This window comes from Haematobia irritans, chromosome 5 (assembly GCF_050003625.1).
Source record: "Haematobia irritans isolate KBUSLIRL chromosome 5, ASM5000362v1, whole genome shotgun sequence".
Lineage (NCBI taxonomy): Eukaryota > Metazoa > Arthropoda > Insecta > Diptera > Muscidae > Haematobia > Haematobia irritans.
In genome coordinates, this window is record NC_134401.1 from 148,701,259 (window position 1) to 148,823,154 (window position 121,896).

General features: G+C 30.0%; 4 protein-coding genes across 8 annotated transcripts; 1 reads left to right on the plus strand and 3 right to left on the minus strand.

Moving 5' to 3' along the window:
- Nucleotides 1-4,563: 4,563 nt before the first annotated feature.
- Nucleotides 4,564-5,383, minus strand: LOC142238608 (uncharacterized). Its single transcript, XM_075310301.1, has 2 exons — nt 4,738-5,383; nt 4,564-4,689 (listed from the first exon to the last, which is right to left on the minus strand). Exons 1-2 carry the CDS (start codon nt 5,162-5,164, stop codon nt 4,622-4,624), a joined length of 495 nt encoding a protein of 164 aa, XP_075166416.1. The 5' UTR covers nt 5,165-5,383; the 3' UTR covers nt 4,564-4,621.
- Nucleotides 5,384-17,400: 12,017 nt separating this feature from the next.
- LOC142240114 (uncharacterized) lies at nt 17,401-25,841 on the minus strand. Its single transcript, XM_075311827.1, has 3 exons — nt 25,480-25,841; nt 24,738-25,284; nt 17,401-18,456 (listed from the first exon to the last, which is right to left on the minus strand). The coding sequence occupies exons 1-3, from the start codon at nt 25,839-25,841 to the stop codon at nt 17,455-17,457; spliced, it is 1,911 nt and encodes a 636-aa protein (XP_075167942.1). The 3' UTR covers nt 17,401-17,454.
- Nucleotides 25,842-31,348: 5,507 nt separating this feature from the next.
- On the minus strand, nt 31,349-68,979 carry LOC142240115 (uncharacterized). The gene is made up of 7 exons (XM_075311828.1): nt 68,974-68,979; nt 53,471-53,740; nt 49,250-49,373; nt 48,785-48,914; nt 36,003-36,464; nt 35,396-35,939; nt 31,349-32,395 (listed from the first exon to the last, which is right to left on the minus strand). The coding sequence occupies exons 1-7, from the start codon at nt 68,977-68,979 to the stop codon at nt 31,349-31,351; spliced, it is 2,583 nt and encodes an 860-aa protein (XP_075167943.1).
- metro (membrane palmitoylated protein 7-like protein metro) lies at nt 42,452-117,829 on the plus strand. 5 transcript variants are annotated; one of them, XM_075309976.1, is made up of 12 exons: nt 42,452-42,620; nt 47,132-47,453; nt 85,019-85,135; nt 85,199-85,380; nt 85,462-85,557; nt 85,678-85,809; nt 97,716-97,883; nt 97,949-98,131; nt 102,202-102,340; nt 105,633-105,926; nt 105,997-106,340; nt 113,030-117,829. In XM_075309976.1, exons 3-12 carry the CDS (start codon nt 85,090-85,092, stop codon nt 113,204-113,206), a joined length of 1,761 nt encoding a protein of 586 aa, XP_075166091.1. In that variant the 5' UTR covers nt 42,452-42,620; nt 47,132-47,453; nt 85,019-85,089; the 3' UTR covers nt 113,207-117,829. The 5 variants fall into 5 exon arrangements, with proteins under 5 accessions (XP_075166091.1, XP_075166090.1, XP_075166094.1 ...); XM_075309975.1 differs by having other exon boundaries at nt 42,452-42,616; XM_075309979.1 differs by having other exon boundaries at nt 42,452-42,616; nt 105,750-105,926.
- Nucleotides 117,830-121,896: the final 4,067 nt, after the last annotated feature.

Below are 121,896 nucleotides of genomic sequence, written 5' to 3' on the forward strand. Positions count from 1 at the left end.
GCCGGTTGAAACCACCACCAAAACCAGGACCAAATCCACCACCACCATAAAATGGGCGACCATAGGGACCAGGACCACCAAATCCAAAACCTGGTGGAGGAGGAGGTGGTGGTGGTGGAGGGAAACCAAATTGCCTTGATTTACGTGCCGAAGTATTTTCATGACCCTGTACATCAACAGCCAATGTTTCCGGTGCTACAGTTTCATTCAATTCACCTTCCGCTTTTACATTTGGTAAATTACAGCAAATTACCAACAGCCCAGCTGTGATTGCTATTAATGCTAATTTCGACATTACTCGAAATATTTTTGTTCGATTACGTTGCACGATATCCGAATGAGAACTAAATTAATTTTAAATTACTTCAAGTTATTTATAGGGGTTTTTCTATTTTCGATTTAATAAAATAAAATAATTATTTTTTTTTTTGCAAAGAATAATTGAAACTTTAAAGTTCATGCTTAAGATATCATAGTCATAACAATAATGCTTTTTTTGTCCTTTCTAACAATCATATAGTGCGGAAGTTTTACAAAGAAAATAAGAAACAATTTCGGAACAATTATTCTCAATTGGTATTTAATTTAGAAACACTGTTTCCAACTAAAGTAAATGTTGGACTTTTTTTAAATTTTTGTGAATATAAATGGAAATTTTAGTTTTGTGAGATAGAATTATTCCAACGTACCATAATTATTATATTAAGTTAGTTTGAATTGAGTTGTAATTTAAATGAATATAGGAAATGAATTTCGATATATTTGTATCCAAAATAAGGTAAAATGCTATTTCACATATTTTACAAAATTATTTATTATCAGAAAAATCGCTAAATCTTTAAAGTTCCGTTAAGATAATTGTTAATTTTGTTAAAATCAATATCGTTAAAATTTTATTTTTATAGAAAATTTGCTTAATCTTTAGTTATTCCCCACAAAAAAGGCTCGCCTTTATTTATAAACGCAAAAATTTACAAAGTCACAAGTTTTTTTAATCAAATCATACATAATTGGTTTACATGATAGTATGTTTATATGGAAAAAGTGTAATAATATTTATTGGTACATACTACCAATCAAACGGTAGCAGTTCTCATTTTAAACCATTGTTTATCTTTCATATCATATTCAAGTTCAAGGTCGTCATTCTTTTTACGAAATTCTCTCTACATTAATAGCCATAAATAAATGGACACAAATTGAAGTCATAGAGATTCAACATAAATTGAGTGATTGATTTATTTTGAAAAAAAAAAAAATGTATAGTCATTATTCAAGTGTAAAATTATTTATAACGAATTATTACTCAACATGCCAAGACTTCATATAACAGGTGTAGTAAAAAAATCCAGTATCTTTAAAATGAAATTGATGTTAAAAAAATCCATTATTTTTAAAGAATTTTCAAATATAGACATGATTTTATTATGACTCTCTAATAGAAACCCCCTTTCTATTGACAAAAATATGAGACATTCCTTTTTTTACAAGACTTCATCATGTGGCCTATCGTGAGATTGACGCAACTTTAGGTACTAGTGGGTCGAGCATACATTCAATATTGCATGAAAATTTGACCATAAAAAAATGTTCAAGTTAGATCCATTGTTGTCACTCGAGCCAAAAATAGTAATCTACCAAAAAAACTACCAAATATAAAAATTTTATTTCGCAGTGTTTGATCAAAGTTGTGTGGTTATTATAAAAAAATATTTCTTCGGAAGAAATGTTTTGCCAAATTTTTATTTCTATAGACAACTTTACAAAATTATATTTCCATAGAAAATTTTGTCAAATTTTTACTTCCAGAAAAATTTTGTCAAAATTATATTTCCATAGAAAATTTTGTCAAAATTTTATTTCCATAGAAAATTTTATTTCTATGGAAATTTTTATCTAAATTTTATTTCTGTACAAAATTTTATCAAAATTCTATTTCTATAGAAACATTTTGTTAAAATTTTATTTCTAAGGACATTTTGTCAAAATTTTATTTTTATAGAAAACTTTCTTTTTAACAAGGTATTAAACAAAAGGCCGAAAAACATAAACCACAAAACTTAGAGAGAGCCACCGTGGTGCAGTGGTTAGCATGCCCGCCTTGCATACACAGGGTGTTGGGTTCAAACCCTGTTTCGACCAAACATCAAACATTTTTCAGCGGTGGATTATCCTACCTCTGGTGACATTTCTGAGTATTTCAAAGCTTCTCTAAGTGGTTTCACTGTAATGTGATACGCCGTTCAGACTCGGCTATAAAAAGGAGGTCCCTTGTCATTGATCTTAACATAGAATCGGCCAGCACTCAGTGATAAGAGCGAAGTTCACCACTGTGATATCATAATGGACTGAATAGTCTAAGTGAGCATGAAATATCGGGCTGCCACCTAACTTAAACTAGATAGAAAATTTTGTCAAAACTTTATTTATATAGAAAATTTTGCCAAAATTTTATTTCTAAAGAAAATGTTGTCAAAATTCTAGAACGTTTTGTTAAAATTTTATTTCTATAGAAAATTTTGTCAAAATTTATTTCTGTAAAAAATTTTTGTCAAAATTTTATTTCTATAGAAAATTTTGTCAAAAGTTTATTTCCATAGAAAAAATTGTCAAGATGTTATTTCTATAGAAAATTTTGTTAAAATTTTATTTCTATAGAAATTTTTGTCAAAATGTTATTTCTATGGAAATTTTTATCTAAATTTTATTTCTGTAGAAAATTTTGCCAGCATTTTATTTCTACAGAATTTTTTTCTAAATTTTATTTCCATAGAAAATTTTATCTAAATTTTATTTCTATAGAAAATTTTGTCAAAAGTTTATTTCCATAGAAAAAAATGTCAAAAAAAAATTTTATTTGTATAGAAAATTTTGTCAAAATTTTATTTCTAAAGAAAATGTTGTCAAAATTCTATTTCGTAGAAAACTTTGTTAAAATTTTATTTCTATAGAAAATTTTGTCAAAATTTATTTCTCTAAAATAATTTTTGTCAATATTTTATTTCTATAGAAAATTTTGTCAAAAGTTTATTTCCATAGAAAAAATTGTCAAAATTTTATTTCTATACAAAATTTTGTTAAAATTTTATTTCTGTAGAAATGTTTGCCAAAATTTTATTTCTATGGAAATTTTTATCTAAATTTTATTTCTGTAGAAAATTTTGCCAGCATTTTATTTCTATAGAATTTTTTTCTAAATTTTATTTCAATAAAAAATTTTATCTAAATTTTATTTCAATAGAATTTTTTTTCTAATTTTTATTTCTATAGAAAATTATGTTGTAGTTGGAGGAATATATTGCAAAATCTATTGTTGGTAGAATTCTGCCAACTGTGACAACCGTGGTTAGATCCTATACAATTTGTCAAAAGTTTCGTGTCAATTTGTCGAAAGAAATGCTCCAAAAATACCATCGCAGTGCATCGAAATACGTATTAGACCGAAATTAAACAGGAATCGGCTGTTGGGTGTTTCAAGATGAGTCGAAAAAGTTGCCCGTTCACGAAGCACTTCTAAGCAAATGATCGCTTGTTTTTTTTGGAAAAAACTGGACATGTCGCAATCGTACCACTAGAACAATACAGAACATTCAATTAGGAGTGGTACACAACCATTTTATTTCCCAATTATCTTCCCAAAAATTAGGTAAACCAACCAAGCCGAAGACGGAGCACTCTTCACCACAACAATGCGAGCTCTCGCACATCGGTTCAAACAAATGCATTTTTGAGCACCCAAAACATCGATTTAATGGGTTATCCGGCAAAATTTTGTAGACTAGTTTACAGCAAAACTTTCTATCGAGAATCCCGAAATATAAAAGGTAAACCTCGTATACTAATCCGAGTTACAGATAAATAACGCCATCTGGTGGAAACAAAAAATTGTTTTTTTTTTTAATGCACGTAAACACAAACGATTTTTTTCTGATCTCAATCACTAAATTAATTGATCCAATTAATTTTTTAATTGAAATGTCGTCAATCACAGAAATGATAGTATCAATTAAAAAATTAATTGAAAGTCAAGTAAAAAATTCATTGATTACAATACTATTAATTTTTGTGATTGAATTTTGTTTCAATTAAAAAAATTGTTGAATCAATAAAATTTTTAATTGAATATTTTATAAAACTCAATTAAGATTTTAATTGGAACAATTTTCGGGATTTTTTTTGTGTGGTAGTAACTACCTTGATCGGTCATATATCTACACACAAGAAATTAGTTTTTGTCTTCAATCACGAAAATAATTAATCCAATTAATTTTTAATTGAAATTTCTTCTATAACAGAAATGATAGTATCAATTAAAAAATTAATTAAAAATCAATTAAAAATTAACTAATGATATTATTAATTTTTGTGATTGATTTTTGTTTCAGTTAAAAAAAAAAACAGTTCAATCAATTAAATTTTTAATTGGATGTTTTTTTTAAACTCAAGACTTTAATTGGAAAAATTTTCGTGGATTTTTTTCCTGTGTAGGTTGAGGAAACATTTTGTGGAATTGGTTACAGCAAACGTTTCTATTGAGAATTTCGTTTAAAGACATAAACAAAATTATTTTATATATTTTCACATTTATTAACATTTTTAACAATTATAATTATTTCAACAATTAACCAATAAATCCAAATCCTTTGACAATTTTTACAAATCCCGCACCGCCATAGCCTCCTCCATAACCTCCTCCATAACCTCCGCCATATCCACCACCATAACCTCCACCATAACCTCCGCCATATCCACCACCATAACCTCCGCCATATCCACCGCCATAACCTCCACCATATCCTCCTCCGTAACTAACGTAGCTGGGAACAGTTTGAATGACAACTGGAATTGTTGTTACAATCGGTTGTGGTGGTGGTGGAGGAGGTGGGGGTGGTACAAAACTTCCTCCTCCTACGCCTCCTATGCCAATAACACCTACACCTCCAATTATACCTCCACCCAAATGTCTCGTATGGCGAGTATGAGATGCATCACCATTATATGAAGTATCTTTAGTTGGGAAAGCTTCCGTACTTATTACTTCTTTCGGTTCGGGATTCGATTCTAAGGGAATGGATGGATTGGTTGCCAGAATTTCCAATGTTTCCTTACTGGCCCATGCAAGTTGAGCAAACACCATAAATGTTATACATTTTAAGGATAACATTGCGTTTGGAACTGGATTTTTAGATCACTATGCTGTATAAAAACTCGAGTTTCGTTTCGATGCAATGTCTGAACTAGAATCTATCACAATGTCCAGCCATATTTATGGAAGCTCTAAAATATTATTAGGAAATTGCAATTAGATTTAGTGCAAAAACTTAGTTGGCAAATTAGCACCATTTGCTATTCTCTTTAGGTGTTCCACGGTTCATGAATGTGGAATAAATGAGTTTTGTTATTTTGAGACTGCAAAATTCCCCCACAAAATAATATTTACTTTCCATAGATAATCTATTGGTTTTTCTTTTTTCAAACAATGTCCACAATATAATGCTAAAATTATAATTAATAAGGTGTGAAATATGGTGGGAAGAGTTCATCGAGTACTCTTCTCACTTGTTCAAGCATTTGTAATAAGTAACCTGGAGGGGTTTTGAAATTTAACTAACATCGATTATGGCATTGGAAACAGTAGAACCTTGTTATTATTGTAGAATATTTCCTAAGGGTGAATGAACCACTAGTGCCGCTGATGAACCGCTAGTGAAGCTTCTTCAAATGGTTTCACACTGAAATATGAACCGATTTCGGCGATACATATATATGAGAGCTATATTTAAATTTGAGCTGATTTCGATGAAATTTTGCAGACTTGAAGGGTGATGAAAAAAAGATTACTTTGACGACTATCAGTTAGTAAAAGAGTGCAATGTGACCCCATTTGTCGAAATTGGGCGATACATATTAGAGCTCGACCGAAGCATCGGCTTCGGCATTCGGCCAAAAATCGATAAGCGGCCACGAATCGGCCTTCGGCGTCAAGAGGCCTATTAACCGAAGCCGAAGCTTTTTGAATAATTTATTTTATATTGAATTATCCATGTGTTTAATTTGTCTCAGTCAAAACACTCAGTACAAACAAAACGTAAAAAAATATAAAAAATCATTTTTTGTCATTATAATATCAAACTACTGGACTGAAATACCTTTTATTGTTGTATTTATGCATTTGTTGAAAAAATTTTCTAATATTGAACTATAAAACACACCAAATTTCTATAATTAACAATTTGAGGAAAATAATCGGCTTCGGTTTCGGCTGATTATTGCTTTTTTTGCCGAACATCGGCTTCGGCCAAAAAAACCTGCTTCGGCCGAGCTCCAATACGTATATATGGCAGCAATATCTAAATTTGATCCGATTTCTACCAAATCCAATAGCGTTCGTCCTTTTGCCCAAAAAACATACTGTACCAAATTTCATCAAAATCGGCTACTTGGACAGACGGACGGACGCACACCAAGCGTTAGATCGACACATGAGCACGGTTGCCACAGTTGGTAGAATTCTACCAAAAATGGTAGATTTTTTTACTGTTTGGTATATTGTTTTAAAATAATTTTTTGACAAAATTTTCTATATAAATAATATTTTGACAAAATTTTCTATAGAAATAATTTTCTTGACAAAATTTTCTATAGAAATAAAATTTTGACAAAATTTTCTACAGAAATAAAATTTTTGACAAAATTTTCTGTAGAAAAAAAATGACAAAATTTTCTATAGAAATAAAATTTTGACAAAATTTTCTATAGAAATAAAGTTTTGACAAAATTTTCTATAGAAATAAAATTTTGAGAAAATTTTCTATAGCAATAAAATTTTGACAAAATCTTCTATAGAAATAAAATTTTGACAAAATTTTCTATAGACATAAAATTTTGACAAAATTTCCTATAGAAATAAAATTTTGACAAAATTTTCTATAGAAATAAAATTTTGACAAAATTTTCTATAGAAATAATAATTTGCAAAAATTTTCTATAGAAATAAAATTTTGACAAAATTTTCTATAGAATTAAAATTTTGACAAAATTTTGTATAGAAATAAAATTATGAGAAAATTTTCTATAGAAATAAAATTTTGACAAAATTTTCTATAGAAATAAAATTTTGACAACATTTTCTATAGAAATAAAATTTTGACAAAATCTTCTATAGAAATAAAATTTTAACAAAATTTTCTATAGATATAAAATGTTGACAAAATTTTCTATAGAAATAAAATTTTGACAAAATGTTCTATAGAAATAAAATTTTGACAAAATTTTCTATAGCAATAACATTTTGACAAAATTTTCTATAGCAATAACATTTTGACAAAATTTTCTATAGAAATAAAATTTTGACAAAATTTTCTATAGAAATAAAATTTTGACAAAATTTTCTATAGAAATAAAATTTTGACAAAATTTTCTATAGCAATAACATTTTGACAAAATTTTCTATAGAAATAAAATTTTGACAAAATTTTCTATAGAAATAAAATTTTGACAAAATTTTCTATAGAAATAAAATTTTGACAAAATTTTCTATAGAAATAAAATTTTGACAAAATTTTCTATAGCAATAAAATTTTGACAAAATCTTCTATAGAAATAAAATTTTGACAAAATCTTCTATAGAAATAAAATTTTGACAAATTTTTCTATAGAAATACAATTTTGACAAAATTTTCTATAGAAATAAAATGTTGAAAAAATTTTCTTTAGAAATAAAATTATGAGAAAATTTGCTATAAAAATAAAATTTTGACAATATGTTCTATAGAAATAAAATTTTGACAAAATTTTCTATAGAAATAAAAATTTTATTTGTAGAGTTTGTAAGGCTTGAGGTCACTGCGTTTGAGTTTACAGTGTAAACTCAAACGCAGTGGCGAGCAAGATATTTTGTCTTATTAAAAAAAATTAATTTCCCTGAGGACGGACAACGATGGTGTTCGAAATATTGGAAAGAATTTAAAATAAAACACTATAAAAACTAGATTTTATTTTGTTTTATTACAATATGACCTCAAGCCTTACAAACTCTACAAATAATTATACTAAAAGGTCAACCAAAAATTTTCTATAGAAATAAAATTTTGACAAAATTTTCTACAGATATAAAATTTTGACAAAATTTTCTATAGATATAAAATTTTCACAAAATTTTCTACAGATATAAAATTTTCACAAAATTTTCTATAGAAATAAAATTTTGACAAAATTTTCTATAGAAATAAAATTTTGACAAAATTTTGTATAGATATAAAATTTTGACAAAATTATCTATAGAAATAAAATTTTGACAAAATTTTCTATAGAAATAAAATTTTGACAAAATTTTCTAAAGAAATAATAATTTGCAAAAAATTTTCTATAGAAATAAAATTTTGACAAAATTTTCTATAGATATAAAATTTTGACAAAATTTTCTGTAGAAATAAAATGTTGACAAAATTTTCTACAGATATAAAATTTTGACTAAATTTTCTATAGAAATAAAATTTTGACAAAATTTTCTATAGAAATAAAATTTTGACAAAATTTTGTATAGATATAAAATTTTGACAAAATTATCTATAGAAATAAAATTTTGACAAAATTTTCTATAGAAATAAAATTTTGACAAAATTTTCTATAGAAATAATAATTTGCAAAAAATTTTCTATAGAAATAAAATTTTGACAAAATTTTCTATAGATATAAAATGTTGACAAAATTTTCTGTAGAAATAAAATGTTGACAAAATTTTCTATAGAAATAAAATTTTGATAACGTTTTCTACAGAAATAAAATTTTAACAAAATATTCTATAACAATAAAATTTTAACAAAACATTCTATAATTCAATATAAAATATTTTTAACCACAAAAATGCGATCAACAACTTCTGAATAAGATTTTTTAATTTGGTAGGTTTTTGAGTCGAACAGTATATATTTTATGGGGTCTAAAATCAATATTTCGGGTAGGCACATGAAAGTTATTATACCCTGACCACTGTGTAACATAGTTTACGGTATAAAAAAGGCGCATATTTTTGCAGCACCCTGTCATCGAGGTATTTTTTTTTGGTAAAAATTAACACTTAATTCTTAACAAATAAACAAAATCCCCACTAGATGTTTGCTAGTCCACACAAGATGAAGGTTATATTCTAAAGCAGCTGTGAATCAGACCAACAGTTAACACTTAGTTATGGTAACATACGATTTTATGGTTCCATTCATGGAACATTTCTAAGGGCTTTTGGTCTTGGTAAATTTCACAGAAAATCCCAAATATCCGAAATGAGATAGAAAAAAATCCCAATATCATGGATTTGACAGTTTCATGTTAAACTTTTGGGTAAATATTGGAAAATGGTTTCTTTTCAAATATTATAAAGGCCTAAATGCCAGAATTTGCCATTCTAATACGGAGGCTAGAAGTAAAATCAATAGCTGATATAAACATCATAGAAAAATGGGATTTTTAAAAGATTCGATACTGCTTTTATTGGCTTTGCAGCTGGTAGCATCTACACCCATTGTTGCAGATGGATCAAGTAGTGCAAGTGCAACAGCAACGGCTACTGCTGTAGCTGGTTCGAGTGCAACTGCCACAGCTACAGCTACAGCAGCATCTTCTAACACTGGTCCCACTGGTGGATTTGATACATACTACCCGGTTTCATATCCTCAGCCTATTCAACAAATTCCTGTTGTTCAGAGTGTACCCTATATTCAAGAAGTTCGACAAACTGTTCCTGTGGTTACAGCACCAAGTGCTGCTGGTGGTGGCGGTTTGGGTTTAATTGGTGGTGTAGGTGGTTTTGCTGGTGCCGGCTTTGGTGGAGGTTTTCATCGTTATCGTGAGTCCTACACAGTCCGTGCCAGAGGATTTGGTGGTGGTCTAGGACATGGATTTGGTGGAGCCTTTGGTGGACGTTATAAGGCACGTTATGTTAGTGGTGGAGCTGGGGGTTTTGGCGGAATTGGTGGCGGCATTTTGGGTGGAGGTGCACTTATAGGTTAATAGTGTGTTGTTTAGATGAACGAAGGAGTCTAAATTAAGTAGTGAATAATTTTAAATAAAAAACATTTTCATTTAGTAACAAATATTGGAGTTTTTATATGAATATAGCCAGTGTTGCCAGTATTTTTCGGGCTCTTCTCCCCAAAATTAGGACGCTTTCGTCCCCAAAAATCCCCAATTTAAATCAAAATTCCTCACAAAAATTCCTAATAAATTTTTGACAAGTTTTTATGAAAAAATGATAATAATAAAGTAATAGGTTCTGCGGTAGAATATCGGTAATAATTTAAATATTGCAAAATTGATTGCGAGCTCCAATAAGATCAAGATTTCAAAACACAACACCAGGAGACCAGTGATTGTCTTCCAAATGTTCTAAAAATGAGTTTGGAGGAGTTTGGTCACCATGTATTTATGGACAAAAATTTATTTCTAAATACTCAACTAATAAAATTGAAGGGGAAACATCTTCATCATTTCTATATTTATGGGATATATTGTCCAAATCAGTGATGGACACTGATGAGAGGGCCACATTTAGGACCGAGTCCTGACAAAATGATTTCAGAATGTCCTAACCTAGCTGATTAAAATTATAAATTAGCACTTGGATCCCCAAAATACAATCCTGTGTCCATTTCTACTCCAAATGTTTCATTTGCACTCTTTTGTATTTTTTTTTTGATAATTTAGCATTAACAGAATTTTATGAAAATCATTATTGCAAACCTGATTTGTTATACTGAACGGATTTTGGAAAAATCCCCACAAAAATCCCTAAATTTGTGGAAATTCCCCACAAAATCCCCAACTAAAAATGTTCGTCCCCATCCACGAAAAACATCCCCAATTTGGAGAAAAATCCCCAATACTGGCAACACTGAATACAGCAACAAAGAAGAAAGTCGGAAGTAGCCGAATACATTGTTCACCAACCTCCATGATGAGATATCATATCTCGTCAAACTATATCCCAAAATACATAATACTTACCCCATTTTGTTAAAATTTTGCATAAAAATAAATTGTGGGGCCTAAATCTCGTGAATTACAAGAGATAATAGCATTTGCAAGGTTGGAGTTTTATACGTCCTATCCAGCAAACTAATCATCGAAGTCGGTTCATAATTACAGATTTGGCAGCTAAAACAAAATTGCATACACCCGAGGTGACCAACTCCTACAAGTCAGCCCGTGAACCCACAAGGGACCCACAAACTTGCAAACATAGAAGGTAACACTTTAGTTTTAACACAAAGAAAAAAATGTCTTCATCCGTTCAAAAATTGCAGAATGATTTCCATAAAAGCTATTTTGAGTTCTGTTGACAATCGAAGGTGTAAATTTTCAGCTAACCTCTTTGGCAAGTAAGCCCGATTATTTTGTTTGTTCACAAACGGATGAATTTGGAATGGCTTCACGGTTGCCACTTGAGGCATAAATAATCTACCAAAATTTGGAGAACATTTTACCACAAACTACCAAACAAAAAAATTTTATCAAAATTTTATTTCTATGGAAATTTTGTCAAAATTTTATAACTATGGAAAATTTTGTCAAAATTTTATTTCTATAGAAAATGTTGTTAAAATTTTAATTCTATAGAAAATTTTGTCAAAATTTTATTTCCATAGAATATTTTGTCAAAATGTCATTTCTATAGTAAATTTTATTTCTATGAAAAATTTGGTCAAAATTTTATTTCTATAGAAAATGTTGTTGAAATTTTATTTCTATAGAGAATTTTGCCAAAATTCTATTTTTATAGAAATTTTTTTCAACATTTTAATTCTATAGAAAATTTTGTCAAAATTTTATTTCTATAGAAAATTTTGACATAATTTTATTTCTATAGGAAATTTTGTCAAAATTTTATTTCTATAGAAAATTTTATCAACATTTTTTTTCTACGGAAAATTTTGTCAAAATTTTATTTCTATAAAAAATTTTGTTAAAATTTTATTTCTATAGGAAATTTTGTAAAAATCTTATTTCTACAGAAATTTTTGTGAAAATCTTATTTCTATAGAGAATTTTGCCAAAATTCTATTTTTATAGAAAAATTTGTCAAATTTTTAATTCTATAGAAAATTTTGACGAAATTTTATTTCTATAGCAAATTTGGCAAACATTCTATTTTTATAGAAATTTTTGTCAACATTTTAATTCTATAGAAAATTTTTGACAAAATTTTATTTGTATAGGAAATTTTGTGAAAATTTTATTTCTATTGAAAATTTTATCAAAATTGTATTTCTATAGAAAATTTTGTCAAAATTTTATTTCTATAAAAAATTTGTCAAAATTGTATTTCTATAGGAAATTTTGTAAAAATCTTATTTATATAGAAAATTTTGTCAAAATCTTATTTGTATAGAAAATTGTGTCAACATTTTATTTCTATAGGAAATTTTGTTAAAATCTTATTTCTGTTTTTGGTTTTTTTTACAAAAATTTATTTTTTCAATATAATACAAAGGTCTAGTGGCCTATATTACACAGTAATAATAAATCTTAACTATAGGCTTCTGAATAAAAATTAAAATTCTTAAAAATAAAATAAAAATACAATATAGACTACAATATAGAATACTAGAGTAACCCGGCCCACTTCGCTGCGCCTCTCGAAGCATATTTTCGTTAGCTTAGTCAACCATATCCTTCGATCTGAAAACAAATTCGAAAAAAATTGAACTCTTGCGAAAAGTAGGGTCAGGGGAAGTCTGGCACAAAAACTGAAGTACTGATTAATCACTCCATGGTTTCCACACACGATACATTTCAAAAAAATCGGACTACTTGAATTTTCGTTTATATACAGAAATAGGGCGGTTATGCAGATGTAAAACGGACCGGCGTAAAAAACGTCGGGTAGGGGGTGTTCCTTTTCACCCAATATTTTTTTAATTGTTCTGTATTCAAATCGTTGGACAATCTTCTACATATCCTGTGAATTTCAAGCGTGGTTTGTCAAGGGGAGGTATACTTCTCCTCAACATACTGTCCAATAAATTGGAAAAAGTAAAAGTACTTAAAAATTGACCATATTAACATTTGTTAAAGTGTTGGACACGGAGAATATGCCTTTCCTCAACATATACCGGAAAATGAAGCATGCTCTAAGTTGCCTGTCAAGTAAATTTAAGTTTTTTTTTTTTAATTAAAAAAGTCTGGCAGAAGCCTGTGAAAAAATCATAAAATTATGTACCGAGTTCCCATTTTCAAAAAATTGGGCATAATGGAACCCCCCTCCTTCGCTACTCCCCGAGCAGATATCGTAAATTCACGTACCCTATATTTATTTCACAAACTACCCAACTTCAATATTCCCCTTCCCCAACCAAACATTGAAAAAGCATGTACCCTGTATAAATTTAATCATCTTCTCCCACTTTAAAGTAAATCGCAGAAGGTTAGATTTTGCTCTATTTTTTGTAAAGGGACGTCTCTGCAAATTCCAAGAAAATCTGCAAACTTCCCTTCAAGTTTCGTAGTGTGGGGCAAGGAGATGGTTCCCGTCCAAATACCCAAAAATCAAGTACACCATATTGATTTCATAAACTTCCCCTACGGCCTTTGTAAATTTCAAGTAATCTTGAGAATTCTAGTTTTTTCAGTTTTAGAGGAGGTCTCCCTCCCCGTCCCAACATGGAAAAAATGATATAGCGTCTATTGTGTGGACGTCCCAGAAAATCTCATGAAAGGGGAAGCCCCTCTTCCCTTCCGAATATCACAAAATCAGCTATCCATTATAACATAATATAACCTATCCCACATCCTCTGTAAATTTCAAGTAAAGTGGAAAAGTTAAATTGTTTCACGGTATGTACTTGAGGAGAAATGAGGTCTCCCTGTGCCCTTTTATTTTTCCCCGACCAAATATTAAAAAATCATATACCTCATATAAATTTCATAATCTCCCCCAAGTTCTCCGTAAAATTTTAGTAAGTCGACAAATTTTAGTTTTTTCACTGTCGGACAAAGGGAAGGCCTCTCTCCACGGCCAAATATCAAGCAAATCTGATAATTTGTTCCAATTTTCCAAAATTCTGGCAAGAGGAGGTCGCTCTTCCCGTCCAAATATTAAAAAATTAGGTATTCCATAATAAATGCATAACCTCACGGCGCACACTGTGTCCGCTGCGGCAATAAATCATTTTGGACCTGCTCTCCGATTTTGATGATTTTTGCACAGTTGGTTAAACTATATTACAAAGGTCGTGTGTGTAAAATTTTATGCAAATATCTCCATTGGTTTTCTGTCCCGAGCAGCGCAAAGTTGACATATGTGAACAAGTCTCAAATAGGTTAGTTTTCTATGTCATATTTAAAACATTGTTACTTATAAACTATACACCGGGTGTACCTTATAGAAATTTTTTTCACTTTAAATAGGCATCAAGCATTATGTAAGTTAAAAAAAAAAATAAAAATTAAAAAAAAAAAACAACAAATTATTTTTTTTTTTTTATTTTGGGCCAAAAAAATAAACATTTATGATTTTCCGTTAAACTTTTAGTTGTGTGCGAAGCAGTGCGAAACATGGAGTCCTATACCAAATTAAAGCTGAGGGTCTCAGCTAACAGATTCAAAAAAAAAAATTGTGCCCATATTTGCCCGCGGCCAAAAAACAATGGAAAACCAAAAAATTACAGTAAAAAATATGAGTTATGCGTTATTTTACGAGTTGTTGTTTTGCCTGTGTGCATGTCTATTACTATAAATAGTATAGTTGTAAGATAATTGTGTATAAAGTGCTCGTACACTGAAATTAAAATCATATCAGTTATTATTTTTTTTAAATAAATTTTTACATACCATAATGAAAACTTGAGCATGAGTTGGGCTCGAACTCCAGATGTTCGCACACCAGCCGCCAACTCTATCCACTGAGCTATTAAAGACGTTGGAATTGAATGAATAATAACGTCACTTATTATTACACGCAATGTGTAGAATCTTTTAAAATTGTAGCAGTTCTTGCAGTCATTCTAAAAATAGAACCTATGTTGATGTGCATTTTATTTTTGCAAAATTAGAAAATATAACGCTATATATATCAGTTATTATTTTTTTTAAATAAATTTTTACATACCATAATGAAGCAGGAAGCGAGGAATAAAGACTATAAACGTTATAGGCTATATAACTCGCGCAAGACTCGCTGTTCTACTAACGAAGACGTAATGCATCATTTGTTGATATCCTCCGACCCATACATCAATTCATTAAGAACGAAATTGAAACTTAAAAAATTAGATTATCACGAAGATGTGAAAATGTTGTTAATAAATTAAATAGAGTGAACTGTACAATTTTTGTATGGTGGTTGTACGGGGGACGGGTGTTACAGTGGGCTGATTTTCTTCATATTTTCAAAACAGCATTTAATAGATGCTGTATGCATTTTTACGAAAAATAAACATTCTAGTTATAAATTTACAGAAGATATGGCATTTTTGAAATATTATTTGTATGGGAAAGATATATACGGGAGCAATATCTAAATCTGAACCGATTTCAATAAAATTTGGCACACTAGACTATGCTACTCATTGTACTCCTAGTGCAAAATTTCAACCAAATTGGGGTAAAACTCTGGCTTCTAGGGCCGTATAAGTTCATATCGGACGAAAGATATATATGGGAGCTATATCTAAATCTGAACCGATTTCAATAAAATTTGGCACACTAGACTATGCTACTCATTGTACTCCTAGTGCAAAATTTCAACCAAATTGGGGTAAAACTCTGGCTTCTAGGGCCGTATAAGTTCATATCGGACGAAAGATATATATGGGAGCTATATCTAAATCTGAACCGATTTCAATAAAATTTGGCACACTAGACTATGCTACTCATTGTACTCCTAGTGCAAAATTTCAACCAAATTGGGGTAAAACTCTGGCTTCTAGGGCCGTATAAGTTCATATCGGACGAAAGATATATATGGGAGCTATATCTAAATCTGAACCGATTTCAATAAAATTTGGCACACTAGACTATGCTACTCATTGTACTCCTAGTGCAAAATTTCAACCAAATTGGGGTAAAACTCTGGCTTCTAGGGCCGTATAAGTTCATATCGGACGAAAGATATATATGGGAGCTATATCTAAATCTGAACCGATTTCAATAAAATTTGGCACACTAGACTATGCTACTCATTGTACTCCTAGTGCAAAATTTCAACCAAATTGGGGTAAAACTCTGGCTTCTAGGGCCGTATAAGTGCATATCGGACGAAAGATATATATGGGAGCTATATCTAAATCTGAACCGATTTTGTCGATACTTTGAAATTTTCTTAATTCTATTATATTAGGAACTCGTGCCAAATTTCATTACTCTCGTACAACTCCTTCTATTTTTGGCCGTCGAATGTATGGGAAGGACACACTGTGCGGCGTGTTCTCTGTAAATCTCAAGTAAATCAGAGAATTTTCGTGAAATTTTTTTCTGTGAACTGTCTTGAATTCCGTCACGAATGACTTTATTTCTGAATGCAATATCGATAGTCTTGCAGCTCTAGATAAAGCCCCTAAGCAAGGCAGATTTAGTAAGGTAGTTTTAGTATTACAAAAACAAAAATGTCAGTCGCCATATTGAAACTTTGATTGTCAGTCAAATTGAATTAAATTTCTCACTTGTTGAACGATATGTTCAACGAGTTGGAAATTTAAAATAGAGAAAATATGGAAATGATCGATGTATGCTTCGAAATATGATACGGTCTACAAGAATAATTGAAGTAATTCTTACCATCAATTATCAGGATAATTTATTTCGATACTTTTCTGTCATAAATTTAAAGCAAATTGAAAATTCAAAATTTTTGGTATAAAATAATTTTATTTTGAATTTTTATTTTTATTTGTCACAATTGTCTATTGAACATTGGCGTAGCTAGCAACATTTTCGTAGGGGGTAAAAGCTACGATGTGTGCTCATTGTGAAGATAACTCAAACAGAGAAAAAATAAATTCTTATAGATGGGAAGAAACCATAATATTTAATTCAATGATATATAATCATGATGCCTATGCCATTAAGCAGGTACCGACAATCAAAGTTCTGCTCAAATGAAAAAATTGTAATCATCTGATAGTTTGAAACTACCTTCCTAAATATACCTTGCCCCTAAGGTTATGAATCGAGTTACACTTTTTAATTTGTTTTTATTTTATTTGCTTCAAATTCTTTTCCTTGTTATAATAAAACATGAAGAATATATATCAAGAAACTATAACCCATACTTACATCATATTAAATTAGAAAGTTTTTTTTTTTTAACTATTTTATGTTTTTATTAAAAGTGTAATAAAATTAATTAAGTTTTTAAATACATTTAAAATTTTAATCGATCAAAATTGTGGTCATATATTTTTATGTGTGTGCATTCATATAAATAGTCGTTCTTGACATACTGTATTTGCCAAGCAATTCTTAATGGAAATAATCTAAAAATATTTTCACCTTCTTGCATCGGCTCGATAATAATTCCAAAATAAAGAAAAATATAGATATAGTTGACATTATGACATAATTGTAATATAGACCAATTAAATTTTTTTGTGATATTCCAGATACTTTATCACTATGAATATGAAAATTAGTATTGTAGAAGAAGGGATGTACATGTTGGCGAGCTTTATATGCCGTAATGCCAGCACTGGAAAGAAATTTGAATTTAGTATTGAAACTTGATAAAAATATTGAATATTTCGGAAAAACCATAACACATTGATAGAGATAGATAACCTCTTTGACATGGGTCAAAGAACTTATATTCCAATGCATCATATTGTAATAGGCCAAATAGTCAAGCATGGCGGTAGCTGTCAAACGTTCTTCACTTTCATTAATCATATCCAGGCGATTGCTAATGTGGTGGATAATTTTTGTTTTATTTTCTGGATAAAATCGACTACGACGAAATGCTAGCAAGGTATAATCGTTCTCAATCAATTCCCCTATGGTCTTGGGTGATGGTTGACGTTTTATCAATCGTAGACTATCAAATAATTTCCCTTGATAGAAATTCCGCAATTCAAAACACCATAATAACCAGGCCATTAATAGGAAACGGGCAAAGTTTCGACGTGGTATAACCGAGTTTGGTAGTGTATTACCTATGAGTGTCACGAATAAATTTCTTATAGGATATTTATTGCGGGAACCCAAGATGAAATCACGCCACGTTGGTTTGACAAAATTCAGAACAATTTCCAAAGCCACTATTATAATCACTAATTGAAAACCTATGGCCCACCAGGCCGTAGGTTCCAGGGGAAAGAACAATTGTTGTATGGGTCCAAAAAAGCGGCTACCGCGTATGATAAACACATACGGAGATGTATGATGAGCATAGGATACACTAAATTTTTCTGATAGAGGTATAAAAGCACTTAGACCTCCTATAGCCATTTGAGCAAGATTTTCTGCCACCTAAAAAGAAATAGTACAGAAAGTAAGCATTCATAGAAAAAATTTCACAAAAATGGTTTTCAATCAAAATTTTATAACATTTTTTATTTATTTTTATTATTTATTTGAACACATTTTTCATTCTATAGAACTTTTTATTAAAATTCTATTCTTATAGGAAACTTTCTCAAAATTTTATTTCTATTGAAAATTTTATCGAAATTTCATTTCTATAGAAAATTTTCTCAAACTTTCATTTCTATAGGAAATTTTGTCAAAATTTCATCTCTATAGAAACATTTCTCAAAATTTCTTCTCTATAGGAAATTTTGCCAAAATTTCATCTCAATAGGAAATTTTATCACAATTTCATATCTATAGGCAAGTGTGTCAAAATGTCATCTCCATAGAAAATTTTGTCAAAATTTTTTCAAAATATTTTTTCTGTAGAAAATTTTGTCAAAATTGAAATTTCCATACAAAATTTTGTATATTTTTTTCCATAGAATATTTTCTCAAAAATTGTTTTCTATCGCAGATATTCCCTATAGAAAATTTTCTCAAAATTTCGTTTCTATAGTAACTTTTGTCAAAATTTCATCTCTGTTGGAAATTTTGTCAAATTTCATCTCTATAGGAAATTTTCTCAAAATTTCATCTCTACGGGAAATTTTATTTTTATAGAAATTTTTCTTTCTTATTCCTACAGAAAACTTTCTCAAAATTTTATTTCTATAGAAAATTTATTCAAAATTTTATTTCTGTAGAAAATTTTGTAAAAATTTAATTTCTATAGAAAATTATCTCAAAATTTTATTCCTATAGAAAAATTTCTCACAATTTTATTGTTGTAGAAAATTTTGTCAAAATTTTATTTCTATGGAAAATTTTGTCAAAATTGTATTTCTATAGAAAACTTTCTCAAAATTTTATTTCTATAGAAAATTTATTCAAAATTTTATTTCTGTAGAAAATTTTGTAAAAAATTTATTTCTATAGAAAATTATCACAAAATTGCATTTCTATAGAAAAATTTCTCACAATTTTATTTCTTTGAAAATTTTTTCAAAATTTTATTTCTATGGAAAATTTTGTCAAAATTTTATTCCTATGGAAAATTTTGTCAAAATTTTATTCCTATAGAAAAATTTCTCACAATTTTATTTCTGTAGAAAATTTTTTGTAAAATTTTGTAAAATTTTTATTTCTATAGAAAATTTTGTCAACATTTTATTTCTATAGATAATTTTGTCAACATTTTATTTCTATAGATAATTTTGTCAAAATTTTATTTCTATAGAAAATTTTAACGAAAATTGTCTTATTCCTATAGAAACATTCTCAAAATTTTATTTCTATAGAAAACATTCTCAAAATTTTATTTTTAGATTTTTTTTTCAATCAATCTCAAAATTTAATTTCTTTAAGAATATTTATCAAAATTTCATATCTATAGGAAAGTGTGTCAAAATGTCATCTCAATAGAAAATTTTGTAAAAATTTTTGTTCTAAACGAAATTTTTTCAAAATGTTTTTTCTGCAGAAAATTTTGTCAAAATTGAAATTTCCATACAAAAGTTTGTATTTTTTTTTGCATAGAATATTTTCTCAAAAATTTTTTTCTATCGCAGATATTTCTAAAAGTTAGTTCCTATAGAAAATTTTCTCAAAATATAATTTCTATAGGAACTTTTGTCAAAATTTCATCTCTGTAGGAAATTTTGTCAAATTTCATCTCTATAGGAAATTTTCTCACAATTTCATCACTACGGGAAATTTTATTTTTATATAAATTTTTCTTTCTTATTCCTATTGAAAACTTTCTCAAAATTTTATTTCTATAGAAAATTTATTCAAAATTTTATTTCTGTAGAAAATTTTGTAAAAATTTTATTTCTATGGAAAATTTTGTCAAAATTGTATTTCTATAGGAGATTTTGTCAAAATTTTATTTCTATAGATAATTTTGTCAAAATTTTATTTCTATGGAAAATTTTGTCAAAATTGTATTTCTATAGAAAACTTTCTCAAAATTTTATTTCTATAGAAAATTTATTCAAAATTTTATTTCTGTAGAAAATTTTGTAAAAATTTAATTTCTATAGAAAATTATCTCAAAATGTTATTCCTATAGAAAAATTTCTCACAATTTTATTGCTGTAGAAAATTTTGTCAAAATTGTATTTCTATAGAAAACTTTCTCAAAATTTTATTTCGATTGAAAATTTATTCAAAATTGTATTTCTGTATAAAATTTTGTAAAAATTTTATTTCTATAGAAAATTATCACAAAATTTTATTTCTATAGAAAAATTTCTCACAATTTTATTTCTGTAGAAAATTTTTTCAAAATTTTGTCAAAATTTTATTCCTATAGAAAAATTTCTCACAATTTTATTTCTGTAGAAAATTTTTTGTAAAATTTTGTAAAATTTTTATTTCTATAGGAAATTTTGTCAACATTTTATTTCTATAGATAATTTTGTCAAAATTTTATTTCTATAGAAAATTTTAACGAAAATTGTCTTATTCCTATAAAAACATTCTCAAAATTTTATTTCTATAGAAAATATTCTCAAAATTTTATTTTTAGATTTTTTTCAATCAATCTCAAAATTTAATTTCTTTAAGAAATTTTATCAAAATTTCATATCTATAGGAAAGCGTGTCAAAATGTCATCTCTATAGAAAATTTCGTCACAATTTTTGTTCTAAACTGAATTTTTTCAAAATGTTGTTTTCTGTAGAAAATTTTGTCAAAATTGAAATTTACATACAAAATTTTGTAATTTTTTTTTGCATTGAATATTTTCTCAAAAATTTTTTTCTATCGCAAATATTCCCAAAAGTTAGTTCCTATAGAAAATTTTCTCAAAATTTCATCTCTATAGGAACTTTTGTCAAAATTTCATGTCTATAGGAGATTTTCTCAAAATTTCATCTCTACGGAAAATTTTATTTTTATAGAAATTTTTCTTTCTTATTCCTATTGAAAACTTTCTCAAAATTTTATTTCTATAGAAAATTTTGTAAAAATTTTATTTCTGTAGAAAATTTTGTAAAAATTTTATTTCTATAGGAAATTTTGTCAAAATTTTATTTCTATAGAAAATTTTGTCAAAATTTTATTTCTATGGAAAATTTTGTAAAAATTGTATTTCTATGGAAAATTTTATCATAATTTTACTTCTATAGAAAATTTTGTCAAAATTTTATTTCTCTAGAAAATTTTATTTCTATGGAAAATTTCTCAAAATTTTATTTCTATAGAAAACATTCTCAAAATTTTATTTCTATAGAAAACATTCTCAAAATTTTATTTTTAGATTTTTTTAATTTTCTGATTCCTATAGAAAACTTTCACAATTTTGTCAAAAGTGTATTTCTATAGAATTTTTTCAAATTTTTATTCCTATAGATTTTTTCAACATTTTATTTATGTAGGAAATTTTGTCAAAATTTCATCTCTATAGTAAATTTTCTCAAAATTGGATTTCTTTAATAAATTTTCTCAAACTTTCATCTCTATAGGAAATTTTGTCAAAATTTCATCTCTACGGGAAATTTTATTTTTATAGAAAATTTTCTTTCTTATTCCTATTGAAAACTTTCTCAAAATTTTATTTCTATAGAAAATTTTGTAAAAATTTTATTTCTATGGAGAATTTTGTCAAAATTGTATTTCTATAGGAAATTTTGTCAAAATTTTATTTCTATAGAAAATTTTGTCAAAATTTTATTTCTATGGAAAATTTTGTAAAAATTGTATTTCTATAGAAAATTTTGTCAAAATTTTATTTCTATTGATAATTTTGTCAAAATTTTATTTCTGTGGAAAATTTTTTAAAAATGTTATTTCTATAGAAAACATTCTCAAAATTTTATTTCTATAGAAAACATTCTCAAAATTTTATTTTTAGATTTTTTTTATTTTCTTTCTCAATTTTGTCAAAATTGTATTTCTATAGAAATTTTTTAAAATTTTTATTCCTATAGATTTTTATCAACATTTTATTTATTTTGTAAAAATTTTGTAAAAATTTCATCTCTATAGTAAATTTTCTCAAAATTTAATTTCTTTAAGAAATGTTGTCAAAATTTTGTTTCTATAGAAAATTTTGTCAAAATTTTATTTCTATGGACAACTTTCTTAAAATTTTATTTCAATAGGACATTTTCTCAAAATTTCGTCTCTATATGAAATTTTCTCAAAATTTCATTTCGATAAGAAATTTGGTCAAAGTTTCATCTCTACGGAAATTTTTGTCAAAATTATATTTTAATTGAAAACTTTCTCTAAATTTCATCTCTATAGGAAGGTTTGTCAAAATTTCATCTCTATGGGAAATTTTCACAAAATTTCATCTCTACGGGAAATTTTATTTTTATAGAAATTTTTCTTTCTTATTCCTATTGAAAACTTTCTCAAAATTTTATTTCTATAGAAAATTTATTCAAAATTTTATTTCTGTAGAAAATTTTGTAAAAATTTTATTTCTATGGAAAATTTTGTCAAAATTGTATTTCTATAAGAGATTTTGTCAAAATTTTATTTCTATAGATAATTTTGTCAAAATTTTATTTCTATGGAAAATTTTGTCAAAATTTTATTTCTATAGAAAATTTTAACGAAAATTGTCTTATTCCTATAGATAACATTCTCAAAATTTTATTTCTATAGAAAACATTCTCAAAATTTTATTTTTAGATTTTTTTTTTAATTTCCTGATTCCTATAGAAAACATTCTCAATTTTGTCAGAATTGTATTTCTATAGAAATTTTTTCAAATTTTTATTTCTGTAGACAACTTTCTTAAAATTTTATTTCAATAGGAAATTTTCTCAAAATTTCATCTCTATAGGAAATTTTCTCAAAATTTCATTTCGATAAGAAATTTGGTCAAAGTTTCATCTCTATAGAAATTTTTGTCAAAATTTTATTTTAATTGAAGACTTTCTCAAAATTTAATCTCTATACGAAAGTTTGTCAAAATTTAATCTCTATAGGAAAGTTTGTCAAAATTTCTTCTCTACTCGTATATGAAATTTTGCCAAAATATTATTTAAGTTATTCAACATTTTTTTTAATTAAAACAAAAATTTTTAGTACCAATTAACTTTTTAATTGGTCATCATTTCTGTGATTGAAGAGATTTCAATAAAAATTAATTGGATCAATTACTTTCGTGATTGAACCCAAAAATTATTTTTTGTGTGTATTAAAATTTTGTCAAAATTTTATTTCTATCGAAAATTTTCTCATAATTTTATTTCTATAGAAAAGTTTTCAAAATTGTATTACTTCGGAAAAATTTCTCACAATTTTATTTCTATAGAAAGTTGTCTCAAAATTTCATTTCTATAGAAATATTTTACTTCTATAAAAATGTTTGTCAAAATTTTTCGTCTATAGAAAATGTCTAATTTTTTTCTATAGAAAATGTTGTCAAAAATTGTTTTCTATAGAAAATTTTGTCAGGCTTAAATTTTTATAGAAAGTTTTCTCAAAATTTTTTTCTATAGAAAATGTTGTCAAAATATTATTCCTATACACCCTCAAAAAAAATCGCTTCTGTAACATGTACCCCAAACACATTTTGCTTCAAGCATATATATTTTCAGGAATGGTGCAAACAAAATATTGTTTGTATTGTTCAAACATATTATGTTTTACCTTAAGGCATGCACTGGTAGAAAAAAAATTTAATGAAATTTTCTTTGTGTGGATATATTTTTATGGCGCCAATTGGTTACTTCCATTATTTTACTTGCAGCATATTCTCTAGGTCTCTATTTCTAAATACATATATGTTTATACGCTATTTCCAAATTAATATATGTTTGCATCTAAGGATATTATATTTACAAATATTTTATGTCCCAAACATAATATGTTCCAACGTATTAACACATATGTCCCAAACATGTTATGCTAGTTTATGAATATTATATGCTTGCACTTAAAAATATTGTATTAAAAAAATTGAATTCCAAACTTATAATTTTTACACCCAAACATATGAAAAACAGTCTTTTTCGTCCGTGTAGAGAATTTTGTCAAAATTTTTTTGTCCATAGCAATTGTTTATAAAAATTTTTTGACGTTAGAAAATTTTATCAAAATTCTAGTTCTTTAGAAATTTTTTTCAAAATTTTATTCCTATAGAAAATTTTGACAAAATTTTATTTCTGTTGGAAAATTTGTCAACATTTTATTTCTATAGAAAATTGTTTTTTCATTTGATTAATGGTTTACAAAATATATTGTGATACAAGATCTTGAAGGATTTTCGTACACTTACATCATTTAAACATCCTGTGGTATTTCGAGAACCGTCCTCCTTGTTATACACATCAGGTGTAAATCGTAAAACCAGTTTCAAATTTAATGTCTGGGCTACTAATTTTAAAATTTCTCCTTCGATGCCACCCAAACGTTTAACATCTTTAAGATGACCATCATTATGCACATCTCCATTAAATGTCAAAAATGGCGGTATGATGTGACAACAAATGATCAATGAACAACCATGAAAATTTGTCTGATGATTTGGAAATAGAAAAGGTCTTTGGAGATAACCATTTTCATAGCGATTAATTTCCTCAATTGTAAATTTTTCACCACATATTTTGCTGGAATCTATGCGATAGGTGAAAAAGCTGATATATGTTTGATTCAGTGGCCTATTCATGATGACAACATTTCGAATTTTGAAAAAGTTACACAGATCAAATATTCCATATATATCGCCTTCGTAATCTTCTTGATCGTCGAAGAATGAGGTGAAAATAATGAAAAAATAAAATTGACGTTCATGTTTAGTGGATGGTATACGAAAGCGAAGAGTTCTGAAAAGTAAACACAAATAACACAATAAAATGAACGGACACTGAAATAAATCAGTCAGGCTGAAGTTGTTTGCAATACAAATAAGTCACCCGGTACTGCTAAACAAATTGTATCTTCATATGAAATTTGATTTCGAAGGGCATTGTTATCTCTTTAGGCATTATTGAAAAATATCTGTTTTGTTAATACTCAACTCAAAATCCCAATACGATGACACCAATAGCATATTATAATCCCATGGTTTTTCATCTTGGTAACCAAAAAATAACTGAATTGCCAAGGAATATTGAAGATTATTAATGAAATATTTTAAGACAGTTGTATGATATAGTTGATGTTGATCACATGATACTACACAAGTCTCCATTATAACGAGGGTATTAGTTTTAGGTCCAATATAATTCGTTGCCATATATAGGACTACGTTTGTATATTCTAAAAGGTCTTGATTTTGTTCACCAAGCCATTGGGGTAAAAGTGAATTTGAAGGTTTGCCATTAATTAGGTATATGGTGAGGCAGACGACGACACCGCAAAATAATAATCGTTTAAACATTTTGTATATATTAATTTAGATGGAGTTAAACTATGAAACTAAATTGTTTATGGGTTTGTTAACCACATTTGCTACAGAGCAATGTAGGATATTTCGTTAGATTTTTGTAGTGTGATAAGCGGTTATTAATATAATTTAATTTAATTGATTAATTGATGGTCTAAAGGTTTCACTTGAAGGTACATGCGTTAAAAGGGGTTTCATTTCAATATTGGATTACAAAGTGATACTTCGATTTAATAATGCTAATTCACTTTTGTCAGATATGACATGTAAATAAGTTAATTGAAAAAATAATACACTGAAAAACTTTCTATTAAACAAATTTCAAAAAATCGATTGGGAAAAGGTGTTTGATTTATGGATTCGTTGGTACAACAAGGCACAATCGAAACGTTAAATTGCTCCTTGAGAATAGAAAATTTTACCAAAATTTATTCCTCTAGAAAATTTTATCAAAATGTTATTCCTGTACAAAAATTTTATCAAAATTTTATTTCTATAGAAAACTTTGTCAAAATTTTATTTCTATAGAAAATTTTGTCAACATTTTATTTCTATAGAAAATTTTGTAAACATTTTATTTATATAGAAAATTATAAAAAAAATCTATTTTTATAGACAACTTTGTGAAAATTGTATTTCCATAGAAAAATTTGGCAAAATTTTATTTCTATAGAAAAATTTGGCAAAATTTAATTTATAAGGAAATTTTATCAAAATTTTATTTCTATAGAAGATTTTGTCAAAATTTTATTTCTATAGAAAATTTAGTCAAAATTTTATTTCTATTGAAAATTTTGTAAAAATTTTATTTCTATAAAAAATTTTGTCAAAATTTTATTTTTAGAGAAAATTTTGTCAATTTTTTTTTGTCTATAGAAAATGTTGTCAACATTTTATTTCTATAGAAGATTTTGTCAAAATTTTATTTCTACAGAAAATGTTGTCACAATTTTATTTCTATAGGAAACTTTGTAAAAATTTTAGTTTTTATAGAAAATTTTGTCAAAATTTTATTTCTATAGAAAATTTTGTTAAAATTTTATTTCTATAGAAAATTTTGTCACAATTTTATTTCAAGAGTATACTGATCGTCTTAGAATTAAATTTTGAGTCGATTTAGCGATGTCCGTCTGTCTGTTGATGTATTTTTGTGTGCAAAGTACAGCTCGCAGTTTTAGTCCGATTGTCCTAATATTTGGTATAGGGTCCTGTTTCGGCTCAAAGATGATCCCTATTGATTTTGGAAAAAATCGGTTCAGATTTAGATATATCTGCCATATATATTTTTCACCGATTTGGTCATAATTGGCGTGTATATCAACCGATCTTCCTCAAATTCCGTACATCCGAATATTTGATGAGTCTCGAAAAACATGCAAAATATCAGCCAAATCGGTTCAGATTTAGATATAGCTCCCATGTATAGCTTTCGACCGATTTACACTCATTTGCCCACAGAGGCCAATTTTTTGCTCCGATTTAGTTGAAATTTTGTACAGGGAGTAGAATTAGCATTGTAGCTATGCGTGTCAAATTTGGTTGAAATCGGTTCAGATTTAGATACAGCTCCCGTATATAGCTTTCGCCCGATTTACACTCAAATGACCACAGAGGCCAATTTTTTGCTCCGATTTAGTTGAAATTTTGCACAGGGAGTATAATTAGCATTGTAGCTATGCGTGCCAAATTTGGTTGAAATCGGTTCAGATTTAGATATAGCTGCCATATATAGCTTTCGCCCGATTTACACTCAAATGACCACAGAGGCCAATTTTTTGCTCCGATTTAGTTGAAATTTTGCACAGGGAGTATAATTAGCATTGTAGCTATGCATTGTATGTATATATTTGGGACAAACCTTTATATATAGCCCCAACACATTTGACGGATGAGATATGGTATCGAAAATTTAGATCTACAAAGTGGTGCAGGGTATAATATAGTCGGCCCCGCCCGACATTAGACTTTCCTTACTTGTTTGTCTATAGAAAATTTTGTCAACATTTTATTTCTATAGAAGATTTTGTCATAATTTTATTTCTATGGAATATTTTGTCACAATTTTATTTCTATAGGAAATTTTGTAAAAATTTTATTTCTATAGAAAATTTTGTCACAATTTTATTTCTATAGGAAATTTTGTAAAAATGTTATTTTTTATAGAAAATTTTGTTAACATTTTATTTCTATAGAAAATTTTGTCACAATTTTATTTCTAGAGAAAATTTTGTCAACATTTTATTTATATAAAAAAATTTAACAAAATTTTATTTCCATAGAAAATTTTGTCAAAATTTTAGTTCTTTAGAAAATTTTACAAAAATTTTATTTTATAGAAAACTTTGTCAAAATTTTATTTCTATAGAAAAATTTGTTAAAATTTTATTTCTATAGCAAATTTTGTTACAATTTTATTTCTATAGAAAATTTTGTCACAATTTTATTTCTATAGGAAATTTTGTCAAAATTTTATTTCTATAGAAAAATTTGTCAACATTTTATTTCTATAGAAAATTTTGTGAAGATTTTATTTTTGATAGAAAATTTTGTCAAAATTTTATTTCTACAAAAAAATTTGTCAACATTTTTAGTTCTATAGAAATTTTTGCCAAAATTTTATTTCTATAGAAAATTTTGTCAAAATTTAATTTCTATAGAAAATTTTGTCAAAATGTTATTTCTATAGAAAACTTTGTCAAAATTGTATTTCCATAGAAAATTTTGTCAAAATTTTATTTATATAAAAAATTTTTCCAAAAGTTTATTTCTATAGAAAATTTTGTTAAAATTTTATTTCTATAGAAAACTTTGTCAAAATTGCATTTCCATAGAAGATTTTGTCAAAATTACATTTATATAGAAATTTTTTTAAAAATTTTATTTCTTTAGAAAATTTTGTCAAAATTTGTTTCTATAGAAAACTTGTCAAAATTTTATTTTTATAGAAAATTTAGTCAAAATTTTATTTCTATAGAAATTTTTGTCAAAATTTTAATTTTAGAGAAAATTTTGTCAACATTTTATTTCTATAGAAGATTTTTAAAAATTTGATTTCTATAGGAATTTTTGTCAAAACTTTTTTTCTAAAGGAAAATTTGTCAAAATTTTATTTCTAGAATTTTTTTTATTTCTATAGAAGATTTTGTAAAAATTTTATTTCTTTAGAAAATTTTGTCACAATTTTATTTCTATAGGAAATTTTGTAAAAATTTTATTTTTTATAGAAAATTTTGTCAAAATTTTATTTCTATAGAAAATTTTGTTTAAATTTTATTTCTATAGAAAATTTTGTCAAAATTTGCTTCTATAGAAAGATTTCTCAAAATTTTATTTCTATAGAAAATTTTGTCAACATTTTATTTCTATAGAAAATTTAGTCACAATTTTATTTCTATAGAAAATTTAGTCACAATTTTATTTATATAGAAAATTTTGTCAAGATTTTATTTCTATAGAAAACTTTGTCAAAATTGTATTTCCATAGAAAATTTTGTCAAAATTTTATTTATATAGATAATTTTGTCACAATTTTATTTCTATAGAAAATTTTGTCAAAATTTTAATTTTAGAGAAAATTTTGTAAATTTTTTTTGTCTATAGAACATTTTGTCACAATTGTATTTCTATAGAAAATTTTGTCAACATTTTAGTTCTATAGAAGATTTTGTCAAAATTTTATTTCTATAGAAAATTTTGTCACAATTTCGTTTCTATAGGAAATTTTGTAAAAATTTTATTTTTTATAGAAAATTTTGTAAAAATTTTATTTTTGATAGAAAATTTTGTCAACATTTTATTCTTATAGAAGATTTTGTCATAATTTGATTTCTATAGAAAATTTTGTCACAATTTTATTTATATTGGAAATTTTTTCAAAATTTTATAGAAAATTTTGTCAAAATTGTATTTCTATAGAAAATTTTGTTTAAATTTTATTTCTATAGAAAATTTTGTTAAAATTTTATTTCTATAGAAAATTTTGTCAAAATTTTATTTCTATAGAAAATTTTGTAAAAATTTTATTTCTACAAAAAATTTTGTCAAAATTTTTATTTTTATAGAAAATGTTGCCAAAATTTTATTTCTATAGAAAATTTTGCCAAAAATTTATTTCTATAGAAAATATTGTCAAAAGTTTATTTTTTATAGAAAATTTTGTCAACATTTTCTCAATTTTTTTTTATTTCTGTAGAAATAAAATTTTATTTCTATAGAAAATGTTGTTAAAATTTTATTTTTTTAGAAAATTTTGTTAAAATTTTATTTCTATAGAAAATTTTGTTAAAATTTTATTTCTATAGAAAATTTTGTCAAAATTTTATTTCTATAGAAAATTTTACCAAAATTTTATTTCTATAGAAAATTTTACCAAAATTTTATTGCTATACTTAATTTCATTTCAATAGAATTTTTTTGTTATTTGTACTAACCGAAATATTGGAAATAAATATTAAAACAAATCAACCATCGATTGTTTCTATGACCCAAAGTCGAACAAAATTAATAATCAGAATAATCATCAAATAGGCACTCAAAAATACGAAATAAAATTTTGTATAGAAATAAAATTTAGACAAAATTTTGTATAGGAATAGAATTTTGACAAAATTTTGTATAGAAATAAATTTTTGAAAAAAAATTCTATACAAATAAAAAGAGAAAATCTCTAGAAATAAAATTTTGCAATTTTTTTTTTTTGGAAATAAAATTTTGACAAAATTTACTATAGAAATAAAATTTTGATATAATTTTCTATAGAAATAAAATTTGACAAAATTTTCTATAGAAATAATTTTTTTAGTTATATTAAAAATTTTGTCAAAATTTTATTTTTTGGAAATAATTTTGTATAGGAATAAAATTGTGACAACATTTTGTATAGAAATAAAATTTTGACAAAATTTTGTATAGAAATAAAATTTTGACAACATTTTCTATAGAAATATGAAAAAAAATTTTTTGAAATAAAATTTTGACAACATTTTCTATAGAAATAAATTTTTTTAGTTCTATTGAAAATTTTGTCAAAATTTAATTTCTATAGAAAATTTTATCAAAATTTTATTTTTATAGAAAATTTTGTTAAAATTTTATTTCTTGTACAAAAATTAATTGCATCAATTAAATGTTTAATTGAATTAATTTGTTTGTTTAATTGAAGTTGGTGACTGATATTATCATGTCTAGAATTGAAAATTGTTCTAGTAAAAATTAGTTGAATCAATGAATTTCGTGATTGAGGAGAAAAATGTTGTTCTATGTGTATGAATGTGTAACAGTTTCAATTAATCAATTTCATCAAGGTTGGATACCATATTGTAATATTTCCATGCGAATACCCTGGAAGAATTCCCATTTAAACAAAGCTTTAATTGTGCCTTGGGTGATAAACAAACAATTTTATTTATTAAAATTGCCAATATATTCAATATATTAATGTGATTGATGCCAAGAGAAAAATCCCAAAAAATATAATTTTACAATTTTTATTTGCTTCTCCCTCAATGAAGTCCATCCATAAAATGTGTCAAATTTCTTGAATATTTACTAACCATCTCCAATATAAATGCCAAAAGGGCCAAAGCATATCCACATCCATATACGATATAAATCCCTCTTAAATTTTTATTTGTTATCATTGTCACATCTGATCGTCTTGGCGAATTACTTCGTATATTCTTTTTCCAGCGCATATTTCTCTGGGCAACGTAGGATGTTACACCAGCATCGTAAAGTCTTTTAAGTCGTTTATTAAAACTGGCCGGTAGAATCGAATGCTTCTTAAAGAACATTACACATTGGTACATATAGATGGTATCATCCACATAGGTCAATGAACTGGTTTGTATATTTTTATAATTGTAATTTATGAAATAATCCAAAAGAGTCATTGTGGTCAAACGTTTTTCACTTCTATTCACCAGATTTAGAGCTCTGACGGTACTGCGTACGATACTAGTTTTATTAGCAGGATAAAAGTTGGTTACCACTGGAGCCAATAGTTTGTAATTACTATCAATGAGTTCTTCTATATTTCCTGGTATGGGTAAACGCTTGGGAAAACTTAAACTATCGAACAATTTTCCTTGATAAGCATTACGTAGCTCAAAAGTCAATATCAACCAAGCCATAAATAAAAAACGAGCAAAATTTCTCGTGGGTACAATAATCATGGGTACACTGTAGCCCAAAAAGGATATCACCATATTTCTTATGGGATATCGATTACGAGATCCAAAAATAAATTTTCGTACCATTGGTTTGGCAAAATGGTTGATAATTTGAATGAGTACAATGGTTAGGAACAATGTTGTTAAAATCATTAACCATGTTCTAGGACGAAGTGGTGTCAGCAGCAATGTAATAGGTCCAAAAAGGAGACCCTTTTTAACTACAAACACCGCTGGTGTACTGTGATATGTAATGGAACAGGTGAATTTGTAAGCATCTGGTAAAATTGGACTCAGACCTCCTATGGCGATTTGGGCTCGATCATCTCTCAACTGAAATAACGAATAGTGGTTATAGCGAATGGAATTACAATATGTCTATGAAAGAAGAGAGTTTCATAGAGCAAAAATTAAGAAAGTTTAATGGGTTAGGAATTGAAGAGAATGAGTGAAATATTATGGGAGAGTAATTGAAAGTAAGGAGAAGAGAAAAATGTTCAAAGATGAAAACTCATATCAATATGACTATGAGAGCAGAGTGTTTCATGGAGCAAAAAGTAAGAGAGTTTAATGGGAAAGGAATCGAAGAGAAACATTTAAATATTACAGGAGAGTTATTAAAACTGCGAAGAGAAAAATTTACAAAAGTGAAGTGACAATATGACTATGAGAGAAAAGAGTTTCAGAGACCAAAGAGGAAGAGAGTTTAATGGGAAAAGAAACAAAGGGACAAAGTGAAATATTACAAGAGCAGGGTTGCCATTTTTGGTCCGATTGGACAAAAATTGGTCCAAAAACATTAATTTTTAAATTTGGTCCTATGGTCGGACCAAATTTCAAAATTTTCTATTGAAATAAAATTTTGACAAAATTTTCTGTAGATATAAAGTTTTGACAAAAATTTCTATAGAAATAACAAAATTTTCTATGGTAATAAAATGTTGACAAAATTTTGTACAGGAACAAACTTATAAAAGAAAAATTTTGTATAGATACAAAATTATGCAAAAATAGAAATAAACTTAAAAAAATGTATAGATACAAAAATATGCAAAAATAGGAAGAAACTTTTGTAAAAATTTTATATAGAAATAAAATTTTGCCATAACTTTCTATAGAAATAAAAGTTTGACAATATTTTCTATAGAAACAAAATTTTGACAAATTTTCTATAGACATTAAATATTGACAAAATTTTCTACAGAAATAAAATTTTGGCTAAATTTTTCTATAGAAATAAGATTTTGGCTAAATTAGCTATAGAAAAAATATTTTGACAAAATTTTCTGTAGAAATAAAATTTTGACAAAAATTTCTATAGAAATAAACATACAAAATTTTCTATAGTAATAAAATTTTGCCAAAAATTTGTACAGGAACAAACTTATAAAAGAAAAATTTTGTATAGATACAAAATTATGCACAAATAGAAATAAACTTAAAAAAATGTATAGATACAAAAATATGCAAAAATAGGAAGAAACTTTTGTAAAAATTTTATATAGAAATAAAATTTTGCCATAACTTTCTATAGAAATAAAAGGTTGACAAAATTTTCTATAGAAATAAAAATTTGACAAATTTTCTATAGACATTTAAATATTGACAAAATTTTCTACAGAAATAAAATTTTGGCAAAATTTTTCTATAGAAATAAAATTTTGGCTAAATTATCTATAGAAATAAAATTTTGGCTAAATTTTCTATAGAAATGAAATTTTGACAGAATTTCCTAAAGAAATTAAAATTTGACAAAATTTTTTACAAACTTTTTTATAAAAAAGTTTTCTACAAAAAAAAAAAAAAAATCTACAGAAATGAAATTTTGTCAAAATTTTCTATGGAAGTAAAATTGTGACAAAATCTTTTTAGAAATAAAATTTTGTCAAAATTTTCTATAGAAATAAAATTTTGTCAAAATTTTTTATAGAAATAAAATTTTGTCAAAATTTTCTATAGAAATAGAATTTTATCAAAATTTTCTATAGAAATGAAATTTTGTCAAAATTTTCTATAGAAATAGAATTTTATCAAAATTTTCTATAGATATAAAATTTTGTCAATATTTTCTATAGAAATAAAATGTTGTCAAAATTTTCTATAGAAATAAAATTTTGTCAAATTTTTCTATAGAAAACTCTCTATAGAAATAAAATTTTCACAAAAATTTCTATAAAAATAAAATTTTGACAAAAATTTCTATAAAATAATGTTTTGACAACATTTTTTATAGAAATAAAAATTTGAAAAAAATTGGAAAAAATTAAACTTTTAAACTATATCAATTTAATTTGGGAAAATTGTTCTCCGTACGAATTTTGGTCGAATTTTGGTCGAATTTTGGAAAAATGTTGGTCCAAAATAAAAATTCATTGTGACAACGCTGTTTATGGAGCAAAAAGTTAGAGAGTTTAATGGCAAAAGAGTCGAAGAGAAAAAGTAAAATATCACAGGAGAGTAATTAAAACTCCCGAAGAGAAAAATGTTCCAAAGTGAAATAACGAATTGCGGTTATTGTAAATGGAATATCAATATCATAGACCTTATAATACATAGATGATCCACTATTCTCTTTAAAAAAATGTGTCAGTTCCAAAAATTAATTTTCTGACATTTCATTTTGATTTTTTCGTAAAGAGTCAGTCCCAAACATTAATTTTCGTGCATTTGCTTTTGTGTTGTTCGTAAAGAGCAATGTTGCTCAAAATTAACTTTCGTATTTTCGCGGTTTTGGTCACTGTTTTTTGTTCAAATATGAACTTTTAATATATTAAATTATTTATAAATACTTCCTCTGGTGCATCATAAACGTTCTAATTTTGTGTAAAATTGGCAAAATACAAAAAGGGAAACGAAAGAGATTGTAAGCGTGTTCATATTTTTCTCGTTTATTCTTAATCTTCGGAACTGTCAAACATAGTTCGACACCCATGGCTCATCTATGTATTATAAGGTCTATGATCAATATGACTATGAGAGAAACGAGTTTCAGAGAGCAAAATGAGTTTAATGGGAAATGGAAAGAGACATAGTTACAGGAGATTTGTAAGAAATGAGATGAATTAAGGAAGAGCATGGATAACAAATAAAATGTAAATATCAAGTGACTAAAAATAAATCATTTTTTCCAATAGATAGCGTTATTATTCCGTGTTGTATAGATTCTAATGGAGCTTGGTACTGATATAATTGCATTTAAATCGTTTTTTATAAACAAGTCTGTCTCTTTTTTGCAAATGATTCTTCTTACAGCTTTTTAGAAATTCTCAAAAGTAACGCTGCTATAAGATTATGGCAGTAGTAACATATAAACCCAGACAGTAAATCTATTTCTTTTCTATTCTAATGTAATATTTATGCAATATATCTCAAACTTACATCTCGAAATGATTTGCTGGCATTCGAAAACATTCGATGTTCATTTAATTTTTTCGCAAAACGTAATTTCAATGTCATATTCATGGTATGGGCAACTAATTTTATAATATCTCCCTCAATACCACCGATACGGCGTAGATCCCGTACATGAGCCCTATTATTAATGTCACCATCAAAAGTCAACAGAGGCTCTATTAAATGGCCACTCACTGTTACTGGACATCCATGGAAATTTTCCAAAACTCCCGGAAACAGATAATCCCATTTCAATTGGCCATTTTCATAACGATTGATTTCTTCTATTGTTACTATACGTTGGCAATATTCTGGGCTAAATGTCTGATATGTATAAAAAGCGGTAAAATCATGATAATGAAACTTATGCATGATGACCACATTTTTGACATTTAGCGATATACACATACGAAATATAGATTTCAGTTGATAATACAAGGTATCATAACCCGGAGGTGACCATGTTAGTAGAATAAAGAAATAATATTCACGTTCCTGATCGGTTTCGGGTATGGAAACATGCATCGATCTATGAGAAGAAAAAGTAAAAAAAAAATGAATATCTGTTCTTTAAAACCAATCGGCACTCAACTTGAAACCCAAGTAGGAATCAACAATGAATATATTATAATCCCAAGGTCGTTCATCTGATTTTCCCAAACCCAACTGGACTCGAGAACTACCATGGATATTGTATAAGAATTCCTCAACCATAGCTATGTGTATCCACTTTTCTGCACGGCAAAAAAATCCACATTTCTCTATGATAACCAAGGTATTGGTGCGTTGAATGATAAATTTCTTGGTTAAATTCAAGGCCAAATGGACAAAATCCATTTGATCTTCGTTTAAGATGTCTGCATTTGATGCATATAATAATAATGATGATGGAGCTCCAAATTCACAATGCCATAGGCTAAGCATTGAAATGATGATTAAAAATTTAAACATTTTATTTATCGAATTTATCCTTTTACAAGTAGTTGGTTGGTTTTCAATCGAGTATTGAATTAGAACTGCTATGAGAAATTCAATACTTTCGAGTACATGTATCCTAAATTAGTTGAGCAATTATAGTGTCACAAAGACAGATTATTATAAATGACAGACTTTGCAATGAAATTTAGATTAAAAATTATTTTGCAATTGGCTAAGCCATACTAATTACGGAGAGATAATTAAAATAGAAAGAAAATTCGATAATTTTCAAATAAATTTATTTTGATATTTAAATGTTCTATAGAAATACAATTTTGAGTAAATCTTCTATAGAAAGGAAATTTTGAGAAAATTTTCTATAGAATTTTCTATAGAAAAAAAATTTGAAAAAAAAAATTATAGAAATAAAATATTGAAAACATTTTTATAGTAACACAATTTTGAGTCATCTTTCAATAGAAATAAAATGAGAAAATGTTCTATAGAAATAAAGAAAAGAAAATTTCCTATAGAAATAAATTTTTGAGAAAATTTTGTATAGAAATGAAATTTTGAAGAAAATTTCCTATAGAAATAAATTTTTGAGAAAATTTTCTATAGAAATAAAATTTTGAGAATATTTTCTATAGAAATAAAATTTTTTCGTTTTGTTTGTTATTGTTGGCTTCTCTTCAATCGTTATTGTTGTTTTTTGTTTTTTGATCTCAGCTTAAAGCCATGCATTGACTAAACTACAAGTGTAGCTTAACCAACAGAGGAAAAGTATGCTTGTCAAATTTATTTGGGCAAAGCCCTATAGACTGCAAGATGGTTGGATGTACAGCTGTTTCGGAATTACCACATTCCTCATCAGCATCCTCTACTTGCAGCAAAACTATCAACCAATTATCAGAATAAATTCGGGTAATTCACTCAACCCAACGTGAACTACACTTGAACCTCCCGAAAAAGGGTTTGATAGTCGGCTACTGCCTAAACAAATTTGCCAGCATATCTCTTTTCCTTTGCCAAACTCAAATCATCGATTTGTATGTATTTGGCTGGGTTTGTTTTTGAGCGTGCTTCCTCTATCTTCATTCGTTTTGTTTGTTATTGTTGGCTTCTCTTCAATCGTTATTGTTGTTTTTTGATCTCAGCTTAAAGCCATGCATTGACTAAACTACAAGTGTAGCTTAACCAACAGAGGAAAAGTAGTTTAGTCAATGCATGGCTTTTAGCTGAGATCAAAAAACAAAAAACAGAAATAAAATTTTGACAAAATTTTCTACAGAAATAAAATTTTGAGGAAATTTACTATAGAAATAAAATTTTGATAAAATTTTCTATAAAAATAATTTTTTTGTTTTGAAAATAAAATTTTGAGAATATTTCCTGTAGAAATAAAATTTTGGGAAATTTTTCTATAAAAAAAAATTGAAGAAAATTTCCTATAGAAATGAAATTTTGAAAAAAAAAATCCCTATAGAAATGCAATTTTGAAGAAAATTTCCTATAGAAAAAAATTTTGAGAAAATTTTCTATAGAAATAAAATTTTGGGAATATTTTCTATAGAAATAAAATTTTGACAAAATTTCCTATAGAATTAAAATTTAGAAAAAAAAATGTTATTGAAATGAAATTTTGACCAAATTTCCTACAGATATGAGATTTTTACAAAATTTTATATAGAAATGGAATTGTGACAAAATTTTCTATATTATTAAGATTTTGAATAAAAAATTCCTATTGGAATGAAATTTTGAGAACATTTTCTATAGATATGAAATCTTTCTGTAGAAATAAAACTTTAACAAAATTTTCTACACAAATGATTTTTTTTTAATTCCTATAGAAATTTAATTTTAGCAAAATTTCTTAAGGAACTCAAATTTTGACAAAATTTCTTAAAGAACTAAAATTTTGACAAAATTTTTTATAGAAATGAAATTTTGAAAATTTTCAAAAATTTTCTGTAGAAATACAACTTTGAGAAAAATTTCTAAAGAAGTAATTTTTTTTGGAAATGAAATTTTGACAAGATATCCTATAGAAATGAAATTTTCACAAAATTTTTTGTACACTGAAATTTTGACAAAATATCCTATATAAATGAAATGGTGAAAAAATTTCCTATAGTAATTAAATTTTGACAAAATGTCCTATAGAAATGACATTTTGACAAAATTTCCTATAGAAATGATATTTTGACAGAATTTCCTACAGTAATGAAATTTTGACTAAATTTCCTATAAAAATAAACTTTTTACAAAATTTCCTATAGAATTAAGATTTTGAAAAAAACTTGTTATTGAAATGAAATTTTGACCAAATTTCCTATAGAAATAAAATTTTGACAAAATTTCCTATAGAATTAAGATTTTGAAAAAAAAAATTGGTATTGAAATGAAATTTTGACCAAATTTCCTATAGATATGAAATTTTGACCTATAGATATGAGATTTTGACAAAATTTTCTATAGAATTAAAATTTTGAATTAAAAATTCCTATTGGAATGAAATTTTGAGAAAATTTTCTATAGAAATCAAATTGTAAGAAAATTTCCTGTAGAATTGAAATTTTGACAAAATTTTCTATAGAAAATAAATTGTGACAAAATCTTCTATAGAAAATAAATTTTGACAAAATTTCCTATAGAAATAAAATTTTGATGAAATTTCATATAGAAATGAAATTTTGACAAAATTTCCTGTAGAAATGAAAGTTTGACAAAAATTCCTATAGAAATTAAATTTTGACAAAATTTCCTATAGAAATGAAATTTTAACAAAATTTCCTATAGAAATAAAATTTTGATGAAATTTCATATAGAAATGAAAGTTTGACAAAATTTCCCATAGAAATTAAATTTTGACAAAATTTCCTATAGAAATGAAATTTTAACAAAATTTTCTATAGAAATGAAATTTTGACAAAATTTTCTATAGAAATGAAATAAACTTTTTACAAAATTTCCTATAGAATTAAGATTTAAAAAAAAAACTTGTTATTGAAATGAAATTTTGACCAAATTTCCTATAGAAATAAAATTTTGACAAAATTTCCTATAGAATTAAGGTTTTGAAAAAAAATTGGTATTGAAATGAAATTTTGACCAAATTTCCTATAGATATAAAATTTTGACCTATAGATATGAGATTTTGACAAAATTTTCTATAGAATTAAAATTTTGAATAAAAAATTCCTATTGGAATGAACTTTTGAGAAAATTTTCTATAGAAATCAAATTGTAAGAAAATTTCCTGTAGAATTGAAATTTTGACAAAATTTTCTATAGAAAATAAATTTTGACAAAATCTTCTATAGAAAATAAATTTTGACAAAATTTCCTACAGAAAATGAATTTTGACGAAATTTCCGATAGAAATGAAATTTTGATAAAATCTCCTATAGAAATGAAATTTTGCCAAAGTTTCCTATAGAAATAAAATTTAGACAAAATTTCCTATATAAATGGAATTTTGACAAATTTCTATAGGAATGAAATTTTGACAAAATTTTCTGTAGAAATGAAATTGAAAAAAAAAATCGTATAGAAACAAAAGTTTGACAAAATTTCCTATAGAAAATAAATTTTGACAAAATTTTCTATAGAAAATAAATTTTGACAAAATCTTCTATAGAAAATAAATTTTGACAAAATTTCCTACAGAAAATGAATTTTGACGAAATTTCCGATAGAAATGAAATTTTGATAAAATCTCCTATAGAAATGAAATTTTGACAAAGTTTCCTATAGAAATAAAATTTTGACAAAATTTCCTATAGAAATGGAATTTTGACAAATTTCTATAGGGATGAAATTTTGACAAAATTTTCTATAGAAATTAAATTGAAAAAATCGTATAGAAACGAAATTTTGACAAAATTTCCTATAGAAATGAAATTGTGCCAAAATTTCCTATAGAGATGAAATTCTGACAAAATTTCCTATAGAAATTAAATTCTAACAAAATATACTATAAAAGTGTAATTTTAACAAAATTTTCTATAGGAATGAAATTCAGGCAAAATTTCCTATAGAAACTAAATTTTGAAAGAAATTCTTAATAAATGAAATATTGACAAAATTTCATATAAAGGGTGATTTGTTAAGAGCTTGATAACTTTTTTTAAAAAAAACGCATAAAATTTGCAAAATCTCATCGGTTCTTTATTTGAAACGTTAGATTGGTCCATGACATTTACTTTTTGAAGATAATTTCATTTAAATGTTGACCGCGGCTGCGTCTTAGGTGGTCCATTCGGAAAGTCCAATTTTGGGCAACTTTTTCGAGCATTTCGGCCGGAATAGCCCGAATTTCTTCGGAAATGTTGTCTTCCAAAGCTGGAATAGTTGCTGGCTTATTTCTGTAGACTTTAGACTTGACGTAGCCCCACAAAAAATAGTCTAAAGGCGTCAAATCGCATGATCTTGGTGGCCAACTTACCGGTCCATTTCTTGAGATGAATTGTTCTCCGAAGTTTTCCCTCAAAATGGCCATAGAATCGCGAGCTGTGTGGCATGTAGCGCCATCTTGTGTGGCATGTAGCGCCATCATTTTTGGCAACAAAAAGTTTGTTAGCATCGAACGATAGCGATCGCCATTCACCGTAACGTTGCGTCCAACAGCATCTTTGAAAAAATACGGTCCAATGATTCCACCAGCGTACAAACCACACCAAACAGTGCATTTTTCGGGATGCAAGGGCAGTTCTTGAACGGCTTCTGGTTGCTCTTCACTCCAAATGCGGCAATTTTGCTTATTTACGTAGCCATTCAACCAGAAATGAGCCTCATCGCTGAACAAAATTTGTCGATAAAAAAGCGGATTTTCTGCCAACTTTTCTAGGGCCCATTCACTGAAAATTCGACGTTGTGGCAGATCGTTCGGCTTCAGTTCTTGCACGAGCTGTATTTTATACGGTTTTACACCAAGATCTTTGCGTAAAATCTTCCATGTGGTCGAATAACACAAACCCAATTGCTGCGAACGGCGACGAATCGACATTTCACGGTCTTCAGCAACACTCTCAGAAACAGACGCAATATTCTCTTCTGTACGCACTGTACGCATTCGTGTGGTTGGTTTAATGTCCAATAAAGTAAACTGAGTGCGAAACTTGGTCACAATCGCATTAATTGTTTGCTCACTTGGTCGATTATGTAGACCATAAATCGGACTAAAGCGCGAAATACATTTCGAACCGAACACTGATTTTGGTAATAAAATTCAATGATTTGCAAGCGTTGCTCGTTAGTAAGTCTATTCATGATGAAATGTCAAAGCATACTGAGCATCTTTCTCTTTGACACCATGTCTGAAATCCCACGTGATCTGTCAAATACTAATGCATGAAAATCCTAACCTCAAAAGAATCACCCTTTATAATAAAATTTTGAATTTTGACAAAATTGCCTATAGATATCAAATTTTAACAAAATTCCTATAGATATGAATTTAGAAGATATAGGAATAAAAATTCGACAAAAGTTTATATAAAAAAGTTCTCATTATTTTGTTGTTTTTTAGTATTGTTTTCAGGACACTTTAAATTAACTGAAATATTGACACTTTGGATTAAATATGAAAAACCTTCAAATAACACTTATTTTCAGGATTTTGCATCCAAATAAGTCCAAATATTAGACTTATTTATTAGGCCAAAATAAAACATTTTAATATGCTTCCTTTAAATCGTCACCCTGTTTAACGGTTTTGAAAAATTAACATACATTGTGGTAATAAACACCCTGTTATCAGAACTAAACAATAGCCACTTGTATGTATGTACATTATAACGGCTGTCAAAATTTCTGCTGACATGCGCATTTTTTACCGTTAAATACTCACTGTCACTCACATTCCTTCTGTGCGTGTTTCTCAGAGAGCTTTATCCCAATGTGTGCAATGTGTGTTCGTCTTCGACCCCTTCTCTCCACCCACAACAATTTATAAACAACGTGCAATGCTGTCCCAAATTTATCCCTGTGTATATTTTTTGGCTGCCCAGCATTTTCACTCAAAACATAAATTGCCAACAATAAAAAAAAAAAAGTTATTTTTGAGAACAGTGAGTTTTCGCTTAGTGGTTCCTTTCATTGCCAGTTGTCAAACTCATTGAGACGAGAACGGACGTAGAATTTTAATACGAAAAGACCCCTAAACGTATATTTACCGCTATAGAAAAGAGAATTTTTAGATTTTTTTGTACACAAACGACGGTTTTTAATAAAGGTGGGGCGGCGGCAGCGGCAGCAGTATCCCCCCTTTATACATATAGAAATGTAGGTGTGCGTTTGAATATGTGTGTGTGTATATAAATGAAAATATTAAGAAAAACAAAATTAAATAAAATAAATATTTTACGAAAAAAAAACGATATGATAAAATCCCTAAAAGAAGAAGTTAAAGCAACATGGAAACTTCCAATCCAATTTTCGAGATGTAGTAATAAAGGGAAAAGAGGTTGACGGACATATATGATGGCCTTACTTTATGGGAGTTTTAGGTATAAAGATGTAGATCCAACCGTGAGATAAAAGCAAAATTTTTACCTCTTGTAAATATCAGAAATAAGAGGAAACTAAAAATAACACCATCACCAAGAAGATTTATGCTATGTGGTTCTTAAAGCCTTAATAAATGGGCGGTGAAAAAATATTCTAATGCCTGGCCGGGGTGGCTGGCAAGGCTAGATGGTCATCTAATTGACTTACTACACTGGTTGTCAAAATTTTTCATTTTTAGTAATTTTGGCAATTTTAATCGTTTTGATTTGCCCTTACTTTACTCTATACCCCTATAGCCATGATTTTGGTTATGAACATTTTTGTCTTTGGATCGTTTTTGTGTGATTTTCTAATTTTTAGGTTTTTGGGTCTGTCATAGAGAAAACTTCTGCAACATCAAGTGATGAAACAAGTGAAAATATTTATTATATCTTTGTCTGTCTGTCTGTATGTCTACGTCTGTCCTTTCGTGCTATGTATAATTTGGTTTTTATTTTCGAATTTTTAAAAATAACCGCATACGTTTAAATACTGAGAGGGCGATGGAAACGTAGACAAAACATACCACCATAGTGTTTGCCTCAGGCGGTACATATTCAATGGGAAAAACGGAAATGTCAAGAAACAACAAATATTTCCAATGAGGGATTGTGAATACAAATAAGGAGGAAGATGAGCTAAAGTGGGTCTAACCTCCTTTATGGATTTGAGCCTTAAAAAGAACCACAGTCAAAAAGATTCTAAGGGACATTTAATAAAATTGCAAATGGAATGAATCTTTTTTTTAACTCGTAATAATTAACCCTCTAATGGCCAAGCTCATCTTTAGACGTCGTTTTGTTAAAATCAGAAAACAACAAAAAATTGATAAAATAAACACAGATCTTAGTCCAAGAGACTTTCTTTTCTTGCTGTTTGTCGAATACCTTGAATATTTGATCAGATTGCGAGAAAATTGAGGCATTAGAGGGTTAATTCAGCGATTCTCAAACTTCTTTAATCCGCCTAAAAAATACGGGTTCTCGAGGCCTATGATTAAGGCATCTGTGCACAATGAATCACTTGAATTTTGTAAGCTCCAATTGATCGTATGAAGCCAAATCAAGAGAATAGGGTAGATTGGTTAACAATCCGTATCCCGTAGCTATGGTGGCGGTAGAAGCTAGCGTATTATTTTGGTGCAAAATCGCTTTTTTCGCCAAGTGAGGTCCAATTATCTTCTTATATTCAATGCAAACATTTGAGTATGGTATCAAAAAAATTCTCTATAGAAATAAAATTTTGACAAAATTTTCTATAGAAATAAAATTTTGACAAAATTTTCTATAGAAATAAAATTTTGAAAAAATTTGTTGCAGAAATAAAATTTTGAAAAAATTTGTTGCAGAAATAAAATTTTGACAAAATTTTATCTAGGAATAAAATTTTGACAACATTTTCTATAGAAATAAAATGTTGACAAATTTTTCTATAGAAATAAAATGTTGACAAAATTTTCTATAGAAATAAAATTTTGATAAAATTTTCTAAAGAAATAAAATGTTGATAAAATTTTCTACAGAAATAAAATTTTGACAAAATTTTCTATAGAAATAAAATTTTGACAAAATTTTCGATAGAAATAAAATTTTGACAATTTTTATAGAAATAAAATTTTGACAAAATTTTCTATAGAAATAAAATTTTGACAAAATTTTCTATAGAAATAAAATGTTGATAAAATTTTCTATAGAAATAGGTTAGGTTAGGTATTGTATTGTGACAGCCTGATATTTCAGGCTCACTTAAATTATTCAGTCCAGTTGATACTACAGTGGTGAACTTCTCTCTTATCACTGAGTGCTGCCCGATTCTATGTTAAGCTCAATGACAAAGGACCTCCTTTTTATAGCCGAGTCCGAACGGCGTTCCACATTGCAGTGAAACCACTTAGAGAAGCTTTGAAACCCTCAGAAATGTCACCAGCATTACTGAGGTGAGATAATCCACCGCTAAAAAACTTTTGGTGTTTGGTCGAAACTGGGTTTGAACCCACGACTCTCTTTATGCCTGGCGGGCATGCTAACCATTGCACTATGGTAGCTCCCTTCTATAGAAATAACATTTTCTCAAATGTTTCTATAGAAATAAAATTTTGACAAAATTTTCTATAGAAATAAAATTTTGACAAAATTTTCTATAGAAATAAAATTTTGTATAGAAATTAAATTTTGACAAAATTTTCTATAGAAATTAAATTTTGACAAAATTTTCTATAGAAATAACATTTTGATAACATTTTCTAAAGAAATAAAATTTTGATAAAATTTTCTATAGAAATAAAATTTTGATAAAATTTTCTATAGAAATAAAATTTTGATCAAATTTTCTATAGAAATCAAATTTTGACAAGATTTTCTATAGAAATAAAATGTTGACAAAATTTTCTAAAGAAAAAAAAATTGACAACATTTTCTAATGAACAAAATTTGACAAAATTTTCTATAAAAATAAAATTTTGATAAAATTTTCTAAAGAAGTAAAATTTTGACAAAATTTTCTATAGAAATAAAATTGTGATAAAACTTTCTATAGAAATAAAATTTTGACAAAATTTTCTATAGAATTAAAATATTAACACAATTTTTCTATAGAAATAAAATTTTCTTTAGATATAACATTTTGTCAAAATTTTCTATAGAAATAACATTTTGTCAAATTTTTCTACAGAAATAAAATTTTGACAACATTTTTTATAGAAATAAAATTTTGACAAAATTTTCTATAGATATAATGTTTTGATAAAATTTTCTATAGAAATAAAATTTTGACAAAAGTTTTTGTAGAAAGAAAATTTGGCAACATTTTGTATAGAAATAAAATTTTGACAAAAGTTTCTATAGAAATAAAATTTTGACAAAATTTTCTATAGAAATAAAATTTTGACAAAATTTTCTATAGAAATAAAATTTTGACAAAATTTTCTATAGAAATAAAGTTTTGACAAAATTTTCTATAGAAATAAAATTTTGACAAAATTTTCTATAGAAATAAATTTTTGACAAAATTTTCTATAGAAATAAAATTTTGACAAAATTTTCTGTAGAAATAAAATTTTGACAAGATTTTCTACAGAAATAAAATGTTGACAAAATTTTCTAAAGAAAAAAATTGACAAAATTTTCGAATGAACAAAATTTTACAAAATTTTCTATAAAAATAAAATTTTGACAAAATTTTCTATAGAAATAAAAGTTTGACAAAATTTTCTATAGAAATAAAATTTTGACAAAATTTTCTATAGAAATAAAATTTTGATAAAATTTTCTCTGGGAATAAAAGTCAATTGTGGGCAAGTTCCCCTTTTTGTAGAAGTAGTAATTTTCCCTTGTTCCCTAAAAATATTTAAAATTTCAATACAATTATAATTGAAGGGATATTTGTTCTGCCAAGTAAATTGCCGCTATTAGAAATGATCATAAAATGATAAATAAAATTCTTAAATGAACTAATTCTTTCACTACTTATGAATCCTTGCGAAGAAACATTGTTTTAATAATAATCACAAAATTTGCTTAAAAACTACAAAATAAGATTTTTTGCTTATTACTTTTTTGGTAAAACTTTCTTTAAATTTTGTTAGATTATTTTTGGCTCGAATGTCAACCGTGGGAAAACTACATAGAGAAGCTTTGAAATATTCAGAAATATTACTGAGAGGGTATAATCCGCTGTTGAAAAACTTCTTGAAATTGGGATTGAACCCATGTTCCTTTTCATGCAAGGCGGGTATGCTATGAAGTAGGAAATGAATGATCACGATTTTTTTTTATAAAATTAAATTTTTCCTTAAAAAAATAAAAAATCAATTAAGGCAATCCCTAATCCATATAGACCATTACCAAAACGTTCGGATATTTGTATATATATTTGCATATATATTTATTATGAACAAATTATTCTTAATGCCTGCCGCTTGCTTGCTTACGGTGTACTCGTTAAATCGTCGCCAACAATAATGTATAAAACAAAACAACAACAACAACAACAATAATAATCAAATTATTATAACGAAAAATACGCAACACCGTCAATAACAATAACAACAACAAACTCATCCACAAACGATGGCTAAATCTAAATAAACTAAAAGAAAATAAAAATATATCGAAAAATACAAAAACAAAAGTTAACAACAAACCAAAAAAAAGCGATTACATGCCAACAATGCCAAATGAAATTTCATAATTCGTTATATATTATTTTCTCTTCCCTCGATTTAATACTCCCTCTATATTCTGTATCATTTAGTGTAGTGAAAGTTAAAAGAACAAAATAAAAACAAAAACAACAACAAATACGGCAGAAAGAAAAAATTGAAGAAAATTAATCCCAACACATTTTCACAAAGTTTGGGCAAAAGTAATAACAACAACAGAGCAACGGAAACACAAGTATAAAATATCCATTGAGTGTCTTGAAATAGGTGTATGTGATTGTGTATACAATACACACGCACACACACACAACAATACAATTGTGCTCATCCCCAAGGATTCCGGCAAATAACGCTTATTACAGGATTTCTGGTCTTGAAAAATAAAACCAGAAGAAATACAATAAAAGCCTAAAGGTAAGTAAATGATGAAGTGATTGAAGAAACGGCGTGCCCATGAGAAGATGATATTCTTCGATTTTGCAGATTCTTACGAATCACATCCTTCGTTTGACGTCTATTGTCTCCTTGAAATATTTGGCGTTAACTAGTGGCATTTTATTTGTGTTCCTGGAACTCACAGACATTTGTTTACTCTTTACATCCCTCTTTGGCTAAACAAAAAGAAAACAAATCTAACCGTAGTTTATACTCTTTTCCTACTCTCATAAATACCTCGACAATCCTCTCTCACTCACTCATTGTGTAAGAGTAACTAAGCTCCAGGGATACTCCCGCTATACGCAAGAAATGCATTTTTGAGATATAATGACAAACGAACAAACCCCCACACACGAGTGAGTGTGACTCTCCGACCTATGCAACTTTACGCATCTTTATGTCCTTGCTTCGTTATTGTTTTGGTTTGGCTTCATTACAACTACTGTCTGTCAGACAACCTCCCCCATTTGTACACACCAAATTGTAGTGTCAGTTTTTTTAACAGGGTGTCTACTAATCGTGCCACATTTGTAATTTTCTTGGTAATTATTTGTGTTAATGCTGAAATTAAGTCTTGAAATCAACCCCTCTTGAATATGGCTAGACGGAAGTGGTTCATTGATGGTTCATATAGAAAAGAATGGATATGTTTTGGTTTTGCACATTTAGTAAAAAGGGTTGATAAGTTTTATATTCTTTTTTAGACATACGAACGTTTTCCTTTTTAAAACAGACATATTTATATGATTTGAATAAAGTGGTCCAAGCTTTACGTTTTAAATCAGGATATATGATTCTACAAAAATGTCAGTGAGCCAGTTTTTTTGGTATTCTTATCTATATTGGCACATTTAACAGTTTTCTACAATAGTTCATTTCAAAGTAGACTTGTTTGTAATCTGCATATTGTTTGCCAAAAAACATACCCTGGCTTTGGAAAAAAAAAAATAGAATCGAAGAGTAATATAAGAGATTTTCATAACATTAGGTATTTCAAGATGGTCCGATAAGTGGCTATTAATTTCTCAACATTAATATTTTTCGGGCTCGATACACTTGGTCTAGCGATGTTTCAATTGTTTAACTTGGTTGAAATGATTTCGCGAGACCTGCAATATAGATCTCTGGGGCGGTATTGGGAGTAATTTGACTGATATTTTAAGTTAAGAATCAAAAAGAAGCCGCAGGGCTTCTGGATCGTTGTCCAATTTAATTATTGTGGTCATTTCTTCGCAATCTAAGGCAATGTTTCTTTTAATTCAGCGGCATATCTGCCTAATAATTCGGCATCACTGAAATCCTCTTACCTTTCTGTAGGTAGTCGATTTGAATCCTGACAACCATCGTATCTTTTCCACTGTTTCTTGGTCCCCAATTTTCGCTGACCTTTAGAAATTCCTAACGTATCAGCTATCTCGACAAACTTCAACTGGTGGTCTGCCAATACGAGATGGTAGTTTAGGTTTGGATAGGTATAGTGACAGCCCGTTATTTCAATCTCCATTAGACTGTTCAGTCCATTGCGATAATACACTGGAAAAAAAGTGAACCCACCAGGAAGAAAAATTTTGGTTAATTTTTGAAAATGTAGATTATTTTTGAACATTTTTACTAAACAGTATTACAAGCGCTGACATCACGCATATATCACAAAAATAAGTAAATATTTGTTGACAAATTCGAGAAATTTTATTAGAAAAAATTAATTAAAGAAAATTTTGTAGTTTGAAGGAAAAAAGTTAAAAATGGCAAGAATGTCTTTATTGTCATACTTTTCAAATTTAAAGCAATAATTTGTGTATAATTCTTTCCCGTTGTTTTTAGTTCATTTAACCAACGTAAGCAAGAAATTATTAGAATATAGGGAACTTTCTCCAAAAGTAATAATTTCATGAACTAAAATAAAATTATAGTTTTAGTGAAATGGAGGGTTCACTTTTTTTTGAGTGTACAGTGGTGAACTTCTCTCCTATCGCTGAGTGCTGTCTCATGCCATATTTAGGTGAGGTTAAGTATAGCCTGATATTTCAGGTTCAATTAGAATTTTCAGATCATCTTGATACCACAGTGGTGTACATCTCTCTTATCACTGAGTGTTATCCGATTCCATGTTTAGCTCAATGACAAGGGACCTCCTTTTTATAGCCGAGTCCGAACGACGATTCACATTGCAGTGAAACCACTTAGAGATACTTTGAAACACTCGGAAATGTCTCCAGCATTACTGAGAGGGCATAGTCCACGGCTGAAAAACTTTTTGGTGTTCGGTCGAAACTGGAAATGAACCATTGCATTACTGTGGCTCTCAATGGTAGATTATTTCAATTTCAACCTCCGTTTTCGGTGCAACTCGTTCACAATGGATTTTTTTTTGAATCGCCGAATAGATGTTGAGAGCAATTCCTCGTTTAAATGCGGTCAAAACGATCCTCAATTTCATTGTTCGTTTGTAGAACTAAATTGGTTTTCACATCCTCGACCATAGGATATACTAACTTTGTCATTCCGTTTGTGATCTATCGAGATATTGGTTTCATACCTTATAAGGTATATGCATGCATTCTTGAACGCGGTGAAATTCTGAAAGGAGATATAGCGATATCAATTTGTCAGTTCAAAACACGCTAACTTTGAATGAAACGAACTACCGGTTGGATGGTATTGCATATGGGCCATATCGTACCATTTTTAGCTGGAGTCTCCATACACCCGACTCCCAGATTTTACTTTTGGAGCTTCCAGGAAGAGCGTATTTCATCCGATTCTGGATCTGGGTCGAATTTGGTGTGTTATGCTCGTATATGCCTTCTCATAAAACCCTCGTAAAAATTGGTCCATCTGGTTTTATAATTGTATATAGCCGCCATAAAACCGATCCCAAGATTTCATTTCGTGAGCCTCCTGGAGGGGCAAATTTTGATTCGATTGCTTTATGGTATGTGGTGTCAGTCTATGATCTCTAATAATCATCCATGCCATATAGCTCCATAATTATGTATAGCCGCTATATAAATTATAGAGAACTTCTACGAAAGACTGTCATCCACAATCGAATTACTTGCGTTGTGGTAATACTTAACGATAGCAAGGTATCTTAAAACTTCTTAACATCGTTTTCTAAGTTGTGAGTCTACAAATAACTACGAATCGATATAGACTTTTGCACGGTACGTAGTAGAGGTGTGCACGTGACACGAAATTGTCGTGAGGGAAACGGCGTGAGTGTGCGTGATTAACCAACCAAATGTCGTGCGTGAGCGTGATTCACGAAAATAATATCTTCGTGAGCGTGCGTGAGTAACGAATTTCGGAAAAACACGCTCACGAAAATAATCCCGCTTACGAACATAAAATGCTTAGGAGTTGATTTCATTTATACTTTTTGTGATATCCTAAGTGTTAACAGTTTTATAACGGTTTCGATTTTAATCATACTCATGTTTTCAGTCAGGTTATCTAGGTAAATTACTCATAAAATTATTCGTGAGTCACGGGGTTTTTCGCGAGTTACGACATTTTTCGTGAGTCACGATATTTTTCGTGAGTCACGACATTTAAAAGATTTTCGTGCGTGAGTACAAATTTTCTTTTCGTGAGCTTGCGTGAGCGTGAGTCCCACCAAAAAATATCGTGCGTGAATAAGATTTTTCCGTCGTGAGTGTGCGTGAGCAAAATATTACTCACGTGCACACCTCCAGAATTAAAATATGGGGATCGCTTATATGGGGGCTATATACAATTATGAACTTGATATGGACCAATTTTTGTGTGATTGGGGATCTATTTATCTGAGGGCTATATATAACTATAGACCGATATGGACTTACTTAGGCATGGTTATTAACGGCCATATACTAGCACAATGTACCAAATTTCAACCAGATCAGATGATTTTTGCTTTTCCAAAAGGCACCGGAGGTCAAATCTGGTGATCGGTTTATATGGGGGCTATATTTAATTATGGACTGATATGAACCAATTCCTGCATGGTTGTTGGATACCATATACTAACATCACGTACCAAATTTCAACGGAATCGGATGAATTTTTCCAAGGGGCTCCGTAGGTCATATCTGGAGATCGGTTTATATGGGGGCTGTATCTAATTATGGACCGATTTCGACCAATTTTTGAGGTCATATATTAACACCACGTAATAAATTTCAACCGAATCGGATGAATTTTGCTCTTCCAAGGGGCTCCGGAGGTCAAATCTGGGGATCGGTTTATATAGGGGCTATATATAATTAAGGACCGATTTCGACCAATTTTTACAATGGTGTTTGATGCCATATATTAACACCACGTACCAAATTTCAACTGAATCAGATGAATTTTGGTCTTCCAAGAGGCTCTGGAGGTCAAATCTGGGGATCGGTTTATATGGGGGCTATATATAATTAAAGAGCCCATATACTAACACCATGTACCAAATTTCAGCCGGATCGGATGAAATTTGCTTCTCTTAGAGGCTCCGCAAGCCAAATTTGGGGGTCCGTAAAAGTGGACCGATATGGCCCATTTGCAATACCGTCCGACCTACATCAATAACAACTACTTGTGCCAAGTTGCAAGTCGATAGCTTGTTTCGTTCGAGTCGATGTTTCGTTCGATACCCTCCACCCTATGGTGGAGGGTATAAAAATCAGCGAATAACATGAAAGGTTGAAGACATATAAAATCCTGCTACTTGTCTTCTTTTCCTTAAATTTGTTTCTTTAGCGCCGATCTTAAATTTCCGATCCTTTTAAGTTTTGCCCGTCCTTTTATAATTCGAAACACTGTGAGATGTGAAAAAGTATCTTTCACCCATATGACTTTTCTAAAACGAAAAAGGAAGAGTTTAGTTTTGCTCAACCATTCTATTATTCTTTAACAGAACATTGGAGTTTGATGAGCTTGCCAAAAGAACTTAATTGGTTAATCCCCAATAAGTTTTTCAACCCCAATCTATATCGATATAGCATTCATCCCTTGTTTGAATAGGAAAAAAAACCTTGTATTACTTTTGCATTATTCAAAAGAAAAATAAAAAAAACCAAACATAGCCCTTGCAGGGGAAAACATTTGAAGAACAAACTGTCAAACTGGAAATTATGGCCAACAAAATTGTATCGATGTAGGTGTCGTTTGGAGCATTCTCTAATGGTAAAAGTTTACAAAGTACACAAATACACACATAAACACTCATACTATGCCGCCCTAATGAATGCACATGCCAATAAACTTTGTCGGCTTCAAATGTTCTTATCACTAACATAACGTCATCGAGAAGAGAACAGAGCAGAATAGTACCAGTAACAGAATAAAATACACGAAGAAAAGGCACAAAATAACGGTATATGTATATGTAACTGTCTACCACTCTATTGCATTGGCCGTCCATATTCTTTTGCACATTCACCATAAGTAGTTCAAGGTTACTTCCTGCCAATGTAACTACACTAGTTTGCTTATCCTCCATCGCATTTACCAACATCATCTTCGACAACGACATTGTCTCTGGTTGTAGGCGAGTGTGTGTGTTTTTTTATAACATTCAAGAGTATTTGTGTGTGTGTGTGTTTGTATCCCATGCAAATGGGTGAGTTGTATATGCTAAAATTCTATTTTATGAGGGAGCAAATTTGTTAAGTGCATTTCCCGTACATAATATCACCCACCGCCCCCTCCCCTTAACTGAACCCGGTAAACAAATTTATTTATTTAAATATATTATATAAAGAGGGAGAGATAGAGAGAGAAACAGGAAGCAAGAGAAAATAATTTGTTGGAGTATTCGAAAATATTCTCTTTTGTATTTACCAAAAAAATCTACTCATTCGTTAGTGAGTTTGAGTTTACTTATAACAGTAGTTCTCTATATAGTTTTTGAGTACTTCTCGAACTTTGTTTATAATAATAAAAAAAAATTAAAACATTAATAGTCGAAATGTTTATGTTATACGAAACGTTCAATGTGTTTATTCTCAACTCCATTGAGGGTAACTTACCATGTTATTTGGTTTATGCAAAAGTTTCAAATGATTTCGTAGTTCTTCGAATTTAAATGCGGACATACGAATAAAGATCATCATCATCATCATCATAAAATTCAACTCAAAGTGGAAACTATTAATGTTTGTTTTCCTATGTTTAAATTCATTCATGTAGGCGCTGTTATTTATATCTACCGTTTCATATTTCGTCTGGAAACATGTACTGCTCAAGTATTTAAGTAAATCTAATAAACACATAAACAACAATGCCTCTGTCTTTTTCAACTTGAAATTGTAAACAGAAAGAAACAAAATTTTTATATCAGACAGTCGGAAAATTGAATTTGGTCAACATGAAAAGTCGATTAGACGCTATGATTTAATACTTAAAAAGTCGATATTCAATTTTAATATTAAAAGTTGATTTGTCGAGTTTACTAAATTCCAATATCGCAAAAAATAGTTCAGAAATTCTTATGGTGCTAAGGACAATTTCTCAAATTCTATTTTTTCTTTTCTATAATAAGTTTGTCATTCCGTGTGTAACACATCGAAATATCGATTTCCGACTATATAAAGTATATATATTTTTGATCAGGGAGAAATTCTAAGACGATATAAGCATGTCCGTCTGTCTGTCTGTTGTAATCACGCTACAGCCAACAATAATGGCGCTATCGTCCTGAAATTTGGCACAGATTCGTTTTGTGTTTGCAGGCAGGTCAAGTTCGAAGATGGACTATATCGGACCAAGTTTTGATATAGTCCCTATATAAACCGACTTCCTGATTTGTGGTCTTGGGCTTATAAAAACTGTAGTTTTTATCCAATTTGCCTGAAATTGAAAATCTAGGTGTGCCGAAAATGGTGCCCATCGGTCCATGTTTTGGTATAGCCTCCATATAGACCGATCTCCCGATTTTGCTTCTTGGGCTTCTAGAAACTGTATTTACTATCCGATTTGCCTGAAATTGAAAATCTGGAAGTACTTTGGACCTTAAAGAGGTGTGTCGAAAATGAGTTGTATCGATCCATGGTTTGGTATAGCCTCCATATAGACCGATCTCCCGATTTTGTTTCTTAGGCGTCTAGAAACTGTATTTACTATCCGATTTGCCTGAAATTGGAAATCTAGAGGTATTTTGGGACCATTAAAAGGTGTGTCGAAAATGGTCCGTATCGGTCCATGTTTTGGTATAGCCCCCATATAGACCGATCTCTCGATTTTGTTTCTTAGGCGTCTAGAAACTGTATTTATTACCCGATTTGCCTGAAATTGAAAATCTAGAGGTATTTGAGGACCATAAATTGGTGTGTCGAAAATGGTCCGTATCGGTCCATGTTTTGGTATAGCCGCCATATAGACCGATCTCCCGATATTTTATACCCTGCTCCACACTGTGGAACAGGGTATTATAAGTTAGTGCATATGTTTGCAACACCCAGAAGGAGACGAGATAGACACATGGTGTCTTTGGCAAAAATGCTCAGGATGGGCTCTTGAGTCGATATAGCGATGTCCGTCTCTCCGTCTGTCCCTGAACACATTTTTGTAGTCAAAGTCTATGTCGCAGTTTTAGTCCAATCGACTTCAAATTTGGCACAAGTATATGTTTTGGCTCAGAATAGAACCCTATTGGTTTTGGAAGAAATCGGTTCAGATTTAGATATAGCTCCCATATATATATTTTTCGCCCGATATGGACTTATATGGCCCCAGAAGCCAGAGTTTTACCCTAATTTGCTTTAAACTTTGCACAAGAAGAACAATTAGTACTATAGTCAAGTGTGCCAAATTTTATTGTAATCGGTTCAGATTTAGATATAGCTCCCATATATATCTTTCGCCCGATATGGACTAATACGGTCCCAGAAGCCAGAGTTTTTCCCCAATTTGGTTGAAATTTTGCACAGGGGGTAGAATTAGCATTGTAGCTATGCGTGCCAAATTTGGTTGAAATCGGTTTAGATTTAGATATAGCTCCCATATAGCTTTCGCCCGATTTACACTCATATGACCATAGAGGCCAATTTTTAACTCCGATTTAGTTGTAATTTTGCACAGGGAGTAGAATTAGCATTGTTGCTATGCGTGCCAAATTTGGTTGAAATCGATTCAGATTTAGATATAGCTCCCATATATATGTTTTTCTGATTTCGACAAAAATGGTCAAAATACCAACATTTTCCTTGTAAAATCGCCACTGCTTAGTCGATAAGTTGTAAAAACGACTCTAATTTTCCTAAACTTCTAATACATATATATCGAGCGATAAATCATAAATAAACTTTTTCGAAGTTTCCTTAAAATTGCTTCAGATTTAAATGTTTCCCATATGTTTTTACTAACATTGTGTTCCACCCTAGTGCATTAGTCGACTTAAATTTTGAGTCTATAGATTTTGTAGAAGTCTATCAAATTTTGTCCAGATTGAGTGATATTTAAATGTATGTATTTTTGACAAACATTTATATGTAGCCACCAACATATTTGACGGATGTGATATGGTATCGAAAATTTAGATCTACAAAGTGGTGCAGGGTATAATATAGTCGGCCCCGCCCGACTTTAGGCTTTCCTTACTTGTTATTCTTGGGCTTCTATAAACTGTATTTATTACCCGATTTGGCTGAAATTGAAAATCTAGAGGTTTTTGAGGACCATCAAAAGATTTGCCGAAAATGATCCGTATCGGTCCATATTTGGGTAAAACCCCCATATAGACTGATCTCTCGACTATACTTCTTGGGCTTATAGAATTCGTAGTTTTTACCCAATTTGTCTGAAATTGGAATTCTAGAGGTATTTGAGGACCATTAAGAGGTGTGTCGAAAATGGTGAGTATTGGTCCATATTACCTCCCGAATTTATTTCTAGGACTTTATTTTTATTTCTAGGACCGGATATGGTGTGTGTCGAACCATGTTTTGGCTCGACACACACCATAGACCGATCTCCCGATTTAACTCCTTCGGCTTCTAAAAACCGTAGTTTTTATCCGATTTGTTCGTAAATGTTAATATACTGGTATTGTAGACCCTCGCGTTTATTTTTTCCCGTCCATTTGTTAAGGCATCGATAAAGACCGATTTCTCTTCGTGAAAAAATATTTTCCTCCGGAATGAAATTTTAGACAAACGAAATTACCCTTTCGTATAAAGAATTTTCCTTTAGAGCTAATTGTCTCTAAAATTTGTGTCAAAAGGAAACTTTGCTTGTTTAAAATTTCGTTCCTCAGAAAAGAAAACTCTTCTTTCAGTGTATAGCAGGCGCACTGCTCATGAAAATGGCTTGCAACTGAAAGTACAATTTCCAGATTTTACTACTCGCCAATCATTTAAATAATGACGGTAAAAATCGCATTTTCTTCAAAATGCGAAATTTTCTTAAGTGAGAAAGAAAATAATTACTTCTAAAAATTTTCTTGAATTTTGTCGAAAATTTGCCATATTGTAGTTTGTACACAGAAAATTGTCCGTGCTAAAATGGACTTATTTTTATTATATTTTTATATTTTATATTTTAAAATATGTTCATTTGGAAATTCTCCTATCAGAGACTTTTATTATCATATCACTAGCAAGTAGCTAAAAAAATTTGGTTTTTTACGGTTTTGAGAGAGTTTTTTACGGTTTTGAGAGAGCAAAGGTGTGTGTGTTTTTGTTAATGTTGGTTTTTCATTTCGAAAATTTATACAAATAAACGTTTTGCAAGGAGCATTCAAAAGTTAATGATCTCTCTGTCATCCATAAAAACAATTGACAGGTAAACGGACGGATGTGAGTGAGTATCCGTCCTCATAAAACAAATAGAAAACTGCCTATGCAAGGTAGTGAGAATATATCTTTACATTTTGGACAATGCTGAAAGGATTAACATGGTTGATAGACTGAAACAAGTACATACGGCAGTAAGTGCGGCCAGGCCGAATCTTATGTACCCTCCACGTGGATTGTGTAGAAATTTCTACTAAAGACGGTCATCCACAATTAAATTACTTGGGTTGTGGCAGATGGCAAGGCATCTTAAAACTTCTTAACATCATCTTCTAAATCTGGGGATCGGTTTATATGGAGGCTATATATAATTATGAACCGATGTGGAAAAAATTTTGCATGGTTGTTAGATACTATATACCATCACCATGTTCCAAATTTCAACCTGATCGGATGAAATTTGCTTGTCTAAGAGGCTCCGCAAGCCAAATCTGGGGGTCGGTTTATATAGGGGCTATACGTAAAAGTGGTCCGATATGTCCCGTTTGCAATATCATCCGACCTATAGAAATACAATTTTGACCAAATTTTCTAACGAAATAAAATTTTGACAAAATTTTCTATAGAAATAAAATTTTGTCAAAATTTCTGTAGAAATAAAATTTTGACAAAAATTTTCTATAGAAATAAAATTTTGACAAAATTTTTTATAGAAATAAAATTTTGACAAAATTTTCTATAACAAGTATATACAGCAGTAAGTTCTGCCGGGCCGAATCTTAAATACCCACCACCATGAACCAAATATTAGGGGTTTCTTTGAAATTTCAGGAGTAGGACTTGAGGACACTTCCCGAAGATAAATTTAAAAATTTCACCTATGAGGACTATATCAGATTCTGGATTTATAAGAACCATTTTTGTTAGAGTTTTAGAGGAATCATTAACGTCTCTTGTAAGTGTGCAAGAAACTTATAATATAACGTCTTGATTTGAAATCTTAAATCTGTAAATTTTCACCCGAGAAGTAAAATCTGGAAATTTTACATTGAGTTTCAAGCAGTTTTCATGATCAGTGCGCCTTCTATACCCTCAAGAAGTGAAGTTGGTCTATATGAAGGCATTACCAAAAGGACCGATAAAAACTTAATCCGATACACGTTTTTGTGAGCCTAATATACCAGAATATTTACAATTTCAAGCAAATCGGATAAAAACTACGGTTTCTAGAAACCCAAGGAGTTAAATCGGGAGATCGTTCTTATGGGGGCTATACTAAAATATGGACCGATATTCACCGTTTTCGGCACACCTCTTTATGGCCCGAAAATACCTCTAGATTTCCAATTTCAGGCAAATTGGATAAAAACTCCGGATTCTAGAAGCCCAAAAATTAAAATCGGGATATCGGTCTATATGGGGGCTATATCAAAACATGGACCGATACTCACCATTTGTGGCAAATCTCTTTATGGTCCTAAAATACCTATAAATTTCCAATTTCAGGCAAATTGTATATAAACTACGGATTCTATAAACCCAAGATGTAAAATCGGGAGATCGGTCTATATGGGGGCTATACCAAAACATGGAACGATACGGACCATTTTCGGCACACCTTTTGATGGTCCTCAAGTACCTCTAGATTTTCAATTTCATGCAAATTGGATAAAAACTACGGTTTCTATTAGCCCAAGACCCCAAATCGGGAGGTCGGTTTATATGGGGACCATACCAAAACATGGACCGATGCTCACCATTTTTGGCACATCTCTTTACGGTTCTAAAGTACCTCTCGATATCCAATTTCAGGTAAATTGGATAAAAACTGCGGTTTCTATAAGCCCAAGAAGTAAAATCGGGAGTTCGGTCTATATGGGGGCTATACCAAAATGTGGACCGATACTCACAATTTTTGGCACACGTATTTGTGGTCCTACAATACCCCTAGATTTCCAATTTCAGGCAAATTCTATAAGCCCAAGACCCCAAATCGGGAGGTCGGTTTAAATGGTGAATATATCAAAACCTGGACCGATATAGCCCATCTTCGAACTTGACCTGCCTGCAGACAAAAGACGATTTTTCGCAAAATTTCAACACGATTGCTTCATTATTGAAGACTGTAGCGTGACTACAACAGACAGACAGAAGGACAGACGGACATCGTTATGTCGTCTTAGAATTTCTCCCTGATCAAGAATATATATACTTTATATAGTCGGAAATTGATATGACTTATTATTCCCCCGTCACCATTCTATGGTGGTGGGTATAAAAATAAAATTTTGACAAAATTTCCTATAGAAATAAAATTTTGACAATTTTCTATAGAAAATTTGACAAAATTTTCTATAGCAATAAATTTTTGACAAAATTTTCTATAGCAATAAATTTTTGACAAAATTTTCTATAGAAATAAAATTTTGATAAATTTTCTATAGAAGTAAAATTTTGACAAATTTTCTAAAGAAACAAAATTTGACAAAACTTTCTAAAGAAAAACAAGTACATACGGCCGTAAGTTCGGCCGGGCCGAAGCTTATGTACCCTCCACCATGGATTGCGTAGAAACTTCTACTGAAGACTGTCATCCACAATCGAATTACTTGGGTTGCGGTAACACTTGCCGATGGCAAGGTATCTTAAAACTTCCTAACACCGTAATATATACCACATAGTCCATATGTGGTATATATTAAACTAAAAAAGGCCAATTAAATACGTATATAATTAAGTTTAATGTTTCTATAGAAATAAAATTTTGACAACATTTTCTATAAAGTAAAATTTGGAAAAAATCTTCTATTGAATAAAATTTGGAAAAAAGTTTCTATAGAAATAAATTTTTGACAAAATTTTCTATAGACATAAAATTTTGACAAAATTTTCTATAGAAATAAAATTTTGAAAAAATTTTCTATAAAAATAAAATTTTGACAAAATTTTCTATAGAAAAAACATTTTGACAATGTTTTCTATAAAAATAAAATTTTGGTAGATTATTTTTTGGTTCGAGTGGCAACCATGATTATGAACCGATATGGACCAAATATTTGACAAAATTTTCTGTAGAAATAAAATTTTGACAAAATTTTCTATGGAAATAAAATTTTGACAAAATTTTCTATAGAAATAAAATTTTCTTTAGAAATATAATTTTGACAAATTTTTCTATAGAAATAAAATTTTAACAAATTTTCTAAAGAAATAAAATTTTGACAAAATTTTCTAAAGAAAAAAAAAATTGACAAAATTTTCTAATGAAAAAAATTTGACAATATTTTCTATAGAAATAAAACTTTGACAAAATTTTCTATAGAAATAAAACTTTGACGAAATTTTCTATAGAAATAAAATTTTGACAAAATTTTCTATAGAAATAAAATTTTGACGAATTTTCTATAGAAATAAAATTTTGACAAAATTTTCTATACAAATAAAATTTTGACAAGATTTTCTATAGAAATAAAATTTTCTATAGAAATATAATTTTGACAACATTTTCTATAGAAATAAAATTTTGACAATTGTTCTAAGGAAATAAAATTTTGACAAAATTTTCTAAAGAAAAAAAGTTTACAAAATTTTCTAATGAAAAAAATTTGACAACATTTTCTAATGAAAAAAATTTGAAAACAAAATTTTGACAAAATTTTCTATAGAAATAAAATTTTGACAAAATTTTCAGAAATAAAATTTGGCAAAATTTTCTATAGAAATAAAATTTTGACAAAGTTTTCTAAAAAAATAAAATTTTGACAAAATGTTCTATAAAAATAAAATTTTGACGAAATTTTCTATAAAAATAAAATTTTGATGTAAGGGAAAATAAATCCGTATATGAAAATTCGTTTCAGCGCCACCTATATGTGAAAAAATGAGTTATATACGAATAAAAAATTTTTTTTGCGATATAATCCTCCGTAGAAATTGGCATAAATTGGCCAAACGGGAAGAGATAGAAAAGCCAAAATTTAACCAAAGATAAACTGAAACGATAGCTTTCGATTGGAATGAAAACCTTTTGCCAGAAATCTTCCGAATCGGAGTAATGTTGCATATACGAAACAGAGAGAAAAGTGACCACTGTGGCCAAATGGAAAAAGATGGGGTTCCAGATTTATATGTGAAAGATAGATCTTTTAGTGCTCTATCCGATGGTAAAAACGGATACAGCAAAATGTGTTTGGGAGTCTCAATATATGGCTTGGAAAAAAGTGGACGCACTTCACCTCAAGAGAAAAGTGACCACTGTGGCCAAATGGAAAAAGATGGGGTTCCAGATTTATATGTGAAAGATAGATCTTTTAGTGCTCTATCCGATGGTAAAAACGGATACAGCAAAATGTGTTTGGGAGTCTCAATATATGGCTTGGAAAAAAGTGGACGCACTTCACCTCAAGAGAAAAGTGACCACTGTGGCCAAATGGAAAAAGATGGGGTTCCAGATTTATATGTGAAAGATAGATCTTTTAGTGCTCTATCCGATGGTAAAAACGGATACAGCAAAATGTGTTTGGGAGTCTCAATATATGGCTTGGAAAAAAGTGGACGCACTTCACCTCAAGAGAAAAGTGACCACTGTGGCCAAATGGAAAAAGATGGGGTTCCAGATTTATATGTGAAAGATAGATCTTTTAGTGCTCTATCCGATGGTAAAAAGGGATACAGCAAAATGTGTTTGTTAGTCTCAATATATGGCTTGGAAAAAAGTGGACGCACTTCACCTCAAGAGAAAAGTGACCACTGTGGCCAAATGGAAAAAGATGGGGTTCCAGATTTATATGTGAAAGATAGATCTTTTAGTGCTCTATCCGATGGTAAAAACGGATACAGCAAAATGTGTTTGGGAGTCTCAATATATGGCTTGGAAAAAAGTGGACGCACTTCACCTCAAGAGAAAAGTGACCACTGTGGCCAAATGGAAAAAGATGGGGTTCCAGATTTATATGTGAAAGATAGATCTTTTATTGCTCTATCCGATGGTAAAAACGGATACAGCTAAATGTATTTGAGAGTCTCAATATATGGCTTGGAAAAAAGTGGACGCACTGCTCCTGGAGAGAAAAGTGACCACTGTGGCCAAATGGAAAAAGATGGGGTTCCAGATTTATATGTGAAAGATAGATATTTTAGTGCTCTATCCGATGGTAAAAACGGATATTGCGAAATGTGTTTGGGAGTCTCAATATATGGCTTGGAAAAAAGTGGACGCACTTCACCTCAAGAGAAAAGTGACCACTGTGGCCAAATGGAAAAAGATGGGGTTCCAGATTTATATGTGAAAGATAGATCTTTTAGTGCTCTATCCGATGGTAAAAACGGATACAGCAAAATGTGTTTGGGAGTCTCAATATATGGCTTGGAAAAAAGTGGACGCACTTCACCTCAAGAGAAAAGTGACCACTGTGGCCAAATGGAAAAAGATGGGGTTCCAGATTTATATGTGAAAGATAGATCTTTTAGTGCTCTATCCGATGGTAAAAACGGATACAGCAAAATGTGTTTGGGAGTCTCAATATATGGCTTGGAAAAAGTGGACGCACTTCACCTCAAGAGAAAAGTGACCACTGTGGCCAAATGGAAAAAGATGGGGTTCCAGATTTATATGTGAAAGATAGATATTTTAGTGCTCTATCCGATGGTAAAAACGGATATTGCGAAATGTGTTTGGGAGTCTCAATATATGGCGTGGAAAAAAGTGGACGCACTTCACCTCAAGAGAAAAGTGACCACTGTGGCCAAATGGAAAAAGATGGGGTTCCAGATTTATATGTGAAAGATAGATATTTTAGTGCTCTATCCGATGGTAAAAACGGATATTGCGAAATGTGTTTGGGAGTCTCAATATATGGCTTGGAAAAAAGTGGACGCACTTCACCTCAAGAGAAAAGTGACCACTGTGGCCAAATGGAAAAAGATGGGGTTCCAGATTTATATGTGAAAGATAGATCTTTTAGTGCTCTATCCGATGGTAAAAACGGATACAGCAAAATGTGTTTGGGAGTCTCAATATATGGCTTGGAAAAAAGTGGACGCACTTCACCTCAAGAGAAAAGTGACCACTGTGGCCAAATGGAAAAAGATGGGGTTCCAGATTTATATGTGAAAGATAGATCTTTTAGTGCTCTATCCGATGGTAAAAACGGATACAGCAAAATGTGTTTGGGAGTCTCAATATATGGCTTGGAAAAAAAGTGGACGCACTTCACCTCAAGAGAAAAGTGACCACTGTGGCCAAATGGAAAAAGATGGGGTTCCAGATTTATATGTGAAAGATAGATCTTTTAGTGCTCTATCCGATGGTAAAAACGGATACAGCAAAATGTGTTTGGGAGTCTCAATATATGGCTTGGAAAAAAGTGGACGCACTTCACCTCAAGAGAAAAGTGACCACTGTGGCCAAATGGAAAAAGATGGGGTTCCAGATTTATATGTGAAAGATAGATCTTTTAGTGCTCTATCCGATGGTAAAAACGGATACAGCAAAATGTGTTTGGGAGTCTCAATATATGGCTTGGAAAAAAGTGGACGCACTTCACCTCAAGAGAAAAGTGACCACTGTGGCCAAATGGAAAAAGATGGGGTTCCAGATTTATATGTGAAAGATAGATATTTTAGTGCTCTATCCGATGGTAAAAACGGATATTGCGAAATGTGTTTGGGAGTCTCAATATATGGGTTGGAAAAAAGTGGACGCACTTCACCTCAAGAGAAAAGTGACCACTGTGGCCAAACGGAAAAAGATGGGGTTCCAGATTTATATGTGAAAGATAGATCTTTTAGTGCTCTATCCGATGGTGAAAACGGATATTGCGAAATGTGTTTGGGAGTCTCAATATATGGCTTGGAAAAAAGTGGACGCACTTCACCTCAAGAGAAAAGTGACCACTGTGGCCAAATGGAAAAAGATGGGGTTCCAGATTTATATGTGAAAGATAGATCTTTTAGTGCTCTATCCGATGGTAAAAAAGGATGTTGTGAAATGTGTTTGAGAGCCTCAATATATGGGTTGGAAAAAAATGGGGGCACTGCTCATAGAGAAAAATAGAAAAGATGGGGTTCCATTCACAGAAATATCACTAAAATATTTTAAATTGAAAACGCAATCATTTAAAAAATTAACTTTTTAATAAAATTCAAAAATATTGTAAACAAAATGAGTGAATGTTTTTTAACACTTTTTCCATTTGGCCACAGTGGTCACTTTTCTCTCCAGGAGCAGTGCGTCCACTTTTTTCCAAGCCATATATTGAGACTCCCAAACACATTTTGCTGTATCCGTTTTTACCATCGGATAGAGCACTAAAAGATCTATCTTTCACATATAAATCTGGAACCCCATCTTTTTCCATTTGGCCACAGTGGTCACTTTTCTCTTGAGGTGAAGTGCGTCCACTTTTTTCCAAGCCATATATTGAGACTCCCAAACACATTTCGCAATATCCGTGTTTACCATCGGATAGAGCACTAAAAGATCTATCTTTCACATATAAATCTGGAACCCCATCTTTTTCCATTTGGCCACAGTGGTCACTTTTCTCTTGAGGTGAAGTGCGTCCACTTTTTTCCAAGCCATATATTGAGACTCCCAAACACATTTTGCTGTATCCGTTTTTACCATCGGATAGAGCACTAAAAGATCTATCTTTCACATATAAATCTGGAACCCCATCTTTTTCCATTTGGCCACAGTGGTCACTTTTCTCTTGAGGTGAAGTGCGTCCACTTTTTTCCAAGCCATATATTGAGACTCCCAAACACATTTCGCTGTATCCGTTTTTACCATCGGATAGAGCACTAAAATATCTATCTTTCACATATAAATCTGGAACCCCATCTTTTTCCATTTGGCCACAGTGGTCACTTTTCTCTTGAGGTGAAGTGCGTCCACTTTTTTCCAAGCCATATATTGAGACTCCCAAACACATTTCGCTGTATCCGTTTTTACCATCGGATAGAGCACTAAAATATCTATCTTTCACATATAAATCTGTAACCCCATCTTTTTCCATTTGGCCACAGTGGTCACTTTTCTCTTGAGGTGAAGTGCGTCCACTTTTTTCCAAGCCATATATTGAGACTCCCAAACACATTTTGCTGTATCCGTTTTTACCATCGGATAGAGCACTAAAAGATCTATCTTTCACATATAAATCTGGAACCCCATCTTTTTCCATTTGGCCACAGTGGTCACTTTTCTCTTGAGGTGAAGTGCGTCCACTTTTTTCCAAGCCATATATTGAGACTCCCAAACACATTTCGCTGTATCCGTTTTTACCATCGGATAGAGCACTAAAATATCTATCTTTCACATATAAATCTGGAACCCCATCTTTTTCCATTTGGCCACAGTGGTCACTTTTCTCTTGAGGTGAAGTGCTTCCACTTTTTTCCAAGCCATATATTGAGACTCCCAAACACATTTTGCTGTATCCGTTTTTACCATCGGATAGAGCACTAAAATATCTATCTTTCACATATAAATCTGGAACCCCATCTTTTTCCATTTGGCCACAGTGGTCACTTTTCTCTTGAGGTGAAGTGCGTCCACTTTTTTCCACGCCATATATTGAGACTCCCAAACACATTTCGCAATATCCGTTTTTACCATCGGATAGAGCACTAAAATATCTATCTTTCACATATAAATCTGGAACCCCATCTTTTTCCATTTGGCCACAGTGGTCACTTTTCTCTTGAGGTGAAGTGCGTCCACTTTTTCCAAGCCATATATTGAGACTCCCAAACACATTTTGCTGTATCCGTTTTTACCATCGGATAGAGCACTAAAAGATCTATCTTTCACATATAAATCTGGAACCCCATCTTTTTCCATTTGGCCACAGTGGTCACTTTTCTCTTGAGGTGAAGTGCGTCCACTTTTTTCCAAGCCATATATTGAGACTCCCAAACACATTTTGCTGTATCCGTTTTTACCATCGGATAGAGCACTAAAAGATCTATCTTTCACATATAAATCTGGAACCCCATCTTTTTCCATTTGGCCACAGTGGTCACTTTTCTCTCCAGGAGCAGTGCGTCCACTTTTTTCCAAGCCATATATTGAGACTCTCAAATACATTTAGCTGTATCCGTTTTTACCATCGGATAGAGCACTAAAAGATCTATCTTTCACATATAAATCTGGAACCCCATCTTTTTCCATTTGGCCACAGTGGTCACTTTTCTCTTGAGGTGAAGTGCGTCCACTTTTTTCCAAGCCATATATTGAGACTCCCAAACACATTTTGCTGTATCCGTTTTTACCATCGGATAGAGCACTAAAAGATCTATCTTTCACATATAAATCTGGAACCCCATCTTTTTCCATTTGGCCACAGTGGTCACTTTTCTCTTGAGGTGAAGTGCTTCCACTTTTTTCCAAGCCATATATTGAGACTCCCAAACACATTTTGCTGTATCCGTTTTTACCATCGGATAGAGCACTAAAATATCTATCTTTCACATATAAATCTGGAACCCCATCTTTTTCCATTTGGCCACAGTGGTCACTTTTCTCTTGAGGTGAAGTGCGTCCACTTTTTTCCAAGCCATATATTGAGACTCCCAAACACATTTCGCAATATCCGTTTTTACCATCGGATAGAGCACTAAAATATCTATCTTTCACATATAAATCTGGAACCCCATCTTTTTCCATTTGGCCACAGTGGTCACTTTTCTCTTGAGGTGAAGTGCGTCCACTTTTTTCCAAGCCATATATTGAGACTCCCAAACACATTTTGCTGTATCCGTTTTTACCATCGGATAGAGCACTAAAAGATCTATCTTTCACATATAAATCTGGAACCCCATCTTTTTCCATTTGGCCACAGTGGTCACTTTTCTCTTGAGGTGAAGTGCGTCCACTTTTTTCCAAGCCATATATTGAGACTCCCAAACACATTTTGCTGTATCCGTTTTTACCATCGGATAGAGCACTAAAAGATCTATCTTTCACATATAAATCTGGAACCCCATCTTTTTCCATTTGGCCACAGTGGTCACTTTTCTCTTGAGGTGAAGTGCGTCCACTTTTTTCCAAGCCATATATTGAGACTCCCAAACACATTTCGCAATATCCGTTTTTACCATCGGATAGAGCACTAAAATATCTATCTTTCACATATAAATCTGGAACCCCATCTTTTTCCATTTGGCCACAGTGGTCACTTTTCTCTCCAGGAGCAGTGCGTCCACTTTTTTCCAAGCCATATATTGAGACTCTCAAATACATTTAGCTGTATCCGTTTTTACCATCGGATAGAGCAATAAAAGATCTATCTTTCACATATAAATCTGGAACCCCATCTTTTTCCATTTGGCCACAGTGGTCACTTTTCTCTTGAGGTGAAGTGCGTCCACTTTTTTCCAAGCCATATATTGAGACTCCCAAACACATTTTGCTGTATCCGTTTTTACCATCGGATAGAGCACTAAAAGATCTATCTTTCACATATAAATCTGGAACCCCATCTTTTTCCATTTGGCCACAGTGGTCACTTTTCTCTCTGTTTCGTATATGCAACATTACTCCGATTCGGAAGATTTCTGGCAAAAGGTTTTCATTCCAATCGAAAGCTATCGTTTCAGTTTATCTTTGGTTAAATTTTGGCTTTTCTATCTCTTCCCGTTTGGCCAATTTATGCCAATTTCTACGGAGGATTATATCGCAAAAAAAAATTTTTTATTCGTATATAACTCATTTTTTCACATATAGGTGGCGCTGAAACGAATTTTCATATACGGATTTATTTTCCCTTACATAAAATTTTGACAAAATTTTCTGTAGAAAAAAAAATTTTGACAAATTTTTCTATAGAAGTAGAATTTTGCAAATTGCGATTTTTTTTATTTGCTAGTTTTTTGGTGAAATTTTATCTAGATTTTGGTGCAATGTACTAAGTTGGCCAACAGTCGTCTTAGCACATTGCACCGCCGACAGAGTTGCCATAAGAACGTCTAATGAATATTTTAGGACTTTTCATGGCCAAAGAAAAACGAAAACCATTCATAAAACCGCGGTTGATGAAATCGTGAACATTCGGTTGTTATTTTTCGTGTACGTTTCCGTTTCATTTTGTTACCATCTGTTCACCATTTTGGAACGTAATTCTTTCTATTAGTGTAACTCTTAACTTTTTCTCATATTTTTAAGATGTGTTAAAATGTGATAATATTGATAGAAAATCCGGGATGCTCTTTAAAAAGAAATGTTTATGGAACAAGTAACATATTTTTTTTTGCTGGGAAGTTATTTAATTTGGTTTTACTAATAAGAAATTTTTAATGAAATTAAATTCCACATAAATCCTCTTATATATGTATGTATATAAAAACCATAAGAAATTTATCAAACATAATTTGTTAAAAAAAGTTATGCCCTAATTCCAAAAGTATGCCGATATATTTATGGAAATTCTTGCAATCATGTATAGAAACATATGTATGTTGTAGTGAAACCTTTAACGGACCAAAACTTTATTTGAAATTCCATTAGCATTTTAGGATGTTGCCAAAAAAAACTAAATTGGAAAATTAAAAAATACAACAAAAACAAGAACACTCATACATATTACAAAATTTAGGATTAAATTAGTAAAACAAAAAGCCTTCAGACTAAACTCAGTTCACATCAACTCACATACTTTTGCTCACTGATGGTTTCATACATAATGAATTACTAGTGTGTATTTGGTTTTAAAACCTTTTTGGCTTTTATCCAGATGAACAATGCCTAGGTTTTGCATGGCTTGCATAGTGGTCGATGTCTAAAAATATGTAGGTACACTTACATTCATACTTACTATATACCCAGCAAAGATTTTCTATTGCCGTTGTGGCTGAAGTAAATTTGTGTAAATTTTTAACATAAAATATGCGGTATTGTAATGAAAATTTAAAATTTTCAACTTTTTTTAAGATTGGAAAAAAGTCGGTTTTTCGACTTAAAAAAAAAACAAAAAAATTGTAAATTGGATTTTCCAAATTTTGATTCTTATTACAAACAGGAGGAAAATCATTAATCAGATTATATTTCACCAAGCCCAGGGAAAAATGCTTTCAAATGTTTGTTGGGCAGTATCTGCCAGCCTACAATATGTGTTTCTATTTTAGTCACTAATACATATGCCGACATAGATACGGATGGGTATTTTTGCTTCTTCCTTCCGGTAAAAAGTTCATTGCATAGTAGCTGCTGTTGTTTGAATAGACCAACCATTACCATATGTCTGTAGTAATGTCCCTTTTGAAGATATTAAAATGTGAATGTCTTTTGAGTATATCACTAATGTTAGGTGTATGGATATGCATACATATCGTCGACCGTTGTGGACAATCTTTCACAAATTTGGTATTCCAAATTCCACGTATTTTTAATCACGCCTGGATTAGTGGTCAAATTTGACAAATTGTTTAACAGTATAAAAGAAATTAATAAAAATTTGCAGAAAATTGATAAAAGTCCGATATTTGGTGGTGCCAGAAAAAAAGTGATACAAAAGTATCATCGCAAGACAAATTTGTCACTTATCAGTTGTCATCGATCGCTACTCACATATATACACTCAGTTGCCACAGTCGGTAGAATTTTACCAAAAATGGTAGTTGTTTTACTGTTTGGTAGATTGGTATAATTATTGACGACTTGATAGATTTTGCAAAGCATTCCTCTCCAACTAAATTTCTATATAGAAATAATTTTTTGAAATTTTTTTCTAAAGAAATAAAATTGTGGCCAAATTTTCTATAGACGTAAAATGTTGGCCAAATATTCTATAGATGTAAAATTTCGACCAAATTTTCTATAGACGTGAAATTTTTACCACATTTCTTTAGAAATAAAATTTTGACAAAACTTTTTATATACGAGTAGAAATACATTTTTGAAATATGTTTTCTATACAAATAAAATGTTGACCAAATTTTCTATAGACGTAAAATTTTGATCAAATTTTCTATAGAAAGAAAATTTCGACCAATTTTTCTATAGAAATAAAATATTGACCAAATTTTTTATAGAAATAAAATTTTGACATAATTTTTTATATACGTACAAATTTAGCCACTTTTTTATAGACGTAAAATATTGAACAAATTTTCTTTAGAAATATAATTTAGACAAAATTTTCTTTAGAAATAAAATTTTGACCGAATTTTCTATAGAAATAAAAATTCAATAGAAATAAAATTTTGAAAAAATTTTGGTATAGAAATAAAATTTTCACCAAATTTTCTATATAAATAAATTTTTGACAACATTTCTTGCAGAAATAAATTTTTGTGAAAATTTTCTATAGAAATAACGTTTTGAGAAAATTTTCTACAGAAATAAAATTTTCACTAAATTTTCTATAGAAATAAAATTTTGACCAAATTTTCCATAGAAATAAAATTTTGACAAAAAGAAATTCTATAGAAATAAAATTTTGAGCAAATTTTCTACAGAAATATCATTTTGACCAAATTTTCTATAGAAATAAAATTTTGATTACATTTTCTATAGAATTACATTTTGAAAAAAAAAATATGGAAATAAAGTTTTGCCAAATTTCCTATAGAAATAAATGTTTGAAAATGTTTTCTATAAAAATAAATTTTTGACAAAATTTTCTATAGAAATAAAATTTTGAAAAAAAAATTCTATAGAAATATAATTTTGACCTAATTTTCTATGTAAATAAATTTTCTATATAAGTAAATTTTTGACAACATTTCCTGCAAAAATAAATTTTTGTGAAAATTTTCTATAGAAATTTTCTACAGAAATAAAATTTTCACTAAATTTTTTTATAGAAATAAAATTTTGACCAAATTTTCCATAGAAATAAAATTTTGACAAAAAGAAATTCTATAGAAATAAAATTTTGAGCAAATTTTCTACAGAAATATCATTTTGACAAAATTTTCTATAGAAATAAAATTTTGAAAATTTTTTTTATTTTTTTGAACTATTGACCGAATTTTCTATAGAAATACAATTTAGATTAAATTTTCTATAGAATTACATTTTGAAAAAAAATTTTATGGAAATAAAATTTTGACCAAAATTCCTATAGAAAGAAATGTTTGAAAATGTTTTCTACAAAAATAAATTTTTGACAAACTTTTCTATAGAAATAAAATTTTGAAAAAAATTTTATGGAAATAAAATGTTGACCAAATTTTCTATAGGAAGAAAATACTGACCAAATTTTCTATAGACATAAAATTTTGACAAAATTTTCTATATAAAAAAAATTAAATAAAATTTTGACAGAATTTTCTATATAGATAAAATTTGCCAAAATTTTCTATATAGATAAAATTATCCAAAATTTTTAAACAATTTTTTATGGAAATAAAATGTTGAAAACATTATGGTAATAAAATTTTGACCAAATTTTCTAAAGAAATAAATGGTTGAAAATTTTTTCTATAGTAATACATTTTTGAAAAATTGTTCTATAGAAACAAATTTTTGACAAAATTTTCTATAGAAATAATATTTTGAAAAAAAAAATTCTATAGAAATATAATTTTGACCAAATTTTCTATATAAGTAAATTTTTGACAACATTTCCTGCAGAAATAGATTTTTGTGAAAATTTTATATAGAAATAAAGTTTTGAGAAAATTTTCTACAGAAAGAAAATTTTCACTAAATTTTCTATAGAAATCAAATTTTGACCAAATTTTCTATAGAAATAAAATTTTGAGCAAATTTTCTATAGACATATTATTTTGACAAAATTTTCTATAGAAATAAAATTTTGAAAAAAATTTTTAGGGAAATAAAATGTTGAAAAAATTTTTTATGGAAATAAAATTTTGAAAAATAATGGAAATAAAATTTTGACCAAATTTTCTAAAGAAATAAGTGGTTGAAAATTTTTTCTATAGTAATAAATGTTTGAAAAAAAAAAATTCTATAGAAATATAATTTTGACCAAATTTTCTATATAAATAAATTTTTGAAATTTCCTGCAGAAATAAATGTTTGTGAAAATTTTCTGTAGAAATAAAATTTTGGCCAAAATTTCTACAGATATAAAATTTTGACCAAATCTTCTATAGAACAAATTTTGACAAAATTTTCTACTGAAATAAAATTTTGACAAAATCTTCTATAGAAATAAATTTTTGATATATAAATAAATTTGAAAAAAAAAATTTTGTATAGAAATAAATTTTTGAAAATTTTTTCTATAGAAATAAAAATTTGACTGAAAAATTTTCTATATAATAATAAAAGGTAAAATAGCGATAATATTTAAAATTGTCGCTGATAGGAGGAATCATTCATTCATTCGAAGTAAAAAACATTTTTTTCATACTAACCACAAAAATTAGTTTAAAAACAGCAAAATAAGAATAAGAAAAAAATTTTAAATTTGGTCTATTGTGGTAAAATTTTCTTCAACTTTTGGTAGATTATTTTTTGGTTCGAGTGGTAACCTGTATATATATCAAAATTGTACTCTTTTATTGACACCTAGTAGTTAAAAAATCGTGTATAAATATCGACCAATTATTATTAAATAATTCAATGGGATTTCTCACTTTATATTTATAAAATTTAGTCATATGCCATAAAGTTTATTTATAAAATATTGAACAGCATCCTTTTACTCTTCTAGTAGAAGGAGATTTTGATACAACGGTAATCATCGACCTCTATTCACAAATATAGCAAAATTGAACTCACTTTTTGACACCTAATAGGTCGTAATCTTTTGCCTAAAAAGTGAAACAATAAACGTCATTCACAATAAAAGGTGGCGCAAAAAGTGTCGTATTAAGACCCATAAAAAAAAAACTTTTTACTTAAATAATGGCATAATTTGTACTTAAAGGCGATTTTGAATTTGGAATTTAAAGTTGCGGTTAACACGTCACATTTGGCTGCTTTCGTCATATTTGGCTGGAAATTGTCATTCAGATCCTGTGGGACCCAAATTACTGCGGGTGTAAAACCTTTTTCCTGCTTTCGTTGATAAGATTTAGCTTATCACCGCTATTGAGTACTGCCATAACATATTATTAACCATGAATTACTATAGCATATGACCACCAATGGAACTGTTGAATTAAGGGCACAATCATCAAATATTTGTCTATAGGAAACAGTATTTTCTTTTATCTTTTAACAATGATGAAAGATTCATACAATCCATAAAAGGCCACCTGTCAACGCCTAACCTCCAATACTAGAATATTCAACAGTATGACACAAATTCAGGTATATTCGCACATACAAGACCATACTCAATGTAATTGTTTTTCTGACTTTTGTTTTCCCTTCATTTCTATTCAAGGCTTCCTTCCTCATGCAAATGTGATGTTGGTGTCTGGCAGAGTCTACAGCCAACCATTCACATTTCGTTCATTGTGAATATAAATCAACATTTTTTTTTAAGCTGAATTCTTATTTTTATGACAATAGATGGTCATTTTTTTTGTGTCATTCGTATAGGATAGACCCATGCCATATTATGTGTGGCTACAAAGGCATAGACCCTTAGCAACATACAAATAGGTTGCCTTCCACAAAATAATCTTCAGTTCCAGGTTGTTGAACCTTTTCTTTGTCAAAATGTTAGCAAAGTCTAAGGACTTTAGGTCTTTTTCCCATTGCTTCAACCATCTCAGCATAGCTAACTAATTTGACTATATGAATAAAACCATCCAAAACCAAACGGTCATCTTGCCCCTTGCCCCATAGAATCGTATCAAAATATTTGAACACTCGGCAAAAGGCCAAAATAATGATCATGGAGCATATGAAAGCTCATCGTGGAGGATGGGTAATTGGTATGGGCTAGTAAATTAATCTTTAAATAACCAATGATTTCACTTGGGTAAGAAATGAAAATATATTTTCTGAAGGAAAATTGTAGAGAAGTTTCCTAGCTTATAAGGAAAATACCAAAAACCGACCTACCATACATTGAGCTTGTTATACTTTATAGGCATAAGACCAAGAAGAATTTTCCATCGAGTAAAAATGCCTGATTGTTGTGCGGGTTGTGTGGTGATTTCATTTTGGCAGGTGAACCTTAATGAGCCAAGAATATTTTCTATGTGAGATATTAAGATTATTATACAAACGTGCCGTGAATTCTTAAATGTCCTGGGCGAAAGAAAATTACATTCATGTCTATAGCATAAAATTGAAATGATGCCACTGGGATTTGTTAGAGTGTATATGTGGAATAATATATTTGTTTTTATTAACCCTTTGGGATAGCACTGACAGGCATTTAGGCCACTGAGTGGTCTATTATAGGTTCGTAGCTATTTCAGGGATGGGGTTATGGGGAATCCCCAAAAAGTCTAAAAAATTTCAGAATCACAAATATTTCACTAATTTGCCTTTTACACTGCAAAAACAACAAAAGACGCATTTTTCCTCCTTAATTAAAAGTTAAACTTGAGGTTGGACTGGAGAAGTGAAAAACTTTACATAAAAGAAAATTCTTTAGAACTGAGGTTTATTGAAAAAAAAAATCATAAATTTTATTGAAATTCAATGAATTTTTCTAACATGACTATAAAAAGCTAAAACGTATTCAGAAATTGAAGATGTCTTCTTACACTCACAAAAAATTTACTTGAATCCAAAGATTTTGAAATTCCTTTAGTTTTGTTATTGTTGGTTTTGTTTTTTAAGCATTGTTGTTGTTTTTTTTTTTTATTTCAGCTTAAAACCATACATTGACTAAACTACAAGTGTAGCTTAACCAACAGAGGAAAAGAATGTTTGTCAAATTTATTTGGGCAAAGCCCTATAAACTGCAAGATGGTTGGATGGACGCACGTTTCGGAATTACCACATTCCTCATCAGCATCCTCTACTTGCAGTAAAACTTTCAACCAATTTGCAGAACAAATTCAGGCAGTTCATTAAACCCAACAATGAACCACACTTGAACCTTCCGAAAAAAGGTTTTGTATAATAGCCGGCTTATGCCGAAATAAATTCGAAACAAACATATCTCTTTTCCTATGAAATTCCCTTAAGGATTTTGGTATTGATGCTGAGCAGGCTGCTTTTAGGCATGGTTGTTAACGGCCATATACTAGCACAATGTACCAAATTTCAACTGACTCGGATGAAATTTGCTCCTCCAAGAGGCTCCAAAACCAAATCACGGGATCGGTTTATATGGGGTCTATATATGATTATGGACTGATATGGACCACTTTTGGCATGGTTGTTCATATACTACCACCACGTACCAAATTTCAACCAGATCGCATGAATTTTGCTTCTCCAAAAGGCACCAGAGGTCAAGTCTGGGGATCGTTTTATATGGGGGCTATATATAATTATGGACTGTTATGAACCAATTCCTGCATGGTTTCAACCGAATCGGATGAATTTTGCTCTTCCAAGGGGCTCCGGAGGTCAAATCTGGGGATCGGTTTATATGGGGGCTATATATAATTATGGACCGATTTCGACCAATTTTGGCATGGGTGTTAGAGGCCATATATTAACACCATGTACCAAATTTCAACTGAATCAGATGAATTTTGGTCTTCCAAGAGGCTCCGGAGGTCAAATCTGGTGATCGGTTTATATGGGGGCTATATATAATTATGGACCGATATGGACCAATTTTTGCATGGGCATTAGATACCATATGCTAACACCATGTACCAAATTTCAGCCGGATCGGATGAAATTTGCTTCTCTTAGAGGCTCCGCAAGCCAAATCGGGGGATCGGTTTATATGGGGGCTATATGTAATTATGGACCGATGTAGACCAATTTTTGCATGGTTATTAGAAACCATATACTAACACCATGTACCAAATTTGAGCCGGATCGGATGAAATTTGCTTCTCTTAGAGGTTCCGCAACCCAAATCGGGGGATCGGTTTATATGGGGGCTATATGTATTTATGGACCGATGTGGACCAATTTTTGCACGGTTGTTAGAGACCATATACTAATGCCATGTACCAAATTTCAACTGAATCAGATGAATTTTGGTATTCCAAGATGCTCCGGAGGTCAAATCTGGTGATCGGTTTATATGGGGGCTATATATCATTATGGACCGATATGGACCAATTTTTGCATGGTTATTAGAAACCATATACTAACACCATGTACCAAATTTGAGCCGGATCGGATGAAATTTGCTTCTCTTAGAGGTTCCGCAAGCCAAATCGGGGGATCGGTTTATATGGGGGCTATATGTATTTATGGACCGATGTGGACCAATTTTTGCATGGCAGTTAGAGACCATATACTAACACCATGTACAAAATTTCAACTGGATCGGATGAAATTTTCTTCACTTAGAGCAATCGCAAGCCAAATTTGGGGGTCCGTTTATATGGGGGCTATACGTAATAGTGGACCGATATGGGCAATACCAACCGACCTACGTCAATAACAACTACTTATGCCTAGTTTCAAGTCGATAGCTTGTTTCGTTCGGAAGTTAGCATGATTTCAACAGACGGACGGACGGACATACTCAGATCGACTGAGAATTTCACCACGACCCAGAATATATATATATATATATATATATATATATATATATATATATATATATATATATATATATATATATATATATATATATATATATATATATATATATATATATATATATATATATATATATATATATATATATATATATATATATATATATATATATATATATATATATATATATATATATATATATATATATATATATATATATATATATATACTTTTTGGGGTCTTAGAGCAATATGTCGATGTGTTACAAACGGAATGAAAAAGTTTATATGCCTCCATCCTAGGGTGGAGGGTATAAAAATAAACCCTTTACATATTAATGTCAATTTAAACCTCCAAATTATAACTGAAGTTATAATGTAAAACATGTTTTCTTAATTAAAAAGATAGTTTAATTCAAAGATTCAAAATAAATCTCAGCCTACATTTGAAGCTTTTTATCTTTATTCCAAATATTCAATATCTCAGTTGATTTAAAAATCATTTCTTAAATGAAAAATATTTTTATTTATTTCAAGAAAAATTTGACTAACTTAAAACATACGAAAAGACGCAAATTTCAATTTCTCTACTATTTAGGTTAGGTTAGGTGGCAGCCCGATGTATCAGGCTAACTTAGACTATTCAGTTCATTGTGAACTTCTCTCTTATGTGGGGTGAACTTCTCTCTTATCTCTCTGCTATTTAAAAATCTCTGAACTATTTATGTTTTTAAAGAGAAATTTTCATATAAAATTGTTCTCCCTGCCCTGATCTATTCATGTTTCATTTAATTGCTATCTTCAAAATCACGAGGGAATCATAATGGTAATTGATAGTGTTATTAAATTTGCAACCACATTTATTGTCCAAAAAGAATAAAATTTATATTATAAAAGTTATACGAATGTCTTCACTGCAGAGCGGTATTATTGAACTTACAGCAGAAGTATCAAATAAACATAAGTTCATTCTACTGACACGATAAATTTGACCCAACTAAAATCTAGCAGTCACCTTAATTCTAACGTAGCGAATAACCCATTATTTATCAGATAATATCTCTAGGATAGTTTCCCTATATACCGAGTTGGTATATTTTGGATACTTGAACGTCTGCTGATCCATGTCAAACATTTTTGAGCCTATTTCTAATTAATTTTTTATTGAAATTACTGTCGATATTACTTTCTTGATCTAGCAATTAATTTCAAAAAATAACAAAACATTTGCATATTGTCCTAAATTAACTTCAAAGATGTGTAAAATCTTCTTTCTCCCAAAAGCTTCTTAATTATGTGTTGGCACACATTGGCATGTACATCTAATTTTTCATGTTATTCGGACAAGTCTTGAGCTAAACATACCATAACGACTTATACTTTATTTTAGCTGAAAGGAAAAAATGTTGCCAACAAAAAACTGGGAAAGAAAAACACACAACGACTAAACAATTTTTCATCAGCTAATTAAAGGCCTTTAACATCTCTAGGGTGTTTTGCCATATTTTGCGGTTCAGAATTTATGAAGATGAGCCAAACGACCATATAATTTAGGGTTTTCATGTCTTAAAAAAAAATCTTACAAATTGGGAATTTCTAACAAAATCCGACATACAGATTATGTTTCCAGCAAAAAAAAAAAAACGTCTCCAAAAAAACCAATCGATTCAGAATCTAAGGGCGTTTTCGTTTCGCAAAAAATATGTCGCCCTGGTGTTACACTACTTTTTCCCTCATTGTATTTTCGCTCAAATAATAGTGTCATTCCAAAGTTATTGTTAATTCATAATGTTGCGAGGGATACAGGCTCCAAAATCTATGACAGTGTCCTTTATATTTGGCAATCAATTTCGAGAATGTTAAACCTTTTTTCCCAATCGAAATCGCCATAAATCTAATCATACAATATATGCGCCAGCTTAATTTTATTTATCGTTTTAAATTCACAATGTTTTATTTGTTTCTTCTACCTAAATTTTGAAATTTTCAATTTATATATCATAACAATGAGTGATGGTCACGGTTGCCACAGTTGTATAGAATTCTACCAAAAATGGTATAACTATTACTGTTTGGTAGAATTCTTGAAGTTTTGGCATATTTCGCAAAATATTACTCCCAACTAAGAGGTACTTCTAAGAGTTACACCAAAATTTGGAGAACATTTTTTATAATAATTAAAAAAAAATTATAGAAACTAAGCTTTGCAAACATTTTACATAGAATTTAAATTTTGCAAAAATTTTCTATACAAATAAATTTTTCTAGAGAAATCAAAATTTTGCAAAATTTTTCTATAGAAATCAAAATTTCGCAAAATTTTCTATAGAAATAAAATTTTTACAAAATTTTCTATGTAAATAAAATTTTAAACAAAAATTTCCACAAAAAAAAAATTTAACAAAATAAGATTTTTTTGTTTGGTAAAAATTTCTCCAAATTTTCTCCAACCGTGATGATGGCCCATTCACTTTTTGGTCATTCTGATAATGAGAGATCCAGCTAATAAAAAAATATCTTTAGAAAATTCAGTTTATCCTCTAGCAATTAAATCCCTATTTCTTATACCTCTTACATTCAAATGTCTATGTAAATTGCATATATTTGTCTATATGGGCTGTGTGTAAGCGAATGTGTATAAGAAAATTCCCGGCGCTATTCAACCAACCAACCAACAACAATTCACATTCTCATTATTGTACTACAAAGAGAGTGAGATTAGAATGTTGTGTAGCCAAAATCCCTATTGTTGTAATTTCTTATTGTTGGTTATTCTATGGGTATTGCGTTTACTATTTTCTTTATTTTCCCGGCTTGATTTTGTCATTTCCACTGACTGTCTGATTTATTTTGTTTTTTTTTTTCTCTCTTATTTGTTTGCCCCTTTGGCTACACATTTTTGGCGTCTGTTGTTCTGGTTGAATGTGAATTTTGGCACCCGAATGTCGCCTGTTGATAGAAAATCCCAGAGAGAGAGGAATATAGTCAAAGTGGCAGCGGGAGAACCGCAGAAAAAAAAACACAAACGACTAGAGAAAGAATAATGTGTGATATGCAATAAATAACACTTGTTTTTGTTGTAGCATTTGCTAAAACATATTTATATGTGTTTGTAGTATGTGTAAAAAATTTTTATTATAAGGGGTCTGTGCTCGTATATTAAACTGAGTTGTACCATTTCATGGAATCCCAGGAATAAGTGCGAAAACTTACGTTCTTTGAATAGAATTTGAAAAGAAAAATTTTTGAATATTTAAAAAAAAAAGATCACACCAAAAACTATGGTTTTTTAAATTGGTAATGAGTCCATATTTTACTTTGTATTTGTCTAGATGTCAAAATTTGAATTCAATTTGACGATATCCATAAATTGGTAGATGGTTTATATAGGTCGAATTTTAATCCGATTTTATATCTAAGAAAATTATTGATATTTCTCTATATGTGTATCATACACCCAAAAAAAAAAGTGACCCCACCGTGGAAGAAAATGTAGGTTTATTTTAGAAAATTTTAACTAAAATAGTTTTCTAATTGCAACATGTTACAAATAAGTTAATACTTTTTTTGTCAAATTGAAGAAAATTTTGTAAAAATAATTAATTTTTGTCTGTTGTTTAAGAAAATTTCATATGTTGGAAGAAAAAATTAGATTTGAAAATTGTTAAAATGTAATTTACTCATTTGAGAGACTTATGAACTCAATTTAAGCAAACTTCTGCCATTTTAGGAAAATATGAACTATTTTATTTTTTAGTAAAAGTGTGCACTATATTTGCATACAACGTTTTTTCTTATTTTTAGTTCACGTCATTAAAGTTAGCAAAAAAATTATTCAAATAAGGAACATTTACACATATTGTGCAAAATTTAACTAAAATCAACTAATCTTCGTGAACTAAAATAAAGTTCAGTTGGCATTAGAGCCCCTTTTTTCTGGGTGTATGATATTTTGATATATAAATGTACTCACGATGCAAACCAATTTTATAAATAATATTAAAAATTGTCTTAAAAAATCGAATTAAGCTCAACTTACGGTCATATACACACCCATGCTCCCACACATCACACGATTGCCTTCCAGTGGCACACAAGCATAATTTTTACACAGATTAATATTAGTACGCTCTCGAAGAAAGACTCTCTAGATTCTCAAATAATCAAAGAGTATGTAGAAAACGTCGATTAAGCTCAATTTGAGATCTCATGCTCACGTGTGCTCTCACAAGTAACACCATTGCGGAACTACAAACTCTGACGAATTTTCGTCATTTTGACGATTTTTGATGGTAAATTTTACATGTGGAGATTTTTTTATATCATGTCGTTTTTTTTTACACATACATAGGCATAAGTAATGGACATTTTTGTATACTACGACAAGGGCGTATAATGTCATACCTCTAAACTGATAATCCATTACTCCCACTATCCGTGATATCGACAATTAACTCATGTTTGTCTGTATACAAGTTATTTGCATGAGCATTCAAACACAAATTCATGCATATTTGTATGTATGTGGTAAATGTGTGTATGACGTGACGTGTGGCATTGGTGGCACGATATGTGAAGGTATTTTAGGTAAATGCAATTCTGCAAAGGATATATTAAATAAACACCATTAGATCGGTGTTTCAATTTTGGTTGATAATCGGTTTCCAGTGCTGACTATGGTCACACATAATAAAAACCAAATTCAATAGAATGTCAATCACAGCTGTCACGTAAACTTAAACGGATTTCAATAAATGAACGAAAGAAAAATACTATTTTGCGAACATATTCGTATACTATAATCTAAGAAATCCTAAAAAAAAAGCTAAAGAAAAGCCCAAAATGTTATCCGAGCAAAATATTGTGTAGAATAAAAATTTGGATCTAATTTAAGTGCAATTGAGGGATTAATTAAACATAATATCATCACTGTGTGTGAATTTTCTAAAGTTATATTATTCAAATTGTTATTTAAATACCCTCAAATGATTTTGTTGACTTTCTGATATATTTGGCAAATTTGTTTAAATCAATATATCACATAAATTTGATATCCAAATAAATAATAAATGAAAGAGCAAATGTTCCCATTTGCATGGACAAATGATTATCAAAGAAAGGAAATTTCAATTTACAAATAGAAAATGAAAAATTATTTCCCATAGATGGCTGGTAGAGATGTCTGTTTTTTCTTTTGAAATCATTTTTATGGTTATTAGATATGGCAAAAGCATGCCATCTATTTCGAATGGTCATTAAACCATTTATTTGACCAGATGTTTTTCAAAAGTTTCAGTCTCTCTTTGCAGAATAAATGATTAGGGCTATTTTTAATATAGCGTCCTAAAATATGTAAATAGATTAACTGCAGTAAAATGGTATCCTTAGAGAAATAATTGAATTCAACTTTAATGCATAATATTTAAAAACGTTTCCCATTACCTGCAACTCGTTTTAGAACGAATTAGACCAAACGGCCAGGTGAAAATGGCCACATCAGTGTTACCGTCTCATATACGAAAACAAGTAGCTTGGATTTGTAAAGTATTTTTAAAATCCTTTTGATACATAAAGCAATACAAAAATTAACATAGAAAAGTACACCCAAAGACAAGCAAAATGATTCTTTGTTATTAACTATTTTCTTTAGTAGCACATAAACCCGAATCTTTCTTATTTGTTTCTAAAGAAATAATTTTAGTGTTAAAATAAAACTTAGTGCATATGATAAATTTTCTATAGAAATAAAATGTTGTCAAAATTTTCTACATGGATAAAATTTTGACAAAATTTTCTTTAGAAATAAAATTTTGACAAAATTTTGCATAGAAATAAAATATTGACAAAATTTTGCATAGAAATAAAATATTGACAACATTTTCCATAGAAATAAAATTTTGACAAAATTTTCTATAGGAATAAAATTTTGACAAAATTTTCTATAGAAATAAAATGTTGACAAAATTTTCCATAGAAATAAAATTTTGACAAATTTTTCCATAGAAATAAAATTTTAACAATTTTGACAAAATTTTTCATAGAAATAACATTTTGAAAAAATTTTCTATAGAAATAAAATTTCGACACAATTTCTAAAGAAATATTTTTAGTGTTAAAAGAAAACTTAGTGCATATGATAAATAAAATTATGACAAAATTTTCTACAGAAATAAAATGTTGACAAAATTTTCTATAAAAATAAAATTTTGACAAAATTTTCCATAGAAATAAAATTTCGACAAAATTTTCTATAGAAATAAAATTTCGACAAAATTTTCTATAGAAATAAAATTTCGACAAAATTTTCTATAGAAATAAAATTTTGACAAATTTTTTTATAGAAGTAAAATTTTGACAAAATTTTCTATAAAAATAAAATTTTGACAACATTTTTTTATAGAAATAAAATTTTGACAAAATTTTCTATGGGAATAAAATTTTGACAAAATTTTCTATGGGAATAAAATTTCCTCTGTTGGTTAAGCTACACTTGTAGTTTAGTCAATGTATGGTTTTAAGCTGCAATAAAAAACAACAACAATGCTTAAAGAACAAAACCAACAATAACAAAACAAAAAGAATGAAATAAAATTTCGACAAAATTTTCTATAGAAATAAAATTTCGACAAAATTTTCTATAAAAATAAAATTTTGACAAAATTTTCTAAAAAAATAAAATTTTGACAAAATTTTCCATAGAAATAAAATTTTGACAAAATTTTCTATGGGAATGAAATTTTGACAAAATTTTCTATAGAAATAAAATTTTGACAAAATTTTCTATAGAAATAAAATTTTGACAAAATTTTCTATAGAAATAAAATTTTGACAAAATTATCTATAGAAATAAAATTTCGACAAAATTTTCTATAAAAATAAAATTTTGACAAAATTTTCCATAGAAATAAAATTTTGACAAAATTTTCTATAGAAATAAAATTTTGACAAAATTTTCTATAGAAATAAAATTTTGCCAAAATTTTCCATAGAAATAAAATTTTGACAAAATTTTCTATAGAAATAAAATTTTGACAAAATTTTCTATAGAAATAAAATTTTGACAAAATTATCTATAGAAATAAAATTTCGACAAAATTTTCTATAGAAATAAAATTTTGACAAAATTTTCTAAAAAAATAAAATTTTGACAAAATTTTCCATAAAATTTTCACAAAATTTTCCATAGAAATAAAATTTTGACAAAATTTTCTATGGGAATGAAATTTCGACAAAATTTTCTATAGAAATAAAATTTTGACAAAATTTTCTATAGAAATAAAATTTTGACAAAATTATCTATAGAAATAAAATTTCGACAAAATTTTCCATAGAAATAAAATTTTGACAAAATTTTCTATAGAAATAAAATGTTGACAAAATTTTCCATAGAAATAAAATTTTGACAAATTTTTCCATAGAAATAAAATTTTAACAATTTTGACAAAATTTTTCATAGAAATAAAATTTTGAAAAAATTTTCTATAGAAATAAAATTTTGACACAATTTTCAAAGAAATATTTTTAGTGTTAAAAGAAAACTGTGCATATGATAAATAAAATTATGACAAATTTTTCCATAGAAATAAAATTTTGACAAAATTTTCTATAGAAATAAAATTTTGACAAAATTTTCTATTCGACAAAATTTCTATAGAAATAAAAGTTCGACAAATTTTCTATAGAAATAAAATTTTGACAAAATTTTCTATAGAAATAAAATTTTAACAACATTTTCCATAGAAATTAAATTGTAACAAAATTTTCTATAGAAATAAGAAATAAATAACAAAAATTTTAACAAAATTTTCTATAGAAATAAAATTTTTATAAAATTTTCTATAGAAATAAAATGTCGGCGAAGATAAATTTGGTGTCGCCAATATCTGGGACACGTTTGACACGGGCATCATACAGATAAATTTAAACTCATTATTTGGGTGCGACATTAGTCCCACATTTCGGATATTTAAAAAAGTCGCATGGTGCCAGAAAGATTGTAAAATGCGACTAAAGTCGCACACATCGAACACAACTGTACGGGTCTTGCAATGTAGATTACTTCCACAAATTGTTGGCACTTTAATTAATAAAAATATTTTCATACAAAATATATGGTCCTTTAAATTACTAAATTAAATAAAATTATTAAATTACGATTCAGCTAAATTAAATATACCGTGGTCACATAATATTTCCTATAAAGTAAATATTATATTTTTATCAGTCTATAAAAATAATAATAATAAATGTAATTGATAACCATAATTAATGCCTCTCAAATTTATTATAATAAAATACTTTTCTCCTTCTTTGTCATTGTTAAGTTTGTTTGTTTTTTATCATTTACAGATATTTGTAAAAGACAAATTTTACATTCATCAAAATCTGGTTAAAAATTCCTGCCGTCGATTATATGAATTATGACAGCTGAAGTTATGGCAGCAAATGATACACACTGGGATCCGGGTAAGTCAATGCAGCGCCATCATTTTATTTAGCTAAATTTCTATATGATCTTGCACATTACAGCTCTTTCCAAGCTAATAGCCTCTCTCAAAGAGGCTGAAAGTCTTTCCAATGATCAAGAAATTGATTTTCTTCAAACCCTGCTAGAGTCCAAAGAACTCAATGCTTTAGTCAATGTCCACAGTAAAGTGGGCAAAGTGGGGAGAGATGATCGTTTGGCCCCCATTCTTTCCACCTCAGGCATGGTAAGTTGGGTTATTCTAAAACAAACTATCTAGATTTATTTATACTAAAAATTTCCTTTTTTCTTTCATGGCCTTGAGTAGATTATGTGCGAAGTGTTAGAACAATTATCACAGCAATGTCACTTAAATGAGGATTGCCGCGAGGCTTTTCATCTCCTACAGAAACCGCATTTACAAGTGGGTATAAGCAGCAACAACTGCTATCATAATATTTATCCATTTTAATCTTTCATTAATAATGGGGTTTCTCTTTTCTCATTTCGTTTTCTTTATGCCTGGAATTTTGATGGCCTTTAGAGTCTTCTTTATGCCCATGATGCCATAGCTCAAAAGGATTTCTATCCACATCTGCCCGATTTGCCCATTGAAATGGATGAGGATGAGGAGACCATTAAAATTGTGCAATTGGTTAAAAGTAATGAACCTCTGGTAAGTCCTGAAAATATGAAGAATTTTTTTAAGAAGAAACTAAAAGTGGGTGTATCCGTAATAACACTAACACTTGGTGGGTGTGGTTTTCATTACGAAGGCCAGGCTAAAGGGGAAAATAATTTAATTTAATTTTAATATTAAGCACAGTGTTTCGAAATAAAATCTTAAATGCCTTACTCCAGTAACTAAACGTATAGTATGGTAGCGAATTTAATATTGCGAAAAAAGTAACTAATTCATTTTCATTGCATTTCTTCGATAAACTGTTTCTAAATTATTTGGAATAAGGGAATTTTTATATAAACTTTTAAATATTGAATTATGGAAATTAATAAACTTTAATTAAAATAATTTTTGGATTCAATCTTGAAATTAATTGATCCAAATAATTTTTAATTGAAATGTCTTCAATCACAGAAATGATAGTATCAACCACCAAAGTCAATTAAAAAAATAATTGATGCAATCAAAAAATTAATTGGCACTCCTAATTTTTGTAATTTATCTTTGTTTTAATTAAAAAATGTTGCAGCAATTAAATTTTTAATTAGTTTTTTGATATTATTGAACAATTTTCAAATTTTAATTGGAAATATTTTGGTGATATTTTTTCTATGTACTTTCTATTACAATCGATTCACTGTGCTCTCGATTTATTTACAACTTTCGTTGTCTATATTTTTGTTGGTTTCCTTTTTGTTTTGTATTGGTCCCAATAAAAGTTTTGTTATTTTATTTATACGGCTCCCTCACTTTTCATATCATCAATCACCGTCAACATCATTGGCTTTTCCATCAAGTCTGTGCAAGTACCCACCCACAATCGTGGTCTTTGTCATTGTTAAGTTTGTTTGTTTTTTCTTATCTGCTATGTTGTCAATCCCTATACCATCAAAGCTGTCAATCGTATTTCAATGTCTTCTCCCATTACCCTCACACTCGGTTTTTGTACGCCCCAAAGCAATCTCGCACAACAATAGTCATTATCACCACAGCGTTATAAATGCTTGTGCAATCTCCATCGCTTTATTCGCTCAATCATCACATACCTATACACATACAAACACTGTCCCATGTACTGTGCATTACAATAAACACTATATAGTGAGAAAGATATATCTTTCTCACTCACTAACACTTATATCGCCTAATCCACATGGAGTCCTCTGATCTGAATTCATGTTGACAACATGTTTTCGCTTTTGTTATTTTGATGTGTTAGAGGTTCCATCATTATAGCGGCCACTTGTTACACCAACAGCGCCACCATCTATCTATGTATGAGGTTATAATCATTGACCCCCACAATGAAAATGTTAGCTCTATGGGGAATAATAAATAATTGATTGGCTCCCTACCCATTCCACTTTAATAACGGTATTGGTGATGGGCGATTTCACAGCACCGTGTTCTTAATTGTTTGGTGTTACTAATTAATTAGTTCAATATACCAGGGCATTCAATTATCTTATGGCACTTTTATAGTTTCATTTTACCTTGCCGTTGATACAACACTTATCTCAGCGTTTGTTGCTTTGAGAGCTTTGTTTTTTTTTTGTTTATAATCAGAATGTTTACGAAGTAACAAAGCTTTCAAGGTGTATATGGTGGACAATGAAATAAGAAGCAGACTTTTTACTTGGCTTATGGAGGCTGATATTGATGGTAGTGCTAGGAATAGGTACGATTTTTGGAAATTCTTACACTTTTGGTATGAAAGGTCTACAGAAAACACCACACCACACTAAAGCAGCTAGAATCATTAAATTTGTCATTAGGGACAGGGTTGCCATTTTGGTCCGATCTGACCAAAATTGACTTTTAAATTTGGTCCGATGGTTCGACCAAATGGAATTTGGTTAGGTTAGGTTAGGTGGCAGCCCGATGTATCAGGCTCACTTAGACTATTCAGTCCATTGTGATACCACATTGGTGAATGGAATTTGGTTGATTTTGGTCCATTTTCGTCAAATCGGTATATTTTTCAAAACTTTCTATAGAAATAAAATTTTGACAAAATTTTCTGTAGAAATAATATCTTGACAACATTTTCTATAGAAATAAAAATTTGACAACGATTTCTATAGAAATAAAATTTTAACAATATTTTCTATAAAAATAAAATTTTGAACAGAAATAAAATTAAAAAAAAATAATATAGATACAAAATTATGCCAAAAAATTGTTTAGGAAGACAATTTTGTAAAAATTTTATATAGAAATAAAATTTTGCGATAACTATCTATAGAAATAAAAGTTTGAACATTTTTCTATAGACATAAAATATTGCCAATATTTTCTATAGAAATAAAATATTGGCTAAATTTTCTATAGAAATGAAATTTCGACAAATTTTCTATTGAACTAAAATGTTAATAAAGTTTCCTACAGAAACACAATTTTGACAAAATTGTCTACAGAAATAAAATGTTGACGACATTTTCTATAGAAAGAAAATTTGTACAAAATTTTCTATAGAAATAAAAATTTTACAAAGTTTTTTTATCGAAGAAATAAAATGTTGACGATATTTTCTGTAGAAATAAAATTTTGACGGCATTTTCTGTAGAAATAAAATTTTGACAAAATTTTCTATAGAAATAAAATGCTGACAAAATTGTCTATAGAAATAAAATTTTGATAAAATTTCCTATAGAAATAAAATTTTGACAAAATTTTCTATAGAAATAAAATTTTGACAAAATTTTCTATAGAAATAAAATTTTGACAAAATTTTCTATTGAAATAAAATGTTGATAAAATTTCCTATAGAAATAAAATTTTGACAAAATTTTCTATAGAAATAAATTTTTGACAAAATTTTCTATAGAAATAAAATTTCACAAAATTTTCTATAGAAATAAAATTTTGACAAAATTTTCTACAGAAAAAAATTTTGTCAAAATTTGCTATATAAATAAAATTTTGACAAAATTTTCTATAGAAATAAAATGCTGACAAAATTTTCTATAGAAATAAAATTTTGATAAAATTTGCTATAGAAAAAAAATTTTGACAAAATTTTCTATAGAAATAAAATGCTGACAAAATTTTCTATAGAAATAAAATTTTGATAAAATTTCCTATAGAAAAAAATTTTTAACAAAATTTTCTATAGAAATAAAATTTTGGCAAAATTTTCTATAGAAATAAAATTTTGACAAAATTTTCTATTGAAATAAAATTTTGACAAAATTTTCTGTAGAAATAAAATTTTGACAAAATTTTCTATAGAAATAAAATTTTGTCAAAATTTGCTATAGAAATAAAATTTTGACAAAATTTTCTATAGAAATAAAATTTTGACCAAAATTTCTATAAAAATAAAATTTTGACAAAAAATTCTATAGAAATAAAATTTTGACAGAATTTTCTATAGAAATATTTTTTTGATAAAATTTTGATAAAATTTTCTACAGAAATAAAAATTTTGAAAAATTTGTCTGTAGAAATAAAATTTTGAAAATTTTTCTACAGAAATATTATTTTAACAATGTCTACATAAAATTTTCAATAGAAATAAAACTTTAACAATATTTTCTATAGAAATAAAATTTTGCCAACATTTTTTACGGAAATAAACTTAAAAAAAATTATATATAGATTATGTAAAAATTTTGTATAGGAAGAAAATTTTGTAAAAATTTTATACAGAAATAAAATTTTGTGATAACTATCTATAGAAATAAAAGTTTGACAAATTCTCTAGAAATAAAAATTTTTGCTAAATTTTCTATAGAAATGAAATTTTGACAAAATTTTCTACAGAAATAAAATGTTGACGACATTTTCTATAGAAATAAAATGTTGACAAAATTTTCTATAGAAATGCAAAAATTTCTATAGAAAGAAAATTTGTACAAAATTTTCTATAGAAATAAAAATTTTATAAAATTTTTTATCGAAGTAAAATTTTGTACAGAAATAAAATTTTGACATTTTCCGTAGAAATAAAATTTTGACAAAATTTTCTATAGAAATAAAATTTTCACAAAATTTTTTTAGAAATAAAATTTTGACAAAATTTTCTATAGAAATAAAATTTTAACAAAATTTTCTACAGAAATAACATTTCGACAAAATTTTCTATAGAAATAAAAATTTTACAAAATTTTCTATAGAAATACAATTTTGACAACATTTTCTATAGAAGTAAAAATTTTACAAAATTTTCTATCGAAGTGAAATTTTCTACAGAAATAAACTTTTGACGACATTTTCTGTTGAAATAAAATTTTGACGACATTTTCTGTAGAAATAAAATTTTTACAAAATTTTCTATAGAAATAAAAATTTTACAAAATTTTCTATCGAAGTAAAATTTTCTACAGAAATGAAATTTTGACGACATTTTCTGTAGAAATAAAATTTTGACGACATTTTCTGTAGAAATAAAATTTTTACAAAATTTTCTATAGAAATAAAAATTTTACAAAATTTTCTATCGAAGTAAAATTTTCTACAGAAATGAAATTTTGACGACATTTTCTGTAGAAATAAAATTTTGACGACATTTTCTATAGAATTAAAATTTTGACAAAACTTTCTATAGAAATAAAATTTTGACAAAAATTTTCTATAGAAATAAAATTTTGACAAGATTTTCTATAGAAATAATATTTTGACAACATATAGAAATAAACATTTGACAATTTCTATAGAAATAAAATTTTAACAATATTTTCTATAAATATAAAATTTTGAACAGAAATAAAATTAAAGAAATTATATAGATACAAAAAATTGTTTAGGAAGACAATTTTGTAAAAATTTTATATAGAAATAAAATTTTGCGATAACTATGTATAGAAATAAAAGTTTGAACATCTTTTCTATAGACATAAAATATTGTCAACTTTTCTATAGAAATAAAATGTTGGCTAAATTTTCTATAGAAATGAAATTTCGACAAATTTTCTATAAAAATGAAATTTTGCAAAAATCTTCTAATGAATTAAAATATTAACAACGTTTTCCACATAAATTTGACGATATTTTCTATAGAAATAAAATTTTGACGACATTTTCTATAGAAGTAAAATTATGACAAAATTTTCTATAAAAGTAAAATTTTGATAAAATTTTCTACAGAAATACAAATTTAAAACATTTGTCTGTAGAAATAAAATTTTGAAAATTTTTCTACAGAAAAAATATTTTAACAAAATTTTATGTCTACATAAAATTTTCTATAGAAATAAAACTTTAACAATATTTTCTATAGAAATAACATTTTACCAACATTTTTTACGGAAATAAACTTAAAAACAAAAATTATATATAGATTATGTAAAAATTTTGTATAGGAAGAAAATTTTGTAAAAATTTTACACAGAAATAAAATTTTGTGATAACTATCTATAGAAATAAAAGTTTGACAAATTTTCTATAGAAAAAATATTGACAAAATTTTCAGTAGAAATAAAATTTTTGCTAAATTTTGTGTAGAAATGGAATTTTGACAAAATTTTCTATAGAAATGAATTTTTGACAAAATTTTCTATTGAACTAAAATGTTAATAAAGTTTCCTAAAGAAACACAATTTTGACAACATTTTCTACAGAAATAAAATGTTGACGACATTTTCTGTAGAAATAAAATTTTGACAAAATTTTCTATAGAAATGCAGTTTTGACAAAATTTTCTATAGAAAGAAAATTTGTACAAAATTTTCTATAGAAATAAAAATTTTACAAAATTTTTTATCGAAGTAAAATTTTCTACAGAAATAAAATTTTTACGACATTTTCTGTAGAAATAAAATTTTGACGTCATTTTCTGTAGAAATGAAGTTTTGCCAAAATTTTGTATAGAAATAAAATTTTCACAAAATTTTGTATAGAAATAAAATTTTCACAAAATTTTGTATAGAAATAAAATTTGACAAAATTTCGTATAGAAATAAAATTTTGACAAAATTTTCTATAGAAATAAAATTTTGACAAAATTTTCTATAGAAATAAAATTTTGGCAAAATTTTCTATAGAAATAAAATTTTGACAAAATTTTCTATAGAAATAAAAATTTTACAACATTTTCTATAGAAATAAAATTTTGACAAAATTTTCTATAGAAATAAAAATTTTACAAAATTTTCTATCGAAGTAAAATTTTCTACAGAAATAAACTTTTGACGACTTTTTCTGTAGAAATTTTGACAAAATTTTCTATAGAAATAAAATTTTGACAAAATTTTCTATAGAAATAAAATTTTGCCAAAATTTTCTATAGAAATAAAGTTTTGACAAAATTTTCTATAGAAATAAAATTTTGACCAAAAATTCTATAGAAATAAAATTTTGACAAAAAATTCTATAGAAATAAATTTTGACAAAATTTTCTATAGAAATATTTTTTTGATAAAATGTTGATAAAATTTTCTACAGAAATAAAAATTTTGAAAAATTTGTCTGTAGAAATAAAATTTTGAAAATTTTTCTACAGAAATAATATTTTAACAATGTCTACATAAAATTTTCAATAAAAATAAAACTTTAACAATATTTTCTATAGAAATAAAATTTTGCCAACATTTTTTACGGAAATAAACTTAAAAAAAATTATATATAGATTATGTAAAAATTTTGTATAGGAAGAAAATTTTGTAAAAATTTTATACAGAAATAAAATTTTGTGATAACTATCTATAGAAATAAAAGTTTGACAAATTCTCTATAGAAATAAAAATTTTTGCTAAATTTTCAATAGAAATGAAATTTTGACAAATTTTCTATTAACTAAAATTTTAATAAAGTTTCCTACAGAAACACAATTTTGACAAAATTTTCTACATAAATAAAATGTTGACGACATTTTCTATAGAAATAAAATGTTGACAAAATTTTCTATAGAAGTGCAAAAATTTCTATAGAAAGAAAATTTGTACAAAATTTTCTATAGAAATAAAAATTTTATAAAATTGTTTATCGAAGTAAAATTTTCTACAGAAATAAAATTTTGACATTTTCCGTAGAAATAAAATTTTGACGTCATTTTCTGCAGAGATAAAGTTTTGACAAAATTTTCTATAGAAATAAAATGTTGACAAAATTTTGTATAGAAATAAAATTTAGACAAAATTTTCTATAGAAATAAAATTTTCACAAATTTTTTTTAGAAATAAAATTTTGACAAAATTTTCTATAGAAATAAAATTTTAACAAAATTTTCTACAGAAATAACATTTCGACAAAATTTTCTATAGAAATAAAAATTTTACAAAATTTTCTATAGAAATACAATTTTGACAACATTTTCTATAGAAGTAAAAATTTTACAAAATTTTCTATCGAAGTGAAATTTTCTACAGAAATAAACTTTTGACGACATTTTCTGTAGAAATAAAATTTTGACGACATTTTCTGTAGAAATAAAATTTTTACAAAATTTTCTATAGAAATAAAAATTTTACAAAATTTTCTATCGAAGTAAAATTTTCTACAGAAATGAAATTTTGACGACATTTTCTGTAGAAATAAAATTTTGACGACATTTTCTATAGAATTAAAATTTTGACAAAATTTTCTATAGAAATAAAATTTTGACAAAATTTTCTATAGAAATAAAATTTTGACAAAATTTTCTATCGAAATAAAATTTTGACAAAATGTTATATAGATATAAACAGAAATAAAAATTTGACAAAATTTATCGAAGTAAAAGTTTGCAAAAATTTTAACTTTTCAATGATATTAAATTTAATTTGGAAAAATGGTCCAATTTTGGAAAAATGTTGGCCCAAAATAAAAATTCATTGTGGTAATTTAAATTTTCCAGTTCATATCATATCCTCCACATAATTTCTTCCATCCCGTATAATGCATCCCTTCTGCTTCAATCTCTCTTTGTTTTTAGACAAATTTATTTATTTATTTCCATGTCATTTGTCCTGTCTTGAATTATATAAATTGCAAAATTGTTTTCAATGTGAACTCATGTCTAAAACAACAAACGTTATGTGTTTCTTTTTTCATATGTTCTTATTTTTTTAATTTGTACAAAATAAAATATTCTAAAAAAATAAATAAATATACATATTATCACAGTCAGGAGCACAAAGTGCGGAACCAATTGTTGTAAGTAAATGTCCTTCACAACCAAAACAAAAAAAAAATATACCAAAACAATAACAAAATTCAAGTCGCCACTACAAGAAATTATATGAAACCAAATTGAATTCAAACCACACTTATACACAAAAGCAAATAATTGGATGAAATACATATATATGGAATGTATATACACTTTTTGCAAACAAGAATTTATTTAATGAACTTGTTAAAAATTTGAAGATGTATAAAACAATTTTACACCCTGAAAAAATAATTTACTTTGAAGTGAATGTATAGTAGATAAGTTATGTCCATTATAGCTACATTTTTTTTTCCACAGGAGACAGAAACAGAGAGAAGGAGAAAATGATTTATTTTAATATGAGTACCTTGTTTGTCGAAAATAGAGCTCCTGAGAAAATATATAATTTTTATATGTGTGTGTGTATTCTTATTTATTCTATTCTTCTGGAATAGAGATTTATTTCTTAAGAAAAAAAAAATGAAAAGTTAGACCAATTTTTAAGAACAATTTATGACCGTCTAAACTAACTACCCTAAGAAAAAACGAAAATTTCAATAGCCCATATAACTTTGTGAAAATTAAAGGTATCTTAAAACTTCTTAACATCGTCTTCTAAATTGTAAGTAAGTCCTTACGGGATATATATTAGACAAAAAGAAGGCCGATTAAATACGTATATAATTCAGTTCTTGATCGGTATATATAGTGGAGTCTATACATAATTAAGAACCGATATGAACTGTTGCGTGGTAATTAAAGAGCCAGAAATGAAATATAGGGGTCGATTTATATGGCTAAGCTATATACAATTATGAACCGATATGGACCAATTTTTATTTGGAGCTACATATAATTATGGGAGCCACCGTGGTTCAATGGTTAGCATGCCCGCCTTGCATGCACAAGGTCGTGGGTTCGATTCGACCGAACACCAACAAGTTTTTCAGCGGTGGATTATCCCACCTCAGTAATGCTGGTGACATTTCTGAGGGTTTCAAAGCTTCTCTAAGTGGTTTCACTGCAATGTGGAACGCCGTTCGGACTCGGCTATAAAAAGGAGGTCCCTTGTCATTGAGCTTAACATGGAATCGGGCAGCACTCAGTGATAAGAGAGAAGTTCACCAATGTGGTATCACAATGGACTGAATAGTCTAAGTGAGCCTGATACATCGGGCTGCCACCTAACCTAACCTATATATAATTATGGACCAATTTTTGCATAGGTGTTTTAGGCGATATATCAAAACCATGTGCCACATTTCGACCGGATCGGATGAAATTTGCTCCTCCAAGAGGCTCCGGTGGTCAAAGCTGAGGTTCGGTTTATATAGGGCCTATATATAATTATGGACCGATATGGACTAATTTTTACACGGTTAACATAGTGTCTATATACTAACACAACGTACAAAATTTTAACTGAATCGGATGAAATTTGCTCCTCCCAGAGGCTCCGATGGTCAAATCAGGGGATCGGTTTATATGGTGGCTATATAATTATGAACCGATGGCCATATATAAATACCACGTACCAAATTTCAACCGGATCGGATGAAATTTGCTCCTCCTTTGGAGGTCAAATCTGGGGATCTGTTTATAGGGGGCTATATATAATTATGGACCTATATGGACCTATTTTTGCATGGATGTTAGAGGCCATATATAAACACCACGTACCGAATTTCTACCTAATCGGATAAAATTTATTCCTCTAAGAGGCTTCGGAGGTCAAATCTGGGGATCGGTTTATATGAGGGCTATATATAATTATGGACATATATGGAACTATTTTTGCATGGATGTTAGAGGCCATATATAAACACCACGTACCGAATTTCTACCTAATCGGATGAAATTAGCTCCTCTAAGCGGATTCGGAGGTCAAATCTGGGGATAGGTTTATATGAGGGCTATTTATAATAATGGACCTATATGGACCTATTTTAGCATGAATATTAAAGACCATATACTAACACCAAATACTAAATTTGAACCGGTTCGGATGAAATTTGCTCCTCCAAGAGGATCCGCAAGCAAAATCTGGGGATCGGTTTATATGGGTGCTATATATAATTATGGACCTATATGAACCAATTTTAGCGTGCATGTTAGAGATATATACTAACACCACGTACCAAATTTTAACCTGATCGGATGAAATTTGCTTCTCTAAGGGGCTCCGCAAGCCAAATCTGGGAGTCGGTTTTTTTATGGGGACTATACGTAAAAGTAGTCCGATATGGCCCGTTTGCAATACCATCCGACCTACCCAAGCCACCGTGGTGCAATGGTTAGCATGCACGCCTTGCATACACAAGGTCTTGGGTTCGATTCCTGCTTCGACCGAACACCAAAAAGTTTTTCAGCGGTGGATTATCCTACCTCAGTAATGTTGGTGACATTTCTGAGAGTTTCAAAGCTTCTCTAAGTGGTTTCACTGCAATGTGGAATGCCGTTCGGAGTCGGCTATAAAAAGGAGGTCCCTTGTCATTGAGCTTAACATGGAATCGGGCAGCACTCAGTGATAAGAGAGAAGTTCACCAATGTGGTATCACAATGGACTGAATAGTCTAAGTGAGCCTGATACATCGGGCTGCCACCTACCCTACCTAATCTAACCTAACCTACCCAAGTTTCAAGTCGATAGCTTGTTTCGTTCGAAAGTTAGCGTGATTTCAACAGACGGACGGACAGACAGACTCAGATCGACTCAGAATTTCACCACAACCCAGAATATATGTATTTATGGGGTCTTAGACCAATATTTCGATGTGTTACAAACGGAATGACAGCCTGATACATCGGGCTGCCACCTAACCTACCTAATCTAACCTAACCTACCCAAGTTTCAAGTCGATAGCTTGTTTCGTTCGAAAGTTAGCGTAATTTCAACAGACGGACGGACAGACAGACTCAGATCGACTCAGAATTTCACCACAACCCAGAATATATATATTTATGGGGTCTTAGACCAATATTTCGATGTGTTACAAACGGAATGACAAAGTTAATATACCCCCACCCTATGGTAGAGGGTACAATAAATTCGGGTAATTTACTAAACCCAATGTAGGTTAAAGTGGCAGCCCGATTAAGATTCAGGCTCACTTAGACTATTCAGTCCATTGTGATAAATAATAACCCAATGTAAATTACTCTCGAACCTCCTGTAAAAAGGTTGTCAATAGTCGGCTTTGTCTAAAATAAATTTTATAATCATCGATTTGTGTGCATTTGGCTGCGTTTATGAAGTGATAAATTACCAGAAAGACATTTCATAAAAATCATACTTGTAAGTAATGTACCAACAATATCTACTAAACCTTGAAAACATCCCCGGTATGGTGATAACTCTAAAGTGACGGTTTCTCAAACTCTTATTATATATTATTTATTGTGCCGGGCATACGAAAATTTTACTAACCACCGGGGTTTAATCTCCAATTAAGTACTAATCCAAGTTTGAGAATCATTGCCCTTAGTACTATTTCCATCTCTTTCTAAGACGTCGAATTTTCAACAAGTTCATTAAAGTTTTGTTTAGACTTTTACCTTTGCTTTTTGGCTATAAGTGTACTGAGTTCGCAGAAAAAAGGTAAAAGTTTAAAGCCAATTAAAAATCGCTTATTTTTGTTGTAAAACATACACTTAAAACATTTGTGTCGTACTTTGTCTGTGTAGCATCATTATAAAAAAAAAAAACAAATAGTATAATTATTTAATAGCTGTAAATAAATTGTTGTAATTGTTGTCGTTTTCTAAATGCGGGAATTAATCCGATTTTTTTTTAAATATTTTCTTTTTATTCTCACTTTTGAATTTTCAGGGAGCTACCATTAAAACTGATGAAGAATCAGGTAAAATCATTATAGCTCGTATAATGCATGGTGGAGCTGCGGATCGTTCGGGTCTAATACATGTTGGCGATGAGGTTATCGAAGTTAATGGCATTAATGTGGAGGGTAAAACACCTGGCGATGTTTTAAGTATATTGGTAAGTACATCTATTGATGATGATGAACATCAATTCTGTATTGTATTCTTTCTTTTTCTTTTTAGCAAAACTCTGAAGGTACCATTACCTTTAAATTGGTTCCCTCCGATGGACGTGGTGCTCAACGTGAATCTAAGGTTCGCGTACGAGCCCATTTCGATTATAATCCTGAAGTAGATCCTTATATACCATGTAAAGAAGCCGGTTTGGCATTTCAACGTGGCGATATTTTACATATTGTATCACAGGTTAGTAAATCTTTCGTAATCCAGTTAAGTGATATTGAATTTCAAAGGTGTAAGTTCCCTTCTCTGGTTCATTCAACATTGGAGCTTGCATAGTTTCAGGCTGTATTTGAAATATGGCTATACATCTTTTTACAACCCTGTTATTAACAGTAGTAAATGTTTACAAAATCCCTTCAAACATTTTCTATCGAAAGTGTATCGAAGTAGTCTCGCCATGGAAGATTAAACTTTCATCTTCTTATCGAATTAGAGCTTCCGTTCGAGAAGAAATGTCCCACTACGCCATAGTGTTCTCGGGAAATCGATCCAGCGACTAAAAGAAGTAAAAAAACATAGTTATTTTTTCACAAATAAAAATTATGCTTTGGATTGGTATAGTGGCAGCCCTATATTTCAAGCTCACTTAGACTATTTAGTCCATTGTGGTACCACATTGGTGAACTTCTCTCTTATCACTGAGTGCTGTTCGATTCCATGTTAAGCTCAATGACAAGGGACCTCCTTTTTATAGTCGAGTCCGAACGGCGTTCCACATTGCAGTGAAACCACTTTGAGAAGCTTTGAAACACTCAGAAATATCACCAGCATTACTGAGGTTGTTGTTGTAAAGGGTGATACGGTCAAAATTTGGTCAATATAAACTTGACGTAATTCTTTCAATTTTGCATTTAAAAAACCTGAACACCCCTCATTTTGAAGGTGTGTGTGTGTAGAATGTTGCTCCTATTTTGATTTTGGAATTCACTCTTCAGTTGTCAAAATGCCGTCCAAGCAAGAAGAGCAGCGTGCCAAAATTTTGCTCGCGCATCGCGAAAATCCGAGCTACTCGCACGCAAAGCTGGCAAAATCGCTAAAAGTTGCCAAATCAACCATTACAAATGTAATTAAAGTGTTTGGGGAACGTTTGTCGACAGCCAGGAAGTTTGGATCGGGGGGAAATCGAAAACCTGAAGCCGCTGAGACGACAAGAGAGTTGCCGGTAGTTTCAAGCGAAACCCTAACCTCTCTCTCCGAGATGCCGCAAATAAGCTGGGTGTATCGTCTACAACCGTGCATCGAGCCAAAAAACGAGCCGGACTATCGACTTACAAGAAGGTAGTGACTCCAAATCGCGATAATAAACAAAATACGACGGCCAAAGCGCGATCCCGGAGGCTGTACACGACGATGCTGACGAAGTTTGACTGCGTGGTAATGGACGACGAAACCTACGTCAAAGCCTACTACAAGCAGCTTCTGGGACAAGAGTTTTATGCGGCAAAAGGAAGGGGAAAGGTAGCAGATATTTTCAAGCACATAAAACTGTCAAAGTTCGCAAAGAAATATCTGGTTTGGCAAGCCATCTGTACCTGTGGCTTGAAAAGCAGCATTTTCATAGCTTCCGGGACTGTCAACCAAGAAATTTACGTGAAAGAGTGTTTGAATAAACGTCTGCTGCCTTTCCTGAAGAAACACGGTTGTTCCGCACTGTTTTGGCCGGATTTGGCATCTTGCCATTACGGTAAAAAGGCCATGGAGTGGTACGCCGCCAACAACGTGCAGGTGGTTCCCAAGGACAAGAACCCTCCCAACACGCCAGAGCTCCGCCCAATTGAGAAATACTGAGCTATTGTCAAGCGGAACCTAAAGACCAAAAAAAAACTGCTAAGACTGCAAACTGGCTTTCTGCGGCGAAGAAGGTGGACAAGGTGGCTGTCCAAAATCTGATGGCAGGTGTCAAGCGTGAGGCCCGGCAATTCGAATTTGGAAAAGCGAAAGCCTAACTGAATATTTTTCCTGAATTTTATACTAATTGAACTTGAAAACGAAATTTAATTTGATTTTTTAAATAAACGATTTCACCGATTTACACGCGTTTTCCCTTGACCAAATGTTGACCGTATCACCCTTTAACAGTTTTTAATGTAGTTTCATCCATTTTATTCCATGCTTGTGTACTTCAGCTGGTAGCCAGATCAGGGAACTCTGCGACAAGGATGTGGTGTGTCCAGAGTGATCTGGTAGTGAGACGGGTAGGCTTAGCTGAGCAAGCAAAAATGTGACGAGTGTCATGTGGCCCTTGATTACAGATGGGACACACGTCAGCTGCCTGATCTTAGTTGGGCCAAAACTACCCTTGTCTGCCGTGGGAGGTCTCTCTCCTCCGGTGCTATGGGCGGCGGTCGGACTTCGAGAACAGGATTAACCTTGTAGCTTCTCACCGCTTCAGCTACAGTATCCTTATGAATCCTGTTCAGACCTGTCTGGTATACTGCCTGATCTATAGGCTCTCTTTTGCAACGCTGGATCTTGGGCTCTAGAAGGTGAAGATCAACCCTTACATTCCTGGGTGGCGGTTGTCTATCCATAAGATGGTGATTGGGGTGACAACTTCGATGACAACCCAAGAGGTACTGCTTAGACAACATGTAGTTGTGTCGACGCACTGGGATGATCTTGGTCTCCGCATAAAGGTGATCCAGGATCATCTGGAACATTACTGAGGTGAGACAATCCACCGCTGAAGAATTTTTTGGTGTTTGGTCGAAACTGGGTTTGAACCCACGACCCTGTGTATGCAAGGCGGGCATGCTAACCATTGCACCACGGTGGCTTCCAAATAAAAATGATGATCAGTGGGATTATATTTTCATTTCAATAATAAGGAAGGATTCAATGTTAAAGTAAACTATTACCAGATTTTCAAAATATTCTTCATTTTTTATTCTTCAAATGTTCTTGTCATAAAATTTAATTTAGAGCACAATGTACCTTTAAATATTTAATTGTTGTTGTAACTCTGTGTTATCGTCAACTTCGTGTCCCACTGTTGCTACATCAGTTTGTATCCAGATCGAGGAGCTCTTCGGCTAAGAGTCTCTTCGGCTAAGAGTCTCTTATCCAGATCGAGGAGCTCTTCGGCTAAGAGTCTCTTTCCTCCGGTGCTATGGTCGGACTATGAAAACAGAATTAACCTTCTCTTCAGCTACGGTATCCTTATTAATCCTTTTGAACCCTGCCTTGTATGCTGCCTAATCTCCCTGGTATGCTGCCTAAATCTCTTTTGTAGCGATGGATCTCGCGTTCTAGATAATGAAGATGAATTCCTGCATTCCATGAAATATGTGGATGTTGTTATAACAATGCGTTGTGTTATCATCCATTTGGTGTATCACTGTTGGTACATCAATACAGATGGGACACACGTTAGCTACGCTGCTATCGATCACTGATACGTAGTAATTGAGGCGACTGCACATGTTCGATCTTAGTTGGGCCATAACTACCCTAGTCGGCCATGAGAGGTCTCTTTCCTCTGGTGCTATGGGCGGTGGTCGGACGTCTAGAAAAGAATTAAACTTTCAGCTTCTCATCGCTTCAGATACTGTGTCCTAATGAATTCTGTTCAGATTATGCACCAAAAGGTTATTGATCTCCACCTAGAGTTGATCCAGGGGTGTACGGCGGAGACATCGTGTCGCAGTTTTAAGGTTAGCGTTCTAGCGGACCTGTATACTATTCCGCTGCGTATCACTTGTCTGATGTGTCCATACTGGCTCTTGATGGTTTCCACTGACAGGTCATAGGTAGTCAACAAGGTTTCCTGCTGCCAGCAAGCTAAATTGTTTTTAGCTTATCACTACTTGGAGTGGCATAGACGGGCGACTTGAAAAGGCTGTCGAATGTGACCTGAGAACCTTGCGTTAGTTTGGTTGCATCGACATCGACATTCACCTGCGTACTTCTGCCGTCCACGTAGTGAATAGTGTGGCAAAGGATTTGGTGACAGATATCCTCAAAGCTTGCAGTGAAATAACTGGTAAATGTGTAAATGTGCAGATACAACGGGGTTTCAATTAATCAAAAATATTAAAAATTTCAAGAATTTTTTAAAGTTATCAAGTTGGATGATGAGAATTGCAATAGGTTTAATTACGGACTCTTAATGGATATATTGATTAGCTGAAACTTTGATAAATTTTAAATACAATTAAAGCTGTATACAAAACTTCAAATAACTCTATTAATTTATATACGTTTCAATTATTTTAAATTCGAATTTAATCCCCTCTATTTTCGTCTAAAAAAAGGATGATTCATATTGGTGGCAAGCTCGCCGTGAATCAGAACGCACCGCTCGTGCCGGTCTTATACCCAGTCGTGCCTTGCAAGAAAGACGTATTATACATGAGCGGACACAACGTGATGTAGCCGATGGTGAATCGAAGAGTAAGTAAATTATATAATAATAATTCAATGAAAAATGTATACTAAAATCACATAAGAAACTTAAAATTGATAAAGTTAAAAACATAAACAAATTTTAGATAACTAATTTTATAACAAATAACACCAAGAAAGAAATGCCATATTCTAGTTTAAAAAAAAAATTGCAAGCTAAAAAATATGAATTTTGAGATCCTATTCTATTTTATCAAGATCACAAACTAATATTCCGATTCATAACAAACGGAATGACAAAGTTAACGCAACCAAAGACAATAACAGGTTGGCTGATAAGTCCCCGGTCTAACAAAGAAAAACACATTTTCTTGCCAAAATTCGTTTTTATTATTCAACATAGTTCCCTTTAAGAGTGATACAACGATTATAACGACCTTCCAATTTTTTTATATCATTTTGGTAGTGTTCCTTCCTGTTTTGCCTCAAAATAGGCCTCAGTTTCGGCGATCACCTCTTCATTGCAGCCAAAATTTTCCCTGCGAGCATCCTTTTGAGGTCTGAGAACAAGAAAAAGTCGCTGGGGCCAGATCTGGAGTATACGGTGGGTGGGGAAGCAATTCGATGCCCAATTCATGAATTTTTGCCATCGTTCTCAATGACTTGTGGCATGGTGCGTTGTCTTGGTTGAACAACACTTTTTTCTTCTCCATATGGGACCGTTTTGCCGATATTTCAACCTTCAAACGCTCCAATAACGCCATATAATAGTCACTGTTGATGGTTTTTCCCTTCTTAATGTGTCGAACAACACTTTTTTCTTCTTCATATGGGGCCGTTTTGCCGCGATTTCGACCTTCTAACGCTCCAATAACGCCATATAATAGTCACTGTTGATGGTTTCTCCCTTCTCAAGATAATCGATAAAAATTATTCCATGCGCATCCCAAAAAACAGAGGCCATTACTTTGCTAGCGGACTTTTGAGTCTTTCCACGCTTCGGAGACGGTTCACCGGTCGCTGTCCACTCACCCGACTCTCGATTGGACTCAGGAGTGTAGTGATGGAGCCATGTCACATATCGACGGAAAAACTCGGGTGTATTACGAGTTAACAGCTGCAAACACCGCTCAGAATCATCAACACGTTGTTGTTTTTGGTCAAATGTGAGCTCGTGCGGCACCCATTTTGCACAGAGCTTCCGCATATCCAAATATTGATGATTGATATGACCAACACGTTCCTTTGATATCTTTAAGGCCTCTGCTATCTTGATCAACTTCATTTTACAGTCATTCAAAATCATTTTGTGGATTTTATTGATGTTTTCGTCGGTAACCACCTTTCGGGCGTCCACTGCGTTCACCATCCTCCGTGCTCATTTCACCACGCTTGAATTTTGCAATCAATTATTGTTGATTTCCCTGGAGCAGAGTCCGGAAACTCATTATCAAGCTAAGTTTTTGGTTCCACCGTATTTTTTCCCGTCAGAAAACAGTATTTTATCAAAACACGAAATTCCTTTTTTTTCCATTTTTTCACAATAACAAAAGTTGCTTCACAAAAGACGCTCTATTTCACAAACTAATTGACTTACAGACGTCAAATTTTGACACGAATCATTTTAAGGTTGGTACTATATAAAAATAATATGCATTTAATACTAGCGACGCCATCTATGTGTCAGACCGGTTACTTATCAGCCAACCTGTTATACTTAGGAAAATGGGAAATTGGCTGCTGAGAACATCAAACCATTGACGGCGCTAGGCCCCTACTTGTCATTTACGCGTTTGGTTCGACCCATTAAAATGCAAATAAAAATAAATTAAGAGTTGCAAATATATTGGAACAAATGGGAAAATATAATTTTTAATTTATTACTCAATATTTAACATTGTTCAATTTAAAAAAATTAAGTTTTTCATTTAAAAATATTTCCATTTCCATTTCCAAAAAATAACAAACATGTATGGACCTAGCGCCGTCAATGCAACCTTTGGTATGACGCAAACCAATTTCCCATCTTCTAAAGTATATTGCCTTTGAGTGCAACACCATCTACGGGGGTGAATTGATGACAAAAAAACCCCAAACGAATCTGTGCAAGACTTTACACGATACTTTCATTACTAGAAGCTATAGAATTACATGAATTAAGAATTCCAATAAGAACCAAATAGTAGTCATTATTTTCTAATTTGGAAATGCGACCTTTTCAATACGTCCTTTTAAAATTGTCTACTTCAAAAGTCTACTCTTGTTGTAAGCGCCATAAAATTATATCACTATTGTGAGCTTATTTTAACATATCAAAGTCAATTTCAAACATAAAAAATATCAAAAGCTTTTCAAGTTCGTTTAGTGCAACTTAAAGAGTACAGAAAATGTACATAAGATTTTTATCAAAATTTTATCATCACTGCTTTACATATCAATTCAATTCACAATAAAATATTTCAAGTGCCTAAAAGCATACTATAGTTATGTAACCCACAGTTGTAAGCACCAGAAAATGATTGTCTTCAAATTGTACCGCTATAATTAGTCTACTTTAATATATTAAAGACAATTTCGAAAATCGAAAATATCAAAACTTTTCAAATTCGGTTACTTACTCCAATTGCAAGAGTTCAAAAAATCTACAAAATTTGATCATCACTGCTAGACACCATTAATACCATTCACAATAATATATTACAAGGGCCTAAAAGTATACTTTAGTTATTGAACCACATTGTCAACACTAAACAATCAATCAATGTGGCCAATCCAGACCGTTATCTGCGAATTACGTTTTAAGTCTGTATCTTTTTGAATATTTTGACACATCCGCATTTTCAAATTGACTCGATTGTTTACTTTTGGATACTTCCCTGGGGTTTTTAAAAATGTTCAAGAATGTTTTAGCGCATTATACTTACGTTCATTCTTATCGTTTATATCGATTTACGTAGTGAAGCTAATAGCATAAAATATAAAACTAAAACATTTCAATAGCCTACTCATCGGTTCTTAATTGGCATGCAATTATTTCCCTTTCCTCTCACTTCAATATTCTTTATTTTCATAATCATTGTAACAAAAAAAAAAATCATTAATCACTTTAATCGATCTCATTAACATTATCTTCTTTCATAAATGCATGGATTCTATCCTAATATTTTCATCTATTTGAAAATCCCACATCCTTCCTCGTGAAATGCCATCAACTCTAACTCTAAAACAAATTGGCTCCAAAACTAAACCATGACTAATCCATATGCGCCAAAAAAAAAAAAAAAAAAAAAACAAAACAAAACCTCCCATCATCCATAACCCTCCTCAAACTGAAATACAGAAGGTTCATGTACCTCAATATGTACCACACCGCCTGGTTCGCCAAGGCTACGCTCTAGCAGTAGTACATCATCATGTCGGCAACCGAAAACTAAAAAAATCATGTACGATTTAACAGAGAATGATGACTTCGATCGGGAGCTAATTGCCACATATGAAGAGGTATCCAAATTATATCCCCGTCCTGGCATTTATAGACCGGTGGTCTTGATTGGTGCACCCGGTGTGGGTCGCAATGAGCTGAGGAGACGTTTAATAGCCCGCGATCCAGAAAAATATCGTAGTCCAGTGCCATGTAAGATTCATACAAATAAAATCACAAGAAATATATATTTTTTTAAATATTTTAATATTTTGTCTTTTAGATACCACACGTCCAATGCGTACCGGAGAAGTTGCTGGTCGTGAATACATCTTTGTCAGCCGTGAAAAAATGGATGCCGATATTGAAGCTGGCAAATTTATAGAGCATGGTGAATATAAGGGTCATCTCTATGGTACTTCGGCCGAAAGTGTCAAATCAATTGTCAATGCTGGCTGTGTTTGTTTACTGAGTCCCCACTATCAGGCCATAAAGGCTTTGAGAACGGTTCAATTGAAACCCTTCCTTGTACACATTAAACCACCGGAATTCGATGAATTGAAGAAAACTCGCACAGATTCAAGAGCTAAATCGACATTCGATGAATCGAATGCCAGAGGTTTTACGGTGAGTTAGTACTATTCAAAGTTAGAAATATTTAAAATGAAAGTCATACGGGGGTTGTCTTTTATATTCTGATGAACCGACAATTGGTAGGAGATATGAGATCTATTGGTCTGTACTTGGTAAATACTGACACTCCAAAACATTTCACGCAATTTGCTAACACCTTACTGGATCTCTTCGTAGTTTCTACTGAGGACAATGTTATCCAATATGATCAATTAACGGTACCTTGCTTCTCGAAGCTTGATTTGATCTTTTTGACCTATAGGATAAGTGTTCCATATGGAACTGACACTTATTCTTACAGGATTTTAGGAACATTGACTATTCAGCTCTGAGACGGAAATTTTTTCTTATAGATTGGGCATCTATATACTGTATCGATTCCCCTGATGATCAGTTGGCTTTTCTGGAGGATAATATAACATGGCTCTTTGATATAACCGTACCGATGATAACCAGGACAGTATGGAGGAAAGGTAATGGCTGGTTCACCTCCCGTGTCAGGAAGCTGATCAGACAAAGGGATTTGAGGTTCGCCCAATGGAAAATCCTCAGGTCTACTGAGGCCCACGACGAGTTTCGTGTTGCTCGAAGAGCAGTCAATAGAGAGATCTCTTGGAAGAAACGTAGGCACTTCGAGAGAAAGTTTGGGAACGCTCTAGGTTCAGTTAGGACATGGAAGGGATATTGGTATTGGCAAATGTGGTGGAACGGTTGATCCATCTACCGATCTTGATTCCCTTAATGAAACGTTTTCCACCTTCCCAAATTCTTCTGCGGTTCTATCATATTATGATACACCGAATACTCCAATGGAATCATCTTTCAATTTTGAATGTGTAAATCGTTTTGATGTCCTCGGTAGCTTCCTATCTGTGAAGTCCCATGCGGTTGGCGCGGACAATATTGATCTGAGATTTATTAAGATTATTCTGCGGGAACTGATGCCTTACTTGACATACGTATTTAATCAATTTATTACTAGAAGGTCGCTAAAAAATCGCCAGGATAATACCGATTCAAAAGAAGAACTCTGATTATAGACCAATTGCTATTCTGCCAAATGGTAATCCAAAAGCATGTCAATCGACTGTCACTAGCTCCCTACATTCATATAAATGACGAACCTATTGAGATTGTCAGAAGGTATAGGAATCTTGGTGTTATGTTTAATGATTCTTTAACGTGGTCAGACCATGGTTAGGTGGCAGCCCGATGTATTAGGCTCACTTAGACTATTCAGTCCATTGTGATACCACATTGGTGAACTTCTCTCTTATCACTGAGTGCTGTCCGATTCCATGTTAAGCTCAATGACAAGGGACCTCCTTTTTATAGCCGAGTCCGAACGGCGTTCCACATTGCAGTGAAACCACTTAGAGAAGCTTTTGAAACCCTCAGAAATGTCACCAGCATTACTGAGGTGGGATAATCCACCGCTGAAAAACTTTTTGGTGTTCGGTCGAAGCAGGAATCGAACCCACGACCTTGTGTATGCAAGGCGGACATGCTAACCATTGCACCACGGTGGTAAGACCATATAAACATGATCTGTGGTAGGACATTTGCCACTCTCAGATCTCTTTGGAAGACACTGAGATGTGTGAGACCTCGCTTTGTCGTGGTGAAGAGTGATATTCGTCGGTTGGTAGAAAAGTTGTAAGATTGCGACATTTCCAGGGCTTATCCAAATAAATCCATCATTTATCTCCTGTCTCGATGTCATAGACGTGCTTCGATACACCGCGATCGTATTTTTGGAGTATTTCTCTTGACCAATCGACACGAGCCGTTTTTGAGCGATTCACAAATTGTGTGGCGGTTCACATGTGAACTATTTTTATACCCACCACCATAGAATGGTGACGGGGTATAATAAGTTTGTCATTCCGTTTGTAACGCATCGAAATATCGATTTCCGACTATATAAAGTATATATATTCTTGATCAGGGAGAAATTCTAAGACGATATAAGCATGTCCGTCTGTCCGTCTGTCTGTCTGGCTGTCTGTTGTAATCACGCTACAGCATTCAATAATGGAGCTATCGTCCTGAAATTTGGCACAGAATCGTCTTTTGTCTGCGCGCAGGTCAAGTTCGAAGATGGGCTATATCGGGCCATGTTTTGGTATAGCCCCCATATAAACCGACCTCCCGATTTGGGGTCTTTCGCTTATAGAAACCGTAGTTTTCATCCAATTTGCGCGAAATTGAAAATCTATAGATATTTTGGGACCTTGAAGAGGTGTGCCAAAAATGGTGAGTGTCGGTCCATGTTTTGGTATAGCCCCCATATAAACCGACCTCCCGATTTGGGGTCTTTCGCTTATAGAAACCGTAGTTTTCATCCAATTTGCTCGAAATTGAAAATCTAGAGATATTTTGGGACCTTGAAGAGGTGTGCCAAAAATGGTGAGTGTCGGTCCATGTTTTGGTATAGCCCCCATATAAACCGACCTCCCGATTTTACTTCTTGGGCTTATAGAAACCGTAGTTTTTATCCAATTTGCCTGAAATTGGAAATCTAGAGGTATTTTTGGGCTATAAAGAGGTGTGCCGAAAACGGTTAGTATCGGTCGGTATTTTAGTATAGCCCCCATAAGAACGATTTCCCGATTTAACTCCTTAGGTTTCTAGAAACCGTAGTTTTTATCCGATTTGCCTGAAATTGTAAATATTCTCGTATTTAAGGCTCACAAAAACGTGTATCGGATTAAGTTTTTATCGGTCCATTTGGCAATGCCTCCATATAGACCAATTTCACTTCTTGTGAGTATAGAAGGCGCACTGATCATGAAAATTGCTTGAAACTCAATGTAAAATTTCCAGATTTTATTTTTCGGGTGAAAATCTGCAGATTTAAAATTTCAAATCAAGACGTTATTTTATAATTTTCTTGCACACTTACAAGAGATGTTAATGATTCCTCTAAAACTCAAACAAAAATGGTTCTTATAAATCCAGAATCTGATATAGTCCTCATAGGTGAAATCTTTAAATGTATCTTCGGGAAGTGTCCTCAAGTCCTCAAGCCCTCCTGAAATTTCAAAGGAAATCCTAATATTTGGTTCATGGTGGTGGGTATTTAAGATTCGGCCCGGCCGAACTTACTGCTGTATATACTTGTTTACGTTAAAATTTTCATGCAATATTGAATGTTAGGAGTCCCACTAATGACTAATATTTTCTAAGTCTCACGATAGGTCACATGATGATCTTGAAATATCAGTTGGCACACAACATTAATGGTTTCGGGGAAAACAACTGATTTTGGAAGACCTTCACGCAATTCGTCTGGAAGTCCGCGTTGCCAATTTGGTTCTATTCGCGTAGCGGGAACATAATTTCATGGCTTTTTTTTACTAATTTTTAGCCTTTTTATTTTCGGCATGTTTTTGAAATATGGATAGAATTTGCTGTCAGGATAATATTTCCACATATTTCAAGGCTCAATCCCACCATGATTTTAGAAACAAAAAATAGTCGACCAATCGACACAAGCCTTTTTTTTTTTTTTTTGAACGATTCGCAAAATGTGTGGGGGTTTCCCATGCGACAGATTTTTTGACGTTAAAATTATCATGCAATATTGAATGTATGCTAGTTCCACTAATACCTAAGGTTGTCACAATCTCACGATAGGTTACATGATGATCTTGGAATATCAGTTGGCACACAGCATTAATGGTTTTGGAAAAAACAACTGATTTTGAAAGACCTTCACGCAATTCGTCTGGGAGTCCGCGTTGCCAATTTGGCTTTTTTCCGCTAAATCTGGTTCTTGTTTTAAGTCTATCATTTTATGGCTTTTTTGACGGTTTTTAGACTTTTTTTATTTTCGACATGTTTGGACAAAAGTGAATTTTTATCTAACCCTTGCTGCCAGAATAAGATTTTCCACATATTTCAAAGCTCAATTCAAAAATATTAGAAATCATTCCCACTGTGATTTTTGGAACAAAATATAGTTAACCTTTTTTCTGGCTGTTTTTTAGTGAAACAATTCTGGCAATGCTGCTTGGACTGAACTACGGCCTCGGTTGAATTCACCATACCATCGGTAAACACTGGTCCTTGTCGAAGCTTCATTGCCGACCAAGTGAATTAAGTTCATCGATGCACTGTTGTTGAGTTAATTCACGTCGACAGTTGTAAAAAATAATCGCACGAAAATGTTCACGATTTAATACCAATTTTTTAGGCGTAACACAAAATAGTGCTCGTATGTCGAAATGTTCTGAGTACGTATAACTTCAAAAATGTTAAGCTTACCGAAAACGATAGATTTTTTACAGTTTGGTATAATAATTGATGTTTTGGAAGATTTTGCAAAATATTCCTCTCCAACTAAGAGGTACTTCAGGTACATCAATTCAGTATAAAAAAATATTTTATCAAAATTTTCTAAAACCATGCGTAACGGGTTTAAGCTGAAATTAAAGCAATAAGAAATGGAAAATTGGACAAAAATTTCTTTAGAAATAAAATGTTGATTATTGTTTTGATTTCAGCTTAAATCCATGTGTTGACTAAACTACAAGAGTAGCTTAAACCAACAGAAGAAAAAAATGTTTGTCAAATTTGTTTGGGATTTTTATACCCTAAACCACATAGTGGTCAGGGTATAATAAGTTTGATCGGCCAAAAAATGTGCCTACCAGAAATATTGATTTTAGACCCCATAAAATATATACCGATCGACTCAGAATCACCTCCTGAGTCGATCTAGCGCTTGGTGTCCGTCCGTCCGTCTGTCCATGTATTTGTTGTTCACAGGATTCCGGTCGCAAATATTAACCGATTTGGATGAAATTTGGTACAGGGTGTTTTTTGGGCACAAGGACGAACGCTATTGAATTTGGAAGAAATCGGATCAAATTTAGATATAGCTCCCATATATATGTATCGCCCGATTTCGACATATGGAGTCACGTTGCGCTTTTTTACTCACCGATCGTCATCAAATTTTGCACATAGTAAACTTTTTCATCACCCTTTAAGTCTGCAAAATTCTATCGAAATCGGTTCAGATTTAGATATAGCTCCCATATATATGTATCGCCCGATTTTCCCAAATTTGGCCATAAAAACCTTATTTATTAAGCGATCTTACTCAAACTTGGCTTACCCTAATCTTTTATGGTACTGACAATATGTGCCAAAAATAATCGAAATCGGTTCAGATTTATATATCGCTCCCATATATATGTATCGCCCGATTTTGGCAAATTTGGCCGTAAAACCCTTATTTATCAACCGATAGTGCTCAAAAATGTCTAAATATAATCTTCTACACCTCTTACTGTATATGCGCAATTTCATCGAAATCGTTTCAGATTTAGATATAGCTCCCATATATATGTATCGCCCGATTTGCTCAAATTTGGCCGTAAAACCCTTATTTATCGACCGATCGTACTCAAAGTTGGCTAAATGTAATCTTCTATAGCTCTAACTGTATGTGCGCAATTTCATCGAAATCGGTTCAGATTTAGATATAGCTCTCATATATATGTATCGCCCGATTTTTACCAAATTTGGCCGTAAAACCCTTATTTATCAACCGATCGTAACCAAGGTTAGCTAAATGTAATCTTCTATAGCACTAACTGTATGTGCAAAATTTCATTCAAATCGGTTCAAATTTAGATATAGCTCCCATATATATGTATCGCCCGATTTTGAAAAATTTGCCCCTAATAACCTTATTTTTGACCATAGGGGGCCTCATTTACTAACTGATCGTACTCTAATTTTACACAAAGTGACCTTCTGTGGTATCAATCATACCTGCAAAATATTATACAAATTGGTTCAGATTAAGATATAGCTCCCATATATATGCATCGCTCGATTTTGTCATATTTGGCCATAATACTCTTATTTATTAACCTATGTTATTCAAATTTCAAATTTTGATGTACTAGCTGATCGTATTTAGACTTACATGTAGCTCTTACATAAATCTATTGCCCTATTTGCAGAAATTTGGATTTATTACCCACAACTAATTGACCGATTTCCTCTTTTTTTTGGTGCAAAATAAACTATAGCTCATAATATTAGACATTTCTGCTCAGATTGTGACAAGACACCCATAAACATGTACCCCCCTTTATGTTCAACAAAAACCTATACCAATGATACCCCACAAATGCTTATGTTTACTAATTCAGTAGGGGTGGTTTAGGGTATGATATAGTCGGCCCCGCCCGACTTTCTACTTTACTCACTTGTTTTTTTAATTTGGTAGATTTGTGGTAAAAAGTTCTTCAATTTGTGGCACTAGTAACAATCCCAAAATATAAAAGGTAACCCTCGTATGGATTTAAATCTAGAGAGAGTTCTCTAAGTCAAACCTATCCAATTAAATTCTTTTTTACTTGTTTACATGCTACCATTTTTTTAGTTCTAATTAAAACTAATTCAAGTTAGTTTTGTTTTATTATTTTCTGGGTAGAAAATAATATTTTTGCGACAACAATGTTCCATGTTTCCCATAACATGATGCTCTCGAAACATATTTGGGGGAGATTTTGATATTGCTTCCATGAATGTACTATTAAAACTAAGTTAGCCCATCTCTGCATGGGAAAGCTTTCATACACAAAAGCTTTTCAAAGCTATATCCTATATTAAGGTGACCATCTCTTTTTTATGCATATGAATTATATTTCTCATTACAGGATGAAGAATTCAATGACATGATTAAATCTGCAGTACGCATTGATTTCCTCTACGGCCATTTCTTTGATGATGAAATCATCAATGCCGATTTGGTGACGGCTTTTGAAAAACTTGTAAATATTGTCCAAAGAGTAGAAAATGAGCCGCTATGGGCCCCATCGTCATGGGTTCAATAAGACCTGTAGAAATATTGGATGGAATTTGTAAATGAAAGAGAAATGAGAAAGCAGCTAAAATTGATTTCACCAGGTGAAGAGAGAGAGAGAGTTATCTAAGAGGTAATGCAAAAATGTAAAGAGAATATGAAGAAAAGACAGAACACTGCTATAAACTGAAAACACAAATGCCAAATACAAGAAAAATAAAGAGAAAGCCATGGAAATTATGAAATAACTAAGAAAATTAATTGGAAGAAAAATCCAGAAAAGCGAAACGCTTAACTAAAAATATAAAATAAACAAAAACAAACATAGAAACCAAGAACACCAAAAACAAATTAATTCATGTTTTTAGCCATGCTAAATCAAAACAAAACAAAAACAACAATAATTTCTTTTTTAATTTTAAGTAAAAAAAAACAAAAGTTTTTCAGCTGACATTGTATAAAAGCCACACGCCGCCAAACTATAAAAAAACTATAACTACAACAAAAACAAATCGTTATTAACAAATTGTTATTGAACACATAAAAGAAAAAATACCTTTAGCTTTTTTTAATAAACAATTTTTAAAAGATTCAAAAAAACATAGTTTCATTTCCACATTTACAATTATACTTTTTAAATTCCAAAAAAAAAAAAACTAAAAACCCATAGTTCATTTTGCCATTACAATTTTTGCAAAAAAAAACAATAATTAAAAAAATTCAATATACACAAAAAAAAAAGTTTGCTGATTCAATGACAAAATTAATTGATCCAATTAATTTTTTAACTGAAATGTCTTCAACCACAGAAATGATAGTATCAATTTAAAAATTAATTGAAGGTCAATTAAAAAATTAATTGATACTATTAATTTTTGTAATTTATTTTTGTTTCGATTAAAAAATTTGTTGAATCAATTAAATTCTTAATTGTATATTTTTTAAAAAAATCAATTAAGTTAATTAATTGGAAAAATTTTCCTGAAATTTTTTTTCTGTGTATGTTACCGAAACCCGTAGCTTGTTCTGAATGTACCTTTAACAAAAGCAAATTATTGGAAATAATTGTTACAATAAACTAAAAGAAACCGTCATATAGAAGAAATAAAAAAAATATATAATGAAAATTATGTTTCCTTAACTTTTAAATTTCGAAAAACACATAAATGTAAGTTAAAGTTGTAGCCCTCAAGATACTACAAAAAATAAGGACGAGAAGTTAGAGGTGTTTTCTAAATTTATTTGCGGAGCCATTAGCTGAATTAAAATAATTAGAATTTTGCCCAATAAACACTAATATTCAAAAAAAAATTAAAATTACTTGTTCTACCAATAAATACAAAGATTTAAAAAAATGTTTGAATTCAACTTTCTTTCAAACCTATGCCTTCGAAAATTTTTTGGATTCAAAGTTTTCGCAAGCGTTTTGATTTTTTTTGTTTTATGTCGCTCAAATATTGGTCCAAACTTTCGGTGGTTATTTAATATATAGTTTAAATTCTCACACAAATATTAAAAAAAATATATTAAAATAACTTTTTCATTGATAAATCCTACCTCGCAAGCGTTTTGATTTTTTTTGTTTTATGTCGCTCAAATATTGGTCCAAACTTTCGGTGGTTATTTAATATATAGTTTAAATTCTCACACAAATATTAAAAAAAAATATATTAAAATAACTTTTTCTTTGATAAATCCTACCAAAAAAAAAACAAACATTTAAAAATTGTTTGAATTCAACTTTCTTTAAAATCTTTGTCTTTGAAAATTGTTTGGATTCAAAGCTTTTGCAAGCCTTTTGGTTTTTTGATTTCGCTTAAGTAAAAACTTCCGGTGGTTATTTAAAATATAGTTTAAATTCTCAATCATATGTCTGTAGCCCCCAGTACACTGAGAAAAAATATTAATGACTAATAATAAAGACTATGGAAACTACATTGTAGAACACAATTTTCTTATAAAGAGTAAAGTTCAAGGTGAAGCAAGGAAGAATATATTTTATTTAAAAATATTTCAACCAAAACAAAGTTTATTATCCTCGCTTTAAGGATTCTCCTATCAAACCCTACACTCAAAAAAGTGAACCATATATTTCACCAAAAAAAGAATTTCTATATAGTTCATGGATTTATTATGTTTTGAGAAAATTTTCTTGACGTTAATAATTTTTTTTTGTGTACGTTAGTTAAATGAAATAAAAAAAGAGGGAAATTTATATACAAATGAAGCACAAAGATTTACTAAATTCGTATCTCCTACAAAATAGTTCAGAATTTCATAAAATTTGCAAATTTAACTAATATCGAATTATTAGCAATTTTTAACTCCAATTATTTACTTCAAATTTCGAAATAACAAGGGGGAAAAATATTTATGTCTAAAAAATTTTATTGGATTTGTCCAAAAAATACACCCAGAAAAAAGGGGCTCTAATGCCAACTGAACCTTATTTTAGTTCATGAAGATTAGTTGATTTTAGTTAGATTTTGCACAATATGAGCAAATGTTCCTTATTCGAATAATTTTTTGCTAACTTTAATTATGTGAACTAAAAATAAGAAAAGAAGTTGTATACAAATATAGTGCACAATTTTACTAAAAAATAAATTAGTTCATATTTTCTTAAAATGGCAGAAGTTTGCTTAAATTGAGTTCATAAGTCTCTCAAATTAGTAAATTTTACTAAAATTGTACTTGTCTTGAACTTCGTACAGCGCTAAAGATATTTTAACAATTTTTAAATCCAATTTTTTCCTTCAACATATGAAATTTTCTTACATACCAGAATGTTGCAGTTAGAAAACTATGTTAGTTAAAATTTTCTAAAATAAACCTACATTTTCTTCCATGGTGGGTTCACTTTTTTTTGGGTGTATTTACTAATTTTTGTGAAATCTGCGTTTGTAATACAGTTTAGTTGAAATTTTCTAAAATTAATCAAAATTTTCCTTCCTGGTGGGTTCATTGTTTTTTGAGTGTATAATATTTCTTTTTTTTTTTCATTCAAATCGAAGTAAGCCAACTGTCTTTAATGTTAAGAAAAATAAATTGTGTCCCTAAAATTATACATATTTTTTCCGACTTAAGGCCGGTACTACACAGAAAAATATTTCACGATTTTTTTTCCAAGTCCTAATTGAATTATAAAAAAATGCAATTAAAAATTTAATCGCTTCAAAAAATTTTTTAATTGAAACAAAAATCAATTACAAAAATTAGTAGTATCAATTAATGTTTTAATTGGATCAATTAATTTTTAATTGACTTTTAATTCATATTTTTTCACGATTTTTGTTTCCAAGTCTTAATTGAATTATAAAAAAATTGCAATTAAAAATTTAATCGATTCAAAAAATTTTTTAATTGATACGAAAATCAATTACAAAAGTTATTAGTATCAATTAATGTTTTAATTGGATCAATTAATTTTTTAATTGACTTTTAATTGATTTTTTCACGATTTTTTTATCCAAGTCTTAATTGAGTTATAAAAAAAAATGCAATTAAAAATTTTATTGATTCAAACAATTTTTTAATTGAAACAAAAATCAATTACGAAAATTAGTAGTATCAATTAATATTTTAATTGGATCAATTAATTTTTTAATTGACTTTTAATTGATTTTTTCACGATTTTTTTATCCAAGTCTTAATTGAGTTATAAAAAAAAATGCAATTAAAAATTTTATTGATTGAAACAATTTTTTAATTGAAACAAAAATCAATTACGAAAATTAGTAGTATCAATTAATGTTTTAATTGGATCAATTAATTTTATAATTGACTTATAATTAATTTAATTGATATAATCATTTCTGTCATTGAAGACATTTCAATTAAAAAATGAATTGGATCAATTAATTTTGTGATTGAACACAAAAAAAAAAATTTTTTTTTTGTATAATGGGTTTTTGAGTTGAAAACCATTTCATTTTCGCGGTTACTACATGGTGAAGAGTATGATCTGCATCAATTGAAAAAACAAATAACTGCATTACAATAAAATATTTTATCAGTGTAACCGCAAAAATTTCAATACGAAAACCGAACATTGGATCCAACTTTATGAATTAAATCATTCAAAACTAATTTTGCGCCTTGGTTAAATTATATGTATTTCCGCTAAAGTAACATTAGAAAATGCCCTTAACTTAATATCCTCGAAAAAGGTAATGTCAGTAATTTATAAAGAAAAACTAAAACAAAACAAAAAAAAAACTTAATTAACTGTAATAAATTGTTATATATAAAACTCAAACAAAAAGATAAACTCTATTTTAATACTCTATTAAATAAAATCAACTGTCCATTATTAAATGAAACAACAAATTGTCTATACAAAAACAAAAAACACACACACAAAGCATTATACCATATACATATATGTATGTTATGTATAGTCAATCTATTTATGTAAATGTATTTAAAGTAAAAATCTGTAAAACAATTTAAAAGAATTTAAAGAATTTATTAAAATGTTTAATGTTGAAATCAAACAAAAAAATTGAAAAAAAAAACAAACAAACTTGCCAATAAAAACCCAACAAAACTTGTGTGTAATTGTTATTATTATTATCGAAATAAAAATGACCATGATAATGATTAAAAAATATATATACTTTTAAAGAATAAAAGAAAACGAAATTCTCTAAAATTTGTTTGCTTGTATGAAGGGAGAGTATGTTGTAAACGGGCCTCATTTGCAGTCGATAGTCTTTGGAGGCTTTCTTTACCTTTGATACAGTTGTTGTGATTGATTAATTAACACTGATGTTAATTAACATATAATGTTAATCAAACGGTTGTTGCTGTTCTTAAAATTTTTATAAGTATCCACTAAAGGCGTCACTGTTCTCTACTAGAGTTGCCACTATTCACTACTAGTAAGCTTCGAGACTCCTTTTTTTTAAATATGGAAAATGTATCTTATCACGAAAATAAGCTTTTTTTGAGAAAATTTAGCCTAAATATTAATTGTTGATGTCGAGAGGTAAGGTATTGTAGATCGTATGATAAATGGAATATAACAATAATTCGTATTTAACATACGCCACATAGGCACACATTATTGCATTACACAGAAAGAAGATTTTTCTGAGAAACAATATTTTAGGCAAACGAATTTTTCTTTTGATGCTAAAAAAAAGTATTTTAAAGCAAATACAAAATATTACGAACAATCGTGACGTTGCTTACCATAAATTCGGGTTTTTTGTGCTCTTAAGAGAAATAAAAAGGAGAATTTCATTTGTCCAAAACTTCGTTTCTGTGGAAAGTTTTTATTCTTTGTATGTAGAGCCCTCAAAGTAAAAAAATCAGAAATTAAATTTAAATTAAAGTCGATAAAGCGAATGTCGGCTTTTTTATGGTTTTTAAAGTGAGTAAAGTATTAAACAGGAAAAGGTCGGCTTCGTTTTTATACCTCCACCATTCCGTTTGTAACACATCGAAATATTGGTTTAAGACCCCATAAAGTATATATATTCTTGGTCGTGGTGAACTTCTGAGCCGATCTACCTATGTCCGTCCATCCGTCTGTGGAAATCACGCTAACTTCCGAACGAAACAAGCTACACACAAAGAAAATTTCATTAAAATTGTGCCAACGACAGCTTTACATTGATACAACGAAAATTTTGCATTAAGACAATAGAAACTTTAATAGTAATAGTATGAACCGTTTTATTGTTTAACAGAAAATTCATCACAATAATGAAAATGTTCATTGTATTAATGAATTTGTTGCGTTGGCTCAATTTTAATGACACTGTTCGTTGCACAAATTGTTGTTGTAACAGTTTATTGTGATTTCATCCATTTTTATGTTATACGCTCTGGTACTTCAGCTTGTGGCCAGATCGAGGAACTCTGCGACTAAGATGGGGTGCGTCCAGAGTGATCTGGTGGTAAGTCGGGTTGGTTTAGCAGGGCAAGAGAAAAGATGACGCGTGTCGTGTGGCCCTCGGTTGCAAATTGGACATACGTCAGCTATGCTGCTATCAATCACTGATAAGTAGGAATTTAGGCGGCTGCACTTGCCTGATCTTAATTGGGCTAAAACTACCCTGATCTGCCGTGGGAGATCTCTTTCCTCCGGTGCTATGGGCGGTATGGTGGACGGACTCCGAGAACAGGATTAACCTTGTAGCTGCTCAGCGCTTCAGCTACAATATACTCATGAATCCTGTTCAAACCTGCCTGGTACGCTGCTTGATCTAGAGGCTCTATTTTGTAACGCTGGATCTCGCGCTTACGTTCCTGGGTGGTGGTTGTGTATCCATGAGATGGTGGTTTGGATGATTACTGCGATAACAACCCAGGAGATACTGCTTTGACAACATATAATTGTGTCTTCGCACAGGGATGATCTTTATCTCCACATAAAGGTGATCCAGGGGTGTGCTGCGGAGACACCCAGTCGCAGTTCTAAGGGCAGCGTTCTGGCAGGTCTGTATGTTATTCCACTGCGTGTCACTGGTCTGTGGTGTCCACACTGGAGCTGCATAGTTTACCACTGACCGGCCAATTGCCTAATATGTTAAGTAGTTAACAAGGTTTCTTTGTCCGCTCCCCAAGTACTGGCGGCAAGTGACTTGAGGACCTTGTTTCTACCGCGGATCTCATCACATATTGCAGTGGCATGGGCAGATGACCTGAAAAGGCTGTCGAATGTTACCCCGAGTATCTTGGGGTAGTTTACTGTCGGAATTATTTCGCCATCGACTCTAACATTCAAGAGCCTACGCACTTCCGCCGTCCATGTAGTAAACAGTGCGGCTGAGGATTTGGTGGCAGATATCCTCAGATTTCTAGCAGTGAAATAACTGGTAAGATCAGCAATGTAGACGTTTAAACGATCGCATATGTCGTCAACAATGGGCCCGGATGTCATGATTGTACAGTCGTCCGAATATGATATAATCTCGACGCCGTCAGGAGGGGGTGGAATCGAGGACAGGTAGAGGTTAAATAGTGCCGGAGATATCACCTCGCTCTGGGGAACTCCCTGTTTAACTCTACAGGGTTTTGACTTTTTGTCCCTGAATTCCATGTACGACTGGCGTCCACACATATAATTCAGAACCCAAAGTTTCGTTCCTGCCGGTAGGGACGTATTCTCCTTTACATCTTTAGAAGAAGATGTAAAGGAGTTACAAGATACCTTGCCATCGGCAAGTATTACCGCAGCCGAAGTAATTCGATTGTGGATGACAGTCTTTAGTCGAAGTTTCTACGCAATCCATGGTGAAGGGTACATAATATTTTTGTACGTTAACTAAATAACTAAACAAGAGAAAAAAAATTAAAACAATGAAGAATAAAGATTTAATAAATTTGTACTTCCGACAAAATAGTTCAGAAGTTTTTTTTTTAACATTTTCTTTCAAATGGAATTGGAAATCAATTCGAACCTTTTCACCTGTTAAATCAATACCACCTAAGAAAAACCAAATAAAAACTAATAAAATGACATGTAGTTTTTATCCGATCACTTTTAAGTCCAGTTGTTTTGATTGTGGTAGTATTCAAAACTATAACATTTGTCTGCAATCCAATGTGCAATGCTATGGAAGTTTTTAAATTGATTTCAATGAATCGATCAATTAATTTACATAACAAAACTATCAATGTTTGCACACACATTATTGATTAGAATTATGAGCAATATGAGATCTGATATACTTTAATAAGAAAATAAATTATTAAATTATTGGCCCATATACACATATAAAAATGAAAGTGTGATTTTGATATGCCAACGAATATAAAAACGAATGAAGGTATATTTGTATGTAGATACAACTCTTAAATCGAGGGGTATATCGATAATAGAGTAGATATCAATAGAGAGAGAGAGCGAGAGTAGATAAAATTAATTTTTTTGAGATACTAACCATTAGCAGAGGCAGGTTTTCCCTCATAACTACACTGCATATTCAGGAAAAATTAGTATTATTTATATTAAATAAATAAAAAAATAATATTGATTAAGTCTACTACCTATTTGAGGTTCGATACCTTTTGATAAGGCAACAAATTCTTGAATATTTAATGATACAAATTATATAAATGAACAAGTCTAATTTTTTATATATGTTTGGAGATATTTACCATAAACCAAAGGGGGTATTTTGATAAGCGCATGGTGCTATGTAGCACACACACATTAATACTTCTTTACTCTCTCATCACATAGTGTCTACTCTATTGGTGTAATCTTATATGAAGAAAAAAGAACTCTAGGCAGAGAGAGAGTGTAGGTAAAATTATCATTTGTAGTATTTGAATTATATGATAATCTTAGATAATTGAAATGTTCGTTTAATAATCGCAAACAAAAATACAAAATCGAAAACATAGCTTTATCGAGAAATATTTAATTGTGATAGCAACTTGATCTCTTTAAATATCGCATGCATATAATTCAAAATTAATACACAGAGGATGAAATGATATACTGAAAGTGAAAAGTGGGGCAAAAACAACGGTACTATATTATACTTGATGTCAACATGTTTATCACTCTCCATTATTAAAATTTTTCTCAAAATTATATCATCGCAACCTTCTTTTGACTTCAATGAAGAAATTAACTTATAAACTTCTGAAGGCTTTACACAACAAAAACTATCACCAAAATATTTTCAATTAAAAAATGGACTGATACAATTAATTTTTTTAGTCAAATAAATTAAAAATAAAGTTGTTCAGTACGATAAC

Coding starts and splice junctions, on each gene's coding strand:
- LOC142240115 (XM_075311828.1), bottom strand. Junction 48,915..49,249: donor TATTGCTTTAAATTTGAAAA/GTATGACAATAA, acceptor TCGTATTGGCAG/ACCACCAGTTGAAGTTTGTC. Junction 36,465..48,784: donor AATCGACTACCTACAGAAAG/GTAAGAGGATTT, acceptor CAACTAATTTAG/GATACATGTACTCGAAAGTA.
- metro (XM_075309976.1), top strand. CDS start 85,090: ATGACAGCTGAAGTTATGGCAGCAAATGATACACACTGGGATCCGG. Junction 85,810..97,715: donor TTAAAAGTAATGAACCTCTG/GTAAGTCCTGAA, acceptor TTGAATTTTCAG/GGAGCTACCATTAAAACTGA. Junction 105,927..105,996: donor ATATCGTAGTCCAGTGCCAT/GTAAGATTCATA, acceptor TTTGTCTTTTAG/ATACCACACGTCCAATGCGT.
- LOC142238608 (XM_075310301.1), bottom strand. CDS start 5,164: ATGTTATCCTTAAAATGTATAACATTTATGGTGTTTGCTCAACTTGCA. Junction 4,690..4,737: donor TGGTGGTGGATATGGCGGAG/GTTATGGTGGAG, acceptor GTTATGGAGGAG/GTTATGGAGGAGGCTATGGC.
- LOC142240114 (XM_075311827.1), bottom strand. CDS start 25,841: ATGTTTAAACGATTATTATTTTGCGGTGTCGTCGTCTGCCTCACCATA. Junction 25,285..25,479: donor TCATCGTATTGGGATTTTGA/GTTGAGTATTAA, acceptor TTTACTTTTCAG/AACTCTTCGCTTTCGTATAC. Junction 18,457..24,737: donor CCACAGGATGTTTAAATGAT/GTAAGTGTACGA, acceptor ATTTCTTTTTAG/GTGGCAGAAAATCTTGCTCA.